This window comes from Caretta caretta, chromosome 15 (genome assembly GCF_965140235.1).
Source record: "Caretta caretta isolate rCarCar2 chromosome 15, rCarCar1.hap1, whole genome shotgun sequence".
In the NCBI taxonomy this organism is placed as follows: Eukaryota; Metazoa; Chordata; order Testudines; family Cheloniidae; genus Caretta; species Caretta caretta.
The window spans coordinates 13,775,050-13,914,904 of record NC_134220.1 but is presented as its reverse complement, the minus strand read 5'-3'; the positions used below and the strand labels follow the sequence as shown (position 1 = coordinate 13,914,904).

Sequence of the window (139,855 nt, the reverse complement as noted above, 5' to 3'; positions counted from 1 at the left end):
TGGGGAGCCTGTGTTTCATCTGACATCTTAGCTGCTCTTTAACCGAGCCAGTGGCTGGCAGGACCCGTAGTGGCTCCTGCGCTGACTTAGCTCTTCTGAGGGGATTTCAGCACCCATTGCCACAGAGCAAGACCCACGAATCGTGGGGGAGAACCAGGGAACTCCTGGTTGCTCCTGGAACCCTACTGGCAATCCTGAGTCAGAGGGGATTTCAGAGGGCCCTCAAGTCACCAGACTCCTTTCATATGTCTTGTAACGGCAGCCCCCAGAGTCAGTGGGCACTGACCCTGTCACGTGACAGACAGAAGTGTTCAGTCTTCGGCCCGGGGAGGTGACTGAGGCTTGGAAACAAAGCCAGTCTCTTACCACCACTCCCATGTGTCACGCTGCTCTTGTGTGACTCTCAACCTAAGTCAAAATCCCTGGAGAATCGTAGCAGCCACAGCACCATCCCATAGCAACAGCACCGGGACCCATTCCCTTCGCCTGCATACTTCTGACACTTCAAGTCTTGGGCAACTGCGAGCCGGGCGATTTATTAATCGCCGTGTCCAAATTGCATTTGTAAATGATATTGCAATTTGCTGTGACTCAGTTATGTAGAAACCAGCGGTTGGTTAAGACTCGACTGGGCCCTGGCGTTCACATAACAGTCAGGTTGCCCACACACACACATCCAGATGCAGGGTGCACCAGCCCAGCAGCCATGTCAGAGTCCAGCACTGCCTCTCCCAGCCCCAGCCCTCAGACCGCTATGTCTGACAACCCGGGCCTATGGGATCCCACGCACATGGCTACCATTGCCCCCGAGTTCATCCCCCCTCCTGGGTCCTGTGCCAGTAGCAACCTGCTGTGCACCAGGCCACCGGCACTCAGTGATTCACTGCTGTGTCTGGACCCCCCCCAGCCCCAGGGCTCACACACAGGGATCCTGCCTCAGTGCTCCCTTGTAATGAGAGCAGACAGCAAAACTCCTCCGGGGCAAGCAGCTCCCAACGGGCCAGCAGCCAGCACAGAGTTCCCCGCCCAAAGCCTCATTCCTGAGCTTATTTTCAAAAGGGGCCTCTGAGTTTGGGCGCCCTACCTGAGACACATGTTACAGCCCAGACGTGGGTTGTGGAGTAGGGGGCTGATAGCCTACCACTCGGGTGGGGGCAGAGGAGTCTCCTACTGATCAGGCAGGGGTTGGGGTGCTTGACCCCAGCAGGTCTGTGAAGGCAGCATTGAACACCTGCTTTCAATCCTCTGTGGACCCGAGAGGGTGATCTACCTTACAGGATTTCCACGCCCAGCCTCGTGTTATTGGCCAGTGAAGAGCCACTGACCGCTGTGGCTACAGCGTTGTTCTCAGACAGCCTGTGACCTTATGCCCAGCGAGCTGTATTGGGAAACACATGGCCCGTCTCCCAGTGGGCTCCCGGGAGTCTGCCCCATGAAACCAGATTCCCCTGAGCTGCAGAACTTGTCTCCATCAATGGAGATTCCACCATTTATCCTCCAAGCCAGTGAGCTCTGAGACGCTAGAAAGCAAGTGCCCTGGAGGCACAAGGGAAGCGGGGAGGCAGTTGTGTGTGTGACGCCTTGGCGACCGGGATGGGGTTTTGGTCTCAGTTCCCCGTCAAGCTGCAGTGCAGTGTTACTCGCCACCACTCGATGTGAGACAGTAATAACTGGCCCCATCCTCCGCTTCGACTGCAGCGATGGCTAAATAACAGGTGTTAGTGGAGGCCTCTTTGGTAGCCGAGAACCGGTTGGAGGCCCCCGAGGCCAGCCCTTCGCTGGACGCATCTTTACAACAGAGCAGGTATCTGGGAGGGTTCCCTGATTTCTGCTGCAGCCAGCTCACGTGGGCGCTGCTGAAGCCGGTGCGAGCACTCAAGGTGCAGGACAGTTTAGCAGAGTTTCCTCGAGACGCTGCCACTGAGGCCCTCTGGGTCAATACAGCCTTTGTGTTGGGCACTGTCAGAAACCAAGACGCAAGTTAGCAGTGACCAAAGCTGAATTCAGACTGTCCTTCATGTGCCCGTTGAGTTGCGAGAGGAATTACCTGCTAGGGAAAGCCACAGGAGACAGAGGGTTAGAGAAGCCAGGCCCATGGTGCAGGGAGGTGACGGAAGGCGGAAGGGAGAACCCTGACGTTGTACTTGGGTTTCTGTGGCTTTGCACCCCAGGCTAACCCCTGACTTTGTGCAATTCTACAGCAGCCTTTAGAGCCCTGCGGACAGAGGTGGGGCTGCCCAATATGCAAATGAGCCCTGAGGGGTGGCGCTACTAGGCCACAATCCCACGCCATACCCTGAAGCACCGCCAGGTCAGCCCGGTCTGCTGATGGGCCCTGGGGTCCTGACTGCAGACCTGACCCACTCGCACCATTCACCAGGGTCCCCTTTGGGTAACGCCACAACTCCTGGTGTTGTGAGAGGGGTCACAGAGCTCAATGCTAAAGTTCTACATCAGTACGGGACACAGCAGCGCCGCCCGCCGTAACAAAACCACCATGCGGGGCCCTGGTGTGATGAGTTAATCAGGTGACACGTTGGTTTGTGGCCAGAAGTTTACTGAAAGAAAATGCCAAGAGACAAGGTTAAGAACAACTCTTTAATCCCCGATCAGCCATGTAGGTGCCTTACAGCGCTAAGCACTATGTACGTGTGCAGCATACAAACTGATGGGTAGGACCCCCTTCCCCTACAGCACTTACACACACAACTTTAACCCCGTGCTTAAAATTAAACAGGTGCTTAAATGCTTTGCCAAAATGAGGCCTAATTTATTAAGTGCATATTAGTGTGTGAACTACATGTGTCAGACGCATTTTAATGGTTCTATTTCCAGTTCTGTTTCCATCAGTTCAGTGACTTGTCCACTGAGATTTCCAGATGTGACTGGGGGACTTGTGGGTATGTCACATATGGAAATGAGGCTCTCTATAGCCATCCTTTTCCCCCTCCACTCAGAGAGGAAGCAGACAGCTCCTTCCACTGACGCATCTGGCCATAGGCTCACAGTTCTGTACATGTTTCAAGAGAGAAGATCCAAATGGGCTGGAACAGCACCAAGGCAGCCTCTAAACTGGGTCCCATGCTGGGAAACTTACTAAAACTTTGCTAGTGCTGCCTATTGAACAGCTGTTCCCATGGAAATTAATTAGTACAACTTGCACATTACAGTAAGTATTTATTTTGTTACATAAAAACACCCTTATCCCATTGCTCTAAATAAATCGCCTCAAATTTCTGGTCAGGGATTTACTTGGCACTATTGAAAAAAGTTCATTAAGAACAAATCACACTACAAAACAAATCATGGTTTTATAACTCTAAAGACTTCTTCCCTTGTACCTCACATTGGACAAGATTGTCGGTAACGTTACTGGGCCTTCTCCTATGCTGCCCTCTGGTGGTCATTATCTGTCTCTCTTCTCCATACAATGGCTCACTAAAGTTCCCGTGTCAGTTGCATGCTTGCAGTGCTGCAGTCCCAGTGACTTTCATGAGAGTTGTGCACAGACAACTGATTGGTGCATCGGGCCTCGGATATGTAAGGAGCCTTGTCTGCATCCCCTGCTAGTCTCTCTAAATGCTCATCTGTTTCTCAGCATCAGTGATACTGCTCACAGCTTCTTTGCTTGTAATTACTTTAGTCACAGTGCACAAACACTGACACTATGAAGGAATCTATGTAAGACATCACTGTCTGCCAGGGCTTCGCTCCACAGGATTTCCTGTTAAACACAGATCATGCTAATTTACAACAGCACATCGTGTTAGCTTGCACCTGGTGGATCATAGATCATAGAATATCAGGGTTGGAAGGGACCTCAGGAGGTCATCTAGTCCAACCCCCTGCTCCAAGCAGGACCAATCCCCAATTTTTGTCCCAGATCCCTAAATGGCCCCCTCAAGGATTGAACTCACAACCCTGGGTTTAGCAGGCCAGTGCTCAAACCACTGAGCTATCCCTTCCCCTAATGCAGGCAGAGGATACCAATTCTACAAGGAACTTCCAAAAGGGTTCACAATCTGCTTCTTTAGTGTGTATTTCTGTTCTCGGTGATGGCCTCTCTTGGGGTTTCTGTGATTTGGTCTCCAGGGGCCCTAGGGTGCAGAAGGTTTTTGTCTCAGTTCCCTGTCTCAACGTATCACTGTGTAAAGCATTGTTGTGCCATGTACCACAGCAATAATCAGCATCATCCGCTGCTTGGATCCCAGTGATGGTTAAATAGCAAATGTTGCTGGAGGTGTCTTTGGAAGCAGAGAACTGACCAGGGACCCCAGAGCCCTGGTGCTTGCTAGATTCATCTTTGTAATATAGCAGATATCTCGGAGCGTTCCCAGCTGTTTGCTGAAACCACCGAATGTATTAGCCACTAATGTTCATTCCACTACTCATGGTGCAGGAGAGTCTGATGGTGCCTCCTGGGGGCACTGACTCTGAGGCAGGCTTAGTCAGGGTTGGCTGTGCGCTGGCAACTGTCAGAAACAAAGACTCGAGTGAGCTGTGACCAAACCAGAAGTTAGTGAAGCTCAGTGACTAGAATAGGGGTCGGGCAGTCAGGACTTCTAGGTCCTGCTCCTTGCCTTTCCAAAGGCTCCTTTGGATCTTGGAGAAGTCACTTCTGCTCCTCCGTTTCCCACTGGGGATACTAGTCCCCTGTTTGTAAAGGGCTTGGGGACCCTCGGCTTGAACACAAAAGGCATTTTCAAAAGCACCTACGTGACTTCAAGGCCCGTTGAAAGGCCCTGAGTCCCACCGGGAGTGTTATCAGCCAGGTGGGGGCGCGTTGGGTATTACAAACCCCTGACCACTCACCTGCCAGGAGAAGCCCCAGGACACAGAGAGTCAGGGTGGACCGAGTCATGGTGCAGGGAGGAGATGGAAGTGGATAGGAAGGAGCCCGATTTGGCAACTCTGCTTATGCCTGTTTGCAGCTTGAGCCCTGGCTCTGGGCAACCCTCCAGGCACCTTTCGAACCCTGAGGGGCAGGCCTGAGACTGGCTCGTATGCAAATGAACCCCAAGTGGTAGGGCTCTGTGAGTCTATTGGATACACTGATCTCTGCTTATTACCGTTACATTTTGCAATGCAAATCAGCCATATGGTCCTGCGGGAAGACCTGATCCCCCGTCCTTCCCCTGATCCCCCGTCTCCCTGTCGGACCTGCCCCAGTTAGGCAAAGGTTAGAAACGTCCAACTTGAAAATTCACATGCAGAGAAGGGACTAACGGCAGCACAGATGGCAACTGAAATGCTGCAGAGCTGCTGCACCATCTCTATCACAGCAGCACGGCTCCCTTGTCTAGAATCACAGCGTACTGAAAACCGGGAACGAAAGGAGAGGAGGAGTAAAGAGAACGGGAACGTCTCAGACTGAGTCTCTCAGTGGCCAGAGCTTGCGCATACTTGCGGGTAAGAATTGTCACATGGCACCATTGCACCACGGGAAAATCCAAAAGGAATCAGAGACGCGCCTTTTACAAGCAGCCACCCAAACACACACCCCAGCGTGGCTGGAGAGGGAGCAGGGACAGGGCAACAAAGGGGACAAACATGAAGAGATGGTTTCTCATCCAATGAGAGCTGTATTGTAGAGAGAGAAATTCTCTATAAACCCCTCACTGGTGTGTCGGCAAAAACACTTGGGCACTTCTAGACCCCCTGCTACTAATTCTAACACTTGCAGACACTCTTTAAATAGCTTAACACCTGCATGAAGGTAAGGGTTAATATTTGGACCTGCAAAGCCTATTGTCATACACACAGACACAGACACACACACGCAGACATGGGAGTAATGTCTTGGGCGGTATCTCTTAAAACCTCATAATCTGCTGGTCATTATTGTCCTGGTAAAATATGTCTGGAAACATTGTATGTAAAGTTATAAGATTCCACTGTATGGTGTTATTAACACATGTTCCAAGTCTGGGGAGTGGTCAAACCACTTCCTCAGAGATAAAGGGCAAGCCCACACCTCAGCCAGGTGTAAACAAGACCAATGGGCCATTACCTGCTAAGTGGCTATTCATTGTCAGGAAAAGGGACATGAGTGAAAAAATCTACATCTTAGCAAAGAAACAGCATGGAGTTCCCATCCACACAGTCTGCCTGTTGCCAGGCTCCCAGCTGGAGATGCTTCTCAAAGAGGGGAGAGGACTATACAAAGAAAGGGGAGACACCCAAAACACCCCTTCCTCCTCTCTCTCTCTGCCCATTGATTCATTGCCTCAGAAGGCGCAAAGGGAGCAGCCATTCAGCTGGGGATGGGGTCCTGGCCTGAGACGTGTGGCCACTAAGAGTCTGTTGAGAGCCGGAGATGAGAAAACTTTGTTTTACATTTAATATAGTTATTGAGTTAGGCACTAACTGTGTTTCATCTTTATTTTTCTTGTAACTATTTCTCATTTTTGTGCCTCATTACTTATACTCCCTTCAGATCTCTCTCTTTGTAGTTAATAAACTTGTATCTACTCTAGTGTGTTTGAACTGAAGTGTTTGGGAACCTCCATTTAAGGTAATAAGTTGTATGCATATCATCAAATAAAATGACGGACTTTACAGAAGCTTGTATTGTCCAGGAGAGGGCTGGGCAGTGCAGGACATACATTCCTGGGGGGAAATCAGGGACAGGGAGTGTGTTGGGGTTACCCTGCAGTATAATTCAGGCTGGTAAGAGCCTAAGTGTGGCTGGCTGGCTGCAGCACACACAGAGACACAACTGGGAGTGACCTACATGCCGGAGGCTGTTTGTGAGCAATCTAGGTTGGAGGCTACAGCAGCAAGGCATTGTACAGGGCACCCCAGGTTGAGGGCAGGGGTGCCACAGCTACTCAGTAGTCTGGATTGTATCCTGGACATGTCACAGATGTATGGATGATAAGTGCTATATTAGTGCTACAGGATTCTCAGTATTCTTCAGCGTATCCCAGCCTTAGCAGTCATGTTTTCTGCTCTTCTTCACCTGTCTCCCACCAAAGGGGAGAGGCTGTTTCTGCTCAGGCAAGAGCAGCAGGTAAATACTGTTTCCGGCTGCCCATCTCAGTCCTTAGAACTGCCTTGGCCATGCTGCAGTAAGTGTAAAGGATTCTGGGTGTCTTTGAGAGCTAAATGGGCCCCCCATGCAACGGTGCCGGAAGCAGGGCCCTCATCCGGAGGAAGGTTGAGGCAGAGCCGGGAGGGGTGGTGGGACGAAGGGAGCTGGCAGAGGCTGACTCTCCTTGTTGCCTAGGTGCCCTGCACCAGGGGCCATTTTAGGCCGCACGTTATCAGGGGCTTCACTGAGCCTCCCTTGCAATCCACCCCCGTCCTGTCAGGGCCATAGACCTGCAGTAGCTGCGCTTTGCTGCCATCTACTGGGAAGTGATGTGTCCGTGCTCTGTGGGGCTCCCTCGCCCGTTTCGCAGAGGCCCAGAAAGCCTGGTGGACAAGCCTGTCCGGGTCCCATCTTTTCCATGGGGCGCAGACTTCACTCTTTGTGGTGCAGGAGAACGGACGGTGTTTCCCGGGAACCCTGCCGCCGAGGACGGCTGCCTCAGCTTTTCAGCGACAAGACAACAATTGGAAACCAAGAGACCCGTGAGCAGTGACCGGGTCTGAACTCACAGGGTATTTCAGTGCTAAGGGTGTGTCTTCCGCATGAGGAGCGGTGAGGGGAGCAGGAGCCAACGCCCCCTGTGTAAGAAGCAGGCTGGTGCTCAGAGCAGGTGTAGCCTTGCCGCGGGGCTGCAGTGGAGTGAGAAGGTTTTTGTCTCACTTCCCCATAGGACGGTAGTGCTGTGCAAGCACTCCCAGTCCACGTAACACAGTAATAGATGGCGTCGTCCTCTGCCTGGGCCCCAGTGATGGTTAAATAGCCAATCTTGTTGGAGCCAGAGCGAGAGCCAGCGAACCGGCTGGGGACCCCCGAGCCCATGCCTTTGTTAGATTCAGTGAAAAAATACAGCAGGTATCTCGGGACGCTGCCCGGTTTCTGCTGAATCCAAACGACACGGTTGGCACTGACGGTGTAACTGCCCTCTAGCGTGCAGGGGAGCTGGACAGTCCCCCCGGGAGACACGAACTCGGAGGGCGGCTGAGTCACCTGAGCGTAGCAACCTGCGGAAAGCAAAGAGCAGGGGGGTGAGCACCGCTATTACTGCCATCTTTTCAGCTGACCTCAGTTTCAAGGCACGGTCGGACGTCAGTCTGCTATAGCCGTTACCTGTCAGGAAAAGCCCCAGGAGACAGAGAGGCAGAGTGGGCTGAGCCATGGTGCAGGGAGATGGGGAGAGGTCACAGGAGCTGGGTTTCTGCTGGTTTACAGCCTGTTCCCTGCCTTTGTGAAACCGTGGGGCAGCTTTTAGAGCCCTTATGGGCAGGGGTAGGGCAGCCACGTATGCAAATGAGCCCTCCAGGGTCAAACTGGGGCAGCCCACTATGCAAATGAGACTCAGGGGGTGGAGCTCAGACATCACGTTCTTTTCATGATCCAGACTCCCTCAGTTCTCAGACCTGCCGCCCCGGGTCAAACCAACGTTCCAGCCACTCCAGTGTCCTCTGAGCGTGTGGGTGTGGGGCACTCAGCAGGATAAGTATCTGGGTGCATCTCACTTAACTATTTCCCTCCTACTGGTGCACCTCCGTCCCTCCTGTTCTCTGCCTGCAGCACAGACTAGTCTAGTCTCCCGACGGCTGGAATACTTTGGTCTATTTTGGTTGTTGGGTTCCGTGTGCGGGTGCTGGGTGGGGATTAGTGGCCTGTGATGTTCAAGAAGTCAGCCTAGATGATCTGATGGTCCCTTCTGGACCTTCTGAATCTAAGTGAGAGCGAATGACAATGACAAGGGTAGACAACAGAAGGCACCTTGTAGAGAAGGGTCATAGATTCCAAGGCCAGAAGGGACCATTGTGACCATTAGTCTGGTCTCCTGTAGCACTCAGGCCATAGAACTTCCCCACAATAATTCCTAGAGCAGAGCTTTTAGCAAAACATCCCTGACAGAGACTCCACCACGATACTGGGTAAATTGTTCCAGTGGTTAATTACTCTCACCTTAAAAATATACACCTGTTTTCCAATCTGAATTTGTCTAGCTTCAGCTTCCAGCCAATGGATCTTGTTGTACTTTTGCTAGATTGAAGAGCCCATTATTAAATATTTGTTCCCCATGTACGTTGTTATAGACTGTAATCAAGTCACCCCTTAACTTTCTCTTTTTGGTAAGCTAAATCGATTGAGCTGCTCGAGTCTATCGCTGTGAGGCATGTTTTCTGATCCGTTAATCATTCTCATTGCTGAACCCTCTCCAATTTATCAACAGCCTTCTTGAATTGTGGGCACCAGAGCTGGACACAGTATTCCAGCAGGGCCAAATACAGAGGTGAAATAACTGCTCTACTCCAATGCAAGATTTCCCTGTTTTTGCATCCCAGGATTGCATTAGCTTTTTTGGCCACAGCAATACACTGGGATCTTATGTTCAGTTGATTATCCATCACAAATCCCAACTCTTTTTCACCCAGGTGAATGTGGCACTTTGTTTACCCTCTCTCATAATACAAGGGCAAGGGGGCATTTAATGAAACTGAAAGGGAACAAACTTAGAACCAATAAAGGGAAACATTTATTTTCCACAATGCATCGTTCACCCATGGAACTCATTGCCACAAGATACTCCTGAGGTCAAGAGCTTAGTAGGATTAAAAAAATGATGGGACATTCAAATGGGTAGTGAGATTGTCCACAGTTACATTAGACAGCAACAAATGTAGAAGGGGTATAAACCCTCATGCTTTGGGGCATAAGGCTTGGCTAGGAAGAAACTTCTCCTCTGGGCAAGATATTTGAGAAACATCCATTATGAGGTTTCTTGCACTTTACTCTGAAGCACCCAGGCTAGGCCAGCATCAGAGGCAAGCTACTGAACATAGGTGGACCATTGGTCTGATCTGGTCTGGCAGTTCCTCTGTCCCTAATATATACAACTGTGACCCTAAGAACCCCTCAGTGCCAACTTGCTGTGTTGCGAGATGCTGTTGGCTTCAGGCAGCCGAGCTACAGCCGGCACAGACAAGATCACTTCAAACTAAGGGCAGGTAGTGGTGAGGTGCCTCACAACCCCAGATGCCCCTGGGGAGCGTCACAATAACCAGGCAGTCTTATATTAAGATAGCATCATCAGTAAAAGAGCACTAACTCTGTGTTGTGTCTGGACAGATGGCAGCGACGCATCCAGCTGCAGTTTTGAAAAAATAACAATTGGGAGAGGTTAAAGAGAGTATGTTCCAAGTGTCCCAGTGAACTCCACACTGCACAGGATACAAGTCATGCAGCTAATTATTAGCATTTATTGTTTGTATTGCAAAATCTCACAAAAGCTTCAACCAGGATCCAGCCCCCATCACGCTGGGTGTTCTGCATAGCAAGTTACACGCAAGGGAGAAGCGTCACATCATCAGGACATTGCTGGACATGCCCTAAGGGCAGGACACAGCTAGATAACACTGACAGCTGAGTCACCCTCCGCGGATGTCCCATACACCAAACCCCCCAGTGTACAATGCTAGAGTGAAGAATGTATTACAGCAAAGTAAGGCCCCAAAAGCACAGGCAGAGATCTGAAAATCGGGCCCTGGGGTTGTCAAAACAGGCTCATTTTGGCCCCAAACCCGCACTCACTTAAACAATGGCAAAACTTTCCTCTCCTGAGCAGCCCTGTTGCTGCTAATTCTGGGTTTCATTGATCCAATAAAAGGGGCCTCTGGGTGGGCTGTTTTTCTCTGGTCTGGGACTTGGGAATACATTGAATGGAATGGCCCGTGCTCAGCAATTGTGGTGGTGCTCAGAGTTAGCTAATCACCCATTCCCTGGTACACCCCAGAGAGAGTGGCTGTGCCCAAAGATTGGCAGGCAGGTCCGCTGAGGGCCCCACAGCCAGGCCGACTGTGATGGAATGTTATCATTCCTGTTTATTATTTACCCAGCACCAGAGTGTGCAGGGAACTCGCTCCCCCTGCCCAGCCACGCTAACAATCTGTCTGAATGTCTCAGCTGCTGTGTTGGCCATGGCTCATCAAGCTCTTCGTTCTTCCCTCAGGGTCCTGTGTGTCTGAGCTAAGGCCTTGTGGTTGTACCCCCGCACGATGTGCATGCTGCTGGCTGATGGCCACGGTTTCATGGTGACGTGCTGCCACCTTCTTAGGGAAAAGCTCCCACCAAATTCTCTCTCTCTCAGCCCCATGGGCTAATGGCCTTGCAGAGAGCCGGGATGAGAAACCAGGAATCTATTTGTCTTCCCATTTAAACAAAAACACTTCCTCAGAACCTCAGAACTGAGAAAGAAGGCATCAGCAGCTGGCAAACACTTATGCTGAGTGTAAATCAGAGAAGCCCTGAGGCTGCTCTAACTTACACCGGGCACTGGACAGGGCCCTGAATACAGGAAGTGCACAGGTAGTTTAAAGGGACTGCCTCTCTTCACCCCCAGCAGCACCCTTTGTTCCTGTCCCAAGCTCAGAAGCAGAGTAACTAAGAACCCAGCCCGCTGTATGTAGGAAAGGCACATAACATACTCCTGAACATCAGAACAAGTGCTTTAGAAATCTGTCTTTGATGTCAAGCTGTACTGGGTGCCCCACATGCAGCTGATGGGGATCTCAGCAGATGGACGGGGCCTGCGGGCAGGAAAGACCAGCTCTGTTCAGTAGGGTCTCTGTGCAGTGGGAGCTGCAGGTGCCTAGCACCTGGCAGGATCTGGCCCTGCGTGTCTTGTAGCGTTCTGAGCTCCACCAGGTGACATCCGTCAGACAGGAAGCCACCATCCGTCACAGCTCTCTGAGCATAACCGACCAGGGGGCCTCAGCTCTAGGTTAATTCAAGGGTGGAGAACGTGAGCCGTTTCTTTTTCCGTTCCTTATGGGGCTGCGGTTCCTTCAGCACGAGGCTCTGCAAGCAGGGGCTCATCAGAGTTCCCCGGGGGCCAGCACAGGTTTTGGTTCCACATTTCTAGAGATAGTAGATGGGATATGCGACCGAGCAGTAATAGTCAGCGTGGTCCTCAGCCTGGACCGCGGCAATGGTCAGAACGCAGGCGTTACTGGCGGGGTCTTTGGACGCAGAGAAGCGGTCCGGAATCCCGCAGGGCTTGTGCTTGTCCACCTCCGAGTTGTAATAGAGCAGGTACCTCGGAGGGCTGCCAGGTCTCTGCTGGTACCAGGCGACCCCGAACTCCCTGATGTTGTACCCAGGATTCAGGGCACACGAGAGTTTCACCGTTTGTCCCGGCAACGCTAAAATGGAGGCCGGCTGAGTCAGCACCGGCTGTGCCCTGGAAGCTGAATGAAACAAGGGCGCAGTTACGGACGGAATGTGCCGATCCCACCCCCAGTGGCTGAACTGTTACGTTATCCCCTCTGGCATTGCCTCCGCACCAGCTACAGGTTAACCTCCAGCAGCCCGCCTGACCACGCCTGCCTGCTCCGCCCATCCCTGTCTGCAGAGCAGCGATAGCTCAGCCCAGGAGCCTCGCCCTTCAGTCCCTCCCTCTGCAGAACTCGCCTCCACCTCCCACGAGAACGTACCTGGCACCAAAACCCCTGGGAGGAGGAGAGCCAGGAGGCGCAGCATCATTGCGAAGGCCTTGGAGGGAGCCAGAGGGAAAGGAATCGGCAGCTGCTGTGCAGCAGGGCCTCTGGCTTTCTGCAAACCTGCAGCAGCTTTAGAGCCCTGGGGCGCCAGACAAGCCAAGTGGGTCTATGCAAATGAGCCCTGGGGCTCAGGGACTCCATCAGCTGTTCAGGTGTCTATCTGCTGCTCTCTGTGCTATTCAGCCACAAGGCCGACACGATGAGGATGAAGCTTCAGTCACCGCTGGGAAGAACGGATTCAGGGCTAACACCTCCGCTGTATTTTGGGCTATGGCATTTGCTGCGGAATCTGGCCTCCTCCTCTTGTCTGCCCCGCTCACACCTGCAGGTGCCGTGCGTATGAGACACGGAGCCGGGTTCTATTCCAGCTCTGGCCACAGACCTTCCGTGTGCCTCTTGGTCACTCACCTCCTCTCTCTGGGTCTCCGTTTCCCCACTTATAAAGCAGGGATAATAAAACCCACCTCCCCCACAAGAGCTGGGAGGCTGAACTCATCCATATTTGAGAAATGCTCAGATGGAAAGTGCTACGGGAGGAGAATCTAAGACCAGGCTCCTTTCTGGGCAGAGCAAGCTGCTTTCCTCCAGAGAACTGGAGATCCATCCAGAGCCAGCCCCTGCGCGAGGTGTCAAAGCGCAGGAGCCTTTCCCCAGGCTGCTGTCTAATCACAGACACTAACCACAGAAGGAACCCGGGGCTGTTCCTGAGACTAAATCACTGTGACAAGAGCTACTGCTGCTCGGCCGTGGAACACAGGGGCAACCTGCCCCGCCTTCTGCCTGGATGCCAGCGCTGGAGCAGCCCTGCGGCAAGTGTGTGTGGGAACAGAGGGTCGGTCGAGGAACCTGGCCTCTCTGCTGTGGCTGCTGCTGTAACAATGGCAGCACATAAATATACCTAGGGGCACCCCCCAGGCCTCCACTGAATCCCTCTGGCTGTGCTGGAGACAGTGACGTGGAGAGTGTCTGCGGGATCTGGAACGTGAGGAGAAAAGGGGATGCTGACATCACACATGATGAGACACATCCCCAGGCACATCATGCCCCAGAGGGGAAATCCTGTGTCCTACGTGGTATAGGCCCAGAGAGAGACACCACAGCGACATTCTGCAGCAGTCAAAGGCCAAAGCCCCACCGCTCCAATGGGCTTTAGAGTGACATGGGCGATCATTAGGCAAATTAGCTCCAGGCCCGTCAGACGTTATTGGACAGGTCAATCAATACGGGAATGCTCACTATGGTAATTCAGAGGATTGCCCTGTAGCTTCATGCAATGATTTAAAGACCACATCTCAAGTATCAGTGATGCACTCTCTGTACTTGCAGGGTAAGGACCTGGATAGAAATTACTGGGCTTGCAAATCTTTTAAACGAAGGCCTCAGCAGAGGGCATTCCGACCTGCCAGGGATCTGGATGTAGAGGGGAAGAAGGTTTGAGGGCCTGGCTTGGCCGGACCAAAGAAGCTTAACTGGGGATGAGTAGACCAGGGAGTGTGGGAGAAGGTTCTGATGGATATTCGTGGGGAGAGTATGTTCTCGAGGGAAGAACAGAGGGAGGAGGGATTTTCACAGGTCTGGAGGTTCGGATAAGCACCCACATTTAAAATGGAATCATCCAGCATTTTGGCGTGTGTCTCATCACTACTGCCAGGAGATGCTGGTCTAGGTCTCTTATGCCATACCGTTTGGCACAGTCAGGAGTCTCCTCAGGAGACCCCAAGACTGAAACAGCAGCAGGTGCCGTAGGTCAGGATCGGGGTGCGTTGGGGCAGTTGTGTGTAGGACGTGTGTGCAGGACCTGCCCGTGTGGGGGGCACGTGGAAACAATCAATGAGCAATAATGCCGGGGGTCAGTGAAGACCATAAATGGGTCCCGGCTGGAAGGGAGGCTCAGCTCCATTTGCTGATATGATTGAATCGAATTCCCCTCTTGACATCAAACGAACGTCGGTGAGTCAGTGGCGGCTCTGGAGATCGCAGCGCTGGGACGCCCACGAAGGGCATTACTGGGGAAGGGAATGGAGGAATTTCCAAGCCTGCAACAGTGATTCGGAGACAGAAAAGAGAGAGAAAAATGTACAGGATGGTGAAATGGGATGAGACGAGGAGAGATGCCATTGCTGGTCATGGCTGAGGGGCTGAGCACTGTCCTTCAGGTGTGTACTATGAAGCTTCTAAGGGGTTCCCACACTGGTTCTCTATGGGACTATAGCACTGTGCACTTTGTGGGTATCGTTCCAAATTGAACAATAATAATTGCCTCATCCTCGGGCTGCATCCGTGAAATGTTTAAATACCCTTCATCGAGGCTGTGATTTTTGGAGCCCGAGAATCTCTCTGGAACTCCCTCTCCTCTCTTTAAACCACTTTTTGCACAATACTGCAGAATGAAACTGGGGGCACTGCCAGATTTTTGCTGGTTCCAGATGACACAAAAATCCTTGAACTTGACCCCACTCATGACACATTTCAGAGTGACTGATTCCCTGGATGCGATAGACACCATGGGCTCCTGAGTCAGGACACGCTGGGACTCTACGTCTGCAGGAAGCAAAGACAGTGCTATGGAGGCTGCTAGTGGGCAAGCAATGTTGTCAACTGGGCTTGCAATAGTCATCTAACCAAAGCGTTCTCCAATTTACTGCATCAGCCCCTTAATCTGGTGTAGACCCAAGTGGCATAACTTTACTAAAACTCCATACAGATGGGAGGCAGAGCTGGCTCTGCCCACTGGGAGATGCAGAGAAAGTAAACCCTTCTTTGCTTTCAAGGGTTTCCTCTGCAAGGTTATAGAAAACTCCTGGCATCACTAGGTTAGCAAGACTCAAAGAAATATACCAAGAACTTACGTGCTAAAGAAAGCACCAGGAGTCCCAGGGCCACAGGAAGCTGGGGAAGCATGACAGTCCTCCACCAAAGGATTCAAATGAACGAGAGCAGTGCAAAGTCCTTCTGTGTGTCTTTGGCTCTGCTACTGACCACATGAGCTTTGCTGGGGCATTTAAAGCAGCCCCACAGCAGGAGAGGGTCAGGCAAATCTGCCACTCCCTTGGGAGAATTTACGTGGGGAATTGGTTTTCACCACTGCACCAGAATTGGACCCGAAACCCTCACATACAAACAGAGGGGGCCTGAAGAGATCAGCTGGAGTGGAAGCCCAGCAGCAGCGACTGGTGTCAATAAGCCCTCGCAGGAGGCTGCAATGCCCCAAGCAGTGCTGATATACCTGATCTGGATGCACTGTATTGTATTGTACACTCCGAGTGCCGCAAGGGATTAATAAGGCCAGGAGCTCAGCAGGATTCAGGGTTTAGCCATGTATAAAAGAACATGAGCGATAACTTGTTGTCAATGTACTATGCCTTTAAGTGAATACTAGTCTATGCGCACAAAGAATTACACCTATAACTGGAGACTGTAGAGCATGGTCTCATGCCCTGCGCCCATCCCCTGACCCCTGTACGTAAACTGCCAGGCCAGGCCAGACTGATGGTTCATCTAGTCTGGTGCCTTGTCTTTAGCAGGGGCCAGGACCAGATGCTGAAGAGGAAGGCGTAAAACCTCCAGAATCAGTAATTATGCAGCATTCCAAGCAGCTGCTCGCCCTGGGATCAGACAGCGCCTAATGAGAGGGAATAACAATGATTGCTGCTTCATCTAGGGTGACCAGATAGCAAGTATGAAAAATCAGGACAGAGTGTGGGGGGTAATAGGCACCTAGATAAGAAAAGCCCCAAATATCAGGACTGTCCCTATCAAGTCGGGACATCTGGTCACCCTAGCTTCATCAGAGCAGTAAGGGTGAAAATCCCACTTGGCGGGCCCCACTCAATCAGTGCCAAGGGGTTAAATGGTTTGCATTCAGTTTGAAACGCTCGGCATGTGTGTTCACACTGTGCCCTGCACAAGGGGGCTCTGGTCCCGACTGGGTCCTCTGGGCACGAATGCAATCCATCCTCACCATCTCCCATCTCTGAATGCAGCGGCGCTGGGGGCGCAGCAGCATGACGCCAGGTGTTGAAATGTGCTGCCCTCTAGTGGGGCCTGGGCGCTATAGCAGTGCCTGTGTGTAAGCCTTGCTGCGTGAGTGTCCAGTTTATAATTCCAGTGCTCCCCTGGTAACAGGAAATGAGCAATCGCCCTAGGGACACACTCGGCCCCTGTGCAGTATGTGATCATTCCGCCTCCTCTGGCTTCTCTCACGCAAATAGGCTGGAAGGGATTTTGCAGATTTAAGGCCAGGCAGCCACACAGACAAACACAAACTGGGCTAACCCGCCTGGATGACGCCTTTAACACCCTGAGGGCAGACATGCCAAACCCGTGGAGAAAACGCAGAAATTGGGCTTGTTTTTCGCTTAACTGGCTCGTGTGTTGCTTGTTGGCTAGTTTTTCCTTGTTTGGCTTGCAGCTTGTTGCTTCTTTTTTTTTTTAATCTTAGGGATTGGCTTGTTTTGGCCTTGTTTTGAAATGGGATTAGCTTGATTTTTGGCTTATTGTGAAAGTCGGAGTGCTTATTTACCACAGGAAAGTTGGCAACTATGCTTGAGGGCCAGACAGTGTTAATTACTCTCCGTCCCCTGGTCCTGGCCGCACCACACCTGAGGAGTCTGGGGCGGGACTGTGCCTCCTCCTTCCAGAACTCTTTCCCTGGTGCACAGGGGGACTATGCAATCTGCACCCTCCCTTAGCAAGTGTAGCCTGCTCCCCCCAGCAGGCCTGCCAGCTCTGCAGGCGGGTGCTGACAGGGATTGGGGGTGCATGGAGGAAGCAGTCCCTGTGCTCCCTGAGCCCACGGGCTAATATTGGCCCGCCCTTTGCCGGGGGTGGCAATGCTCTCACCAGTCACCCACACAAAAGCAAGGCACAGTCTGGCCTAGAACATTCCACCTGAAGGGAACCTCCACCAACCCCCACAGAGCATCCAGCCCCCGGGCAGGCCTGCAGCCCCCAAGCTGCATCCAGCCTGTACAGAGCACGCAGTCCACAGTGACCAGTCAAGCCGCACACAGCGTTTGGCCCAGATGGAGTCTGACTCAGCCTGAACATCTGCAACACACAAAGGATCAAACCCACCAGGAGCCTCCAACCCAGACTAACTGCCTCTGCCTAACCCCCCTGGGCCAGTCTGGCTCTCCCCCTCCCGCCCCCAGGTGTTTCTGACCTACTGAGAGTGTTCTGCGTATGTAGCTTCACATTCCAGACCCAGGGCGTGCTCTTGTGAGGGATTGGACATTTCCTGTTCATTGGAGCTGTAATGCAGTTGGCAGGGAAGAGGGATAACCCGATACAGCCAGGCCAACAGGACCAGCCTCAGCCACCTGACCTTTTTGTGATGCCCAGTGGTGGCCTCTCAGGGTACATAGGGAAAACCAACATACAAAGATTTGCTCAGAGCCAGTTTTAGAGCAGGTAGAGAACATATAGGGTTTGATCCAAGGCTCATTAAAACCAGTGGAGAAATTCCCATTGGCTTCAGTGGGCTTTGGATCAGCCCATGCAGAATAGAAATAGGTAATGACTGGGGTAGGGGGTGGTCTTGAAACATCCTGATCATGTCTGAGAACTATATACTCATAGTCTGAAGAAATGCAAACTGTGACTCCTCTGCATTTCTGTGACCATCTCTTTTCAGACTCAGACATAAGCTTTGGTGTGGGAATAAACAGTGAGCGACCACCAGGTTTGTGTGTGAGAAAGAGATCCACCCTCCCACGCAAACCTGGTGTGAATGTCTGCTCCACACAGACCTGGTACGATCTCCCTGTGCATTGCTCTGATGCAGTATAAGAGCAGAAGAGGTTCCTGTTGCTTGAGAGGCTGAATGAGAAACCATGACTCTCTTTTGTGTGTGTGGCTTCACACTTCATTCTGCAGGGGAAGCAAAGTGGGTGGAGGGGTCAGCACATCTCCCCCAGCAACAGCTCCCGAGCCTCATCACCAGAGCAAGAGGTCTCTGCAGAACCTGCCTCCGCTCTGCACGGTTTCCTCCTTTGTGAGCTCTGAGCTGTTCACACCTTGGAAGGAGCAATGATGTGGCAGCCTTTGGGGGCTACCACAAGAGATCATGGTGCTGTGCAAAGGTGTGATTCCATACCACTCCGTACCAGCTCTTCTTAAGCGGTCACATGCATCGCTGCAGAATTTCACTTTTAGTTTAAACGTACAGCCCCTGTGGGTGGGAAGAAAATCTCTAAACAGGACCCGCTGCAGCACTGTCCTGAGTCTGCAGACAGATAGATTGAAACACTGCCAGATTCTGACCTTAGTGACACTGTGAATAACTCCACCAAAGTCAACGAAAAGCAGTTGAGTTACTCCACACTGATAGCGTAACTGAGATCAGAACATGGGCAGATAGCTGTCAGAGAACTGTGAGCTATGTGGAGCTGTGTGTAGCGTTTGGGGATGGGGCAGAGCCTGAGTAAAACACCAGCGCTATTTCTGACCCATGGTGAGTAGAAATTATTGAGAATCTGGAGTGATTTAGGAAAATAACAACTGGCTTTATTGGGGATTTAGCTGAACTGAGCTGAAAGGCCATAGGCCAGCTGTGGAGAGAAAGACTCTTCTCCAAGCTGGAGAGAGACATTTCAGATGAGAAATGCAAGTATGTGAAGCTGGGCATATCCAGCACTGTGACAGTATGAAAGACATCTGTCCCCAGAGCATTCCCAACTCCCTGCGCCACAGATTGATTTCCTTGTGGCCCCTATTTTCGGTCTGTGTCATGTAGTGTTAATGTTAGTACCACACGTTGTGACATTGCACTCCATATACTTTATGAAAATATGCTTATAAATGTGAATATGATGTAACTGGAATATGCTTTATGCAAAAGGTCTCTTTTAAGGTATCATTACAAAGCTTATCATCCCTGGGTGAGTGGCAGAGAGGAAGATGGCAGAGTTTGTTACAATACAATCAGAGACGGGGAGGGGAGAGAGGGACCTCAGACCCTTCTCACTGGGCCTCAACAACAAAGGCCAACTGGACATTTCATAGCAATATTATAGGGGCCTGAGGAATACTGTATCCACCTAAAGATCAGCTTCACCCAATCACACTACTTTCATCAGTACATTTATTACATGCCAGAGCCACACCACTGAAGAAAAGGGGTGTTTGCTGGAGACATTTGTGGTACACGAGACGGAGGTGAATACATTCACGGTGCCTGAAGTACGGCATACACAGTGTCCGTCCCTGGGTCACTGGTCCCTGCTCTGGGCTTCTTCTTTGTCACTGGCTCGCCAGCATGAGAGCTGCCCGTTGGAGAGGACACCATCTGAAAACAAGCAGAACCCCAGATCAGCACAGGGAACAGGGACATTCACTGAGCTGTGATCCTCAGCTCAAGGCAGAAGAGGCTGAGATGAAGTGAATGAGGCAGCTCCATGTATCAGCCACAGTGAGAGCGGGGCCCGAATGCTGGGCTGCCCCATGGCCCCCACAACTGCAGCTGCTCTTCAGTGTCTGAGCTGCAATTGCAGCCGCAGTCTCTCCATGCCAGCTGCAGGGAATCCCGGGCCCCTGGATTCATATAAAGATGAACCTGTGTCACTTTCCCCTGCCCTCCAAAAATAGGGCCTTCCAGGCTGGCCTGGCCGAGCCAGTTCAGAGATCTGTCTCATGGTGCATCGTACTGGGTAGACACCCCCACGCAGCCACTCAGCCAGTGGATCCCCTGCTCAGTCCCTATGTGGGGCTTAGGAGGTGCAGAGGCTTTGCACAAGCCCTCTGCACTGGGGTGAATTTCACTCCGTGACCTGGGGCAAGTCAGATTATGCCTCAGTTTACTCATCGGTAACTATAAGATAGGAACATCCACCTACCTCAAAATATACAGTGCGGTTTGTAAAGCACTTAAAAAGCCTCAGATGCTACAGAAGTACAAACAGTTACAGCTATCATCATTTACATTCGTTCTCCAAGTGACTCCGCTGGGACTGGAATGACATCTGAGCACTTTCGATACAGAGATCAGCACTTACACTGTACTCACTCCACTGCAGTTTTGAATAGATCATTTCATGGCCGACAGGCTGTGTAAAGGAGTCTCTCTGGGCAGGGGCAGGGGTGCTGCAAATGGGATCAGACATTTCCAGGGAAACTTCCGGTTTCTTGGCCTGGATTCGGCGCTTTACTAATATAAAATAGAGAAGGACATATGCATATTATGGAATGACTTGGAATGCAGGCATGAGGGGAAAGGCTGAATTCTACCTCAGTGTCTCTATTTATAGGCTGGGTTCTTGCTTTGTAGAGGCTTTCAATTTTTTTCTTCTGTTAATTTATTTTACATCAAAAGGGCCTGATCTAAAACCCCTTGCAATTAAAGGGAATCTTTCCACTGACTCCAGTTGGCCCTTGAACAGGCTCTCGCAGCTGAGGGGCTAAACACTCACTCTGATCCATGCTTGCAACTCCCGTTAACATCACTGGAAATTCTGCCTGAAGTGTGGAAGCGTATCAGTGAGACCTTGCGCTGGAGATATAAAGAGTGTGGAGATTTGGTGACCATCCCTAGCTGTTAGGTATTAAAACAGGGGTGGCCAAATGGCAGCTCCCAAGCCACATGCAGCTCTTTTACAGGTAACGTCTGGCTCCCGAAGCCCACCAACCCATCCCTCGCCATTCTCCGCCTAACAGGCTGGTCAGGGGGAGCTCGGAGCTTCTGCCCTGGGATGGGGTGGTGGGACTTGGGGCAGAAGTCTCAAGCCGCAGCACTGTGCTGCAGGGCTGAAGCCCTGAGCCCCGGCTGGCTCTCAAGGTTATGAAGATTATCATATGCAGCTCAGAGGGTAAGTTTGGCCACCCCGTATTAGAACATGGCTGCTTTGCTCCTGCCCCAATCACACCCTGTCATAATTAAAAGGTTTCTTAACTTCTCATTCTTTGCTTTGAACTTAAAAAATGTTACAGACTTGTTAATAAAGAAGAGAAATAGCATGGAGCCATGTTTGAATTCAGGAAAGACATCCTGAACTGGTCATTTCCCAGAAGATTTGCTGTACCTCACTGAGACAACAACAGTAACTTAAAACAAACCATGGCTGCAAAGTGTATGATGATGCCTGAAGAGAGGCAGGGGAGATTGTTTGCACGTCTTTACTAGCAACGACTTACATGTAAAATACAAGCCCAAAGCAAGGAGGAACAGAAGTAGCCCAGCAGTCAGACTGGGGATCAGCAGAACATTCACTGGGTCTGGGGGGGCTATAAAGGAGAACAAACAATATTTGTGAAAAGTCAAAAAAAGAAAAGAAAACTGAATCCCTTCCATTTGCTCCTGTGCAAAGCCTCGGGCAATATTGCCCCTTCGATTAAGGATGAGAAAGGCGCTCAGGTACTATCGTATAAGAGACACTGAATAGTCTAGTAAGATGGCTCCAATAAACATGCAGGACTGCAGCAAGTCTCCCAGCCAAACCATACTTAACATTCCTGATATTTCAAAGGCAAAACATAAGCCAAAAGCCCCTTACAAAAGTCCTTTTTCATACATGTTAAAAGAGGGAAAAGAAACCCCACAAACCCACTGCTGACACTGTCCTTCACAGGACGCCTTGAAGTAGATACTTATCTTTTTTTGGCACTGTTCCAAGACTGAATAGAGCAAGTCCTAACCTCAAAACAATGTGATTTTCACTCCCTGTTCACATATTTACCAGTACAATCAACTGTGAATCAGATTTACCTCCTCATAAATTCAACCTGCTACCTTCATAACTTCATCCCTTGTCCACAGATTTGTTATGCAGCAAATGCAGTGAGGATTGTCTCAGGACAATCTTTGTTAGTTGGTATCACACATTACTTAACTGTTACCTAAAGGAATTGTAACACTAGCTCCATATCACGAGTAATCAGCAATACTAATCAGCCACCAATAAGTCACCTCACCAGCAGTAAACAGACTCAAATACACAACATAAATAACAGACACACTTAGGTCAGTATCTGTGTGAACAGGTGGTGTGTGTTTGTGGTTTTGTAGATGCTTTAAGTTTTTCCGTTGATTGATCCCCAGCTCTTTTTCTTGATAGCAATCACTGGACTTGCAAAACCCAACATTGCTGCACTTCAAAGGGTTTCTTTTTTCAGCCAGGCACCATAAGCAATGCTATTATACAGCCATGCTGCAAATGGTCTCTGTGTGAATACTGCAAAGCTTTGAGAAGCATTTCCGGTTGGGCTAAAGGCGCTGGCCAAGCAGTCTGTGTGGACAGGAACTCCATGCTGTTTCTTTGCTAAAATGCAGATTCTTTTTGCCCCTGCCCCCTTTCCTGCCAAAACATAGCCACTTAGCAAGCAATGGCCCATCAGCCTTGTTTACACCTGGCTGAGGCATCAGCTTACTCTTTTGTTTCCCTTCCTGCTGATGATTCAGTTTCTAGCTTAAATGCAAATTAGGCAGAGCACACATTCCTTGGTTTGAGGACAGACCTGTTTGCTAGCTTCTGTTTGGGCAGGGCTGTGGTTTGGAACATGCGTTAACACCACCATACAGGGGCATCTTACAATGTCACAGTGTTGCCACACATATTTTACCAGGACAATGTTGACCAGACAATTATGAGTTTTCAAATGATACCTTACAAGACATACCTTCTACAAAGACAGGTTTCAGAGGAACAGCCGTGTTAGTCTGTATTCGCAAAAAGAAAAGGAGTACTTGTGGCACCTTAGAGACTAACCAATTTATTTGAGCATGAGCTTTCGTGAGCTACAGCTCACTTCATCGGATGCGTACCGTGGAAACTGCAGCAGACTTTATATACACACAGAGAATATGAAACAATACCTCCTCCCACCCCACTGTCCTGCTGGTAATAGCTTATCTAAAGTGATCAACAGGTGGGCCATTTCCAGCACAAATCCAGGTTTTCTCACCCTCCACCCCCCCACACACAAATTCACTCTCCTGCTGGTGCTAGCCCATCCAAAGTGACAACTCTTTACATAATCAAGTCGGGCTATTTCCTGCATAAATCCAGGTTTTCTCACATCCCCCCCACCCCCATACACACACAAACTCACTCTCCTGCTGGTAATAGCTCATCTAAACTGACCACTCTCCAAGTTTAAATCCAAGTTAAACCAGAACATCTGGGGGGGGGGATAGGAAAAAACAAGAGGAAACAGGCTACCTTGCATAATGACTTAGCCACTCCCAGTCTCTATTTAAGCCTAAATTAGTCAGTTTAGATGAGCTATTACCAGCAGGAGAGTGAGTTTGTGTGTGTATGGGGGTGGGGGGGATGTGAGAAAACCTGGATTTATGCAGGAAATAGCCCGACTTGATTATGTAAAGAGTTGTCACTTTGGATGGGCTAGCACCAGCAGGAGAGTGAATTTGTGTGGGGGGGGTGGAGGGTGAGAAAACCTGGATTTGTGCTGGAAATGGCCCACCTGTTGATCACTTTAGATAAGCTATTACCAGCAGGACAGTGGGGTGGGAGGAGGTATTGTTTCATATTCTCTGTGTATATATAAAGTCTGCTGCAGTTTCCACGGTATGCATCCGATGAAGTGAGCTGTAGCTCACGAAAGCTCATGCTCAAATAAATTGGTTAGTCTCTAAGGTGCCACAAGTACTCCTTTTCTTTTTGCTTCTACAAAGATTATTTCAATAGTGTGTGGGAGGTGGACACAGGGGTACATTCTATCACAGAGAGTGACTGGTTTCTTGGGACTGAGTGTAACCTGAATATGTTGTGATTTTTGGTGGAAGCATGGGCATAGTTTTGGAGGGCAAGGAGGGGCGTTGCCCCCGCCCCTCCAAACTGCAAGCCTTGGACAGTTGTTGAGTTTCCCCCATACACACACATGTGGCCCCATTGGCCTGACCGGAGCTGCCCCCTCAAATATAGAAGTCAAACTATGCCTATGGGTGTAAGTGACCATTTATCATATAATCCAGCTTGCCTGGGTGGCAAGATAACTGGAGAGTCTGAGTCTTAGACTCTTAAGGGGACAGACAGTGACTCCCTGGTAAGACGGTTACAGTGATCTAGGAGTTCTCATTTGTTACTCATTTGGTGAAATCTAATTATAGAACATACCACCAGTATGGGGTGTCTGCCCTGCTTTTGACAGTTAGCCCAGAGGTAGGCACTCACGATCGTGAGCTGTCATGAGCCACTCCAGACAGCGTGACAACGATCACTGTCCCTACTTCTTCAGACACACAACTGAGTGTCTGTATTTTAAAAGTGCCCTGATGTGTTTCTAAAATATCCAAAGAGGGTAAAGAGCAAAGGTTTTGCTAATATGTAAAAAACAAGAAAATCCTTTGCAGTTTTCTTGTGCAAGGAATCTGAATTCTGAATTCTCAACTGTTTGATACAATCCAGTTCCCGATGCATTAAAGTATGAACATTCAGCCAAAACAATTAGTTTAATATAAAAATATGCTTAAAGAACAAGGGAAAGGAGAGGAGAAATAAGATGAACATCTTACAACAATCCACAGGAAATGAAATGTTGTAGGGATACTGCTAATGCTGTAATTTTTGTTGTAGTCAGTAGTCACTTGGAAATTAATATTAAAACATGCATTAAGTTCAGGAACTGTCATTGAGTTTTACTGGGGTTTAGGTGCCTAACCCTGTTCAGCGCCTTTGAAAATCCAACCCTAAATACTGACTTATTATAACAGTGTTTATTTATAAATTCATACACGCCTTAATGATTATAAAAGAATCTTTGCATTACAGTGAATTAATACAGTTAATTAATTCAATGCATTAAATTAACAGCACATCATTACTTACATTTAAGAGATGGTGTTTTATTTGTGGAAGAAAAATGTTTACCTCTTGTCCCTGAATCATATGTCAGGAAAAAGACAGACAGAGATGCAAGGTCAATAAATTCTACAATGCATAAGGCAGAAATTACTTTTTTAAGGTTAATTCCCACGATTAAGAACTGGGGAATTTACAGATAGGGCCAAATCGTTCTCACCTTACTCATCCAGATAATGCCTGATCCAAAACCCATTGAAATCAATTGGAGTCTTTGGATCAGATCAATGATCCCTTTGAAAAGCCGGGAAAGTATTAAGAGTAAATAAACTCTGTTCAAAATACTGATGGCTCCTTCTCAAATGTAAAAAAACATCATATTTCTGAAACAACTGACAGTGGGCCATGTACAACAGAAGGAGTGCGGTAATTTATTTAAAACCTAGGATATATTAAATATACTTGATGATGATGATGACTGTACCCATCCTGAATTAAATAGATCTAACAAACTAGATTCCAGAAAATAGATCTTGTTCCAGCTATTAAAAAAGTCCAATATTAGAAAAATCAGCAGATTTCTATAGACCATTTGTTTTTAGACTAATATAGTTCTTCTGTTATAAAAGCAACTTTAAATTCCGTAACTCTGAACTACGTTTTTATTTTTTCAATTTGATTACTGTTTTATAATGGCAGGTTTCAGAGCAGCAGCCATGTTAGTCTGTATCCACAAAAAGAAAAGGAGGACTTGTGGCACCTTAGAGACTAACCAATTTGCCACAAGTACTCCTTTTATTTTATAACTGTCCATTAAAATAGTCTAAGATATTATTATAAATAACAAAGATCAGGAACACTTTTTTTCAAATAAGTTTTTTTATTATGAAAATATTCCATAAATATATTTAGATTTAGCACAGCTAAATTAGCAGGACATTTTTGAAAACAGAGTAACGTTCTGTATAATGGTATAGGGGAGACAAATAATTACTCTGTCTCATAAATTCAAGGAAGGAAATACAGTAGGTATAATAACTAGAATTTATAGTATACTTTTTGTCTTAGGGATGGAAAGTATCTACTAGAAAGTCTACCATTGCTATAAAATATGGCAAATTTGCCTTTTTGGTCAAAATTTGCTAATTCATTTGCAGAAAATATACACAAAAATCCATGTACATATATGATTTTTTTTTGTAAGCAAACTGCAAATTTTTCTCCCCCATTCCTCAACTATACAGGTTATTATGGAGCCATCTCACACTATAAAATATATATGTATTTTAAATCAAACCAGTGTAAGCTCAAAACTTGTCTTGGAGCATATTAAGCTCAGGGGTTCCAGATAGTCCATGCATGGTGTGACATATTTAAGAGAATTACAACCAATGTACAATTTCCCAGCACTTGAGATGGTGACATGTAAGTGACATGACTGGTTTGATAAATAAGCTAATGTTCCGTGTAATGTTCAACTAAAGTGATGCAATGGAAATATTGACAAGAAAATTGCTATAGTTGAAATATAATTGCATGGTCATATGTTGAAGAAGCTTTTAAACAATTCATAAACATGCTTGCATCATAAGTCTTATTTCATAGGAAGCAAGAGAGCTAAGATTTCTCATGCACACGCAGCAGAGTGTCCAATAGAGAGAAAGAAACAGGAGAGAGAGAAAAAGAGAGACACTCACCCGTGACAATGAGATGAGTCCCGTTTGTTCTTGATTTAACAGGGAGTGGCACTATGATCACTTCACAGTAATACAGACCACTGTCATTCACCCGCACCTCGGGGATGAAGAGAGAGCTGGTATTCTTTTCAAAGTCTAATTGACCCCTAAAATGGCCTTCAGTGATTGAGACCGGGACACTGGTATTGGGACGAATCATCCTAAAGGACAGGATCCTCTTGGACACATTTTTATGGGTCATCTCATACATCCAGATTATCTCGTAGAATGGATTGCCAACAGCAGGGGATCCATCAAAGGAACACTCAAAGGAGATGGGTTCCCCTTCAGTTACCGAGATCATTGGAGGGTTTTCCCTAGAACCTAAAACAGAAAAGTGTAGTTAAAAGCAGGCGTCTCAGCAAACTCTGGACCTTGCTGTTTTGTAGGGAATGACATCAGCTAGTTCAACCTACTTCCATTTTATTTGCTGTTAGTTTTTGTGTGTGTGTTAATTTACCGCTGGTGAAAGGTGCCAGACTGACTACCTTGGAGAATTAATTTCTCTGTTTAGCCACAGATCAGACACAACATAGACAAGTCTCCAGTGTTACAAGCTTCTATCACATTGTCCAACAATATGCCTCATTGCTGACCTTGACTTTAATCCCTGTGGAGTCCTTGGGGGTGCATCATTGTTACATTTCTGTTACTGTGTATGATGTGACGGGGTTTTGTGTTTTTCTGAGTTAGTTGTACAATCAGATACTATTGGTAACACCACCTCCATCTGATGCTCTGTGTGCCTTCTGTTCAATAAAGTAATCTTATTTAGATTGAACATAACTTTATAGGATAGGCAATATAAGTGCCCTAGGCTTTCATTCATCTCAGGGGAACTATCAAGGATTTTACAAATGTTCTTAAATTTTTGGATATCAATAAAGTCTAGTTTGATACACAATAATGCCCCCAATTTTTAACCTGTTCCCCCAAATATTTAATGCTACTTAGATAATATTTCCTTATCAATTATATTACTCAATTTACTTTTGTTATAAATGCCAAGAACTAATTATTTAATCTCATCATTCTAGAGAGCCCAAAGGAAAACATGACGGGGAAAAAAACCTAATTAAATTCAATTAAATTGTTTCTTTGTATATAGGAAAAGGGATTTTTTTCCATTTCAAAGCAACTGGGTCCCATCTACTTTCCATGTTAATGCTCCAATTTAGACTGCAATCATGAGTTATATTTGAATACTAAAGCATAATTACATAGACATTGCAATATATATTTTTTCATTTGAACACAGTTCAGAAGAAAACTACACCTGCTATTCATCACAAAAGCATTTTTATTCACTCATTTTTCCATCTATATAAAAGCAGGTACTCTTTTTGGTGAATATCTCATTGCTAATCTGGATTCAGCACAGTTTGTATGTCAAGTTCCATAAAAAACAAAATCCAAAAAGAATAATTCTCCTTTGATGCACCAGAAATAATGTAATTCAAACCACGTATAAAGATTGTCAGCAAGAAAACACAGCCCTAATTAACAGAGCTAGACGTGGTCCACAAAATTCAATTCAAACCCAGATTTCAAGCCCTTTAGAGATCTGGAGGTGTTTGGATCTGGGGTTTGGTTTAGCTCATTAGAGGAATGGGCCAGATCCATGTTTGGATTCTGAGTTTCTCCAAGTTCTGGGCAGTTCTGATCTGGGTTTAGGGTTCAGGCTCATCTTTAATATTTCATCTTTCCATTTTCCACTGTAAGCCACCCCAACCCCAGTACTGCAGGTTTACATCTGGCTCTTCCACTGAGCAAACTTCCCAAATGCCCAAAGCAGGAGAATACCCAAGTGGTGCAACTCTGCTTACCTAGGGAAACGAACACTTCCTGCAAGAAGGAAAGCACCAACACAGAAACGAGAAGAGCCATGCTTATCCCATGTCCTCTTGTCTCTCTCTATCTCCAAAGCCTCATGTTGCTCGTAGAGTCTGCAGGCACCATTAATTGACAGTAGAGGCTGCAACCTGGGCGTGCGTCTGAGTAGGAAAGAGAAAAAAAATCTCTCACCTTACTCAGGGACGTAGTCTGCAGCGTGCATATGACGAAACAGTGTGATAAGTAACCCTAATAATAACCCTGCTCTGCCCCCACGGCCTTGCAGTGAAGACAGCCCAAAGCACATGCTTCAGAGGAGACATGTCCCACATCAATGCAACCCCAGCACATTGACCTTTTCAAGAAATAACAACAGGGGAGAGTGGATAATGGAAAGAAGATGATCAGAGAAATTAATTGCCAAACTGAAATGACCTGGATGGAAATTTCCTTGTGCTGCTTCCCCTGGAGGAGGAGAACTCCCAGTTCCCTGACGGGACCCCATATTAAAAATGACATTTTGGGCTGGAGAGTTTCCTTCCCCCTCACACTTTGACTCCCAACTCTTCCTCGCCTCACAATCCCTGATCACCATTGTCCATAATGTTCAACATTTACACTGTCCCATCTCACCCAGCAGCCTCACCCTCACTGCCTCCCTTGGCCTCCAAACCCGGATCAGCTCACCCTCACAAACACGGTCCATCCATCAGGCCTTCCTAGGCAGCGAGTGTTGGAGTTCTGCTCTGGAGCTAGAGGGCTGGCAGCCCTTGTCCTAGGTAGCAGGCGATATTCTTATCGCACTTCAAGCTGAAAAGCCCCTATTTTGAATGTGAAAATCTTGTGTTACTAATATTATGAAGTTTGCGGTGTTGTTGTAGCTGTGTTGGACCCAGGATACAAGAGAGACAAAGTGGGTGAGGAAATATCTTTTACTGGACCAACTTCTATTGGTGAAAGAAACAACTTTCGAGCTAAACAAAACTTTGTGTAGCTCAAAAGCTTGTCTCCTTCAGCAACAAAAGATGGTCCAATAAAAGCTATTACCTCACCCACCTTGTCTCTCCAACATTATGAGGAACCTCTACCGTAAATGAGAGTGATGCAGAAGGTAGAGGGAGGAGAGTCTGATGGACTGAAAAGAGAGGAAGAAAGTGGGTGACCATTACTGGATCACCTCAGGGCAGCAGGATGGTGAAGATAAGGCCAGTATAGGCAAGTGCAGCTGCGGTGGCAGTGTCCATCAGTGAACCAGGCTGCACTGACTGAGTGTGTAGGGTTGGATGGAGATGAGGGGTCGTGGATGGCAGTGAGTTTAACGGGCACAGAGCAGCCATTCCTGAATGAGCTGAAGGGGGTGAAGGAGGAGGGGGGACTAGGGATGAAGCAGTCAATTCACAGAAGAGGAGGAGAATCAATGTTAAATAATGAATTCATTACTTAGAGAGACAATTAAAAATGGCAGTTAAATCAGTTAATGAATCAGTTCGATAATTAATCATCAGGTAGACAATTAAAGCTGCCGAATAAGCGTGACGGGCCAACTAGCAGGTTTGGGTGGGCAATAGGGAAGGTGGCCAGATGGGCGGCAGGCAGTGCTGCAGGAGGGTCCGTGGCCAGTTACCAAGGAGCAGTTCAGCCAGCTGAGGGGAGACATCAGCAGCAGTCTCTGGAAGTAGAAAAGGCTGCAGAGGTCTCTTTCCCAGCACTGCTGGTAAGAGGGGCTGGACTCCCCAGGGCAGGGGACAGGCCAGAGAGGTGACAGCCATGCAAGTAGACAAATGGCTGGAATTTGAGCATGACGTTGGCACAAGCAGCCCTGCTCTTACCAAAAGTGCCATGTGGTCTTTAATACACCGGTGCTCAGAGCCTCGATTTGACATTTCATCTGAAATACAGCACCTGTCCCAGCTCAGTGTTTACTGACGCCACACTGGGACCTTGCATTCAGTGCTGACTGACTGGGACCCATGTCACCTTTTGAGTCCCCGACTCCGCTTCCTTGAAGCCTCTTGAGTTTCCCTTGGGGAGCAGGGCTTAATTTGTAATGAAAGAGGTGCCGGGGCTCCAGGAATTTTTTTACATTCATAACTGATGCAGCAAGCCCAGAGGTGCCGGGGCTATGAACTGCCAAGCCTAGAGGTGCTGGGGCTGAGGCCTGGCAAGTCCTGGCACAAATTAAGCACTGCTTGGGGGTCTCCAAACCAAGGACTGACCCTGCCGACTGGCTCACAGCACACGGTGCAATGTCTGCGAGTTGTGTGTTTCACCATAAACAAATACCCCCCTCAAGTGGCGGCTCAGTGGTATTTACATCTTTGCATCTGGAAGGAAACCACTGAGATCAGTGAAAGTAGCGTGATCTCTGAAATAGTAACACAGAGGTTGGCATGCTAGTTGTTGGGAATGGGTCTGTTTTATGGGGAGGGGCGAACTGGGTGTTAATGTTGAGGCTGACGTCAGAGTTGTTGAGGTACCCTTAGCTGGTGATTTCCTTAGCTGTAATGTTTGAGGTTGGGCTTGTTCTCTGGATGACTTCAATGACCCCTCTTCTCTTAAATTTTGCTTAGCAACCGTAACCATCAACCAACCAGATCCTTTGTTTCTGGATAATATCATGAGCTCCGTAGCTCTGTGGTATCGGCCCCGACGTGGGTCTAACCCATGCTGCTCCTGTGTTGTAAACATGCCACCCACCACAGTGAGGCCTGGGACTCCCCTGAGAGGCTTCTGGGCAGATTAGATCAGCTCTGCCCCCTTCTTCCCAGCTCAAGCTGAGGATGAGAGAGTTTAGCCATAACATGAGGGTTTGCATCCGATTTCCCAAGACACACCAATCCTCCTCCCGCCCCTCCACCCCCCCACATACACACCCTCAGCCCATATAAGGCAACCTTGCCAGCTACACACGGGTCTATAGCCATGAATATACAGGAGAGGCTGTGTGGAGATGACGCCACTAAAAGGCCCCAAGGGACCAAAATATAAATACCTCACTCTTTGCCTGGCAACCATCGCCATGGGGACAGTTTGCAGCCTCAAGTGTTGCATTTCGGGTTATATCCCCGCTCAGAGGTCTTCCGGTGCTTTGTGTTGCCATGGGAACAGTCCCAAAGCCAGGACGAGGCATTGGGCCCCTTGCTGGGAGAGGAAGAGCTCGCCACTGTAAATAAATGGATTGATTGAAGTAGGAAAGTCCTGAAGGGGAGTCAGCATGAACCAGAATACCATTCAAACTGGCATTCCCAACTGCCTCCATGCCAATCCCAGCTCTCCCACTGACTCACTGGGTGGCCTGGGCCGTGAGTCTCAGTCCCTCTTCTGTAAAATGGGGATAAATGAGGCTTTGCCCACGGTGGTCGTGAAGCAACATGCATTCCCTGCTGTTTGTAAATGGCTCAGAAGAGGCACCGTGCTGGCTAAGCACTAGGAATGATCACCATTCAAATGGAGGGAAGGAGGGCTTTGAACCACAAAGCGCAGCAACGGCTAGAAATGCAGCCCTGTGATCGTCTTGCTTTGCCAGCTTTCCCCATGCCCATTGTATCGAACATGCTCTGTTTACAATACAGTTATCCCCATGGTACAGATGGGGAGACTGAGGTACAGAGTGACTTACCCAAGTCACCCAGCAGAAGAGCTGGGAATAGAACCCCCAGCTGCTGTGTCCCTGTTCAGCGCTCTATCTCCTGGACCGCACAGCCCCTCTGGCCAAGCCCGGCCTGGCTGCCAGGCCAGACGCTCAGCCCTGTCTCTGGAGACACAGTGATCGCTATTACTCTGCCAGTTCTCAGCACCAGCAATGGAGACTGCGGAGTCAGGACTGGGCTGGGGATTCGTTGATGCAGCAGACAGCCGAGACCGGAGGTGCCACTTCTGCGGTTAGCCTGGATCTGCAGTGCTGACGGCTTTCAGTGGTGGTTGGTTCAGCTGAGCTGGAAATCATGGAGGCAGAACACTGCGCAGCACCGGGGTTGCTGAGGCCCTGAAAACAGATGGGCAAGGAATCCTCTGAATCCAAAGCAGAGGCCCCGGGATTGTTATTTGGTGCTGATGATGAGACAGTGGCATCAAGATGGTCTGGAGCCATACAATGCCCTGATGGGCTGGGCAGCCCTCCCGGATGCTTCTGCCTGCTTCAGCACAGCCCCTGCCCCGGCCCCTGTCAGAGCTTCGCTGAGGAGCTTTGGAATCGGCAGGAGTTATTTCCCCGTTGCTGGGAAATCTGGTTGTTGAAACCAATAAGAGCATTAACAAGGGAAATGCTCACCCCTCCCCCAGGCTCTTGGCGGGCTAATTATGCCAGCCTTAATAACAGCCTTTTGTCACCAAGGCTGCCTGCAAGTCTGCCCCAAAACACAAGGCAGTCGGAACACCATCAGCAAAGTCCTCTGGCTCGGGGGAGAGGGACAGCAGTCTCGAGGAAGGGGGCTGCTGAGGAGGTTTGGGCCCAGCAGAGTGGAAGCACTATGTTCATTACAGTGAGATATGGAGGTAAGTGGGGGAAGCTCAGACTTTGCCCTCTGGACCCAGCTTCTCCAAATCAGCTGGTTTCTCTGATCACGAAACCTGACAGCATACTTTGTGTTCCTCTTCCGGCCACCATTCAGTGGTCCTATCCGTTTGCCTTAAGTCAGTGGCCTGGGCAAGTGTATTGGGGAGACTGTGTTGTCTAGTGGCTAGGGAATAGATCAGGGAGTCAGGAGACCACTGTGTGAGTTCCCTGTGATTCAGTTTCCCCATCTGTAAAACCATGTATTTCACCTCCTTTGTAAAGAACTTTGAGATTGAGGGATAAAAAAACTTAAATCAGAGCTAAGCATTATCTGGTATTATTTGCAGACAGACCTCAGACCATTAAAGGTGACTTTACTCCATCTTTCTAAGGGAGGTTAGTCACTGCAGACTTTTACTGTTCTGTGGTTTCAGGGCCATACAGCGTAATGAAGCAATTTGACAAAAGACACCAGATGAAAACCAAGTTCCCGTGTTTTCCAGCTGCCCCTGCTCCACAGAGGGGTTTGTGCTTCTCTGAAGTGCAGCTCCTGCATCCTCAGCAAAGTGACTGTGCAGAAATGTCATCTCTGCTCCATGTGTCTGCAGAGTCATCGCCAATCACATCAGTGACAATAGCTTTTATATTCATTTGCTCTCCTGAGCGCCTTAGCCATATCCCCTTCCTGCCCAGTCTCACCCGCCTGCTGGATGACGCTGGCATCTTAAGTCCCTTGGCAAAACAGGGACTGGGGGCAGCTTGTATCACTGCAGACCAACTCCCGGCTCACTTGCTCCAAGTGGACTTGCTTTGACCCAGGGCCCACGGCCTGGGCACCAGCAGCAGAGTGAAGATAGCCCACTGACTGACGGGCTGTTTAGCTGCAGAAATGGGTCCCCTGAGAACATGATAGTTTGTTGATTTGCTTTGTAGAGTGCAACCCATTGAGTGCTCTTAAAATGAAGGGTTGACAGCTCAGGCGAGGCCCAGCAATAGCGTGAGTGGGCACCGTGCAGGCCTTACCCAAACTCAGCTAATGGCCCTCAGTCGCGACCTGCAATCTCTGCTATTCAAGCTCTGAGCCCTCCAACATTTCTTCTAAAGCACTGCAGTCCTGACCTGCAGATCCCCCTGCTAGCCTACCCCTGGACCCCTGTCCCCAGTCTGTTACTGCACCTCCATACTGACCTGCACCACCCCTTGCTGTTCATGTGCTGGGCCTCTCTAATCTCGCTCAATTAACAAGTTTTTGAGGCAAATATCCACTGGTGACTAAGCTGAGACTCCCAAACTCAAGTCACGTGTGACATTCGTGGGTTTGCAGAGGGGAAAGCGAAGGGCCCGATCACACCCTAAGTTCCCTATTTCTTCTATTTTATGAGACCAAGTTTAAAAAACCAAACTGAACCCACAAGCATCTTATGAAGCAGTGAGACATATTCCTAAACCACCAGAATACTCTGGATGCCTCCTGGTCCGGTTTGATTGTGGTTCTAAGGACAAGGGAAGGAGGAGCACAGGTCTGTAGCACCCCAGGTCTGGCTATGACACATCCCCTTCTGCAGTAAAACTTACCCTCCCTTTTCTGTCTGCCACATTCGCTGCCATGAGCAGATAACGTCTGTCTCGTCACTGCACTTGAACCACCCACTGCAACTCATTGGGTTATGCAGCTCCTAAACTTGGGGAAAATCTGTCTCCTCATCTGCTGATTCCCTTTCCCTGCTTCACAGCTGACTGCCAAGAGATTGTGAACGTGCACTGCCTGGTCCTGACCCTCACCGCGCACCTGAAGAAGAAATGCCAATGTCGGCCAGAAGGTACCATGTCTCCATCCCCCTCTTAATGAGTGAAGGCCACCTGCCTGGGGGACAGACACAGGTGCTCTTAAAGTATCAGACATGATGAGGGAGCTGGTGGAAAGGTGAAAAATGGGTCAAACTGGGATTAAGGGGGTGAGACTGAATTGCAAAAAGGATGGGGGTAGAGCAGATGACGTATTTCCCTCTGTCTTGTCTCATAAAGGGTCATAAAGTTTGTGATCAGTGTAACATACTAAAAATAATACACTGGAAAATACATTCATAGAACCCCATGGGATCCCAAAGTCCTTTATTAAGCAACAGGCAAACTGCAATGGTTTGCTAGGTGTTTCAATGACCTAAAAATATTGATGTTACAAAATGTGGGGGCATAACCGCTGTGTACCAGAGCAGGCAAGTGAATTTCATGTCTCTGTAACCAGGTCACTTGTCAGGGTGGAGTCTCTCACTGGCTGTGCCAAATGGGAGTAGCTCCATACCTGTCATGGACAGGTGAAGATGAAGCAGAGGGCTGCACTGGACACTCAGAAAAGTTAATCCACTCAGAAAAATTAATCCTAATGAACTAAAACTGTAAATTTAAACTGGATTAGTTAAACTGCACTAAGTGGTTGTGTGGACACTCTTATTCAGAATTAAAGTGACCTTAATTTGGTTTAATTTAAGTCACTTTCCTGAGTGACCCTGTGTAGTTAAGCCCACTCTAACTCTGTATGAATTGTAGAGCTGGGGGTACATAGGAACTTCTTAATCCAATCTCTCTCTCCAGATTGCATTGATCTCCTAGATGAATTGGGGACCCTGGTAAACCTGAGCGAAGTGGAAAATCCTGCATCTGAGCTGGCCAGTAAATACCTCGAGGAGAGGCAGCGCTACATCCTCCTCAGAGTCATTCGTAAGTGACTTGCCAAGACTCTGCAGGCTGAGAATGCTGCCGGGCTCCCTCCAGAGCAACGTACCCCATTATAGGGAAGGATCCCCACTCCTTCCTTCTATGGGATTTCGTTTGTTCTACACAAAGATACATGAACAAAGTTAGTGGGATATTCATCCCACTATGTAGAAATGAAGAGCGCAAAGGTACAAGCAAACAAAGGAAATGCTCAGTGTTCATTGCAAATGGACACCGCAAAATAGCGTATGAGTGCAGGTAGATGGATAGATAGAAACCATGCAGCAATTGTATCATGACAAACTCCCAACACCATGTGTCATGCTAGCGTGAAACAATTACTTCTTCTTGAAGTGACTTAGCAGAACTACACAAGCTAAAGCAGGTCTTATGGCCCAGTAAATTTTTCCAGGATATGAAATGAAGGAGCATGGTTCTGCTAATTCTGTTGGCAGGAGGAGAAGGCTCGGAATCAACCTACTATGAGTCCCTACTGGAGAACCTGGGAAAACACCACCCTGAGCTGGCAGGTGAGAGCTGGGGTCCCATTGCATCAAATCCCCATAGGGAGACCAGTGACATAGACGTATAACATCAGACATTGTCATTCAAATCCCTGCCATGTGCACCATCATTAGCCCCTGCATTTCATAGTCCCTTTTGCAGAATTTGGCCTGAGGTTGGTTTGCTCTGGCTAAAGGAACAAAAGATCCCAGGAACAGGGGGTGAAAAAAAGGAACAAAACTAGCAAAGCCAAAATGTGTATGTTTGGCTTAAGCCAGGAAGTATTTCCCATCCTTACTACATGCAGCTTTCCATCTTCAGTGTTTTGCAAACATTGTCTTACTAATCCTCATTACATCCAGGGGTGGCGGGTAACATACCAACCCCATTTCGTGCATGGGACAACAGAGGCAGAGGGATGAAGTGTTTTACATTAGGATAAAGAGGGACAGATGGTCAGAGCAGGGATTAGAAAGCACAGGAGTTCCTTGTCTCCTAATCCTGGGCTCAGGCCACTAGACTCCATCATTCTTTCTATTGCCATATTAAAAAAGGAAGGAATCAGTTAGCTGGCAAAATCCCTGGTTTAGTAAACAGGAGCCTAGCAAGAAACTAACAGCTGGTTTCTGGGTTTGCTTCCCAGAGCGGCTGCAGAAGTTATCAGCACACCCTCAGCTGAAGGACAACACGAGGAGGAGTTCCATGCAGAGAAAGTTTCGCCCACTGAAGGAACCACCCCAAGGCTCCCCAGCAAAATTCAGAAGCACACAGCAGAGTAAGAAAGGCTCTGTTCCCTCCAGCAGGCCCACCTAGATAGGGTATCATCCGTTGCGGGAACAAGGCCTCCAGCTGTTTGGAAGCATCTCACAGGGTGAAAGACAGCCAGCCAGGTGGAGTCAAACTGTAGGGCAGGATGCAAGACGACACTGCTTTACAAGCAGCATCCTTATCACAGCCAGACTGAGCCATAATCAGAGACACCCCCTTGAACCTTTTTAAATGGAAGGCTAGCTAGGCTTATGCCACCCTCTGAACCAGAGTTTAGACCTGTCAGGGATAACAGACTAAAACGTAGTAAAGACTTTACTTTTGGTACTAGCAACTCTGACACACAGCGAGCAGGTCTCTTCTGCGAGAAGGTGCCACATCTGTAGTCACAACCCAACACAAGCCACAGTTCTTTCCAAATGAAGTGTACATGGTAACACCTAACAACCCCTATTAGAAATAGGAGAACTTTGTGATGTGTCAGTGTTCTCAAGCCTACTTGCTGCAAGCCATTTCTCCAGTACTGTAAACGCCCCTGCCCTCCCCAGGCTAAGGGCAGCTGGTACATGTATACTAAAAAAAGTAATCTATTGACGTTAGTGAGAGGCAAATGTGGATTACTTTATTCCTGTTACCACCACGCTAGATATGGGAGAGCAAAGTGGATTGTATTCTGTCTGCTTCATCAAAAGCAGAATTTACATTCCAATGGGAGGCTCTTTATGACTGATCACGCATAATCCAGAAAAGACTCAGCTTGACTTTCATTTGCAGGTTGAGGTGTAGGGCTGGCCACCAAAGAGAAAAATATAGTCTTGGAAACTGAGCAAGTCTGATATGGAATCCTTGCAAGGCACCCAGCCAGGAATCCCCTGGTGCCTCTTTCACAGTAACTGCTTTGCAAGCAGCCTTTGTGAAAGCCCAGTTCCAACATCTCCTGTCCCCATCAGGAACAGCTTCACCTTGTACAGTGGGGTTTTTTTTGTGTGTTTGTTTTTCTAACCACTGATTAGAGAGAGTGCCTCCTGGAGGAATATTTTTATGAACCAGACTAGAATGTAATTCATCAAATACTAAATACACAGAATAAAACAATGGTTTAAAGGATTGTGGGAAATGCAGTTTTGTTCAGCAGGGAACTGGTTTCTTTCACACATGCATTAGCAAATGTGCAAACCCTGATCCAATTTTGAGCTCATTTTCAGTATGTATGTTTGGAGTAGCTTTGACTCCTTAGTTATTTCAGATTTACATTGGTGTTCCCAAGATCAGAATCTCACTCTTTATTCACAAAGCAGCAAGACTTTACAATGTCCTTTGTGCCTAGATTTTACTTGGCACACAGCACATGGCAGTCTGACTGCAAGCCACACATAGTTCAGGAGACACAAACCACTGACAAAAGTTCAGGTCATGAAGTTTTGGTGGCAGAGAGGCTTTCATTGCAAGACGGGTATATCTACTTTTTTTTTTTTTTTTTTTTTAAGAGGAGAAATACTCTTTCCTGTTTAGCAGAACTGGAAAGTTGTAACAGAATTGCACCAGCATAGACTATTACCGGCCACTTACAAATCCATACAAGGAATGAGATTCAGACAATACTGTCCACTGTTCAACAGCAGCTAGAGAGCAATGACAACTAAAATAACCAAGAGATTTTATCCATCTGCAAAGAAAATCCCAATATTAGTATGCAAAGCATTCTTTTCCTGGTCACACAGCAGCTACATTCCTTCCAGCTGAAGCCTGATGACTGTTAACAGTGTCAGTTTCGACTGTGGAAAGGTAACCCAAGTTGCTTCATAGCCAATAAAACTGAAAGTCTTAGCTTTTTGCAGAGCCAGATCTGTGTGGAGTGTCGAACACATTTCAGTTACTGACTAGCTGTACCTGATTGTTAGATGAGGCCTTGCAGCTCCTAGTGCAATGTTAAAGCTGCATGTGGCACCAGTGAATTTAACCTGATGCTAATCACCTTCAGCATACTACTTAACCCACTAAGCCAAAACAAGATCAGCCAGCAATGTTCTTGGTCATACAATTGACCAGGTCACATTTTTCTTCCTACACCTCTGTCCCCATCATGTCCATGAGCGGAGAGGATTTTGAGATGTATAAAAATCCCAGTCAATGAAGCACTTGCAGGGCAGTGCTCTTAGAGATTATCTCTGCTCTGGACTTCCGAGCAGACAAAAATAGTACAGCAGTGGTCGTATACATGTCCTGTGAGAGGAAATCCAGCCCTGGCCTTGTTTGGTTTGGTTTTGCTGAGTCATCCAGCTACATGGATTTTAATGATTCTGCTCCCCTTGTTTGGGGAAGAGGGGAAGAAAACACATTCAGAGATTAGAATGACATCCTACAGTTTCATCTACAATAAGAAACAAAGTATTAATAGATTAAAAAACCATCTCCTTTTATTACATATTTCACTGTAACAAATCAAACAAGATCTGGAGTCTAAAAGCCCCATCAAATTCCAACCATCGTTCTTTCCTGGCAATTCTAGAAGTGTGTTAGCTCTAAGTGGTTCTTTCCGCTGGTTGGACTATCTTCCCTTCAACTGGTTACTTTGGTCACTAGCTGTCCCTTCCAGTCTTGTCTGTACTCCAGGCTCTAGTTTCCCTGTGTTAGTGCTGAATTTCTTCACAAGAGGGAGGAGACACCTACAATAGGAGAGGATGGAGAAGCTCAAGTTCAACATTAGGCAGAAGGGACCCACATATGTCAAATGCCTGACTGAGGTGAACATGATTAGCCAGAACATGCAAACAGGAGTACAAGTTCAACCAAGCACACAAGGGGGTTTGGTCTACTCATCACTTAATTTATTTAGTATGTTGCTCCAGAAGAAGGAAACCCTTCTCCTCTGGCAAACCAAGAAATAGGGAACTGGCTGGCAGTGTTCTGGGAAAGGAGTAGGCTCCCCAAAGGAGCACCCAACCCCTAAAAAAGGGATCTCCAAGCCCACTATTTGGACCACCATTTTCATTCTGCTAAGACATGGACCAAAGGTGTCCCTCTTCCCCTTTTCATGATTCCTGAGCATCTTTATGGAGAGGACTACACTACTGAAATGGCAGAGACGTGAGACTTTGAAGTCACTTCAAAGAGAAGGACAGCAACCTCTTCCACATTTAGGGGGTTTTGTTTCCTTAGGAGGAACTATTAACAAGCTGCTGTTCAAAAGCTCAGAGCCCTACCAGACTAAGTCACACTACTCTTTCAAACATTAGCTTGTCAGTCCCAGATTTGACAGCTTCCCATGTCTGCACCCTGCAGTGAAACCAAGCAAAAAACTCACCATTATTATATTTGCACTGCTTCAGTGCCTCGTTGAAACCCTCACACAAGGTCAAGTCACTCTGATTGGTAGCACAGTCCAAGAACTGCTTCATCTCATAGTGGCAAGGTCCATACTGCGGCTGCTGGTACGCAGGCTGCCTGGGCTCCTACAGACATCCCAAGAAGAAGAAAAACATCCCAGTTTAGGGAGACAAGCTCTGTATTCGTCTTCTGTCCCAATGATCTATCCTGTCTAGATTTTCCTGTTTACCTGCCAGTCACGGCAAATGTGTGACTAAGCTGAGCTCACGTCCCATCACCTTGCATGGTTTTCAAAATAAATTACAGTCCTAAATTCAGTGCATAACCAAATAGCCAGAAGCGAGGGCCATAACTGAAAAATAAAAGCCTTTCCTAGACACCAATATTCTCACATGAGCAAAGGAGCAGTCCAAATGAAAGGTTAGAATAGCATTTTCCCCCATGCAGAGCAGTAATGGAAACTTCCTTTATGCTGTTCAAGTTGTTCGGATGTATACACTTAGGAGGAGGACTATGTTGTGATAATTCAGCCTACAAATTTGCCCTAATTGTGAGCTCAGCTGTGAGAAGCGAGTGAAATTTCATCATGTCTCAACAAATGTTGACTGGAAAAGGTGCAAAAATAGGGTGACCAGACGTTCCGATTTTATAGGGACCATCCCGATTTTTGGGTCTTTTTCTTATATAAGCTCCTATTACTTCCCACCCGCTGTCCCGATTTTTCACATTTGCTGTCTGGTCACCCTATGCAACAAGGACAGACTGAACTAGTCCAAACAAAAAAAGGCCTACAACTATAATTCAAGGACTGTGTTAAGATCATGACTAGTAAGAAGAAAAATGCACCAAAACTCATGTCAGATATTAGGCCTAACTGGTTGACAAAATAACTTGGGGATGGGCTATTCCACCCATTACTCCCTTTCAGGGTCCTCAAAGAAAGATACTTTGGGGAGGAAAAATTAGCTACTGGAGTGAGCTTCACCATCAGGGCTGGTACCCCTACCATCTCCTGAGACTCCAGGCCTCATCATCCTGATACGGAGAGATGCTCTGACCAGACCAGGCCAGAGAGTGGGACCCAGATGACATCACCTCTGGTTGAATGCCAATCATCATCTGGGATAGGAGACTTCGCCTCTGGACCACCACCACTTGGTACTCTTTTCCTTCCCTACCTTATCTCTCTCTTTTCTCCCCTTCTGTCTAATAAACAGCTGGCTCATCTGGCCAGGACTGCATATTTTGCAACAATGCTATAAGCCAGTAACCAGAAAGAGGCAGCTAAAAGTAATACCCCAAGCAGCCCAATGCCCGTGCAAGTTTGCCAGATCTCAGAGTGCAGATAGAACCACGTGCTGTGCCTGTGTTTTTCCAGCATTGAGGATGCAAATGAGAGTCAAAACTAGAGACAAAAGCTCTATTGTCTCTTTGCTGTTCTTCTCTCCCCCTCGTCTTCATCTCGTTTTGTCTCAAAGGAAGCAGGATTAGACTTAACCTCAACTAACATTCTCTTCTCCCCAAAACGGACAGTTGTGATGCATTCTAAGACTGTCAGACAAGAGGGGAGGGGAGTTCCTTCTAAAAACTCTCTCCAGCTAAAGTGGAAAAGAAGGCCTTAAAACTTTACATTTCAAATGCTGCAACGGTCTTTCATTCTTTTCTGTATCTTTGAATAAAAAGTTAAAGGATTTTTAATGGTGCATTTGCCATGGTACTAAGCAGGCTGAGGTCTCTGTATGCCAAACCCCAGACCTTGTTTAAAACGGTTTACTGTTGGGCAGTGACTGAGTTAGGTTAACACCTTTGACTCATTGGGCCCATACATTCCATGTAAATTACTAGACCAGCGACCAACATTCAGCCAAACAATCTACAGCTTCAAACGCCAACCACATTTTATGTTGAGTTCCAGTGGGCTCCTGTGCTGACACTTTGTTCCTGCAGGACAGATGGAATTTGGAGGCTTCTGGACTTGAACCGGCTATGTAGACTGCACGACTAGACACCAAGGCAGGGACTCTTATCTGTTTTCCCAGTGCCTAGGACAACTGGACCACAATCCCCAATACTCCGGTGCTACCACAACAGAAATACAGACTGCCTTATGTCCAATTTAAAGACACTCTAGAGAGGGCAGTGATGAGAAGCAGGGAGGCAGAATGCTGAGGAAGGCAACATCTCTATCAGTCTATACTGGGGACCTTTTAGGAAGCAGCTCCACATCCAACAACTAACCTTGACTACAAGAGTCCAGACATCATCACAGAATATCAGAGTTGCAAGGGACCTCAGGAGGTCATCTAGTCCAACCCCCTGCTCAAAGCAGGGCCAATCCCCAATTTTTTTTGCCCAAGATCCCTAAATGGCCCCCTCAAGGATTGAACTCACAATCCTGGGTTTCGCAGCCTTCACAGAAAAAGCCTTTCTAAAGGAGATTCCTGGGTTTCTTGTACGGGCCACAGCCTGCCTTACCAGCACCTAGAGATCTAGCTAATCCTTGGGGCAGGCTCAGTTTTATGTAACAGTCATGCCACAGGTTTCACTTTGCTAATAATTTCTACTTTTAGATGCCCCACATCTCTCCAAGGGGGCAGGTGGATCCCAACACTGCTTCCGGGCAGAAAGGAAACAAGACCTGCTGCTCTGCATCTCCACATGCTCTTTATGGACCTCATTAATCTCCAACAGCCCGGTAAAACTGGTCAGGATTAGTCTCACTTTACACAGAGAAAGCGAGGCAGAGCAATTCAGCAACTCCAGTGCCAAAGAGTAACCATTATCAGGGGCAGGATTAGAACTAGCGAGTTCCTGCCTTCCAGTCCCAAGTTTAGACTCAGGACCAGTTCAAACAAATGGGGGCCCAGAAAAGTCATCTAATTGCCCCTCCTTTTAAACAGCAAGGCCCAAAGCTAGTGTGCTCTGCCCCAACTGGCTAGAAGGTTAATCTCACAAGTGCAGGGCTGGAGACCAAAAAACAAGTCTGGCACTTTGTGAGTTTGGAATGACAGTTTATGTAAAAGGGGGTGGAAGTTTCCTATTAAACATGAAAAAGGGGGGACATGTTTTGTGCCCCAATCAGGACCAGCATCAGCTTCTCCAGCTAGGAGAGACAAAGGCAGGTTAATGTCAATGATTTATTTTATAATGCTTTAGTTTAATCAAACTCCTAAAGCCAAGGCAGGTTTTCAGAAATTAAGTTCAGCTAGTTTCAAAATATCTATACCCACTGATTTTTGATAAAAATGACAGTTTTTACTGTGTAATAAAGGCATCTTATTAAGTTTAAAGCCAAACTGACCCGCAAAGTTCAATAAATCAATGTTCCAAATCCAGAGAGATAATACACACGTGGCTGTTTTCTCTACAGACTAGCATCATGTTCTGTTCTCTTGTCTCCACTTAAATCACAGGTTTAGCCTGACCCAACTAGTTCTAAGCACAAACACGCCCCTACACAAAAGGCACCTCAGAGGTTCCTTAGTAATAGTGGGGCTTAAAGTGGATATTGTTTGTGTTTTCTTGGAGTGTACGTAGGCCCTCTAGGACACCAGATAACCAGCCCTGCTTCCTGGACTCCATGAACCTCTGAAGAATAGTTTCTTAATGAAACCATGGAGCTGCATTACCTGGATAGCACTGGCTGGTTTCGCTGGCTCAATGCTGCTACCACCACTGAATGCCCCAGTAAGAGCACTGCCAACCACATGGCCCACCGCAGATCCAACGGCAACCCCGGCAGCAGTGGTAGCCATCTGGGCCATCAGGCCAGGCTGCTGGGGCTGACCTGGGGCTGCAACAGCTGAAGGTGGAGGATGAGCATGAGCTGGGGCTGCACTGCTGAGTACAAGGGAAATGAACAAAGAGAGGAGAAAGAAAGATTTTAGTGAAATTTGTAAAGGAAGGAGCTTACACTAGATAACTACCATAGGAATCACATACCCCAGCAGCTTGCCTGCTTGTGGTCCCACCCAGATATATTCCAAGGGTGGGAAAGAGGGAGAATACGACATGTGGTATTTTTCTGAGACGGATTTGCAGCAAGTGAAAGAAAAGGGACCCCAGCTGCTCAGTTTTCACAGAAGTCAACTCAATAGCTTTGTGGTTACAAATCTGGCACTGCCATCCCAGAAACAGGGTTTTATTTACTTCCTGCCACACTTCTGTGTGCACAAACTCAGGAATTCACTCCACCTTCTAAACATACACCTACTTCCAGTCAAATGCGTCAAGATGACACTACCATGGCTAAAGTCACCTTGAAATGCCCATCCCTCTCAACCAGCCAAGGACACTGGTAGGAATGCAGCTGGCATCGTACTTTCGCAACTGGTTAGTAACCAGTTGCAGAGCAGGGTCAGGATCCCAGAGGGCGAGGCTTGTCTTTCCAGCAACAGGAGGAGGTACAGCGTGTATAGCTGGTGTGACTGTGGGGAGGAGCATGTGGACAGGCAGGCCGAAGGTGACCCACGGAGCCCCCGCCCCCCACAGCTGACTTGAGGAGTCACTCCAGGTGAAGCCCTCCCTGGGGTGATCGCCAGGGCAAGGGACAGCCCAGGCTGGAAACCAGGGCACCGCTAGCCCATTAAGGGGCAGGGATTAGTACATTACCAGTCTGGGGAGATTCACCACGAAGGGTCCCTCAGAACGTGGGCGAAGGACTCATGCTAACCCAGCTGTCCGGCCTCGTGTGCGCGGTGAGGCTCAGAGCCCCTTTCCCAAGCCCGAGGAAGAGCTCTGGGTCTGACCGACAGAAGCTGGGCCGATGCCCGAGGCCACCTCAACCCACCCTGTCGCGCTGGAGAGAGGCACGGCTCAAGCACAGGGCACGCGAGGAACCGGAGCCAGCCCCAGGCTTGGGGCGCAGGGGCTGGGCTGCAGCCCACGCGCGCTCCGGAGCGGGAGCGGGGCCGGGGACTCACGCGGACTCTCACTGTCCCGGGCAGCCCCGGAGCTCGGGACCCTGCACCCGCCCCCACCGCCCCCACCTGGCTGCAGCCGGCCGGGCCGCCGCGCTCCTGCTCCCCCTGGGCATCCTGGGGCCGCCGCCTCCGTCCCGAGTCTCCTTGAGCGCGGGTGCTGCGCAGCCGGTTTAAAGGGCGAGCGAGGGAACCCACGTGGCCAGGCTCTGCCGCTTGGCTACTACTGGGCATGCGCCCCGAGACTCGCGCATGCTCCGTGACAGCACGTGAAGCCTCTGCCCTCATTAGGTCTGCCGTCACTTTGCTCTCTGCGCAGGCGCCCTCCTTCCACGTGGGCCTAGGCCAGAAACTGGCTGTCCCAGAGCCATACATTTGACCTTCAGCTGCTTTCCAGATAGTGCTGGTGGGAGCCAGGCAGGGACGGGCCTTGTGGTCAGTGCAGGATAATGCCCAATGAAGGCGCCTTGGCCTAAGGCTCCAATGCCACTGGGAAGAGTCATTCCCACCAGATTGGTCTGCGTGTCCATGAGCTCTCAACCCTGCCGCTGCATAGCGTCATCCTTGCCCGCCTTCCTGGCTTTCTGGTTAATGGGGGGGGAGGGGATCCTGCAAAATCGTTTTTGAGGTAACTTGAGGTCACGAGTGGAAAAGGCTGAAAACCATTGGTCTGTCCTGTCCCTGCATTTGTAAAGCACCCACCATGGTATATATATGAAGAGACGTAGATGAGTGATACAGAGCGCTCCTTGGTATATTTCTCTCATGGCCTGCGGCTGCATGGCTTGGGCCGTGAGCCCATCACACCCCAGCAATTAAGCAGAGTTGGTTCTAGTGGCTTCTTGGACAGGGCACCTCCAAGGGGTGCCCAGTGACAGCGATTCTGCCTGAGGCACTCTTGCTTAGTAAGAACTGAACTCTTGCCCTGGTGTTGTCGGAGGGAGTGCTGTGCTGTGCTCTTGGAGCTGTCCGCTGCTTCCAGGACAGTCAGCCTGCTCCCTCTCCTGGCCAAGCAACATTGCTGGAAACTTGTTGTTTGTCTCTGCACACCACTGATCTCCAGGACAACATCTTTAGTATATCCATAGCGTTCCCACTGTTGTTCCAGAAGACACTTAAATTACGGCCATGGCAATTAGTTTTCCCAGGGCTAACATTATCATAATGGCAAGTTGACATATTTTTGGTAGAGTCTCCTGTACCTGCTCACTAAGAATAGATATAATTATCTTACCAGAATTCAGTCCGTTTAAAAAATGACTATCACGGTGTCCTTTTGTCATGAGACAAACAACCGGTGTGTCACATGGTTCAGTAACTAGCCATGTGCCCACCAGAGGGTGCTATCTGACTTCTTTTAGCTGCACTACCATGAAGTTCAGTATGGTGGGTGTATGGAAGGAAGATATGCACACACACACACGCGCACGCATGCATGCACGCATCTGAGGGTGCTCTTTTTACATAATCTCTTACAAAACATTGTTCAGCTCTCACGGGAAATCAGGCTTTTAATATTTGTCTATCAAGTATTTCTAAGGCATCTGTCACCTTAGTATCTAAATCAATACACATTCAATGAGCATTTTACCCAAAACAAGGTTTATCACAGTTGAAGAAGTCGTATATTGATAGCGGTAGGTTTAAGTTGAGAGGTAGGGTGCTGGCCTGGGGCTTGGCATACCTGGTTCAGTTCCCTCTTCCGCCCCAGAATTTGTGTTTGATCCTGGAGAAGGCTCTCTGTACTGCAGTTCCTTGTTTGAAAATTGGGAATAATAGCATGGCCCTGCCTCACAGGGGCACTGTGAGGATAGATATATCAGAGACTGAGCAGAGCACAGATACTGCAGTAATGGGGCAGGGTAATTACCTAATCCTTGGTCTACACTACGGGGTTAGGTCGAATTTAGCCGCGTTACGTTGATTTTAAAATGACCGCGTCTACATAACCAACCCTCTTCCATCGACCTAAAGGGCTCTTAAAATCAACTTCTATACTCCTCCCCGACAAGGGGAGTAGTGCTAAAATCGACCTTGCTGGGTCGAATTTGGGGTAGTGCGGACGCAAATCGATGGTATTGGCCTCCGGGAGCTATCCCAGAGTGCTCCATTGTGACCACTCTGGACAGCACTTTGAACTCTGATGCACTAGCCAGGTACACAGGAAAAGCCCCGGGAACTTTTGAATTTCATTTCCTGTTTGGTCAGCGTGGCGAATTCAGCAGCACAGGTGACCATGCAGTCCCCCCAGAATCACAAACGAGCTCCAGCATAGACCAAAAGGGAGACACTGGATCTGATCGCTGTAGGGGAGAAGCACTGTGCAGGCCAAACTCTGATCAGAAAGAAGAAATGCAAATATATTTGCCAAAATCGCACAGGGTATGGTGGAGAGACGCTACAACAGGGACACACAGCAGTGCCGTGTGAAAGTTAAGGCACTCAGGCAAGCCTACCAAAAGACAAAGGAGGCAAACGGTCGCTCCGGGTCAGAGCCCCATACATGCCGCTTCTATGATCAGCTGCATGGCATTCTAGGGGTGACCCTACAACTACCCCACCACTGTCTGTGGACACCTGCAAGGGGCTAGTCTCACGCAACAGGGAGGAGGATTTTGGGGATAAGGAAGAGGAGGAGGAGGAAGAGAATGTGCAGAGGCAAGTGGTGAATCCGTTCTCCCCGGCAGCCAGGACCTTTTCATCACCCTGGAGCCAATACCCTCCCAAGGCAGGATTCCAGACCCTGAAGCCGGAGAAGGCACCTCTGGTGAGTGCAGATTTGTAACTAGAGTACAGGGTTTAAAAGCAATTGTGTTTAATGTTTGATTTGCCCTGAAGAATTGGGGTGCTCTCCTGATGGTACTTTGAAAGCCTTTGCAGAAGGTTTCTGGGGAGGGCTGCCTTATTTCGTCCTCCACGGTAGGACACTTTACCATGCCAAGCCAGTAGCAAGTCTGGAATCATTGCAGCACAAAGCATGGCAGCGAATGGTCCTGGGTTTTGGTTGCATTCAAGCAACATTCAGTCTATATCTTTCTGTTAGCCTCAGGAGAGTGATATCATTCATGGTCACCTGGTTGAAATAGGGGAATTTTTGTAAGGGAACAGTAAAAGGACCCCGTTCATGCTGGGCTGTTTGCGCTTGGCTAAAGAGATCATTCCAGAGAATAGCCACTCGGTGGGGTGGGGGTAGGTGTGTGCTGCACATCCACCTGAAAACCCCTCCTTTTAAATGTGAAACCCAACCCATTGCTTGCTCTGGGAAAGGAGGGCGCTGCAGTTTGAAAACATTCCCACATGTTAGGAAGGCGGAAGAAGCCAACCCCGCGTACCAAAAGGCTTAGTATGGCTGCCTGGAAGCCGAATTCTGTTCCCAGCCGTGTGTGATGTGTCACCATACTGGCAGGCGCTCAATATAAAAGGCAAAATGTGACCTTGTACCTAAAGCACATGTGCTGTCTGCTGTGAATTGCTTGATTCACTGTGAAAGAGTCTCCTTAACGCACCAAGGAGGTCACAAGCTACTGAACTGTGCCCCATATGTGCTGGTGTTCCCCTTCTCCCCTGAGAGCCCAGCCGACCATCCCACGACTCTCTGAAAATCAAATGGAAAGACACTGCCCCAGAACCAGGGATTTTTCCATTGGCTGCTGAACCCTTTTCATTATGGCAGGAGCGGGGGAATGGAGAAAAGGCACCAAAAGCAAAAGCACTGTAGGAAACCTCACCGTCCTCACCACCAAATTCCAGAGAGCTTGTTCACCAAGGCAGGAAAGTGGAGATCTTGTGAGCACAGCTGCAGGTTCATGACATTCTGCAAATAGACCCAGTTCAGACAGGCTGACTTTGTTCAGGAGTAAGAGCCCCAAACCGTAACAGAGAGACGGAACCACATCCTCCGGAGTCAGACTAGGGGAGTTTCATACCTCTTTCCCTATTATTGTCTGGCAATTGCCATCCCTTTCTGTCATCACATGCTCCATTAAGAGAGGATCTTTGCAATGGGCCGTTGTTGTTTCTTGCCCAGAAGCTACTGCAGGCTGCAGGGAGGTGGCTGAAGCAGCAGCAGGCTAAAGAGAATAGCACATTCCCTGGGGAGTTAGTGAAGCTGGGGAAGCACTGAGGGTTTTTGTGGAAACCTGCAACTGAGGGAGAATATCCTAAGCTGGACTCAGATATCCATATCTGTGATGTTAGGAGTAGCCATAGAGACTGGCAGATGTCCAGAAGCTGCTTCCTAGTTCAAACCACAGTGTCCCCAATCAGCATGGAGGCTTGTGCTTGTCAGCCCTGGGCAGCAATGTCCGGGAATGATACCGACAAGGCTGTGCTCCCAGTATTTCCTGGACAGCAGGCTGTGGCTGGTTGCTTCAGATCACCTGGCCCGCGAAGTGTCCACCTTTGGGGCTGTGGCGGTTTTGTTTTGGATAGCTTCTCAAAGGTGAATTTAGTGCTAACAAACGTGCCGCAATCCAGGTGTGGCCTAGGCACAAGTAGCCATGCAAGCTTCCCTACCTCCCACCCTCCCTAGTAACATCCTGTCCTCAGGTTCCGCCAATCGATCGCAGCTCCCGCTGGCTGCAGTTCGCTGTTCCAGCCAATGGGGCTGCGGGAAGCGGCAGCCAGCACGTCCCTTGGCCCGCGCCGCTTCCCGCAGCCACCACTGGCCTGGAACAGTGAACCATGGCCAGTGGGAGCTGCGATTGGCCAAACCTGCGGACGCGGCAGGTAACCGTCCCGGCCCGCTGGCGGATTTCCCTAATGGGCCGCATGCCAAAGGTTTCCGATCCCTGGCCTAGATGCTGATACTGCCAAAGAAGGCACCCGCTGGTTCTGATAGCGCGTGCACCAGGAACTGGACTGAGTTGCAAACTCATGTCGGGAAGGCCACTGAACAATCCTCAGACGCAGAATTGGCTGGGCTGTTCTCTGCACTGACGCCGAGGTGGAAGGGGCTCAGTATGTGTGATCTGCAGTTGCTGAGGTATTTGTTACTCGGCCTTTCCAGAGTGTGCTGTGCAGTGTCCCACTGAGTCTGGTTTTCCTAGATTACCTCCCAGATGTTGTGCATGGTGTTATCTGCAGGAACACACTCAAAGCTGACAATAGTCAATTGCAGCCAGCTTCACACACTGCTAGGGAAGCCGGAGAGTTTTGTCATGTCTGCCTCAGGATCTGATTTTCAGGCCTGACCCTCCCTTTGCTTTATCTGGCCCCCTACAAACTGTGATGATGACCCTGTAGTTGTGAGATTCAGGTTCTCAGAGGTGAATGGAGAGGGGTTTTATTACAGGGGGGAGGGATAGCTCAGTGGTTTGAGCATTAGCCTGCTAGACCCAGGGTTGTGAGTTCAATCCTTGAGGGGGCCATTTAGGGATCTTGGACAAAAATGGGAGATTTGGTTGGACTAGATGACCTCCTGAGGTCCCTGATAATCTATGAACCTTTTCTCTCTCTTGATGGCTTTTACCTTCTTATGAAGCAACCCACGAGGGGAAGGGAAGGCAAGTGAACGCAGAGCTCACACTCTGATGTCTGTTTTGAATTTGCACTTCAGTTTCTATAGCACAGCGCTGCCAGACAGAGACAACAAAAAACCCTGAGAGGGCAAACCATTCTCTTAAAGTGCTTGGATACTTAGCTTTGTCTTACTACCCCAAACAGACAGTATCTCAGGGATTAAGTGATACGGGACAAGCAGCTTTCATCTCTGGACACGTCTGTCCAAATATGCCTGACTGCATTTAGCTGGTCTCAGTGTACTGGGCCACATCACAAAACCACCCCACAGTGTGGCATGGCTAGCCGCAGTCTCACCCGCGAAGGCCAGGGCAGGATCAGCCGGGGTGCAGCAGGTCAGAAATGAGAGGGATGGGTGGACCTGTGTAGGGGAAGCTTTCACATTGCTTGTCTGCTCTGTGCCTGGCTCTAACCAATGCTAGCCCTCTCTTCGGAGAACGCAAAATCACTGCAAAATGAGGGAGCCTCACCTGCCAGTGAGACTGGATGACGCAGGGGATGGCTAATGGATAAGGAGCCTTGCTCTTAAGTTGTAGGTCACCGGCCCAGGCCCCAGTCAGGTCTGTTATAACCAAAAATCCTGTTGGAGAGTTATGCACATCCCAAGAACACTATGACTGTTAGAGAGGCCAAGAACTGAACATTCCATGGGGACTAGCTATCTATTTTAGGTACTCATCTGACCCCTATCACTGTCATATCTGAATGCTTCACAATCCTCCCCACGGCCCTGTGAGGTAGGGATTGGGAAGACGGAACTCTCTTCCCCATCAGGGTTGAGACGCATTGGCATGGCAACGTGAGGGCAGCTTGTAATGCCAATCTGTGGACAGATCCAGGACTTCTGTCTCCGGGGCACGACAGCCACTTTATAAGGGTTTAATGGTAAGAGGGCATTGCAATTAGGGAGCAGAACAAAGCTACTTGTTAAAGAGCTGCAGATAAGATGTATGTGAAACACAGTATTTGATTTCAGTGGGATGAGAAATAGCCTTAGCTGCTTATTTATTAAGCTGTTCTTTGCAGCAGCCATTTCCCGAACTAGATTCCCCAGAGGGGGCGCTCCTCCACTCTGCTCTCTCTCTCTCTCTTTCTTTGATCCTCTCCTCATTCTCTTGCCTTGGCTTTTGGTCTTTGCCCTGGAATGGAGATGGGGAATCTAATCTGTCAGTGCCACCCACGCCCCTTGCGGATCAGTCCCAATGCTGCACCTTGCGGGAATAATTCCTGAGAGACAATGAATCATCGCATAGCTCAGGCCACACCACAGCCCTCCACAGATGTTTCCCTTATTCCTTCAGCTTCGCCTACCTCTGTGGTTATTTCTCTCTTAGACCACATCCCGTAGTGAACTCCTTTCCTTGCTGGTGTTTTCACTCACAGCCCGTGTGCCACTTTCTTAGAGACCCAGGGAGTCTCTCACATCTTCCCAGAACCTACAGGCAGGCTGATGGGGATTAGTGCTAGTGAGACTAGATGACCACTGACGTGTTTATCGGTTTCATGCCATGCATCCCAACAGTAGCTTACATGTAGCAAGCCTGCATTCACAGAGTGCTCACAGGTTCCAGTCAGGGCAGCCTGAGATGTTGAATAGCATTTACTGTGTTCAGCTGAGAATTTTTGTTTACCGCAAACTGAATATTTCTGAAAGTCCGTGCAAGCCGGGGCAGAACTAGAGATCAGGATCTGAATGCTGCCCAGTGGGCTGGCAAAGGCATTCAAGTCTTGGTGGACATTAGACATTTGAGCTTTGGGCACAACCCTTGAGAGACTAAGACCCTGAGCTGGCTTTCTGTGTCTACCTGCACTGGGTTCTGGGGGCAACTCCTGAGAAGAGGATCTGAACTGGCTTTCTACCTCTATACTTCTATGGGCCCCATGGTACCTGAGAGCCTCACAATCTTGTGACATATTTATCCTCACAGCACCCCTCGGAGGTAGGGAGATGCTATTACACCTGTTTCATGTACAGGGGAGTGAGTCCGTCAGTCACATAGGAAGTCCGTGGTGGAACGGGAAATGGAGCCTTGGTCTCCCAAGTCCCAGGCTAGTGCCCTAACTACTGTACCATCCTACCTCTCCTCTGTCGGAATCTGGAATGACCGAATCCAGCTGTGAGGAGAAGGACTCAAACTGGATTTCAGGGCCTCCCTGGAAGCTAGCACGGATTCCTGGCACACAGGGCCGTCCTTAGGCATACGCAGCATACGAGCACCATGAAATTTGGTGCCCTACACGCTCACCGGCGGTGGGAAGCGGAGCAACGCGGCCCCAGCCCGCTCCGCTTCCCTTGCCCCGGCCCCGGCCATGTCGCTCGGGTTGGGGAAAGGACCGCCCCCGGCTCTCACCGGTGGCGGGAAGCAGAGCACCGCGGCTGGGAGCTGCCGGAGTAGAGCGGGCTGGGGCCAGGCGAGTGGGGGGCGGGGGGAATCCCTTCCCCTGAGCGACATGGCTGGGGCTGGGGCGAGGGAAGCAGAGCGGGCTGCTCCCAGCCCCCCACTAATCCCCCAAAAGTGGCCCCCCACAGCTCCTGCCTCCCAGTCCCTGGGGTGGGGAGGCCTGGGGCCCCACAGAGCCCCCCCGCCCCCGCCCCGCGGGGGCGCAGCGTAGGGCATCCAAATGGCTAGGGACGGCCCTGATGCCACAGTGCAGCCCTGGGAGGAAATGAATCGTAGAATCTGTGACATGAGAGGTGGAGGTTTGCTTTCTCACCTAGCCCATCCCTTACCAACGCAGTGTGTTTTCTTGAACCCAAACCGGAGTTCTGTACCTGCCTTTGGTTGCAGGCACAGAGTTTATTGCTCCTTCCAGTTTTAGTGCCTGGAACTGGCTCCCTCCAGCCTGTGCAGCAAAAGCGATTTAAAAAGTAAACAAGAATCAGGAGGTTGCCCTGCCTAAAAAAAAATACTGCAGCTATGTGACGGCTCTGGGGCTGTGTTCATACATTCAGTATCTTATAAAAACTCCTCTTTTGGCTGGCTTCGGTGACTGGCAGGAATTAGAGGGCAAAGTCAGTGCTGGCTTGGTAATTAACTGCTGCATAAATGTTCTTGTCTGCTAATGTTCGAGCGCTCTCTCTTAGCACACAAGCAGGGAGACTCAGGAATTTAGCACACATTAGGGCTCCCAGGGTATATTTCCCACAGTCATACAGAGTGAGGAGCCCTTCTTTCATGGGTATCTTCCCTCTCATGTATTCTGGCAGCATGGCCCCTTTCCTTGGGTTACTCTGTATTTTTATGGTAGCCACTGGTAATGGTAGATTGCCATATGGTTCCACACAATCCTAATCCACATGGCTGCATATGGTAATTGCATAATGGCACTGGGCATTGCATGGTTTCACACAGCACAGCCCTCTGATGCATCATTTGCAGGTGCTCATTGAGTTTACTCTCTGCCTCCTGACATGTTTGCACATGGAATCACCTAATTACCATATGCCTGGGCAGATCTGGGCAGGGCAATGCACTTTTGCCCTTCTTCAAATGTTTGGCTGCATGTAGTTCGTTGGCACATTATATAGTACAGTTGCTTGCTGAGCTGGACAAACTATTCAGATTAATTTAGCCCCTTGTTTGTGAATTATCTTTCAAAAATCTTTACAAACGTGCTTGTTACTCAGAATGATTTCATAACCGAACATATTTCACCCATTGAGTTCCGTGTCCTATTTTTACTCTTATTTTATTATTCACCACAACTACTGCTTGGTATGTGCACTATTTATAACCCACTATTTGTGTCAGGTGCTTGATCACCAAAATCACATCATTTTAATTCTACTCCCTGATTGGATGAGTCCCAAACGCACAAAGAAACGTCAAATCTGGTGCAAATACTTCGGAAAGCAATACATATGCAAATATCTAGTTGCATGTATAATCACACACTTCCTTTATCCCATAAACATTTGTGCAAACAAAAATTCCCTCATTTGCTGGGAGAAAATCTACAGGGTGAATCAAAATGATTTCACAGGATTTCTTGGAGCAAACGAATACACTTTTTGCAGTATTTGTCCATCTCAGGTTGAATAATGCATGACTTAGCATTGTATGGTAATGACATGATAATAGCATGGTGACACGGTAATATATCAAGAACAGAGACATAACATGGATTGTCTTTTTGTTCTGTGTTTGTACCGCACCTAGCACAAAGGGGTCCTGGCCCTTGACAGGGGCTCTGACCTGCTGTGATAATACAAATAATATAATCATAAAAACAACAACATGGACTTTTGAAGGTACTTCCTCAGACAATGAATTTCCTGCTACCTCTATCACACCTCAGCCACTTCTGATTTGAGGGTTTATTTTACTGCAAAAAGACAAGCGTTAGACACCAGAAAAATGAGAAATAGAGAGAAAGCCCCTGAGAGGAAAAAGGAATGTCAAAAAGGCCAGGGGACAGTCAGGTAGGCATGATGGAGAAGGAATGAGTGCAGTGGGTAGGAAGATAGCAAAAGGAGAGCAGCGTTTCAGCTTTCAAGTCTTGAACACTCAAGTTTTACATGCCATTTCTTGGATGTGGTTTACCCCGAGGGCAAACTCTACAGCTGTGAAGTTTCAGCAGATGAACAATGTAGTTTTCAATAAACTTCATAAAGCAAATGAAAGGACTTTTAACCCATTCACGTTGGCCCAGTTTCAGTTCTGTAGGTTGTTATCCCCTGGTGATTGACCTAAAACAACAAATGTGACATTTGTTTCTTGATTGACCGCTAGGAATTGATTCTCAGAGCAGACAGACTTGTGGTATATACAGAGTGGGTATTGCTGAACAGATTGCTCTGCTCTCTATCTTCTGAAGACCGCCCCTGCCCCCCAAAGGACTCTTTCAAAGCAAGGCCCAGGGATGGTACGGGGGAATAACCACATTACTGTAGGGCTTTCTCCATGTCCTTATTCAGAGTCTGCTGGGTCCACGGAAATCCATTGTGAAACATTTGGGACTTGTCAAAGCTTGTGGTCTTCTGCCTCTGAGTTATTGTTCAATTGCCCACGTGCATAAACATTGTGGATGGCTCGGAGGCTGGCGATTCTGCAGACCTGGAGAAGCTTCTTATCATTAAACTATGTAACCACAAACATCCAGTCTGTAGGAAGAGTTTGTCCCTTGCGATGTGGTGGGGAAATTCCCAGATCCCCTTGTCATCTCCAGTGCCATCAGCATGTCATAAGATCAAGACAATGGCCCAGTTCTGGCCTCCATTTTATCCACACCATCAAAATTTTGCTGGAAGAAAATTTTAGATAAAGGCTTCCAGCTTTGGCCCATCTCTGGCTGTCCACAGAAACATCAAAATCAGTGTAAAATACAAATAAAAGTCAATCCACTTGGCGAAATAGGATGAGGAATCCTGGGGTGTTTTGATGACCACAGCAGTGTGCCTATAGCATATACAGTGAGGTTCTTTCTTTCTTTCTTTCTTTCTTAAAAATAATAATATTAAGAGGCTAGATATCTACAGCTATTGTCCATGGAACTTACACCAGCTAAGGCTGTGGGCCATAAAGCTTTTCTCTGAAACCCGTTGATGTGCTATCAGTCTGCAAGGAGAGATCCATTGGCATGGTTTTGCTGTGGATAATGTGTTACGGAGATCCTCCAGGGCTGGTGTCTGTGAACTGAGCCACTCAGCGTGAGCAAAGGTGACAGAACTGGGCCTTTTGTTTTTTAATGTCCACTGGATTAATGGGGATTAAAGTCAATGGGGGTTTTGCCTGAGTGAGGACTGAACAGAAACTGAGCCAGGGCCTCGGGATTTGGATTTTGTAGAAGCAATTATTTGTTGCATTTCCCCTTTTGCGGTGCAGATTTGCCCGGGTGGCGGGGAGTCCGGGACAATGAGGGCTCAATCTTACTGCTACTCTAGCTGGGAAAGGGCTGTGGTGCCATTTGATACTGAACTCACCCTAGCTCTGCAGGGAGGTAATGAGTCTAAACAAATCCCTGAAGGCTTTTCACATCCTTTTCAGCATCACTTTTTTAATTGAATGATATTGCTTTTTAGCTCATGCCTTCAAAGCTTCTGCCTCATCCAAGTGCTAAGGACTAAGTCAGATCCCTCCTCTACCATCGCTCTGTGTCCTGCCCCTATTTCCCTCCTGGCTCAGATGTATTGCACACATACAGGAAAGGTCCCCCAAAAGTGCCTGAGTCATTTACCAGTGGGGCTAGACGGGCTTGGTGCCTGAGCCATACCAGGGCCTGGCGGTATACTTATGGCAGCGAGGTTACATTTTCTGGTTACGGTAGAGCCTGGCTTTGTTATGCTACGGGGTGAGCTGCAAAGCCCATCTCTTCCCCCCAGGCATTTAGGAAGGGGATGGGCTGTCTATTACATGGCCCCGTATGACTTTGGATACACTAATTTATGTGACGGGCACGCAAAGCACAGGATGAGAGCTAAGAGAGTGTTGGTACAGCAGCCAGCATACTGGGGTCCTGGTCCAGGACTGGTTCTCCTAGAAGCTACCATAATACAAATAAATAATAATAATAAATACAATTACCTTCTTCCCACTCACTCCCTGAGCTTCTCTCTCTCTCATCCCCATTATCTCCTTTGTTTTTCTGCCTAATCGCTAACCTCCCTCCCCTGCTGTATCTGCCTGCCCCTCTGCTTCATGGGCTGCTGCTTTCATGTGGCTTGCTTAACCCAGCGCATAACCCCTGATTGAAATGAGATGGGAAGCACTGAGCCCTGCCTGTTTCTGCCCACCTGGCATCAATCAAGGCAGCCGCTTCGCTGGGGGGAGCCCAGCCGCCCCTCTGGCGCTAACAAGACTCGGGGAGCACTCCGGAGGGTGCCTGGCACTTGGCCAGTGCCCTCTGTGGTTGCTACTAATGACCTCGGCTTTCGAAGCTGGCCTGGGCATCTTGAGGCCCTCACGCCTTCCACTTATCAAAGGCAAAAGCGTGCCCTGTGGGGAGCAAGGAGGAGCCTGCGCTGAAGAGGGGCAGCCCCCCCCGACACATGGGTGTACCTGCTTCACGGAGGAGAATTCAGAAGCGTTAGTGGGGGAGGGTGACGAGGAAGTGCTGGGAGAGATGAAAACGGTATAGGAGGCAAGTCATGCCTCCCTCCCCCCCCAGATCAGCTCATGGCACCACGGGTGGGATGAGAGGTGGGGGGCAGCAGTTCCTCGCCTTGCAGAGCCTGCCTACCTCTCTCTTCTCCCCCCCGCTGGATTTTATGAACACAGCCTCCCTACGGCTAGAAGGAATAATATCCCATCTGACATTCCATTCTGAACGCTGCCTTTCCAGGGGCTCAGAGAGAGGGAGAGAGGAGGGGACATCTCACCAGCCTGGGTTTCCTTTGTGGGGAACTGGCACGTTGGAAATGCTGCAAGACGGCACTAGCAACCTCCGTATCCGCGGGCCGAGTCGAAGGCTCTGCAGCGAGCTCTGGCTGGCACACGCTCCCTGCTTCGGCTGCCCTCTTGCGGAGCAATGATTGAGGCCCTGTCCAAAGGGCAGTCAGACAGCGAGTTAGCGGTGCCGGGGCTGCACTTGCTAGCAGGGGTGCAACCACGGCATGGACACTACAGGGCCGGAAAAGTCTCCGTCAGGTCACGGCTTCCAGGGAGGGAAATAGGCTGTGGGCTCTCACCCAGCTGGGGAACAGCATTTCTCGGCCTGCCCCTTTAACGCCCACTCCGCACTGGGGCTCCCCCACCTTGAGGACCCTTGTAGTGAGGCCAGCGTGTGAGACCGGCTCCCCACAGTTCTCTCTCTGCACAAGTTGGGGCTGAAACATTTTGCCAGAAAGAAGAAGTGGCTCCCAGGCATCTGGCTCCCGAGGTGAATTGTGGCATGTGCTGGGTCTGGGCCAGGAAAGCGCCGGCAGATGAAACTCCATCTCAGGCCCACAGATGCGCAGCTGAGCGTGTTTCCCTTCCCCAGCCTGGCAGGCAGGCAGGGTTTGTTGATGTTTGTGTGCACGCAGCCCCTAGCAATTTGATGAGACGGCATCGCCGTGGTTCACCTTTCTGTGCCTGCGTTCAGCCTATGGAGAGCCACACGCTGAATACTGGGCTACTGGCAGCTATTTGCTTTGGGGCAAACCCAGTCCCCGCCTCTGAGACGCTGGAGGAACCTTGACCACGTACCCATGCCGTTCTGCTGTGCAAATGCCTGGAGAGTGCAGGTAAAGGAGTCACACGGGGCCGTGCAAGGTGGAGCCCTGCCCCGTCAACCCTCCTTGTGTGGCTGTGTGCAGGTGTGGGACATGGCGAGGCTAAGGGAGGCGCAGGGCTGGAGGATCCTACTAGTTCACAGATTCCCCCCTGCGCAGAAGGGCGACATAAGGGCCCACAGAGCACACAGCTCCCACTTGCACCTCCCCTGTTCAGCTCCTCAGGCCTGGCACTGGGCTCTAGCGTGTTTTTCTTTTTCTCACCCATGTTCTCTTCTGCCTGAAGCTTAATGGGTCTGATTCTTCTCTTACACTAGATTTACACTGAAGTAGCCCCCACTGTGGTCACTGGAGTTATTCCTCGTTTACACTGGTCGGACAGGAGTCTCAGGCCCACTGTCTTCCTCCTGCATCCATCTTCTCTTCTTCACTTTCTGTACCATCCTCTTTGCCGGGAGTGTTGGGGCAGGGCTGCCGTCAGGGACAGCTGGACCAAACTCACTTCCACCAGCCACCTCGGTCTGTGCCGGTTCTCACTTGGCCCCCGTGAGCGAGGGTCTGTGATGGGAGGAGAGGAACATGGGACAGAGAGGCGTTCGGAAAATGAAATCAAAGGGCGAGAGCCTTTTTCTTGAACACCCCTGGCTGCATAGCCAGGAGCTAGTGAGGCACATGGCACTCTGATAATAAGCCTTGCCTTGTTTCCACATCACACTCAATGGGAAGGCTCATGTGACCCTGCTGACACAGGTGAGGCTTGGTTTGTCCTTACCGAGCCTCACTGGTGATGCTGAAATTGGGGATTCCCAGGCAGAGAGTAACTGTTGCTGTATATGGCATGGTAGAGGATGAAACATTCTGGGGAAAAGGCCAGCCCAGGGCTGGAATCGCGCTCAAAATTCAGTCAAATGGAGATTGTCCAGAAGAGCGGAACAGTGGTTGGAGAAGAAGAGCAAGGGGTCTATCATGATCAGGCAGAAGGGGAATCTTCCAGTCTTGCATAGATATACACACTTCACTTTTCCAAAGACCGTGCCGAGACCACGTCATCCATTTCACATTCCCTGGTACAGCACACGTGAACCCAGGTTTTCTTACAGCATTCACTCACTGTCCTATGGAAATTGGTCCGAGCCTCCCACCCTCCTTGCAGAATTCAGCCGTAACTGGAATAACCTTGACTCCTGGTGCTGTGCGATAGGGTAGAAAATTGCTCCTGGTATTTTAGCACTTTCCTCCCTGAAGTTCTTTTGTGGTGGGGGTGAGCGAGTGGAAATGTAAGAGAAGCCATAGTTACTTGGAGCCCTCAGTGGGACAGAGCTGAGATGCTGACACCTGGTGTCCCTAGCACGGCAGAAGTCCTCTACCATCACCATCCTCAGGCTTATTTGTAACACGCCTTAGGTGTGCACAATGTGCTTTTCAGGCCCCTGCCCCAAGGAGCTTGCAAGCATGATACATGCACAAGGCAGGACACAGCACATGAGAGTATGGGCGACAAGAGGCACCGCATGACCCTATTGTCCTCAGCTGAACACACTGCTCCCGTTAGCTGAGACTCTTTAGTGACCCTGGAATGAGTGTCGGTCTTTTCCAAACCAGGCCCCTCGTCCCATTACCTTTTCCACAGTGGGTCCCCTCTCCCATCTATCTGGGCTCTAGCCAGGGCCCCTCTCCTGTTTGGGAAGGGGAGGGTGGTCGCGAAGCCCTGACACCTGCTCGAGAGACTCCTGTTATGTTGTATTTGGTGAAAATAGATCAGTTAAACAGAATAACCGGAGGGAGCTGAAGCTATGATTCACAGCTCTCCTGCGCTCTGGGCTTCTGGCAGAGCCAGGCGAGCAGCCAACAAGGATCCTAGCCTGGGCATGCGCTCTCCAAGCCCTGCCTGACATGCACGTGGTTGTGCCCCAGTAGCCAGCTTGTCTCCTGGAGTTGGAAGTGGGGCAGTGGAAGATAAATCCTATCTGTCTCCCTAGGGGCTTACAAGTCCCCCATCACTGTAGTGTCTGAGCACTGAACAGCCCTGCCTCCTTTCAGAATTGGTGGGAGAGCGGAAACGCTGGCTGGGAGGATTGGAAAATCACTGGCAACTCTCTGACTTGTTAGGACAGGAACATGTCAAGACAGTAGCAAAGCAAGAGGGCTCAGGTGCGGCGGGTGCAGCACTGCTGACGTGTCGTCCAGGATTGTGGCTCAGGGAAGGCTGCAAGGGCTCCAGTGACCTGTCTCCGGCAAGCAGTGGCAGCCAGGCTGTCTGGACCCAGTTGCTTGGGAGGTCAGTCTCTGGCCATTTGACAACCAGCAGGTCTCCCAGAGATTCCAGGCCAGTCCCTCTGCAGAGGGATGCCAGACCTTCAGTATCAAGGTGGCCACAATGCAAGCCCCTGAGCTAAGCTGCCAGCAGCCTGATTAAATTCATCAGGCTAAACCTCTGAATTATGGGTAAGTGATGTGTGCATGGCCATGACGATTAGCTGAAACCCACCTGTCTCTCCCAGTGGTGGAGGGAGGGATCAACACCATTCAGAGACCTATCTGCCTACCTCATACTTATGGCCCTACCATAGTACTGCCTAGCTGATGCAACCGGTTAGTTCAAAGGAGCATCTTCTTGTTGGTAAAAAGGAACTCACTCCGCGTGCTGCGCTGGGAATTCTTATTTTAGTCAGCGACAACTCTGAAATACACAGTGCCATTTAGGTCTGTATAAGCGTCTTTGCAGGAATCTGAGCTTGCATAACTCACTCACCTGCAATTCTTCAACACACAACAAAAGTGTTTCTCTCTTTAATGGGGAGCCCCTGCCTGCTGCTAGTCCACACAACTGCAGGAGGTGTATTCCCTGCAACACAGGTGAGGGTCTGGCAGTAGCTTATCGCGCTCCTTCCAGACAGCGTGGGGCTGGGGGAGCGGATGGCTAGGTAACCGATTCGCCAGCCATTCAAAGGAAAAAGACAAAAAAGGAAAGGTACTTGGAGAGAGACAGGAGGACTTTTTCGCATTGTAACCAAAATGCCTGGATCTCCAGGTAAGACCAGCCAAGGTGTGACTGCTTTCTGCCTGCAAACCCCAAACATAACCCTGTCTAGAGAGTAGGAGCTTCCCCAGAGGAAATCACAGGAACTCCATCTTCATGTGCTCTGGACAGAGCCAGGATAGTAGAAGAAGCCTTAATTCTGCTCGTTAAACTCTGAACCCAAGGAAAACAGGTTCCTTCCTTCTCTTTGGCATCTCTTGCAGTTAGCTCCTCAGGGCTGCTGTAACCAGACTTTGGACAGATGCAGAGATGAGGTAAACTAGACTTTGGAGGCAAGATAGTGGAGTTGTGCTTGATGCCAGGGCATTCATCTGTCCAATTAGCAAAATATCAGTTTTAGATACATTTTGGGAGCAGCGGATTGTGCACGGAGCTGGGAGTTAAGAGACCTGTGCTGATTCCTGACTCTGCCGGTTCCGTGCCATGTGATCTTCGGCAAGTTATTTCACTTCTCTGCCTTGGCTTCCCCTGTCTGTCAAATTTCAGAGGAACAGCCGTGTTAGTCTGTATTCGCAAAAAGAAAAGGAGTACTTGTGGCACCTTAGAGACTAACCAATTTATTTGAGCATGAGCTTTCGTAAGCTCATGCTCAAATAAATTGGTTAGTCTCTAAGGTGCCACAAGTACTCCTTTTCTTTTTGTCTGTCAAATGTTTGTCTCCTCTGGTAAAGGACTTAAGGATCTGTGGGGAAAATGTGCCATATCAGTATTGTCGTTGTTCTATTTCTTTTTACATCTGTTAAATGTATGTGGTATTTACATTCTAAATATGGTTCACATCAAACAAAATGTGAACAATACATCACAGAAGTGTAAATCAATAACGTAATACTGCATGCCAGGAAACTTTACTCTCTCCCTGCACACCAGGCAGAGATCAAAGCTTTGTTACTTGCATACATTTCTTGAAGCAATTTGTAGTCAAACTCACAGTCCACACAGGGGATGTCGATAAAGACCAGGACTTCTCCCATATAATGCACCCAGAGACAATACTGCAATGCCCTCACTGGCTTTGTCTCCAAGCTGATTCAATCCAGAATTCGCAGTCTCCAAAATAGACATGGATGGCTTCCTTTCCCTATCTCCACTGCTCTCAAGTGGTGAATTAGATTGGGCTTGGGCACAGGTAAATTAATGGTAGTGTATACACAGCTAACTTCAGAACTTTCATTCACACAGTGCATGTGGCATGAAAACACTTTGTGCGTTAAAATGAGACATATATCCATCCTCCATCAGGACTGAGGGGTCAGGAATTTGAGTGGAGGCTCTTGCTTCTAAGAACAAGCATCTGCTTCATTAGAGAGGGTATGCAAATACGAAGATCATTGCGGGAAATCGCCCCCACCCAAACACTGCAATCCACTGCCAGAATGCAGCAGGACATATGTGGCAGGAAGGCAGATGCCTGGAGTATGGTGCTGCCAGCTGATTGCACACTTGATTTCTGTTGTAACTCCTCATACTAAACTTCCCTTCTCTCAGTCTGATCTGGGATGGCTGGAGCAGTCTGTATGAAACAAGGACCAGAGCAAACCCCTTCTGACAGTGCTGCCCAACCTTATAACACAGGAGGGCCACATAAACCTAAGAACAACCTTGTGTGGGCCAGACAGAATCTACATATTTTAATACGATTTAAAGTCACCTGGATTGATTGATTTGTATTTTAAGTTCAGCTTGTTTTGTATGTATTTAGACAGGTTGTTTCTATGTATAGTTTTGTCTATTTACACACTTGTGTAAACTAAAATGATGTAAACATAACGACAAAATGCTAATGAATTGGCCATTAGTATATTGTGTTGAAGCAGACTATGGGCCTTATGAAATGCTCTGGGCAGGCCTGCCTTACGAGGTGCAAAACACCACAGTTGATTCTTTTCAACAGGTTAAAACCTTGCCCACCTCAGGCCCGTTGTGTTTTCAGCCGGGAGCGGGAGTGGGGATCTGGAAGTCCTCCGAGGGGAGCAGTTTGTGCAGAACCCCCAGCCCTGGCAGAAGCAGGAAGGACTGGAAATAGCATTAGAGCATGTTTTGTGTACGCAGTCTGGACCGTACCCTCTGACATTAACTCTGTGCAGGCTGGTGACCTGTTTACTCACCTTTGGGGGCAATGAGGGATAAGAAGAGAGTCTTGGCCACATTTTGCCATTTACATTAATTTTCTATTTACTTCACTAGCAGAAACTCTGCTGTTCACTTTAAGGGGACCTGGGGATAGACCCTGTATCTTCCCTCCCCATGTACAGATGCATTAGTTGAACTAAAGGTGTGATGTTAAAGTGATTCAGTTAAACCAGGGCAGCTTTTAGGGAGGAGGGGGAAGACTTACATGCATGTAAACCCGGGTTACGTGGGTTCAGCTTGCACCTGTAGTATCTTGTGTGTGCACCGCAAGCTAAACCAGCTTCAAACCAACATGTGTGCGCACTCACAGAGCTGCACGGGTTTAATTAAAACACGTTCACATCACGCCTTTGGTTAAACTGGTGCAGCTGCTTTTTGTAGAAAATTCCTCAGTGACACTCATTGGAAGAAGAAGCCTCCTTCCCAGCTAACAAGCCCTGGGTTTAGTGTCCCTAGTAAAAAAAAAAAAAAAAAGGTATTCCCAAAACAATAGCCAACGGGATTCCCCGCTGGCCCCTGCTAAGAGGGTGAAATGCGCTCTTGAGAGAGGGACGCTCTGTTGGAAAGAACTTCTTTCCCCTTCATGCTTTGTACTGCTGCGCTGGCTACTCTGGGAGAGGGGACGTAGGGAAGTAAAACAATTCATTAAATGGAAAATTGGAGTATTTTGGATGTAGATGAAGAACTGAGGGAACAGCTGATAACAAATAGCAACAATTAACAAGTAATAGTTTACATTTCAATGTACAGCATCATTAATCCCAACCTATTACGTATTTGGCTTGGGGACATGGGTGAGATCTCGTCTACACTACAAAATGGAAGGTGCTCTAACCATGTCAGGAGACATTAACAATTTTACTGCTGCTCTCTGCAGAATCACCCGTCCAGGCCCTGATTCTGTAGGGTACTAATGCACATGTCTGACTTTAAGCATGTGAGTTGCCCCAGTGACTTCAGTTAAACTCAGCATGTCTGCTCATATGTTTCAAGTTAGGCACATGCTAAACCAAGACCCTATAGGGCTTATCCTGTGTGGCTCACTCTCATAGACATTGGAGATGGAAAACCCCACTAGGGTCATCTAATTCTAATCCATCCTCCCTCACACTTGGAGGCTAGATCATGCCTTACAGCCCATATCAGTGGTCCTCAAACTTTTGTACTGGTGACTCCTTTCACACAGCAAGCCTCTGACTGTGCCCCCCCTCCCCATACATTAAAAAACACTTTTTTATATATGTAACACTATTATAAATGCTGGCGGCAAAGCAGAGTTTGGGGTGGAGGCTGACAGCTCGCGCCCCCCCACACACACATAATAACCTCGTGACACCTGAGGGGTCACGACCCCCAGTTTGAGAACCGATGAAGTGAGCTGTAGCTCACAAAAGCTTATGTTCAAATAAATTGGTTAGTCTCTAAGGTGCCACAAGTCCTCCTTTTCTGTTTGCGAATACAGACTAACACGGCTGCTACTCTGAAACCTTTGGATATACTCTAAGTCTGCATCTACACCGGTAAAATGTGGACCTGGACCAATGGTGGGAGCTGCAGCATAGACAGGACTGAGGCATTTTTACCCCCATATCTAACCCTGCTCTGAGAAAATCTTGATCCATTTTGATGGCACCACAATATGAGTGGATGAAAAGAAAATGCATGAGTAAAGTAATTGATAGACTGTCTCACAAAACCCTACTCTCCACATTAATTCTTTTAGCGTGCCACGATGCTGTGGCCTGAAAACTGGCAAAAGAACTGTCAACAAAAGCTAATTCAATTTACAGTGCTAATTTGTTGAGTTCATGCAGTTTGCCCATCCTACTCCCTCAAGGCGCATCAACAACAACCTTCAAAAATACATGTGAATATAACACCACAAATGAACGGCATTGGCTACTATAGAACCGGGGAGGTGTCAGGTAGGATACCATGCATAGGTTTGGTTCTACTTAACATCTTCATTGATGATCTTGAAGAGGGAATAAACAGCGTGCTAATGAACTTCACAGATGAATATACATTGGGAGGAGCTGCAAAGAGCCGCGAGGAGAGAGAAATGAGACAAAGGGACCAGGAGAGGTTTACAGACATGGACAGAAAATAACACGGGGAGATTTTCCTTGGTAAAACGCAAGCTAATACGTCTGGGAAAAGTGATCCACATCAGTCATGCAGGAGGAGGCAGAAAGCTGGAAGCAGGGGAGGAAGACCAAGAGGTGAGCCAAGGGACCATTAGATGTGAATTTGCAGTGAAACATGGCAGCTAAAAGGGCCTGTGCAATCCTGAGTTCCATACGCAGACACTGCCAGATGCGGACAGGGGCGGGGGGCGGTGTTTCTAAACAACTCTGGTGCGACTGCACCTGGAATGCTGCACTTAGTTTTGGGCAAATGATCAAAAAGGCTACAGGCAAACTGGAGGGAATTTAGAGAAAAACAACCCCAGTGATCAGGGCCTGGGAGGACCAATTGATTGATTGACTGACAAGGGAAGATGTAAGGAGTTAAATATGTACAGCTTGGCTAGGCCATGACTAAGGCCTCGGTTCTCCAGGCTGTTCTACCTGTGCAGCCCCTGATGCCCAGGCAGAGCGTCACCGGCCTACCGCAAGATGTAACAGATCATGGAGGTCCTGGAGGCAGAGGGATTGTCAAAGATGGCACAAGGGGTGAAAGCAATAAAAGGTGAGTGTCGACTGACTCTGAGGTCTCTGGGGCAGATGCTGCCTTTGTGTTGTTTGTACCACAGTCCAGTGAAGTGGGACCATAACAATCATGAGATCTACCGGCCCGGGAGGGACGAGTGTGTCCCAGGGGAAGTGGCAGGAGCCCTGTTTAAAACGAAACATTAGCAAATGCATTGTAGGGACCAGTCTGGCATGGCAGGGATGGCGTGGGTCACCCAACCGGGACCGATCCCATCCTGGCCCCAATCCTGCAAGTCACAACGCCTGAGCAGCCCCTGTGCCTGCCCAAAGGGCCGTGGACATCAGTGTGCGGACAGAGGGGCCTGCCCACACTCACCCTGCAGGATGGGGGCCCCCAGGATATTTAAATCCATGCTCCAAATGCTGCAACTTTCCAGTGACTTCAAGAGGGTCAGGAACCGGGAGGGACACAACCTCCATTCAGAGGAACAACTTTATTTGAGCAGGAGCTTTCCTGAGCTACAGCTCACTTCATCGGATGCATGAAGCTGTAGCTCACGCAAGCTGATGCTCAAATAAATTGGCTAGTCTCTCAGGTGCCACAAGGCCTCCTGTTCTTTTTGCGGACACAGACTAACAGGGCTGCTCCTCTGAAACCTCCCTTCAGCCACTGCAGAGCGATGGAGGCTCCCGGGGCACCCGAGCGAGCAGCAACGGGGCCCTTCTCAACCCCCCCCCGCCCCCCCCCCCGGTGACCATGCCCCCTAGCAGCGCTCCCGGGGATCGCGGTGGGAGAACAACCTGCCCCCCCCGTCAGCTTTCCCCCAGGCAGGGCTGATTTCCTTCCTGCCCAGCCAGCGGGGCGTGTAACGCTGTGGCCGGGGGGAGGAGGCGCTCCCCTGCGGGGGTGTGGGGGGGGTCTGCCTCCCCCCGGCGCGGAAGGAGTTAACGCAGCCCCTGCTCCTGGCTCCAGCCGGGCTCCCGGGATTCCGCCCCCCGCCGCCCCACGTGGTGCCGCCGGGATGTGTCACTTCGGCAGCCCAGAACCGTGTAATTCGAAGAGGGAGAACAAAAGGCAGGAGCGCGTATAAAAGGGGCTGCGGGACATCCCCGGCCCCATGTCTGCGCCAGGCAGCGCCCGGCCCCGGCACGCTCCGGCCCCGGCCCCGGCCCCAGCCCGCCTGCAACCTGCGCTCGTCCCGGCAGCGCCGGGGATGGCTCGGGCGCCGCTTTCCGCCCTGCTCGCTACCTTCCTCCTGCCCTGGCTGCTGGGGGGCCAGGCGCTGCCGGCCTCGCGGGGGGCCCGCCGGCACAAAACCCTGGTGAGTACAAGCGGCGGCGGGGGGGGGGGTCTCCCTGGCCCCGATCTCCGCGCCCCGATCTGCGCTGCCCGGGCCCGCTTTGCCTCCATGCGGCTCCCTCTGTGCCCTGGGTCGCAATCTCCCCTCTCCCCTTCCTCCAGCCAAACGCCGCCTCCGCCCTCCCCTCTCGCTGTGCGCGGGGGGGGGGCTGGACGGACGGACAGACAGCTGGCCGGAGCCCCCACTCGGCCACACCGGTCTCACACAGGAGCCCCGCTTCCCGGAGGGACGGCACCCCTCGCCTTGTTTACATCCCGCTGCCCATTGCGTGCCGGCTGCGGGAGAAACCCTGCCCAGGGCTGGGTGAAGAATGTCACAGCCCCTCTGGCTGCACGGGTTTGCTTTGCTGCTCTTGTGTGCCGCCCCCCCCCCGCCCCGCGCGCCCCTTCGGATTTCCATGCTCTTTTTCTAAAGACCTAAAGGGTTTTGCCTTTTGTGCATTCCCTTTTCTTGGGGCATTTCCTTGGCAAACCCCTCCCTGCTCCAAAAAAGAACCTGGAAACTTTTGGTGGTGGCTGTTCTGCTGGGGGAACAAACCCACCTCTCTTTCTCCCCTCCCAGGGAAGCGCCTCCAGTTGTCCCCCCAGCAGCAGATGCTTGTTTGTTTTAGAGATGGCACTTTACTGTTATGTCAGCTGCCTCCTGCTTTGTTGCAGGGCAGTGAAATCTGCATGCTGGCTTTTCGCATGTCAGGCTGCAGTTTTAAAATGTGCCCTCTTTTGTGGGGATTGCTGTAATTAGTGTTTAGAAGATGACAAGGGATCCTTCCCCACTCTTCCCCTTAAAGGTTCGGTGGCATTCATTGCCTGGTAAGAGCGCGTCCCTCACGCTGCGATGGCAGTTCCAGATGAAAGCGAGAAATGTTAAGGGGGACACAAAACTAAATAGATGAATAAAACCTGCAGGCCGGGGGGGGAAGCGGCAGGCAGGGCTCTCCGTCACCTGGGATGGGGCTGTTGGCAATTGGAGGTGCTGATGCCTGGGTGGGGGGGAAGTTTGGGGGACTGGGGAGGACCGAGTGCTGCCCGCACTGGGGCTGTGCGTGTAATTGGGTTATTATAGGCATGTGTTTTCCTGGTGCCGGAGCAACGCCCGGTAGCACCACTGGGGATTAGCGCAGGTCCTGTCGATGGTTTTATTATCAAGCTCTGTCATCTGAGAGGTTTATAACTTGGCTGTTAAATCTGCTTGGGGGCTGGAGCTTGGTTTAAAAATTCTTGGCCTAGGAAGCACTTTTATTATTCAAAACAAAATGCCATTGAACTCATCCCAGCTGTGCCTCCATGAAGAGTAAGGCAGCGCACATGCTGAATGGAGATGCATTTCTTTGCACGCCCCCAGCTGTGTTAGGGCTTCAACTACATTTAGCAACTGGTTGATCCCTAGCTCTGCCAATAAGCCACAGTTAGTAACTGACAAATCTGGAGCCCTGCTCCTTCCTGCAGAGACATGAAGTGGTATGGGGGGAGGGAGAAATGGGGAGAGGTCCTGAGCCACCCCATGGTGTCGCTACATAAAGAAACCCAGGAATCCCTATTCTCGAATGGACTGGCGGTGCATCTAATCTGGGTCCTGAGACCAGCAGGGGTCCATGCTGGCTGCTTTGTAGGAAGGCATTGCTAGCCCTAGTTTTAAAGTGTCCTGTGTAAATTAAGGTTTCCATATAACTCTGCCCAACTGAGACTAGTCACCCCCCCCACACGCACACACTCGTATACCCATGATCCCCACTCACTGCCGCCAAGGGAGTGCAAAGGCTTCTGAGGCTTATACAAACTAGCCAGCATGTCTGGAGCACAGCAAGGAGCGGGGAGGGAAAGAGCTGGCACAGTGCCTTGGTAAGACAGAAATCCCATACCAAATCAGGCCAGTGGTCTGTCTTGTTCAGTGTCCGATACCAGATGCTTCAGAAGATGGTAGAACTCCCATAAGGGAGTGAGTACAGTCCACCTGGCCATGAGAAAAGCTTCTCCTTAATCCCAGGCAGCCAGCTGTTGATTTATGTTATTCTGAATCCTGTTTGCTAACTACCCTGATATAACAAGAGTAACTCTGGATGATCTCCATATTATTCCTAACCAATAGCTACACCTTTTCAGCATCCTAATAAGCATTTGGGTCAAGAGCTTCTTTTGGCAGCTTCTTTTTGGCAAAAAATAAATTTACTTCCATGGTTTCTAAAGGGACATCAGCAATTTGGTCTTTTTAATCATTTTCTGGTGGAGCACCCTCCCTCACTAGCAAATAGTGTGTTCCCTTTCCACAAGGATTTTCTGATCTCCTGCCAGTGTTTATAAGGATCTTTCCAGCAAGCGAGACACCAACTATGCCGTGCAAACAGTGACACTAACCGTACAGGAGGTGCTCTCCTATCTACCAAGTAAAGAAACTGAAATAGGAGACACGTCTTTCCACCACTGATGGCTTTCAGTCATTGAAGATGTTACTTAAAACCATAGTAGGTCCAAAATTTCAGAGAAATGTGATTCTTTTTTTCCAAGTTGGTGTCCATTTAATCTTGTTGCCATTTAATTTAATTGGATGCCACCTGGTTATTAGATTAAGACAGGGTTACCTGGGATTTCCGGATTGACCTCTTGATGGAGGGCAAAAATGCTTCACTACACCCAGACAATGTACAAAAACATACCATGACATGTTGGAAGAGGGGGTGCTGGATTTCTTCCTGACCTCAGCAGGTCAGTTTTTAGTCCTGAAACATGAGGTTTGATAGCTTTTGATACACCCCCATTTACTGTTGGGCTGCTCAGGGGCTAAGGTTTGTTACAAGGTAAAACTAGGTGGGGGAAATTTAGAAGTTAGCACCTGAGGAAGGCAAGAATTAGAGCAAAAGCCAAACCATCTGCAGTGGTTCTTTTAAAACCCCCAGAACTAAAATCTCAAATTCTCAGGGCACTGCACACCAAATGGAACACCTGGAGATGGCCTGGCTTAGGCCCCCTCTGGGAAATTAATGTCAATGCGTTTCACTGAGAAACTAACCTTGCGGGGGGGGGGGAGGGAGGGAGGGGAAACTGGTGGCCTCATGCCTAGTTGGCTGGTGTAATCCAGCCGTATGGCATTTCCTGGAACTTCCCCTCTTCAGAGCCAGCAATCCTACCTGGAATGCACTGTGCTTCCTTATAGCTGCATGACATGCAGCTACCTGGGCCAGGAGCAGATGGGGGTGACGTTAGGAGGAGTAGCTCGGCCCATGCAGGCTCCTCCCTCCCCATGCAGACCAAGTTTACAAAAGAGGTTGATATATGCTGTTTGTTTTCACTCTTTAAATAGTGAAATGAGCATTCAGGATAATTTAGACATGTTTATCCTCCACTTCAGCAGGGAATCAAGAGCACATGTAAACATTTACTCCAGGGTTGTGTAGGCTTTGGCAGTGTCCACCTTCCCCCCCCTCTCTCTCACACACACACACACCCCCCCAGCAAACTGCAGTTCTTGAAGGCTTTGTGTTAGTCCCTGGGTTCTGGCAAAGTGGACAGGAAGGGAGAGCTGGGGGGTGGGGTGTCAGAAGAGAGAGTAGGAGTAAAAGAAAAGTAGCATATCCAGGTGTTGTGCCCCATGCTCTGTCACATCTGCCGTCCTACTGGGAAGGATAAAAATAACAGCAAAGACCGTCAAGCCTCATGCTTCTGGGCAGGAACATGTTGTCAGCTGGGGTCTGAAGAGATTCCTCACCTTCCCTGGCCCTCTCCTCCCTGTAACAGAAGTAGCATAAGGAGAGGGGCTGGTTTTCTTTGACAATGCTGACAGGAGTGGAGGATTCTCCAAAGGCTCAGAGCGGTGGGTCTGATGAGCAGCAAAGATTGGCATCCAAATCTTATGGGCTTATCCAAGCCTCATTGGTCTATGAACTAGACTGGAAACTTCACAAGAACAAGCTTTCTCTTGAGGTTCAGGTTCTATCCCATTCCAGCCAGGACAGCGAGAAAGGTTGTTCTTGTGAGATCTGGGCATTTGGACTGTGGGTGTGGTTTAAACCAGAAGGCACATGGAAATGAAAGTCACCTGAGTATTTGCAACCTTCAGAAAAGTGTGGGTTAGGTTTGGCTCAAGTTTAGAGGGAAAACTGAGGCCAGAGGTCTGTTCTAAGTGTATTCAAACTGCGGCAGACATCCCTAACTGTTTAGGCCACTGAGGAACAGATGGAACAGGTGGTGTCTAGGGAGGACACATGGTGGATTCCCTGGAGAACCCATCAAAGGGCTTTGCTCTGTCGAGAATAAATGAGAATAATCAGGCTTGGGTAGAGCTTGTGGAGTTCTCAGGCTGTTGCTGTGAGCAGAAGCCCTGCGGCTGGTTTATTACTTACATTTTCAGCCAGCACTCTGATGCACCATCTGCGTGTGTGTGCAGATATCATATTGTTAATCAGCTCGGTGGTATAACATCCTTGCTGCGCTTCATTGAATTGCCATACTGAAAAGTCCACTACGCAAGGGTAAAATAGAAACCTGTCTGTCAGGAAGATGCTCTGAAATCACTGCATATTTATAGAACTCTTGAGCCTTCGCAGATGCAGCTCTTCATTCCATCCTCCCAGGAGCCTGAAGATCTCCACATATTGGCCAGAGACTTGGGGGTGTCTCTCAGCATATGCTTAAAGGTCAGGGGCCCCTGGCCCAAGTGGGTTCTGCTCCTGTAGATTGGGGGATCCCAGTCCCTGGCCTGGGCAGGCATGTCCTACCCATAGATAAGGGGTGCTGGTCCCTGGCCCAACTGGTACTTGCTCACCATAGGTTGGGGGGTGGCAATCCCTGGTCCAGGCTGGCACATGCCCCTCATAAATGGGGGAGGGGGTCCCTGCACATGTGGCCCCCTAGGTCAGTGGGTCCCAGTCCCTGGCATGTACTGACAGCTGATGCTTCATTTTAGCTTTGACCTTACAGATGCATAAAAAACAACCCTACTGTGACTGGACTGCACGAAGTCCCGGGAGGGTTTCTTGGTTTTCAGGGGATTCCTGCCTCATCAGACTAGGGGCTCGTGAGATCTTTGTCCAGCCAGGCCTCCTGGGGTTTCTTTCCTTGTACCTGGTGAGTACTCTTGCCTCGGGTTGTCCACAGGCTTTCGCTGTGCTGCCTGCTCAGGAATGGTGCCACTGGTGGACCAAAGCCTTGAACTATCACATAACCACGGCTCCCTCTAAGCTGTGCTCGTGTGCCCGGGCACACAGATCCTAAACCCCACACACATGGCGAAACACCATACGCACAAACATTTGCACAGAAGAAATTTTTTGCGCACACGGCCTGTCAAAAATTAGAGGGAACATTGCACATAACTAAAACGGCTGCTAATGAAAATAACCCTGAAGAGTTTATTAATTTGCCCTCCCTCTGCATCAGCTTAGGCCGTCACTGGCTCTGTGGGCATAAACATTTGCAGTTCTCAGTGTTTCATGTTTCCTGTTGCTTAGGAAAAATAAACATTTTCTTTCTTCGTTGCCAACAACAACCACCATCAGATAAACGGGAAACAGAGTCTGGTCACAGAGAGATTGGACTTGAGGATTCCTAAGGCGAATGGCAGGAGAGGGGCCTTGGTCTGTGTGTATAAGGAGCTCTGTTCCTGCATCTTCCCCTGCCTTAGCCCATCTTCACATTCCTGATGGCTTTTTCTTCACATTGATCAGAATGCAGCCCAGAGGACATGGGCTTGTCCTGTGATGAGTGCTCTGTGTCTGTGTATATGTAAATAGTTAATAGATTTGGTGCCAGAAGATGGCATTCAAGAATATGCATTGTTCCGGGTTTCGTAAGATCAATAAAATATCTTGTGCTGACTTTCTTTGTGCAACTCTTTACATCAGGGCCTAACAGGTCCCACTGGGCAGAGCTACCAGGGTGCTGTACACCACAAAACAAGCAGGGGCTGGCCTACATCACAGAATAATGGTCCCTTTCAGCCATGAAGTGGCTATGATTCTCTGGTAGCATTAGCGAGCATGGACTCTGGTACAGTGTCTGAGATGCCCTGATTCGGTGTGGAAGTGACTCCCTGTGAGGAAGCAGAACTTTACTGCTAAACAGTAGCTTCAGAGCACTTTGGAATCCCAACCCGCTCTGGGTTAGAGGAAGGGCTTGCTAAACCCAGGGGGGCAAAGGTGATCAGTGCTACTGAATAGGAGTGTTCTTCTTTTGAATCACGGCTGGTGCTGCCACTCCCGGGAGCAAGAAGCCGTGCACACACCCCAGGAGTGAGGGGGAGGCAGCTGTCCTGGAGCAGAACCACAGAGACAAGAACCTGGGCACGGATGGCAGCAATTTCTTACCCTACAGTGTGGGAGAAAATAGCTTTACTTACGAGTGTAAAGACACAGGGATCTTCCCCCTCCCCTGAGAGAGGATGGAGGAGGGCGAGTGCAGAAGTACAATGCCCGTGAGTGCGGACTCTTTGGTCCTAAAGGAGGATGATTTTGCCTGTGAAGGTTTGCCCCTCCAGTGGCCAGAGTATCCATGGGATCAGTCAAGGAAGCAGCAAACACTGGGTCAGCACAGACCGTGTGGAGGGAGAGAAGGGGGCTGGTTGAGAACGAGACTGTCCCCACTCCCACAGGGAAAGGAGCAGCAGGAAAGACCTGGACTGCTGTAATGGTTTGCAGGGCAGTGTCGCAGGAAGCTCTCGGAGGGTGGCTGTCGTTCTGATTCCTGAGTCCTGCAGTGCTCCTCCGTTGTAGGAGAGCAGGTGGCCTGGGCCGCTGGGAAGGGATCAGTGAACTGCAATGCTCTTGTGGCTACTGAATAGCGTCTGTGCCATGACGAAGCCCATCAGATGAATGAAATGACAGAAGGAATTGCTTTGAACTGGTTATCCCAGAAGGCTGAGCTCTGCGTGCTCCACACAGGTACTTATATGAGCAGTGTGACACAGAGGCACTAGAAAAGGGCAAATATAGTACTTGTCTATAAACGGGAATAAGGACAATCCAGGGAAATATAGACCAACCAGCTTAACTTGGGTCCCCAGAAAGATAATGGAGCAAATAATCAATCAATCAATTTGTAACCACCTAGAAGAAACTAAGGTGATAAGTAACACCTTTACAAATCAGCAGGGATTTGTCAAGAACAGGTGTTAAACCAACCTTATACCTATCTTTGACAGGGTAACAAGCCTTGTGGATAGGGTGGAAGTGGTGGTTGTGTTATATCTCGACTTTAGTAATGCTTTTGATACTTCCTCTCATGACCGTCTCAAAAACAAACTAGAGAAATATAGTCTAGACGAACCTACTGTAAGGCAGGTGCACAACTGGTTAGAAAAGTCTACTCCGAGTCCTTATCAATGGTTCACAACCAAGCCAGAAGGGCATATCAAGTGGAGTCCCGCAGAGATCTGTCCTGGGTCTGGTTCTATACAATATCTTCATAAATGATTTGGTTAATAGCCTAGAGAGTACACTTATACAGTTTACAGACGATTCCAAGCTGGGAGGGATTGCAAGCATTTTGGAGGACAGGATTAAAATTCAAAATGATTTTGACAGACTAGAGAACTGATCTGAAATAAGATAAAATCCAATGTGGACAAATGCAAAGTGCCACACTTAGGAAGGAATAATCGACTGCACAAATACAAAATGGGAAATGCTGGCCTAGGAAGGGGAGACAAGGTGGGTGAGGTAATATCTTTGATTGGACCAAACTCTTTTGGTGAGAGAGACACATGTTCAAGCTTACAGAGAGCTCTTCAGGTCTGGGAAATTTATGTCCAGTGTCACAGCTAAATACAAGATGGAATAGATTTTTTTTTTTTAGTGCAAATAGTTAACACATCTTTCAAGGGACCATTCAAGGTGAAGTGGCCTGTTAACGCCCCTCCAGTCATAGGGAAGAAAGGAGGGGGAGAAGCAGATGGGGGAGGTTGTTAGTGGGTTATCAATTGTTGTAATAAGCCATAAATCCACTGTCTCTATTCAAAAAGAAAAGGAGTACTTGTGGCACCTTAGAGACTAACCAATTTATTTGAGCATGAGCTTTCGTGAGCTACAGCTCACTTCATCCGATTAAGTGAGCTGTAGCTCACGAAAGCTCATGCTCAAATAAATTGGTTAGTCTCTAAGGTGCCACAAGTACTCCTTTTCTTTTTGCAAATACAGACTAACACGGCTGTTACCCTGAAACCTGTCTCTATTCAGTCCATGACTTTTAGTGTCTAGCAAAGTTATGAATTCAAGCTCCCAGGTTTCCCTTTTGAAAGTTCTGTGCAGGTTCCCTGCAACAATAAGGACTGATAGGTCAGTTATAGTGTGATCGCTTTGTGAAAAATGTTCACCCACAGGTGAGGCAGTGGTTTGCTTTTCATCCTGTGTGAGTTAACAGGAGAGTGCAGTGATTGTCTGGTTTCACCTACATAGTTGCTATTGGGACATTTAGTGCACTGGATGTGGTAGACCACATGTTGTGATAGGCATGTGTAGGATCCATGGATCGTGAAAGGTGTGGGGGGGGGGCGGGGGGTTGTTTATCATTATAGCAGTGGAGCTCGAATGCTTGTTTCTTTCACCAACAGAAGTTGGTCCAATAAAAGACATTACTTCACCCACCTAATATCCCGGGACCAACCATGGCTACAACACCACTGCCGAAGGAGGAGTACTGCAGAAAGATGTGGGGGTTATAGGGGATCACAGACTAAACAGGAGTCAACAATGTAACCCTGTCGCAAAAAAAAAAGCGAACATCGTTCTGGGATGTATTTGCAGAAGTAGGGTAAGCAGGACATGAGAAGTAATTCTTCCAATCTGCTCGGCGCTGATACGGCCTCAATGGGAGTATTGTGTCCAGTTCCGAGTGCTGCACTTCAGGAAAGATGTGGAGAAAGTCCAGAGGAGAGCCACAAAAATGATTAAAGGTCTAGAAACCAGGACCTGTGAGGGAAGATTAAAAAAATTGGGTTTGTTTAGTCTGGAGAAGAGAAGACTGAGAGGGGACATGATAACATCTTCAAGTATGTAAAAGGTTGTTATCAAGAGGAGGGAGATAAATTGTTCTCCTTAACCACTGAGGACAGGACACAAAGCAATGGACTTAAATTGCAGCAAGATTTAGGTTAGAAATTAGGAAAAGCTTCCTAATTGTCAGGGTAGTCCATGCCAGGAAGTGAAGTATGTCAAAAAAGGCCAGTATGGAGGCTGGGCAGTAGGAGAGCTCTCAGGTTCCTTGGATGAGGGCAAATCACTGGGTTTTCCACCTTGAAGGTGGGATCACAAATGTAAGTGATGGAGGGGAGGGAGAGAAACAAGCTGAGCCTGTTCCCCTGCAGGGCAGGTTATAGCCCCCCAGTAGGAGTCGTATCCAATATTAAACGGATCTAAGCCAGGATTGCAGTATAGTTAGCCCTTCTCAGCTGGCTGGGAACAAGAATGTCAATGTGTTATCTGTGTTGTGGTGGCACCTGGGGTCCATTGTGCAAGGCGCTGTACAAACCCAGAACAAAGCAATGAACGCTGCCCCAATGAGGGCAGTCTAAGTAGAAGACAGAGCCCAGTGGGAGACCGCAAGGAACCAATGAGAGGGTGTTGGTCAGCAGGACGGGCAGTGGGCTTTGCACACCGGTAGCCTCATTGTTGTCAAGTTTTTTGTTGACCGAAAATGTCCTGCTTTGCTGCTGCTCCTGGGTCTCTGTGGCTGAGCTGCCCTGTTTGCAGCCTCCTGCCAAGCATGGTGTTTGACCTCCACACGCAGAACTCTGTGAGCTCTACACGCAGGAGCCAGCTCCGGGACAATTGCCCTGCCCCTAGCTGGAGAGGTTAAGGGTCCATTGCAGCTCGTGAATGTGGATGGGACACTGACCGGGGAGGCTGGCTGTTTCCCACGTGGCCTCATGTGATGTCTGTCATGTTCTGCAGTGTGCCCAGGGTGATGTCCGTGCGAAGCCTGGGAGAACGGAGCAGGCAGTCTAGTCTGTTCCTTGCGGGGCTGTCTGCTGTCCCCTGGGATCAGACCTTTCCCCCTCTTATTCCGGGCTGGAGTTTCACAGTCAACCAACTGCCTGCTGGGAATCTGCTCATTTTTCAGAGGCCGCCCTCCCAATGTGCTGCTTAGCCCTGTGTGTGTATCATTCCAGCCTGCCCCAGGAGGGAGAAATACCTACGGAAGGGAGAGACCTTGGCTCATTAGTGTCCCCAGGGCTTTTACTCGGGGCTTTCGTCAGTATGGGATAGACAGCTGGATAGTCACTCAAACTCCATATTGCAAATCCTTTGTCTTGTTCCCTTGGCTGGGAAACATCAGTTCACAAACCCCAGGCAGTGAATATCCCCTTCTTAGCGGGCTCTTGTCTGTGCTCTGTGGGAGGGTTTGGAAAGTCCTATAAAAGCCAATGAGAATTAGCTGCATAAATCCTCCCACCATGTCCTGAGCAGGACAGACTCCTGGGGCCACCCTGATAGTGAGAAGCAACCTATCCCATGGGCAGTCAGCAGGACCATTAGCGGAGTAAGGCACTCCCCCAGACATGACTAAGGGTCTCACAATCCAGCCAGCAGCCCCACGGGAGGGAGGATTGTAAGGCTCGCTGGCAGACATTGCTCGAGAGTGATGCACGGTCCTCCCTTCCCCAGACTGATTTCCATGGCCCCAGGCTCCACCTTCACAGGCTCCAGGAGCAGCTTTTGGCTCCTCAGCTGTGATGGCCTCTCTTTCCTTTTGGCCCATTGGAATTTTATCTCCCCTCCAGATCAGGGAGGGGGAGGGAAGGCACCGACACAACTAAGTAGTTAATGCTTTTCTTCGGGAAAGTGAAGCCGCCAAGAGAGGCTTTGGCAGCAGCATTCCAGCCCCAGCACTCACTCCTAATGGAGCTGCAGGTCAGGAGGAGCGATCATGGTTTACAGAAGAGGAGACAGGGTGACATCAAAGCCGACAGTCGGGTCTTCTACCCCATCCCTGCTCCAGGGCACAAAGTGAGCCCGGCTGAGCCCATACTGCCCGGCACATGGCTTCAGTGCAGTAGGGGGTGGAATCCAACATCGACAAGCAGGACATGTTTCCTGAGCCACCTCTCTCCCCTGGAGAGGCTCCAGGCCAGGGATGTGTCTCCGGTGACCAGAGCGATGAGTCCAGCCAAGTAGGTTCTTATCTCTGGCTAGAAAAGTCTCCAGAGAATTCCGTGGCAAATGGCACCCAGCCTCTCGGCCAGCCCCTGGGCAGCTTTGCGTGTCTGGCTGTGGCTAACGCCGGTGGTTTCCAGGGAATTTCCGATGGTTGTGCTAACACGTGGGCAGCTCCAGCAATGGGGCAGATTGGCTGTGGCAGTGAATTCTCTACCCCTTCTATGCCAGTGCATAGGGAGCCACCCTGCACCAGGGGCCCAGATACCATGTGCAGAGCCAACTCTGTCAGCTCCGTGCTGCTCTTCGGGCCTCCCTCGCTCAGCAGTGCAGGGTGCTCTGAGGCCTGGAAGAGGTGCACAGGGGGCAGGTCGGGGTGGGGTCAGAGCCGGGAGGGCTGGGGCAAGGCTGGAGGCAAGCCCAGAGGTCCAGTGGCTCTGGATAGCTGCAGTGGCCCATTGCAACAGGGCACAAGTTAGCCAAATCGGCCCCGGAATAGGGGAGAGACAAACTGCCTCCTCTCGGTCTCTGGACCGGCACCAGTGTGCATCTGGCCGATAATGTCGACAGGGCTCAGGTGTTTCTATCCCCACACGGCTCAGGGCAGGATGATGGCCTCCACCAGCATAGGCGGCAGGTATAATAGGCCAGGGCAGGCTGAGCCTGCCGTGGCCGCTGGTTGCGGGGTTTGCAGGGAAGTTTTTGCTTATTGTTATGCCCCAGGCAGGATCCGGGGAGGCTGGGGAGGTGGTATCTGCTACTCAGCTTCCTGGGCTCATGAATGATCTCCCTGGACTCCAGAGGGATTACTGATGAATCCAGGAAGCTAAATAACACATACCGCCTCCTCAGCCACCCCAGAACCTGCATGGCGTATATAAAAAGCTCAGGATCTTTGGAAGAGCTCGCGGAGCAGCTTGGGGCCTTAGGAGGGGAGCCGCGGCATGGCTGGGGGCTCCTTTGGCCTTAGGGAGGGGGAGAGGGAGCTCAGGGTCCCAGCTGGTCTGGGGGTCCTCCAGTCGCGGGGCAGGGTGTCTCGGGGGGTCCTTGGGAGGAAGGGGTGGGGTGGAGGGTGGGCTAGCCTCCCTGAAGGGGGGCTCCATCCACCACCCATGTCCATCAGCACTTGCAAAAGTAGAGCTAACAAGATCCTGCCATCGAGAGACCCACCAGCTCCTCCAGCAAAGCAAGGGCAAACCATGGGGGATGGTCCTAATACGTCTAAGGTTAAAAAACAAAAAAACCAAGCAAGTGGGAAAAATTCCAGGCCTTCTCTGTATGTCAGAAGGGCACAAACGCAGATGGGTAAAACTCTTTTGCAGGTCCCTCTTTAATCTAACCAGCCCATGACTCCACATGTCCTCCAGTCACGAGGGGCCCTGAGGCCAGAGGCCACTCACCACTGGGGCTCATTTCTGTTGTGCAATCCACTGGCTCCCCCCTTGCACTTGTCCTTTGCCCCAGTCCCGTGGATGCTCCTTGCAGGGTCCCTTCTGGGCCTGTGGAATCGAGACACCTCCATCTCTAGCTGTCCTTGCTGTGTAGCAGGTCCTGCCCCGGCGTCTGAGGTGAGCACCCTTTATCTGGTGCAGCCTGCACGGTGCCTGACAAAGAGAGAGCCCCATCAGTCGGGGGCTATTCTGGACTCAGCCGCAGAGTCCTTAGTGTGCATCCCAGGTGAGCAGCACAGCGATATTCTGACAGCTCATCTTGTTACCAGCCTTGCTGTAAAAGTCTGGGAACCTCTTATTCGGTAAGGCTCTGCTCTTGTGAGCTGCTGGTGTGAGAGGAGTGCCCAGGGGACAGATCAGGACAGGCCGCACCTGCGTCCCCCGCCTCCTCTTTGTCAGAAACCATCGACTTGTTCTTGGTGGCCTGGGCTTAAGGGCCGTGTGTAGTGTTCCTGGGTGCTGTTCAGCAGCTGACCTGCCGCCTCCCGGAGCTGGGGCGATTGCTATAGCGTGCAAAGCGCTTTGGGATGTAAGATTGATTAGCTCATTATGAGACCTGAGTCTGGTTTCTCAGACAAGGACAGCAGGAGGTGATCGCCACCGAGCTAGAGGAGCGTCTGGCTGGCTGCGACAGGGCAGGACGGGCTGGCGGAGTAATGCTAGCAATGAGTGGCGAGACTACCATGTGCCTTCACGTGACCTGCCAAGTTCCTGTGTCAGTCCCTGCAGCCTGTCCGGACCAGAGGGCACTGTGCTGTGATCTAGATGTTAGCCATGATAGCGGAATTAATGCCAAGGGCTTCACACTTCATTACAGCCCACATGAATGGAACTATTGTGCTGGAACAGAGATGGCAATTTGTGGGATTAAACTGCAGCTCCATCCGTAGAAAACCAGCCAGCGCCGCGTCCCGCTGACCGTAAGGTCCCTGGCTGGGTGATGCAGGGGGTGGCCTGTCTGCTGGCACCTGCGAGACCGGGCTGTGCGAGTCTGTCAGCACAGCGAGGTCCCATTTAAGTCACAGGGAACTAGAGAACTAAAGGAAACAAATGAGTCGAGCCTAGCGGCTCCAATGACCCCGATTCCCTCAGGATAAAGGGAGCTTCCCTCCCCTCAGCGTCTTGCCCCGTCTGTCTTGCTTCTAACGTGGCCGAGGGATATCTCCCTTACCCGGTCACTGCCCCTGGAGGGAAGAATCCAAGCATCAGCAGCCGTGAAGGAGTTTGCTGTATGCTCCTGTGACACCAGTGGGCTTTGTAACCTACTGGAACTAGGTCAGCTATAACTTATTAGCCACTGCCTAGCCCAGCTGGGCTGCCAGGGACCGAGCAGGGTGTGCAGTGGCTGGAGGAGCAGGGCGGCGGAATAGCCTGAGCCTCCACAGACTCCCTCTGCCGTGTCACTTGGACCAGCATTTTCAAATGTGGATGCCTAAAATGAAGCAACTGCGTCCACGTTTGAGCAGCCGAATTACGCAGGCTGAGCGCTGTGTAATTCCCACCGGTGGCCCTGTGGGTTTGGGTTGCTTACTTTTAGGCAGCCAAGTTTGAGAATGTTGGCACTGTCCTCTCTGCACCCCAGCTGACCCTGCTGTGAAAGGGAGAACTGCAGTCCTGACTTAGCTCTCCGGGGAGACGGCTGGCTTAATCGGTGGGACTAGCTGTATGATGAAAAGCGCCATATGAAAGGTTAAGTGTCAATCACCGCATAAGAGTAGTTCATGACCTTTCCCATGCCAGGACCCACCCCACTCCTGGCGCTCCCCTTCCATCTAGTTGGGATCGTCTCCCTCCCATTTAGCAATATGGGATGGGCAGGGTGGTCTTGACGCCTCTTGTGAACCTAGGGGGATGAGAACTCCTGCCATAGGACACAGGTTGGGGGCACTTCATTACAGTCACCACAGTCAGGGATCACACAGCGAATGCTCGCGCACTGAGCAGGGACTGCCAGGGGTCCTGTTCCGCAGATAGGAGCAGATGCTAGAAACGATAGGAAAATGATGAAGGGGGAACAAGGGGGATAGGAGAGACCCATGCGGGCCCCCCCATTCTCCCTCTGAATCCACGTATTCTTCTGCCAGCCTCTTGCTTTCCACAGGCAAAGCAGAGGTTTCTGCACCCCCCCAGCACAGCACCCGGACTCGAAGATGCTTCTGTCCCAAGTGCAAGGGAGAGTGAGGTGCATAATTAAACCATTGCCCGAGCACGGTGTGCTTGGGGTTAACGCCAATGAGCAGCCAACTGGGAAAAAGATGTGGCTGGGGGAATTTACTGCCTAGCAATTCCCTTCTTTCTCTGAGGGTCTGGGTTCCTGCCCAAAGCCTTTCCCGCTGACCGGCTGCCAAGGGAACACAGACCAGGAGCTGCTGTGGCTTACTGAGGTTGCAGCAGGTGCGCCCCGGCCTGGAGAGCAGCAGAGCCCAGTGGAGGGAGAGCACAAAGAACGGGGTGGGTTTGCTGCACAGAATGGTGGGAAGTAAGGAGGCTTCTCACCTGAAAGAGTGTTTGGGGGGAGCCGGTGTAATGGCTGGAATGCAGCTGGAAGACACTGCGGCAGGGTTGCTGTGGCATAGGCTAGAGGACAGGTTTGTGTAGCTGTCTATATGCCATGCTTTCTCCTGCCATCTGCACAAGTCACAGCTCTGTCTGCCTTTTGCCTAGGATGGGGCTCGGAAACACCATGCCTGGAAGGAGCAGAACCCCTGGATTTCCTCCTCGGTTAATACCATGGAGACTGGAGTCCCCATCAAGGGCTTCTCCAGGGGCACAGACAGGCCGGCAGCAAGCTGGAACCCACCTCGCTGCGGCGTGCCAGACCTACCCACCCTGCCAGACGGCCAGAATGGGCGGAACCGGCAGAAGCGGTTCGTCCTGTCGGGAGGACGCTGGGAGAAGACGGACCTCACCTACAAGTAAGACAGGCGCAGAACCAAAGTCACAAGCAGGGAGCGAGTCCCGGTCAGGATCTCCTTCCTAAAAGAGAGTTTCCGTTCGGTGCTTTCGTTCACTGAGCCTCGCCTATTACGGGCCTGTCCAAGCTGGGGAACTTGTTCAAGAAACAGGTTCAGGATGCTGGGGTGACAAGGGTATATATCACACAGACCAGTTAGGCCCACGCTGTCTCACCCACGTGCTCACCATAGACGTGACGGCCTTCACGCCCTCAGCCACTCACTCACCCCACCACCCCCACGCTATTCACACACCCACCAGCTCCGAGCACCCGTGTGCGCCCCCACAGTCACACACGCTCCTTCCCTCACACACACAACCACACACTCATTAACACACCCACACTCACGTATACACCCACTGGCTCAGACTTACAAACACCCCGGCCCTTATCTCCGCACACCCCACCAGGCACCAGTTCCACATGCTCACACAACACCCTCCCTCCCCGAGGCTTCCCTCTGCGTTTATTTTAAATAGTCCGTTCTAGTCATCATTTAGTGAAGTGCTTACAAACATGGCCTCAGTGTCCCCGAAATCACACCACATGATCTCTGATAGGAGTTTGCTGAGTGTGGTTAAGGGCCAGGGTTCTGCTGGCTGATCACACTCCATATTCTCTCCTCAGTGCACTTCTGCAATTGCTGTTAGCCTAAGGGAGTAAGAGGCACATGTGGAAAGGAGAACTTGCTCCTGTGCATCTTGATAAGGCCCAGAGAAATATCTTCACCGGGTATGCATTTAAATGACCTTAACTGAGCACAGGGGATGCTGCTATGCCAATAGCCTCCCGAGACTATCAGGGTAGTGGAAAGGCTTCCTCTTATCCCTGGCATCAGAGGAAAAAAACTTTGCTGATATGAACAAGCACCAACATTGTGCCGGGGAACTAAAATCCTGCTGCATCAGAGATTAAAAACATCACATTATCCAAAGGCAGAGTTACAGGGATGTGGGATATGAGGGGCTCATGCACCAGTTAGTGAAACAGCATTTCCCTTCAGCATGAGCCAGATGCTAGGAGCTGAAAACTTTTTCCATAGCTCTGAGAACTCCCATGTATACATGAGCACACAGGGTAGGTATGTCCATACATTAGCTCAGAGATATGCTGGCAAAGGTGTATCTAGGAATCTATTTAGACTGGTATCTGAGCGCCTCACCACACTAGAGGTGTGCACGAAGAGTGTGCACCTATACCAGAGTTCTCCCTCTTCTCCCGTTTCCCGGGAGCTGGCAACATTTCCAGAAATATGTCTTCCCTCTGGCTCCCATCCAGTTCTCCCCTCGCTACAAGAGCCAGGGAACAGCTGATGAAACTGAAAGGTGGCAAATTCAAAACTTGCAACCAGTGCACAATCAGACTGTGGAACTCATTGCCACACGATGTTGTTGAGGCCAAGGACTTAGCAGGATTCAGAGAAGGGTTAGATGTTTCTATGGGCAACAGGAGCAGGTAGAATTCTAATAGTACATATTAAAAAATAAAGCAAAGCTTTGGGGTGATCTTTAACTGCTAGGGCGGAGGAGGACATTTTCCCTGCGGGGCAACTGCCTCCTGTGGGGTTTTTCTTGCACTTTCCTCTGACACATCAGGTGCTGGTTATTGCTGGAGCCAGTACGCTGGGCTGGGTGGACATTGGTCTGGATCCGGTATGGCAATTCTTTTGTTCCCCCTTTCACAGCTGAGCACATCTGGATGTGGGCTTGATTCACCCCAGGCGGTGCATGGAGGTGTAAGCTGTAGCTCCCTGTTCCAGCAGGGCCTACTGCCGTTCAGAAGGGATCTGTGGGAGGACTGGCAGGGAGGGGGGCGTTTGGCATAAATGAGGGGTGCCTTAGCCAGGAAAGGAGAAGCAGAATGTCCTTAACAGCAAAGCTACCCACCTCAGACCCATAGCTACTGTCCTGCAGGTTCTCTTCCATACAGGGGCAGTTTGTTCTGTCTCTCACGCTGTTACGCTGGTTTTAGATGGAGGACATCTCATTCGCCGATTGTTCTCGGCCAGACGTGACTCCGACACCGAGCAGGTTTAAATGCAACATGGAGGCCAGGGTAACCTCTCCGGTGGGAGTGGTGGTGCTGCATGACTTGTAGCTATTCTAACCGCAGTGTCATCGCGCTACGGTCAGGAGCGGGGAGTGCAAGATAATGGGGAGTCCAGGGATTTCCAGGTGATTAGGGGACCAGTGGCGTTAATGCCGACGGTGCTGCTGGAGACTTTATCGGTGATTATTGTGGTGATGAGTACATTGTAACATTGATGGCAGTGGTTGTGCTGATGGCCAGACTGAATGTTGGTAGGATGGGTTGGCTGGGACCCCTTCCTAGGCTTTGAGGAGTCAAAGGTCATTGGCAAATGTTCCCTGACTTGTACCCAAGCCTTCAAGGCATGCGTGAACTGGCTGGAGGAAGTCGTAATTTAGAAATGTTTAGTGTACTACCTCCTCCCTGAACTTTGCTCTCCACTAGAATGACAATCCTGTCACTGTTTACAGCAGGGATGCTGAGTTAGCGTCTGATTCCGGGAGCCTTACTTATACTGCAGAGCAGTGACTCATGAGCAACCCTCCCCCCATTGGCGTTAATAGGGCTGCTCGTGAATGTGCTGTTCACTGGGATAACGAAAGGGTCGCAGGTTCAATCCCTTAGGGATCAGGATGGTCGCTTCGGTGGGGAGTGGAGGGGACCAGCTGACATCAACAAGCACCAACCTCCTGGGAATAAAATGCCTTTGCAGCAGAGTTTAGAGAGAATCAAATCACACCATCCAAACAGAGTTATGGGTGGGGGTAGACTGGAGGGATTATACCCCCTCCTAGGTACTGTTGCGGCATTTCACTCCAGCACATGCACCAAACAGCTTCCCTCTCCTCCTCCAAAGCCCTCCTAAAAAATACATGTCTACAAAGCTGTTCCAAAACCACCTCTGCAGGATTCCTTGCGCCACCTCAGCCTCAGCCTGGTATCTTGTATGCTAGGACCTGAGCTATACAGACTGTCTGAGCTAGAGTGTCCTCTTCTTGTGGCAAAGCCCAGGTCTGTTACTGTGTTTACATGGCCCCAGCGAACCAATGTTGCGTGGCAGATTGTTGGTAAAATGGAAAGCTGATGGTGGGATTTGTGGTAAGGACATTCCCTGTTGTCTTATGAAATTGTGATTTGCAGCCAGTGTAATGATGACAAAAGTTCAATGACTCATTAGTGCGGATTGTAATGATGATGGACATGGTGGCATTTACATTAATGGCCATTCTAATGCTGGTTGTGGTGACAACTAATGCATTGCGGTTCACACTGACCCTGATTTGCCGGTGAGATCCAGACTCATTACGCTGGTGTGGGGCTTGCTCCGATAGTGATTATGTTGGCTGAGGTGTTCTGATGCTCACAGTAGAGGGTAGCATCCCTTTTTACGATAGATGGCACTCCCTGCTGCTGCTAATGCCCGTGATGACGCTGCTCATACCAGTGCCAGTCTGACGCTGACCATTGTGTGATGTTGGGATGATAGTTCTTGGAAAACATCCGGTCAGTGTGCAGTGGCAGTCAGAAAAGCGAATAGAATGCTAGGAACCATTAGGAAAGGAACCGATAATAAGATGGAAAATATAATGCCACTGTCTAAATCCATGGTACACCCGCACCTTGAATACTGCGTGCAGTTCTGGTTGCCCCATCTCAAGAAAGATATATTAGAATTGGAAAAGGTACAGAGAAGGGAAAGAAAAATTATTAGGGGTATGGAACGGCTTCCGTATGAGGAGAGATTAAGCACACTGGAACTGTTCAACTTGGAAAAGAGACAACTAAGGGGGGATATGAAAGAGGTCTATAAAATCATGACTGGTGTGGAGAAAGTGAATGAGGAAGTGCTATTGACCCCTTCACATAACAGATGAATTAGGGGTCATGCAATGAAATTAGTAGGCAGCAGGTTTAAAACAAATATAAAGAAGTACTTCTTCACACAACACAGAGACAACCTGTGGAACTCGTTGCCAAGGGATGTTGTGAAGGCCAAAAGGATAACTGGGTTCAAAAAAGAATTAGATAAGTTCATGGAGGTTGGGTCCATGAATAGCTATTAGCCAAGATGGTCAGGGATGCAACCCCATGCTCTGGGTGTCCCTAAACCTCTGACTGCTAGAAGCTGGGATTGGACAACAGGGGATGGATCACTTGATAAATTGCCCTGTTCTGTTCACTCCCTCTGAAGCATCTGGCCAAACCGGCTACTGTTGGAAGACAGACTACTGGGCTAGGGGGACCATTGGTCTGACCCAATATGGCCATTGTTATGTTCTTATGATGGGCAGTGATCTCCTACCTCTAAATACTGCTTCTTAGAATTATAAGATTCCCATGGCAACTTGTGAACACGAAAGTGAGACGGACCATTGCGGAAGCGTTGAAAGTCTGGAGTGACGTGACACCACTAACCTTCACCGAAGTGCACGAGGGCCGAGCTGACATTGTTATTGATTTCACAAGGTAAGCCTGGAAGGGGAAGCCATTCTAATCCAAAAGCAAACGCCCCTCTTCCCCCACTGGGCTTGGTGTGAAAAGGACAGATCCCACCGCCCCCACTGGAGCTGGTCCAACTGTTGGCAGCAGATTGTTTATTCGCTGAAGTTAGTCCCATGTTCTGTTTCCAAACTTCGGTTTTCTTATTTAGTAGAAATAAATAGTCGTAGGAGGCTGCCTGGGCAAGGGCTATTGTTTTGTTATGTGCATGTACAGTACCTAGCGCACTGGGGCCCTGATCGGGTGCCACCATACAACAAAGAATCATTTATTTTACTAATTGGTTTATTATTGAAAATTGTTCGCCAATTAATTTATGCTACCACTTGTCAGCCAGGGATCTTTGACCAAGTGTTTGTTTTGGCTGCTTCCAGCTCTTCAGTCTCTCCCCGGATTGAATGACCTGACCTTTTGCCCCAAAACAAATTTAGCTTCTTGGTTAAATGAATCTTGACTCCAGGCCTGCACTTCACTTTCTGCAAAATATTTGCAGGAGCAAAACTTCACTCCAATGAATGTTTGCACAAAGCTAATAAAAGGGATTGTGGATCCCATCCAAGGGAGGAGGATGTGGGCTGTATTCCGTGTGTTTGTCTCCACTTCTCTGCACTGTTCACCTCTCTCCAGGGCTTTCTCAGTTCACAGGAGTTTGGCTTGAGTGAGGACTTGAGGATTTGGCCCAGGAAGTGTCCATGTGTTCCACACAATTCAGTTCTGCTGCCTTAATGATAGTAGCTTGATCAGCCTTCGCCTGAATTTTACAGGCTTGATGAAAGCTGAACAGGGGAAGGAACAAACACCGATAAGAAGCTAATAGCGTCTGTGGCCTGCTGTGAAGGCACTGGGCTTGTGTGAAGGTTCGGCCTCCCTATTTAGAACGAGGTTTGCAGGGACACGAGGGACGGCTCGAAGTTGAATGATACAAATAGGCTTGTGGTGCTGTTCTCAAGGCTCACCCTGGCTGCCAAGTGCGGTTTCCCTGAACTACCATGTGCTTGCCCTCCAGGTACTGGCATGGCGATAACCTGCCCTTTGACGGGCCTGGAGGCATCCTGGCGCATGCATTCTTCCCCAAGACCCACCGCGAGGGAGATGTCCATTTTGACTACGACGAGACCTGGACCATTGGGAACAACTTAGGTGTGTTGTGGATTCAGATGGAGGCATGGGTGTGTTTGGGGAGCGGGAGGCCACTGATAAATGTAAAAAGCGTTTAATTCAGAGAGAAGAGGCCTGAACAGGCTTGTCCGCACACCAGGGCAGGGCACTTCACATGGTCTGTGTCCTTGTCTCTTTCCAATCACAGTTAAGTGGGGTTCTAAGACCAGGTCACTCAAAGAGCCACCGCTAGAAAATAAAACAGGGGAGAGATGAAGGGAAACTAAGCCCCAGACACTGGGGTGGAGTGTTTTTCTGCCAAAGTCCTGTATAATTGGCAGGTCTCAGTCCCAGTCCCCATTGTCCACCATCTGTTTCCAAAACTTTTCTTCTTGAAAGTCTCTAAAGGGAAACAACACAGGCTCCCAATCTCTCACTTTGGCTTGGGAACACGCTGACCCCCCCCCCACAACATCTCATGGTCAATATGGGGGAGCAACTTGATTTCCAGATCAAGTAAAAACGATTTTCCTAATAATAGAGCCAGGCTGGTATCACTGTGGTGTTCAGGAATTAATGCCATAACATCTCACAAGATACATATGGTATCTTGAGATCTAATAGGATCACTGCCTAAGGCCTCAGTTCTTCTGCAAGATGCACAGATAACAACTCCCATCTATCCCCCTCCTCCACCCCAACATGATCTACAGGGAGAAGAGAGGGGGGAAAAAATCAACTAAGCTAACACCTTCCCTTCAGGGTCTCTCTGTACAGCTTGCCTTGTGTGGGTCAGTGTTTAGCACCCAGTCCTGCACCCACTGAAATCCATGGCAGTTTCCCCATTGACTTTTACTGACAGTTTATAAACTCCCTGGGGCCAGGGACTGTCTTTTTGTCTGTAGAGCATCAAGCACACTCCAACACTGGATAATAAATAAACACCAGTAACTTTTGAAATATCTGAGGTACTTCCCACCAGTCTTGCAATGGGAGACTCTGGGAACATCTGCAATCAATTTTCACCACTCTCTCAGAAGTTAGATAAGCCATTTGAAATATTTCGTAATATATTCCTCTTCATTAATCCTGTATTGGAGGAGAGCTTGAAAACCTGCTGAAACTGACCAGGCCAAGTTCCATCGTCGTTCACTCTCTCTTTTTCGTATGTGGCTTCAGTAATAACTGGGGATAATCACACTTAGCATGTTCTTCCAATTTAATATCCTCCAGAGCTTTGCAAACATTAATTAACCCTTGCAAGCCTTCTCTCAAGCAGGGAAATATCCTTATCCCCATTTTACAGGCAAAGAAACCAAAGTTCCTAGAGGCATAAGTGACTTGCCCAAGGGTCACACAGCATATCATTGTCAGAACCAGGATTAGCCCTCTGGAGTTCCTGGCTCCATGCTCTTTTATGGCCCTTCCCATGCAAAGATTTTTGTCGGATGCGCTGTTGTTCAGCTCCCCATAAAGTTGGAGCACAGCACTGTGGATCTGCCAATACTGGAAAGCAGAGAGTGAGGAGCTTGCCAATCTAAACAGGATTTTTCGACAGTGTTTAATAAATCACTGAGGTAGAAATCCCGGATGCTCAACTGACCTAGATGTGATCACTTCAATTGTGTCAGTGCTGAGCAAACTTGACACATTTCAGGGAGCTGCTCATTTGCATAAAAGCCAAGTTCACTTGTCCTCTCTATCAAACTTTCCCAGGTGTTCGTACCACATCCCACTGGAATATTCTGCAGCATGCCCATGCACTAAACACACCAGCTCAGTTAACTACAGGGTGGATTTGATTTAAATCACTAGTCAGGAAGACTCAATTTAATCATGATTTTCTACATAAAAGTGCATTCTTGTTGGTTGTTATAACCTTAAAACATATTCTTCACAACTCAGAGATAGACGTAGGCTTCATTTTTAGAAGGTACACACTATACATTTTTAAACAGTGATTTATTCTGAAAACGTTTCAGATTAGTTTTACAGCTACATCAGAAAATGAATGAGTGTTTGGTTATTTCATTTACCAAAGGTAATTGAAGTAGATATTTAAGAAGTCACTGGGAGGTGAACTATGTCCAATTCAACAGGCTAATCATTAATATTTGGAGGATTTTCTTGCCATGCTATATTAGGAGGAGAACATCACCAGACAGACATTAAAATTGTTTTATTTAACTAAAACAACAACGTTAAGTATTCTGGATTGTTTTCTTCAACAGCGAACATACAATATTTTAACAAAAAAGGATATGTCCCTCACTTCTCACATTTATCTCCAGACTTCTTCTCCTTGTCCAGATTTATTCCACCCCCAACAATCTTCTATTCATTGAACTTTTTGAAACTTTGCACTTTTAAAGAGAGGTAAGGGATTGACTCTGTGTACACAAATTTGCAGAGGGACAATAGAGTTGAGGTCTGTTATTTCTCACCTCTATATAGTTTATTTATTTTATTTAAAAACATTTTTGCTGTTAACAAGCATGTTACCTCTGGAGACACAAATCCACAGTTTGAGAACTGCAAAACTAAGCCTCTCTAACGGTATCTTCTAGACTGAGCACTGAGTCCCATTGAGTAGATGAAAAGATTTACCTAAATAATCTATACAGAAGCCTGTGGAACCCCAGAAGATTGGGTCCCTAATCCATGAACTATTAGAACTCATTCACAAAACTTTTCTTAAACATTACATTAATATATTGTCTCATACTATAGAATTAGAATTTACAATCCCTATTCCATGATGAGAGATCTTTGAGCTATAATGTATCTTAATTAAAATTATCTTTAGATAGCATTTTTCCTCAAAAAGCATTTTATAAAAAAAATCTGATTTAAATAAAAAAATCTAATTTTTTAATTTTTTTTTTTAAATCATTGATTTTTATCCACCCTGGTTAGCTGACTCTCTTCTTTCTAATGGGGCTACACCTTGGAGATTTCTGACTGAAACCAGAGAAGAATTAATTGCATTTGGGCTCATTAGGAAACAACATTAGGACTCTTCCTCACAGTCTTTGTTGCTTAATTTGTTCTTTTAAGGTCTTTTTCTCCGACAATTTTAGAACCTGAAAGCAATCAGCAGGGAGCTAAAGGAGATCTCCCAAGTGTAGTCTGTGTTTCTACATACCTGAATCCCTTTATGTTCCCTTTAAAGATGCTTTCAAATAGTTTATGCCTAAGCATGTCCTCCCTTAAATCTATTAGAGTCTGGGTGGGAAGGGCTGGATAAAACATCAGAAATGGTTTATTTATTTTGCCTTTCATGTTCTCACGACAAACCAAAAAGCAATATGTGATCGCCCCCTGCTGTCTGTGTGGCACCATTTGTTTACCGTTGCTGTTCTCAGAGTGGTCCTGGTGGCATGGTTCTGCATCACACCAGATGTTCCACAGGATGGTGTCTTGCTGTGAACCCCACTATGTTAGCTGCTAATCAAGGAATGATGCTCCCCCTTTGCAAAGCTGATCTAACTGGACACCACCTTAGTGTCTGCTTCCTGTGGGCCAGATTCCCACAGATGTGCCAAAGGCGGAACCTTCCCCCCAAAAGTAGGGGGAAGATTCTATTGGGAGCTGGGGCCATTGGCCCCTATGCTGGTGACATATGCAGAACCCACTGGAGGCAGAATTGTAACTTGTTGATATGCACAGGCTAGCACATGGGAAAAGGTGAAGACACTCAGTGACCCAACTCACACCGTTCCAAAGCCCTGGCTGGAAAACCAGCCCACCCCTACCACTTTGCACGGCTGCTGGGATTGCCTCCTTTAAAGAGGCCACAGCATCTAGCACTACAGCAAAGAGCTGGGAATCAGGAGGGTCCTGAATTCAACCCGCTGAGATGCTCGCTCACTCTAGGACATGAGGCAAATCAACAGACCCCTTTGGACTATGGTCAACTCAACTCGACCTCCCTGAAAAGCAGATTCCCTCTTGCACTGAACTTTTTGTGATCCCACCATACGAACAGTGAGGGCCCTGCCCATCCTGGGTGTCTTTCAGCACCCTGAAAAATACCTGCACCCTCTTCCCTTTGCAGGGACTGACCTACTGCAAGTGGCTGCTCATGAATTTGGTCACGTCCTGGGCCTACAGCACACTGCTGTCTCCAAGTCACTGATGTCTCCCTTCTACATCTTCCGCTACCCGCTGAGCCTGAGTGAGGATGACAAACAAGGCATCCAGTACCTCTATGGGAAACCAAAGACCGATCCGGTGCCAGCCCCGACACAGAAGGCAGAGCCAAACCCGCCAGACATCGAAACAAATGAGATCACCAACGTGGGGGTGAGTGACCAGCAACGCTTGCGTCAAAGCCACTATTACCAAGTGCCCCCATTAGTACTAAGGCAACCCCAACTTTATTCTCCTAGAATCACCCCCTGGTGAGGCTCTAGGGAAACCACAGCAAAGAAAAGAAGGAGAATAGGGGATTCCTTGGGAATCCCACTGCCCTGGGAGCTGGCTACACCAGGCCTGGGTTAGATGACAAGTGAAAGGGGTTTGATTGCAGTTGAACCCCCTTCCACCTCCCAGCTTGGCACACGTTAGCATGATTGGCAGTTCCTGGTGAAGAGGAGTCAAAGATTTTCCTTGCAGGGGCAATGAAGGTCAAGGCAGGAGTGCGTTGGCAGAGCTGTGTAGGGGCCCCGAGGACTTCAATAGTAACAATATCTAGCTCTTCTACAGCACTTTTCACTGGTAGATCTCAAAGCACTGTGCAAAGATGATCAATGTTTGCAGAGGTGGGTAGCACCAAGCAGAACTGAGACACACTGGCAGAGCTGCGTGGGGATGCTTGCCCAGCACCTGCGCGTGCAACCCCTGGCTGTAGCCAGGGCAGGTTACCTGTCACATTAATAAACAAGTCAGTGTGTTTATAGGCACAGAGCCCAGTTCACCCTGGGGCAAACCAACAGGCAATGCAGTAAGTCAAAGTTCCTCCTCACTCCCAGGCTTCTTGATTCAAGCACTTGTCTTGATCCGTGAAGCATGGGGAGGATTTAAATTTTAGTTGGGAAAGACCCTATTATCTGCAGTGACTATCTACAGCCTCCTCGGGCAAGGCACCGGGCCGGGGCAGGGTGACCCCCTAAGTTTGACATGGGGGCAGGGTGCCCCTTGGAGCTCAGCACCTGACTGGCACACGGTATTCTCAGTCTGTGCAGCCTGACGCCTGTGACACGGATTTTGACGCCGTTTCCACCATCCGGGGGGAGCTGTTCTTTTTCAAGTCACACTACGTATGGCGGCTCAGGAATGGGAAGCTGCAGGCTGGCTACCCGGCCCTGGCCTCTCGCCACTGGCAGGGAATTCCAAGCTCCGTCGACGCGGCCTTTGAGGACTCCCTAGGAAATATCTGGTTTTTCCAAGGTAAGCGAGAACAGAGACGGGATTGGAGGGCTAGAAAGGACAAACTCCTGTGGTGGGGTGGGAGACACAAAACCCAGTAGGTTTCAGGGCATGAAAATGTTCTTGGCAGCATCAAAAACCCACACCCCTAATGTAAGGATTCCTTTGTTTGTTTTCCTCTCTCCTTAGTTTTAATATTTTAACAGATGTCGGGGTGGGAGGGGGGGGTTCACTTTCATTTTAGACAAAGCCAAATATCAAACTTTCCTCCTTTGGAACATGAGCACTTTGCTTCCAAGTCTCTGCCTGGAAATATGCCTCACTCACAGATGAGGAGTGAAGGTAACGCTTACCGCCTATCCTTTTGGGATGAAAATTGGTGAAGAGGAACAGGCCAGCTCTTCTTAAAGTGGCATTGTCCAGCTGGTAAATATTCTCACCTTGGTTACTTAGAGGCAAAAGAATTTCCCAAATCTAGTGTATTGAACAGAAAGAGTTCCAATTGATTTTCCCACTATTTATGGGTATTTGTTTATTTCTGCATCTCATTCAGCTTGGACATTGAAATCAGAGGCCGGATTGACTGGTTTTACATTGGTGTAACTCCACTGACTTCCATGGAGCTATTCCTGATTTGCACCTGCCTAAGTGAGATCATATAAAAACCTTAGCTTGGTCAGGATTACTTTTTATAGCCAGTGGCCCCAATTCTCTAGTCTGACCAAGGAGTGCTTTAATGTAAGTTCTGAGCAGGGGCAAAGATGGCTCACACCTGCAGAGACTTCCATCATTGTCCCAGCAGTCTGGAGTTCAGTCAGGTGCAGTGACACCCTGGCATCCATCTGGGCATGATGGGACAATACTTACTTGAGTGCAAGGACTCAAAATTGTGCAGTGCAATTTGTCAAACAAGCACAAATGTTCCAGGAATCTACACACCTAGGACTAGATTGCAGAGAGCCTGTGTGTGTGGCTGTGTGGGAAAGGAGAGGAGCATTTCTCCCCTCCCCCTCCCAACCGTGTAAGGGGCAAGCCACAGGTATGGTCATTGTGCTTCCAGCACACAAGCGTCTGACAAACACTAAAGGTAGTAAGGCCATGGCCCTACCACCCACCTTCTGCACCAGCCATCAGAGGAAAGTTGGCGCAAGAAGGGAGAGCATGGCGCACTTTCAAAGTTCTCACTCTAGCTGGAATCCCTGGAGTCCCTGCGGCCATGGAAGAACATCTGCACACCTTATTCCCTCTTACAGTGGGGACTGTGGTTGCAAGACCTGGCCCAGAGATTGAACAAAGCCCTGGCATTCCTAGTGCCGCTGCCTGGAGCCAGGTATGCATTCTCTGGTAAATGCGGTGACTTTAAAAAACCGTGTAGACACCAAATTTGTTCCTGAGGATCTCTGGAACCCAAGAATAATAGTTTACCCTGTTTCACCCAGATAAGCACTCACCGTTTTCTTTAATTCTCTTTCCAAGTCTAAATTACGTAGAGAAAATCCAGAAGCTGGTAGGATACTGTTGCCCAGTTTTGTGTGTGTGTGTGTGTGTGTGTGTGTGGTCTCTGCATCATTACTCAGTATATCACACAGACCATATCAAATGGCTCAGCATCCAGAATTATCCTACATCCTGCTAAAACTGGCAGGATTTTAACTAGAGCAGTGCTATGGAGTGTTGCATAAAGAAACCATTAAATGTCTAGGAGTAATCATGAAGATTGCAATTTTAATCTAAACTCAAAACATTATTTTGGTCTTTATTTTATTTTGACCACTTCTTGCTCGTTTATGCAGATCCCCCATTTAAACACACAGGCACACTTACGGATGTCAAGTACCAGAGGGGTAGCCATGTTAGTTACATACGTACGGAAGTATTATTAATCATGTTTATTACGATAGTTCCTAAGGGCCAGCCAAGAATGGGGCCCAGTTGTGCGAGGCACTGAACACACACAGTGTAGAAGGTGGTTCTTACACTGAACAGCTTGCAGTTGGTCCTCCTTTCCTCCACCACAGCCTGAACACCATCAACTAGACAACCTCTCTTAGCAGTAGTTACAGCCAGAACGGGGTACGTTGTTTGTGTTTCCACAATGCAGGCAGTGCCAGGGAGCTATAGTTTTTCAGTGAGTGACACGGGAATAGAGAGAGGCTTTTAAAAGAAAGCAATACTTTCTGCTGAAGGATTCCCAGCTACATCCAGTAGTTAAATAAACAAATTAAAAGAACCCTCTCAAGGACCTGTCATAATTTTAAATGTCATTTCCATTTTCCACACTTTACAATACTGCAATAAGTATAAACATAAAATGGTTTTTCCCCACTGATTTGGTCTTTTTCCAAGTAGCAAAAAAAATTTTTTGGCCTTCCTATGTTTCTCTTTCTTGCGAAGTTTGACATTAACAGGGCTGCTTTGTTTGCTTGTTTAGGCACCAACATCACTGATGCCCCCACGTGGACAGCTCACTGCGGCGGGAGCGTGAAGCACCCGTTCGTTATATGTGGTCCCACAGAAATGGATGTTTAATTTCAGTCATTACAATACTGTTTGGTGTAGATCTGCATTTTCAAATAATGTGCATGCAGCTGCAAATTAGTTTGTGCAATTACAGCAGTTGCATATTCAGTTATCATAATGGATCGTGCAAATGACCAGTTACACGTCTGTCATTTGTATGTGCCAAAACAGTAGCTGGTGTGCACAATGTAGGTGCATAATTGCACAGACATTTTTGCACATGCAGTTGCTTATCTAGTTTTCTCTCTATTTAAGGCTTAGACTTCAAGAGCATGTCACTCACACCTCAGTATGCACAGACTCTCCATGCACAAAGACCTTACCCCTCACTTAATTCTCTCCCCCACATCAAAGGTGGCCCATTTTTCTTCTTCCCTCTCCCCACATGGTAGCCTCAGGCTCTTGGGCAGGGAGAATAAAAGAGACGCAAGGTGTGGATGAGATGGGGATTATGCTTGCCAATGTTGCTTCACGGATTTTGTCTTCCTTCCTTCCCCGCATGTTGTCTTCCTTTAGATTAAAAACGAAACAGACTCATAGATGTCATGGTGGTAAAAGGGTTCGAACCTCCCTCAGCACATTCAGAGCAAAATTCAAACCCCATTCTTTTGTATCAGCCTACTCACAATAACTACTTTAAAAAACTAACCCGCTCTCGGCTGTATATGCAAAAAGAAAAGGAGGACTTGTGGCACCTTAGAGACTAACCAATTTATTTGAGCATCAGCTTTCGTGAGCTACAGCTCACTTCATCGGCTGTATATGTACACGTCCCCATTATCGGAGGCACTCCCACACTAGTGATGGGCACCATGTAACAAGCTACATGGACTGCCCTAGAAGATGAAGCCATCTATTCATTCAAGGAACAGATACAGCAAAGACAGACTTTCTCCCTGGCCTCAGCCTTGCTTAGAGGTGAGAGGAGAGTTTGTTCTCCCCTGTCCATTTGATGCATGGCGTCTCAGTGGTCATCAGCAAGGGTGCCAGGTGTGCTAGTGGTTTTTTTGTCATGGACACCTGTCCCCTGGGACTGGGCTGAGATTTCAGGTCATTTCACACAGGTCGCCATACGGTCATTAGACAGTAAACAGCTTGTGGTCACTCCTGTCATTCTATATTCTTTTGCCCCATCATCAGGCTCTCAGTACTGGATTTATGATGGCGAGAGACGTGTGTCTGGCCCTGCTTCTATCTCGGAGCTGGGCCTATCTGCTTCTCCTGTCCAGGCAGCTTTGATGTGGGGGACAGAGACGAACAAGATTTACTTCTTCAAGGGAGGCAGTTACTGGCGCTTCAACCCTAGCACCCGCCAGGTGGAGACCATCTACCCCCGCAGGATGGCCGACTGGCGTGGCATCCCCCAGGAGATTGATGCTGCTTTCCAGGATGAGTTTGGTGAGTGCAGATGGGAATAGAGGCCTGTTCTTGTGTGGGCTTTCTTGATTATTCTCGCATCTCAGGTGCGAAGGGAATCAGCAGGATTTGGACATTTATTTTAATCTGGACTATTAATAGTGAAGCACTTCTGCAAATTTTCATCCCTAAGAAAAATCTAATAATACATGTATATAACAATTTGTACAGAGATCATGCAGTTAAGCTTGCAATGGGTGTGTAACAGGTATTTATCATCCATTCTGTAGAAGATCGTGTGATTAAACAACTAAAAGCCCAATAGTACCATTCTCCCCTTAAAGGAAATACATGTAGGACATTACAGATGCTTTTTTTTTTTAAGGGGAGAGATGGAGAAACTCCCCAAACCTCTACTAATAGGAGAATGGCACAAGGAAACCTGCTCCTGTTACACCCTCAAGGAAGAAAACGAGGCACAGGTGACAGAACTACAGACAACATTTCACTGCTTATAATGGTGCTGGGAATATAGACAACATTCTACCACTCCCCCAGGCAGGGCTCCTTGCTGAAAATGGCACAGTGACACCACATGGCCTCATCATCCAGTGATACATCGAGAACTCTTGACAACAGATGTATCAACCCTAATGCCCTCCCCTTCCAAGGGATTCCTTGAGAAATGTTGTGCATTAATGTAGGCAATCCTTACAGGTTAGGGGACTCTATCCTGGGAAGCAGTGACTCTGAAAGTTTGAGGGGTCATGGTGAGTAATCAGCTGAACATGAGCTCCCAGTGTAATGCTGTGGCCAAAAGAGCTAATGCCATCCTGGGATGTATAAACCGGGGAATCTCGAGGAGTAGAGAGGTTATTTTACCTCTGTATTTGGCACCAATGTGACTGCTGCTGGAATACTGTGTCCAGTTCTGGTGCCCACAGAGCAAGAAGGGTGTTGATAAATTGGAGAGGGTTCAGAGAAGAGCCACGAGAATGATTAAAGGATTAGAAAACCTGCCTTATAGCGATAGACTCAAGCAGCTTAATCGATTTAGCTTAACAAAGAGAAGGTGAAGGCCGTGAGACTTGATTAGCCTACACAGGGAACAAATATTTAATGAGTTCTTCAGCCTAGCAGAGAAAGATATAACACTAATCAGTGGCTGAAAGTGGAAGCTTGACAAATTTAGACTGGTAATAAGGCATTAATTTTTAATGGTGGGAAAAATTAACCATTAGAATAATTTACCAAGGTCTGTGGTAGATTCTCCATCACTGACAATTTTTGTATCAAGATTGGATGTTTTTCTAAAAGATATCCTATAGGAATTTAGGGAAGTTCTATGGCCTGTGTTATACAGGAGGTCAGACTAGATGATCACAATGGTCCCTTCTGGCCTTGGAATCTATGAAAATCTATTACATAAATCCCAAAGAAATCTCTTGGCAGTAATAGTCTCCTTTCAGCCATAGCCTACACCTATTCCATCAAGTCCTTGCTGTACTGATAAAGGGCCTCATTCTGACCCCTCTACTCTCACTGACCTTTCCACAACGAGGCCAATTGCTGAGTCACAGAGCTGGGTGGAGAGGACATGAACCTTGCAGCATCTCCAGCTTCCTCCTCATCCTTCTTTGCTAGTTAGTGAACCATCCTTCATCGTGGGTCTTTGCCACCCCTTTGCCCACTGGCAAATTGAGCATGAAGTCCACTATGAGACATAAAAACAAGGAGTAACAATGCTAGAAAATGAAGAGTCCCGTAAATCACATCTGCTCTGTCTCCTTTGACACTTGTCTCTGTCTCCTCCACAGGTTTTGCCTATTTCTTGAGAGGCCGGCTTTACTGGAAGTTCGACCCAGTGCAGGTGAAAGTGCTAGAGGGTTACCCACGCCAGATCAGCCATGACTTCTTCAGCTGTGCACCCTCCTCCAATTTCTTCAGATGAAGAGACGGGTGTTGGCGTCCTCCAGATCCCCTCCCATCTCCCCATGTCTCCACCTGTCCCTTTGAAAGATGTCATGTTCTCAGAGAGAGAAATCTCATATGCATTCCTGGCCTCTTGCTATGCCCATCACCTGACACAATGGATTGTACCAATGGCTTGAGGAGACCTGTGGCTTGTGGCAGCCCATTTTCAGATTCCAGGGGCCCCCAATCACAGCTTGGTGTTGGAAATAAGGATGCAGCCTGATTGCTGTTGAGTGGCTACTTTAACACTTCCAGCACGTAGATCCCAGAGGCCAGCCTGGAATGGGTCATGCTTCCAAAGTTATCTGAGCCCCATCCACTTAGAAAATGGATCCCACTGGTATTCCCTGTGTTAACATTGCCCACAGCACAGCCACTATTGTTGTTCCTGACATCAGCACTATTGAGAATGGATTCCACTGAGGGCCACTTTCCTAGCATTGAAAGGGGAGTTTTAACTGTTCCCAAATTCAGATTCAAGACATGTGCCCAGGTTGCTGGGGCTGCTTCACCATGGTAATAAAGTTGAGTTTGGACCCCTGCATTTCAGCATCTTGTCCCAGGTCTATTGATATTTCTGTTTTTGTTTTGTATTGTCACTAATCATAATAATTTTGTATTGATTGTAAAAATATTCTGTTTGGGTTTTTTAAAGGTGCTAGGTTTCAGTGCTGGACACTGCCCTATATCTCCATATATTGTTACTAACTCTGGGATCTCACAGGACACTAGCTCACCACAATACTGGCCAGGTGTCTACAACTTTACCAGAATTTTAGGTTAAGTCTATCCAAATTCAAAACCAGTGTTTGTGCCTTGTTTCACTTCTTTATCCTCTACCTATTGCTGAAAATCAGTACACAAAAGAGGGTCATGCATTTTTTCTTATCTATTCCTCATGCATCTACCTTCCCATCTTTCACCTCCTTTCCCATATCTCCAACTGAGCAAAAATGTATCTGCTTCCACATCTCATGGTTTTTGCTGCATAGCAAAACTTTATGTATTGTAACAATCCTGGTTAGCAAAATAAACCTAGGGTGGCCCTTTCTGATTGCCCAAGAAAGGGAGGTCAAGGAAGGGTAGCAACTTACTCAGTTATCCTTACTATTTATCAGCTTTCCTTCAGACCTAGTTAGAGACAAAGTGGGATTTAAACCTACCCACAGCAAATAGAGAGATGGCTCAGTGGCCTTTATCATCCTTAGGCCTGCATGTTCTCTCTAAGCATTAAAGTTTTACCTCATTCAAATTTCAGGTCTAGGTTTTTTACTTCTTCTCAGTGTTTGTTTTTACAACCATTCTTCTTCAAAGCAAGTATGTAAATGTTTGTACAATGTGTATAAAACCTTTTTATATATACTGTGTGTGTGTATATATATATATGTACTGTGCTTTTTTAATAAATGTGATTTTTTTCTATGCCCTGTTTAGTCTGAATTTCTTTTAACATAGTTTTCAACCACAATTTTAAAACGATCCCACCTACAGACCCTTATCTTGAGCACTGTCTATGCTGTAAGTACAAGGGTGTTGTTTGTAATCTGTTTGTGACCTGGTCACCAGACCCAGTTGCAAGAAGTATAGATGAGTTTGGGTCATGCTATCATTATTGAACTTTTCTATTACAGTGGTACTTAGAGGTCTAGATCAAAACTGGGGCTGTAAGAAACATTCCCTTCTCAAGAATAGGAAAAGGAAAACTATAGAAAGAGTAAAGATAATTTTCCCTCAGAAAGTATAGGAAGCACAGCAAGGAGTAACTAGTTACAAAATGGCTACTTTAGGGCTACAGCTGCTTGACTCTGCAGTATTTAAAGGGACAGACACAGAAAGGCATGCTGGGGGGAAAAGTTTGTATAAGAGGGCAGCATTGGATTTGGGAAAGTGGGTAAGGCTCAAAAAGCTGTAAAGGAAGGGCTGTGTGTTGCTAATGGCTTGCAAGTGAGTGCTATACAAAGGCATAGCCTCTACCTTGAAGAGGTTGCCATTTAAGAAGACAAGTATGTAAGAAAGGTGTGGGGAATGCATTGGAATACATACAATGTTCATGTACAATGGCAATATAAATGTTTAAAAATATCAATAGTATAACTAGTTAACCTTATCTACTCTTCAGTCTACTGGTCACTGATTGTAAAAACAGGTCTTGAGAAGAGAGTCAGTAGCCTTACAGATTTAGTGCCTTGTGTGTAGCATAAAAGGAGGGGAGATGTTTTGAGAAGCTCATAAACCAGTGGTTAAAGTGGATATTATGACAGAGGAAGAGCTAGAGGCTGAGATTAAGGTGGGAGCAGAGTTGTGAAGGCTCTTGAAGATGAGAATAAGACTCTTGAACTTGGTGTGGTGACATAAAGGGAATTGGAATTCAAAGAGGGAGGTGATAGGGTCAGACTGACAAGCAACAAAAATAATTGGGACAGCTGTGTTTTGAATGAACTATAGAAGATTATGTGGTTGTCAGGGAGTTGTAGAGAAAGCAACAGGAGTGAAGATGAGAAATGCTGAGAAGCTGACTGAGTTTTTGGCTTTCTGAATAGAATTAAAAGGTCAAACATTATGGAAGAAGCAGTTGCATAACATGGATATAGCTTGGGTGTGCGTGGAGGGGGAGAGAGAGTAGAGGAAGACTCCCAGGTTGACTTGTATGACTGGGAAGATGGTGTTGCCATTAATACTTTGAAGAAAGATATGGAGTAAGGGGTCCATTCTGGAGAGGGGGGCTGAGACATGGGACTGGACAGAGGGAGATACCTCTGCAGTAGAGAGGGAGAGCTGAGTCATCTATGCAAAGATGGTGGTTGAAGTTGTGTGACCAAATGAGATTGCCCAGAGAAAGGGTATAGAAGGAGAAAAGTGTCAAGGCTGGAGCTCTGTGGAACCCCTACAGAAAAGAAGAGGCGCTACCATTGAATGTACCTGAAGGAACAGCTAAAGTGATAACAGGTTTCTTCACAACATAGCCATGTTTGCATATCTGCACCTACTATGTGGCATACCCAGGGTGGTATCTGTGCATCCTGTGAAAGTCTAAGCAGATATCCCCCGGAAGGAAACAGTGTACCTGGAGAAGGTGAACACAGCTGCATGCGAGGTAGTGCTGTCTGGGCTATAGAGCTCCACAGGGAGCTGGGAAGACTGGGTTGGCTAATCTATTATGCAAATCCTCTCTATATTGGCAAAGTAAGCATCTTTAGGAAGACAAGAATGTCTCTGCCTATACTGCTGGCTAGGTCACTTATGCCTAGATGCCACGATTACTAATCATGGTGTGTGGACATAAATCATGTTTACAGCCAACAATGCTATAAAGTGGCAACAACCCAGCCGCCATAGCATCAACCAGGCTTTACAACTAACACCATGCCAATGCTGGCCTCAGTTCTTCCTTGAGTGAGGCCTGGTGCAAGAGAGATCTGGCTTGAAGTAGCTTCCATTATATAGGTTTCAGAGTAGCAGCCGTGTTAGTCTGTATTCGCAAAAAGAAAAGGAGGACTTGTGGCACCTTAGAGACTATCCAATTTATTTGAGCATAAGCTTTCGTGAGCTACAGCTCACTTCATCGGATGCATCTACACAAATTGTTCCAGCACCTGTAGGGATCTGCTGCCCCTGCTCCCAAATATGTTACCCCCATGCTGACAGCAGGGTCAGGGCAGGACCAAAGGTGGCTGCAGGGCTCTCTGAGGCCGGGCGTGGACTCACCCCCAGGCACCAACTGGGGCAGGTTCAGCAAGGGGTCGGACCCATTCAATGCAGTAGCAGATCAGGCACTTAGCTAATGGGGTCTGTACGGGGGGGGGCTGGAAAAACAGGCACCCCCTGGCAGGAGTGGGGGAAGCCCCCTCACCTTACTCCCCAGCAGGAGGCGGGTGACTGCAGGCAGAAGGGGTAGGAAGCCGCCCCCATTTCCTCTGGCCCTGGGCCCCCCAAAACCATAATCCGGCTCTGCTCCCAGGGCAAGTCCTGCCAAGCTGCCCTGGCTCTCGCCGTGTAACTAACAAAGGCTGAGGAGGGGAAGCCGAGGGCGAGCCCCGGCCCCACCCCCTGCAGCCAGCGCCCCCCGGGCCCCAAAACGCCCCTTCCTCCCACCTCCAGAGCCCCCGGCCTGAGAGCCCCCCCGCACCAGAGCCAGGCACCGCAAGGGGAGGGGCGGGGCCCGGGGCCCGGACCGAGCCTGCACGTGCCCCCGCGCGCCGCTGGCGCCCCGTAAACGGGGGAGGGGGGGGCGCTACTTGGAGGCGGCTCCTTTAAGGCCGCGCCCACTCCGGGTAGGGGCTCCCCGAGCCGCGGCTTCGGCGCATGCGCATTGATCGGGCGGAGTAGGCCGCAGCACCCCGCTTGCTTCCCCTCCGCGCCCGGCGCCCCCCGGCCCTGCGCCCGCCGCCGCGATGATGATGATGGCGCTGAGCAAAACCTTCGGGCAGAAGCCCGTCAAGTTCCAGCTGGAGGAGGACGGCGAGTTCTACATGATCGGGTCCGAGGTACCGGCCCGCCCGGGGGCAGGCGGCGGGACAATGGCCCGGCCCGGCCCGGCCCCGCTCTGCTGTGGGAGCCTCCGGCGCGGCGGAGGGGGGCCGGGCTGGAGGGGGCGTGAGGGGAGAGTGGGGGGAACGGGCGGGCTGGGGGGGTTGGTTGGGGGCTGGCAGGGGGCGGGGAGGTGGAGGGGGGAGTGTTGCGTGAGGCCTGGATGGGGCGGGAGGGTCCCGGGGGGGCTGGGTAGGAGGAATCGGGCTGGCGGGGATGGGGAGTCGGGAGGGGGGCTGGGTAGGAGGGATCTGGCTGGCTGGGTGGGAGGAAGCTGGCTTATCGGGGGGGGGGGTGCAGGGAGTCTGGGGGGCTGCGGAGGGTCTGCCTGGGGATGGAGGGGGGTTGGGTAGGAGGAATCGGGCTGGCGGGGTGTGTGGGGGGCGTCTGGTGGGGGGTCTGACTGGGGGAGGACGGGGGCTGGGTAGGAGCAATCGGGGAGGTGGGGGTCTGGCGGGAGTGCAGGGGTCTGACTGGGGGAGGCCGGGGGCTGGGTAGGAGGAATCGGGCTGGCGGGGGAGGTGGGGAGTCTGGCAGGGGAGTGCAGGGGTCTGACTGGGGGAGGACGGGGGCTGGGTAGGAGGAAGCGGGAAGGTGGGGAGTCTGGCAGGGGAGTGCAGGGGTCTGACTGGGGGAGGACGGGGGCTGGGTAGGAGGAAGCGGGAAGGTGGGGAGTCTGGCAGGGGAGTGCAGGGGTCTGACTGGGGGAGGACGGGGGCTGGGTAGGAGGAATCGGGCTGGCGGGGGAGGTGGGGAGTCTGGCGGGGGAGTGCAGGGGTTCTGACTGGGGGAGGACGGGGGCTGGGTAGGAGGAAGCGGGAAGGTGGGGAGTCTGGCGGGAGTGCAGGGGTCTGACTGGGGGAGGCCGGGGGCTGGGTAGGAGGAAGCGGGCTGGCGGGGGAGGTGGGGAGTCTGGTGGGGGAGCGCAGGGGGTCTGACTGGGGGAGGACGGGGGCTGGGTAGGAGCAATCGGGGAGGTGGGGAGTCTGGCGGGGGAGTGCAGGGGGTCTGACTGGGGGAGGACGGGGGCTGGGTAGGAGGAATCGGGCTGGCGGGGGAGGTGGGGAGTCTGGCGGGGGAGTGCAGGGGTTCTGACTGGGGGAGGACGGGGGCTGGTGGGGGAGGGGAGATGTTGCGTTGGGCCTGGCCTGGCAGTGATGGGCTACCGAAAGTGGGAGGTTGGGAGCAGGAGGATCCATCCTGGGGCGAAGGGGATCTGGCTGAGACAAGCCCCCCCTACTGTGCGAGCCCCCAGGAGCAGGGGAGAGGCAGCCCTACTAGTGGCATCATGCTCCCATATCTCTGCTTGGCCCCCTTGGAGCTGGGCCTGATCCAGTAGGCTGAAGTAGCTGTTGCTTTCCCCAGATGCTGTCCGAATCTCTTTATCCGGGAGGGGCACTGTAGTTGTTGCCCCTCTTTACGGCAGCCTGGTTCATATGCTTTATAACAGGGACATCTTCAACACCCACAAGGTCCGGTTGTGCTTCCAGCACCTGTGCTGTGCTGGTTGTGAAGGTCTGGCCGGTGATGTTTATAGCTAGGAGAAGACTTTAGGAGGTCTTCAGTTGGCTTGGTTGGGGGAGAGTGACAGCATGAGTGGGGAGCAGGATCTGAATTAGTGGATTTCAGTGAAACTGGTCATATACACAAAGTTAAGCTTGTTTAAGTGTTTGCCACACTGGGGCTAAGACTCGACCAAAACCAGGAACTTGTCTCTGTGTTCTCCAAGTCCTAACTGCCCAAGCATCATCACACTTCTTAATGACATGATATATTGTGGATATCTGAACATTTTATTTTAGGAAGATGCTGAATGTCCAAAAACAGCCATATGATTAATTTAATTTAAATGATAATTTTAGGTCCAGGCTTTGGTGGCCAATAAGGAAAATCCAATTAATGCTCCTACAGTTCTCATTGACTCCCTTTGGGTTTTTAGCATAGTGGAGTAACGATTTGCAGAAGCAGTGCTTCTGTGAGTCACAGATGTTGCACTACCTCCATGAATTGACTCATTTGAGGCAAGAACCTTTGATCGTCTCAACTGTGTTCGAGATCTGGTTATACCTTTAAAACAGAAAAATGAGTATTTCAGCCCCATTTGATAGGGGAGAGGAGTCTTGAATAACTTAGATTTCCAGATGCATATTTTTAGCAATGACAAGGCCCCAACCAATGGTAATTCTGAAAGAACTGGGGAGGTTGTAAAGTGACAAAGCAGAGGTGTTACTCTGCAGTTCTCTAACCATCAAAATCGCAGTCTCAATGGTGTAGAAGGAAAATACTTCATTATTCTCTTAGCCACCAGCTAATTTCTAACCCTATTTACTGATAAACATCAAATAACAAAAAATAGTATAAGAAAACCAGAAGCTAGAGTTAGAACCAAACTGGGTGTTTTCTAATCTAAAAGAAAACCCCATTGTATGACATTCTGCAGGCTGCTGGTATGTTATTGCCATAAATGTTAGTTTCATAGTCTAGAAATAGCCTCATTTAGTGCTTAGATAAAATAACACAGGTGTGGACATTATGTCTGGAAGAATGAAACTGCTTTACAGATGTTGACTGAATTTTAAAAGGGATTGTTGTCAAGTGAGTCATGAATTGATTTGTGTTTGAACTCTGCATGTTCCTCAGAGCATTTAAAACACAAAATACAAACCAGGTCTTAGGTTACTAGGTTCTGCACAAAGAAGAATGTTGGAAACAGAAAAGGTTCAATATAAAAGATGGTAGTGGGGGTATAATATACTGTACAAACCTGCAGTGGGAGACCTGGGTAATTCCAGCCGGAGTAAGACTAGGAAAGGTTAGAGTGTTAAGAAATTATATAAAAACTACTGGTGGTCTTATTAAATTAAGGATTGTTAAGATGGGGTTCTTTCTCACCAGGCTGGTAAAAGAAATGTTGGTCAATCAATATATGTTTTGTTTCCTGTATTGCTACAAAAGTCTTGGTGTTATGTGCCCCACTTCACCAGCACAAAGGAATCAGTATGCCTCAGATTCCTGCTGGAAACACCTTCCATTTGAGCTGTGTCCCTTAAAACAAATCTCCTCCTTTTTGCTTGTAGGTGGGGAACTACCTACGTATGTTTCGTGGCTCCCTATACAAGAGGTATCCCTCCCTCTGGAGGCGACTAGCCACAGTAGAAGAGAGGAAGAAAATAGTTGCATCTTCGCATGGTAAGAAAATTGATAAATATTCCTGATGTTTTAAGTCTGAAAGGATATTTTTTAAAAAATGAAATAAGTACATTCTTAAAAATACCCATAAACTATTATTTTCATTGAACCAGTTACATGTGTTTGAATTGCAAAAGATTTATACATTTCTAAATTAATCCCATACAATTTCATTTGGCATAAGAGGCTTCTAGTGTATGAGTGTGTGTGTATGTACACAACCACAACCTTTTTGTGATGTTGCAATTTTTTTTTTTGCTTGAAAACAAGGTGTTTTGTCTGACCTTGGTTGTCTCTCAGGGGGTGGAAAAAGAGATTCCAGAACTGGTATTGTTCAATAGTTGTATCAATAGAAACAGAAGAGAGTAAGAATCTTGTTATCTTAATAGAAGTCTCCTTGGCAAGAGAAGCAAGTAATGAAACAATTTCCTTTTAAAAGATAACCTTACAAGCTACAGGGCTGGAGCACAACAAACCTGACATGTTACAGATTTATGTCTACTTCTCCTCTGAGTTTTCTGCTGACTTGTTGCTTTTTATTTTTTCAACAGAGTCTCAGCGGAGTCACAGCCCCAGAAGATGTAAGTCTTCAGCCCACATTGTTCTTACCTTTTGGTGGAGAAAGAATCCCTCTTGTGGCCCCTGCTGCTATCAAATATGTGTATTCAGATGTTTAATTCTTACTAGGGTCTGCCCCTGCCACTCTCCCAATTTTTGTTCTTACAGTAAAAAGAAAAGGAGTACTTGTGGTACCTTCGAGACTAACAAATTTATTTGAGCATAAGCTTGAATGCATCCGATGAAGTGAGCTGTAGGTCACGAAAGCTTATGCTCAAATAAATTTGTTAGTCTCTAAGGTGCCACAAGTCCTCCTTTTCTTTTTGCGAATACAGACTAACACGGCTGCTACTCTGAAACCTGTTCTTAGTGTTTTACAGACACTAATTCTCCAATATGCTGCAATGGAATCAGGCCTTCATTAATAAAAGGAAGACTTGTGGTATCTTAGAGACTAACAAATTTATTTGAGCATAAGCTTTCGTGAGCTGCAGCTCACTTCATTGGATGCATTCAGTGGAAAATACAGTGGGGAGATTTATATACATGGAGAACATGAAACAATGGGTGTTACCATACACACTGTGATGAGAGCGATCACTTAAGGTGAGCTATTACCGGGCGGGGCAGGGATGATGGATGACGGACCTTTTGTAGTGATAATCAAGGTGGGCCATTTCCAGCAGTTGACAAGAACGTCTGAGGAACAGTAGGGGGTGTGGGGGGAGGGGGGAACAAACATGGGGAAATAGTTTTACTTTGTGTAATGACCCATCCACTCCCAGTCTCTATTCAAGCCTAAGTTAATTGTATCCAGTTTGCAAATTAATTCCAATTCAGCAGTCTCTCATTGGAGTCTGTTTTTGAAGTTTTTTTTGTTGAAGAATTGCAACTTATTTGCAAACTGGATACAATAGCTCACCTTAAGTGATCACTCATTACAGTGTGTATGGTAACACCCATTGTTTCATGTTCTCTGTGTATATAAATCTCCCCACTGTATTTTCCACTGAATGCATCCGATGAAGTGAGCTGCAGCTCATGAAAGTTTATGCTCAAATAAACTTGTTAGTCTCGAAGGTGCCACTAGTACTCCTTTTCTTTTTGCGAATACAGACTAACACGGCTGCTACTCTGAAACCTGCCTTTATTAATGTTTTTGATAGGTCTGTTGAGTGACTCAGTTCTGTGGTTAACCTTTGTCACCACTTTGACACACCATTCCAGACCTTTATGCATCACAGGGTTCATTAGTTTCTGGGATATTCCTCCCATGCTGAAGCAGGTAATCAACTGTGTCACCCCGGATGGCTCCAAGTGCACATCAGAGCTTACAGCCGAGATGGCACTTACAGATGTCTGTACCACAGGGAAAGAAAGTAGTGTGCTATTGTTTTTCTGCCTGCTCAGCCCCTTTTCATTCTGAGTCAGGGTCTTGGCTCTAGAAATGTCTCTGCGTTGTTGGTGGGTTATGGTCCTGAGTCTCAGAAAAGCAGGTTAGTAGGATTTCTTGTGTCTAGTGGGAATTCCTGGCCAGAAGTCATATTTTTAATAGACTGCACTTTAGATGTAGCTCTGACACTTATTTTAATGAGTGGGATTTCTCACCCAGAAATCTCACCTGGGGATTTCTGTGTAGTTTTTTTTCTTTCAGGAACACTGAGCTTTCTTCTTTACTAAAATAACCTGGAGCTCTTCCTTTTGTCCTTCAAAAAAACCTGCTTGATGCTGTAAATAATGGATCGTAGTCTTCCACTCTGGAAGCACTGGGTTCATGTGTATTTGGTAAAAGCCTCAGTCTGTTTTCTGTGGACTCTTGTCCACGTTATGGAGCCACAGCCCAGTTCTTGGTCTGCTCATGATGCCCAGCACTGCCTAGCAGAGTTAGAGTTGGTTATCCCTGAGGCACGTTGGTAGGGATGTGTGAGGGGAACTATCACAGTTCCTGCCCGCAGCACAACTAGCCCCTTCTTTCTTTGTAGCAGAGTCTTTACATAAGCAGTTGTTTTAGCACAAGCAGTTTTGCTGTCATTTGTAAATGGTGCCATGCTGCACCGTCACTAACCAGCCCTTCAGAGCTTTCACTGGTCTTATTTTCTGGGTCTTATTTCTCCATTTCACATCATAGGGGGGTTGCAGTGTCTTCTTTGTGGTATATTTTAATAAGATCTACTGTGACATTTTGGGGATCACCCAGACCAGGAAGGGATTCTGTCAGCACCTGCCCTGCAGCCTTGGGTGCCTTAATACTCTGCTGCTATGGCTCAGGGTATGTCTATACTGCAGAGAAAAACCTGTGACATGGTGTCTCAGAGCCCAGATCACTTGACCAGGTGCAGAGCTAAAAACTGCAGTATAGCTGTTGCTGCTGGAGCTGCAGCTGAGGCTCCAAAACCCTCCCCCTTGCTGGGTTTCAGAGCCTGGGCTCCAGCCTGAACTCAAACTCCTATGCTGCTATTTTTAGCCCTGCAGCCTCGGCGCTGGGGGCCAAAGTCAATTGACCCAGGCTCTGAAACCATTGCTGCAGGTTTTTTCTTTGTAGTGTAGACATCACCTCAGACCCCTAACCCCAGTATCCGCCCTACAATCATCAAGGTCTTGCCCTGGCTTCCACCATCCTAGTTATTCCTTGCAGGGTGACCTCCCCAGCTTTCTGGGCCTGAATCTTCCCAAATCCATCTACCCCGGGTTCTTAACTATCAGACTCTTGGACTCTTCCCCTCTAGTTCGTTGCCCCTGACTGAGTGAAACATGCTCCCTAGTTATCAGTTCATTGTGTGGAGAATGTCCCCCAACATTTGCACTAGAGACCTTTTGGGGGTACAAATAAAAGGTTTGCATAATAAAAAAAAAAAAGAGAGAGAAAGAAATAGCAAGGAAAAGCAAACACAAGTTGCACAGAAAATAAACATAAAGGTGCAGTTTCAGGTTTACACTTCTATATTAGCTAAATTCCCATTTCTAATACAGGTTACCTGTTGCCTCTGACCAGTGCCTCAATGTGCCCTCTGGCCTAGAAAGGAGCCAGTGTGTCACCCACAGGACCCTGCTTCAATTCTGGCCCTCAGTTTTTGGTTGCTTTTTACTTAACCTTGCAAACGCTTAAAAAGAGAGAGCATTTTCCTTTCAGGGCTTGTCTACTCTTACAATGCTGCTTCAGTGAGGCCCCTACTTATGCCAACAGGAGAGAGTCTAGCTACCTAAGAGGTGGTAGCTAGGTTGATGGGAAAATTCTCTCATCAGCCTAGCACTGTCTAAACCGGAGGTTAGGTTGACTTAACTGCATTGCTCATATGCATTTTTCGCACCTTTGAATGACTTAGTTATCCCAACGTAATTTCCTAGTGTAGACCAGGCCTCAGACTGGTGATGCATGGATGTCCAGATCAAGGGAATCTCCCTCCTTAGTTTTCCAAAACTGGGGTTTTCTTTTTCCATTTTAGTGTCTTTCCACTAACTTTAATAGTCTACCCTTGTACAACCCCGGAAGTGACAATGGTGGATGCTTGGACGTAGTCTCATCTGGTTAAGGAGGCAGCTCCTCCCTGCCTGATTAACCAACTTACTGTTGTGAGCTGAATGTTGTAGCACAAATTATGAGTACACTTTTATATTTGCAAATACATAGAGTCATAGCCAGTCTGTATACCTATCTCAAATTACCATCAAGGTCAGAACCTTACAGGCTTTAATAAAAGACCTTACTTGTATATAAAAATATGACAGTAACATTATATACAACCATGTGATTCAGTAGTGTATGCTTTGGGGTTCAAGCCCCCTGTTCTCCCCTTCGGGGGACTGGGCCTGGTTGTCACACGACCAAAGAAAATCAAACTTGCCTCTCCTGGCTGAACTGGCTCCAGAACTAGAATGTGTATTCTTTGGAGCAAGGACCATCTTTATGCTTGTACAGCGCCTAGCACAACGGGGCTGGGACCTCTTGGTGTTTCTTGTGAAATTCTGCTGGTCCACTCCTGCCCACAACTCCCTGTGCACTGAGTGCTCCAATGACAGGTCAAACTCCTCTAAAATGAAGTGCTTTAAAGGAATAAGATGAAGGAATCCAAGCTACTCAGTTTTTTTTAGAGGCTCTCAGCAGACGTTAACATTGCCTATCCCCAGCAGCAGAATCATTAATTAGTACCATGATTGACCATATTTCAAAGGCTAACCAGTTACATGCTTTCTGGTCACAGATCATGGTTATACGACACTAGCCACTAGTGTGACTCTCTTGAAAGCCTCTGAAGTGGAAGAGATCTTGGATGGAAATGATGAGAAATACAAGGCAGTGTCTATCAGCACAGAGCCTCCCACCTACCTCAGGTAATAAACATTGCTGAGGCCTAGGATCAGAGTGGAAGTGATTGGAAGAGCTGTTCTACCCTGTCAAACTATAAAACTCGGGTATTATTTAGTGAGGTATCTATTGCTTTCTGTGTTCCCTAACATTGCTAATGTTAATCACTGTTTCATTAAATGAAAATCTTTATTATGGAAGAATTTGATTTCTGGCATACATGTACCTTGGAACTTGATGACGTTGCTTACCTTAGGACTGTTTCATCCCAGATTCTAGTGTATGTTCTGGGGAAAAATACACCCACATTGTGCACCGTCTGGGCGTAAGACAGACAAAGTTATACACTCCAGAGGTCACTTAAATGAACACAATCCAAATGTTGTTCTGGTATTTAAAAATGGTGCATGTGGCTGTAGAATTTCTCTGCTAGGGGAAAAAATAGAATATAGACAATGATAGTCTCTTAATTAAGGGAAGGAGTGCTTCCTAATGGTTAGAGCTTGGTGCGCTAAGAGTTGGGACTCTGGGTTCAACCAGAGTCTGGTTGAACCCAGGCTCTGCCTGACCTTGGGCAAGTCACTGAACCTTTCTGTGCCTTAATTTCCCTATCTGCAAATTGACTTGCCTTAGAGGGGTAGTGTAAGGATATAATTTAAAGGTTGTAAAACATTTTGAGAACAGTGGATAAGAGGCATTGTAGAAGGGCAAAGTAGGATTACTTAGGCAATAAGTCCTGTCAATGGATTCTTTGTTTGGCAAAAAAGGACTGGTGGGGATAGATTAAAACAAAGAGAGATCAAACAGAAAAAGCTGGCCAATGAATTGGAACAGTGGTATATGTTAAATGAAGTGCTGTGAGCTCATCTGAGGTGAGTACTGTAGAAGGGCCAAGTATCATCAGACGGCTAAAACTATTTTTCCAGAAGGCCAGCCCCACACTCTCCCAGCTGTGGTGGGGATTTCTCCACCCAGACAATTGGAGACTTATGAATGGAACAAATGCACCATGCAGCTTTCAGGTTACCATTGCAGGAGCCTGCGATCAGGCTTAGAGTTGTATATATGACCATACCGTAAATAATGACAATGGAAATATTTAGTGCTGGAACCTCAAGTTTAACACTAAATCTCCTCCTTCAGAGAGCAGAAGGCAAAAAGGAATAACCAGTGGGTGCCAACCCTACCCAACAGCTCTCATCACCTCGATGCTGTGCCATGCTCAACAACCATCAACAGAAACCGCATGGGCAGGGATAAGAAGAGAACCTTCCCGCTCTGGTGAGTCAGTCACCTGCTGTTGGAAACTGCTGAGTTTTTCTGCATGATGACAGTTGTCTAGAGGATGGCTCTGAGGCGGCAGGGATGTTGTATTGACTTGTACAGGGTTTGTTGATGCTGTTAAAATTGTACGTTATACTTAGTGATAAAGACCCAGCTGTCCCAAAACTAAGACACTCTTGGTTAAACTGGGCTACTTGAAGCTAAGTACTTATGCCCCCTGGGTGAAATTTGCCCCTGCGGAGTACATGAGGCGCCATTCATTAGGCCTTTGCACCATTTAATGCCTCAGGGAGTTTGAGTGGCACATAGGCCTTGCACTGGCCTCTGCATGGGGTGAATTTCACCCCAGATGATGAAAATTCAGTGGCAGCAGAAAATGTGTGTTCCCTGGTTTTTAATATTTCATGCACTTCTAGGGGTGACCTCCCTTGCTGGTCTGTGTTTCTACCACTTCTGCCTATCTCAGAACTGTCAGGTCTGCAGCCATCCATAGGGACAGAATGGTGTTCTGAAATGTGTGTGGAGCTCAGAGAGCTAGCTTAGCATTCTGTTTAGCAGTAACTGAAAGAACCTATAGGCCTGTATCCTGTAAGGCATTAACTTAAGTTAACATAAGGATTTGAGGCCTATGAACTTAAGCATAAATAAGTGGCCCCACAGTCCCCCTGAGTTTTGGGGAACTGGGAATATTGTGCTGGGGGACGGGGGGAAGTCCATGCAAAATGATAGCTGGTAACTGCAGGGACATTTGAACTAGTACTAGGCTTGTTTAGTTTAGGATCGAAATGTTGGCAGATGCTTAACCACAAACTTGCTTTGGCAACAAATTGGTGTATGTGATGATAGTTAATATACTGCCCTATAGGATAAGGACACCCCAACATTATTGGGGTGAGGAAGTCAGATACGGACAAGGGAGGCTGGGTATTTGTATGAATATTCATGACAGCCCTTAGGCCCTACAATAGACCAGACCACATGTATGTAAGGTGAGATTTGGACCATCAGACTTGTTTGACATGCCAGGGACAGAGTAAGACCCTTGTAGGCAACCACCTGTCTCTTACCACCAGATCCCAAGAAAGGGTGTGAGTCTCTGTGACGTATGATACATGATACCTTAACTCTATAGTGTTGCTCTTTTTATTTGTGTCTTCACTTATTGTGCTAATAAAAGTGCATAAAGTTTTGCTTTGCCTTTGGCGTGAGTGCCTTCCTTGTGCACATCAGGGTTCCCAACCAGACACTGAAGTGCATAACCTTGATTCTCTTGTGCCTGATTCTGAAACTAGAACCCTACAGTTCCCAGCTCTTTATAATTGATTTTCAATTAATTACTAATTAATCAATAACCACTAAAGAATCAGGTAACATTAATTTTTTAAACTTGTTTCATCTAGTGCTTGTGGAAGGTGCTGGATTGACAGCCCGGGATGCAAATCTACTGGTTTTTGATAGGACACTGCACAGGTGGCCGTGCAAGCTTTCCCATGCTGCCCCCTGCTAGGCCTCCACCCTGTCTCAGGAAGGGCCATCCTCAGTAGTGAGGAGAGCAGCTCACTCTCATTCCCTATCCACTCCTTGGTAGCTGTGCTAGGACTGTCAATAAGGATGCCAATTGTGGTGGTGGTTGTGAGGTGCACACCTGTACTCTGGGCACTGGACTGAGACTACTGCTCCATTCACGTAGGCCACTAACCAGCCACACAGTAGTAATGGCCTTCATTTGCTAAAGATATGTTCTGAAGTTGAACACTGTGGCCTAGAAGAGAGGAGCTGTGTATCCCACTGAATGATCATTAATATCACATCACATAGTCATTCTCCAGTTGCTAGATCAAGTCAAATTGTGTCCCCCTACATCGTACTAGATATGTATTTTACTGCCTTTGTGCAAATATTTCAGTAACTTTAACTTCTCTGCAACATTGTCCAGCTGCTATGACTCATGATGATTTTATATCTTCCATAGAACACTTGACCTGAAGAGTTCAGAGGGAGCCAGTCATGCAAATTAACTCGAACTTCCTCACTGTATTCTCTAGCATATTCTTTTATCTCAGACATGTTAAAGGTGAAAATGAAACCCAAGGTCCATTGTTGCCTTGGACGTGTAAGCTTATGTTTTAGAGCCCACCCAAAGGCTGTGATTATCAGAGCGAGGTACGCCTGGTAAATCCTGTCTCTTCTCCTGGATGCTAGTGTACCTTCTACCAGTGTCGAATGCTGTGTGTTGTCATGGTTTGTTTTCAGCTTTGATGACCATGACCCGGCAGTGATCCATGAGAATGCATCCCAGCCAGAGGTTCTGGTTCCAATCCGATTGGACATGGAAATCGATGGGCAGAAACTCAGAGATGCTTTTACGTGGAACATGAATGGTATGTAGGCAGCCAAGTCTTGTCTAAGGAGCTTGGAGAGATTCAGTTGCATCCATACAATAGCATAATTTATTTATTTGTTTATTTTTGAGAGAGATCCACCCATCCCCTGCCACACACTGGCAAAGCTGTCAAGGCCTCACATTTCACTGGGATTCCATTTGTCATGTCTCATCCTGTATCATGTGTCCTTCCTGCTGGTTGCAGTGAGCTCTAGGGATGTATGTATAATTTGAGGCCATCTTTTGTAATTGGCCTGTTCTCCACACCTGATTCAGCGATGCCACGGTCCAGTCTCTGATCTCATGTGGTATTCAGATGAGATACAAATATAAAAGCACAGAAAGCCTGTATCTCCATAATCTCATTCACCTGTGTATTGTATTAAATTGCAGCTATATTGTTTCCATAGGAACAAATAGTAAATGTTGTCCATTCCTTAAGTCAAACTTTGTAGATTTTTATGTCCTTACAAACCAGAGTCTAAAAACTTCCTTTGACTCTTTCTAGTAAGAGGTTAGATAAGATTTCCCTCTGTATGGTAGGTTACAGCAGAGGCCTAATGCCTTGTAATCAGTTAGTGAGAGGAAGATTCTAATTGCTGTAAGCCCTGACTGAATTAACTGGGAATACTGGCTTGTTCTAATTAAATTGGTTTTCCTTTCTTCACCTCCATCAGAAAAGCTAATGACCCCAGAAATGTTCTCGGAGATTCTCTGTGATGACCTGGATTTGAATCCTCTGACCTTTGTCCCTGCCATTGCCTCTGCAATTCGACAACAGATTGAGTCTTATCCAACTGACAGTATCCTAGAGGACCAATCAGATCAACGAGTTATTATTAAGGTAATAAAGAAGGAAGGCATGACCTCGGTTAACTTACTTTGTAGAAGGCTGTTTGGGGAAGGAAAAGCATGTGGGCTCCTCAAGCTAGGAGTTCCTGGCTCCCAGTCCTGTGTCTAGATCGCATCTCTGTCCTCCGTGTTGAGGCCCTGGTGGCAGACTATTGCACACTGCTGTCCTGTGCCAGGAATTGAGATGACGATGATGTAATAGGAGTTCCGTGGGGGAAGGAACAGTGTCACATTTTGGGGAGGAGCGCTGGAAGTCCTCACACATTTGGGTTTCCTAGCACTAATGGCAGTATAGAACCCAAATACAGTAGTTCTAGAAATGCATGGAATTGGTTCAGCCTTTTATCTTCTTTGCCCCTGAACTTTAGGTTCCGCATTAAATAAGCATGACCATGACAAGGTAATGCAAGAGATTGGTATGCGTAAGAGCATTTGAGATGCAAATAAATCTGACTTGTGTTTATGGCATTGTGTCCAGCTAAATATCCACGTGGGGAACATTTCCCTGGTAGATCAGTTTGAATGGGACATGTCGGAGAAGGAGAACTCTCCGGAGAAGTTTGCACTGAAGCTGTGTTCAGAGCTTGGGCTCGGTGGGGAATTTGTCACCACCATCGCTTACAGCATTCGGGGACAGCTGAGCTGGCATCAGAAGACTTATGCCTTCAGGTACAGAACACTGTAGTCTTATCTGTTAAATAGCTGCCTCCTTGTGGAAGAGATTCTCTGGGAGACAATCCTGCTGATGTACCACACTCTGGTTCCTACTCTGCTCTTCTTAAGGATGCTTGCATGGAAACAAGGTTTTGGCTTCTTGAGCTCATGTGGTCCTTCTGTCACCTGAAGCCCTCCTCACTTTGACATAAGTTAGTTGCTGTGGAGAGGTTTATCAGAGGAGGAAGAAGCAAATGAACTCCTAAGCAGTGAAGATATTCCTTTCATGTAAATGTCTTAGTAACACAAATCAAAGGAATTCCCAAAAGCCAATATTATGTAAAGGCCATTTCCTGCGTGGTGGTGGCAGCTCCTTTATGGTCCCCTGTTGGGAACCCTGCAGAGACTCTTCCCTCTTTCCCACTTTCTTGTGTGGTTCACAGGCTGCGTTGCTGGGTGGCTGGGAGGGCAAGGTGTAAATGTGCTGAGGCTGTTTGGGAGAGGTGCTATTTCAATGCCGTCCTCACTGATGTAAGCTAATTTCAGAATTGGTGCCTGCATTGGGGAAATGGAGCATAGCCTCACTTGGATGTAACATGCAGGCTGACTCTGGAGAGCATGGAGTTTAGCTTTACTGGGGCTGGGAATGGGACCAGTGCAAACACCACAAACTCTAGGGAAGCCTGGCTCTGCATGCTGCCCCTCAGGCCTGTGTCTCATTCATACCCTGAGGCTCTTGGTGGTTGGCTAACTTGAGGAATCTGCTTCACCCATTCAAAACATCAAGTATCTTTTGGTTTAAAATAGAGCCAAAAGACTAGAAATGGCTGCTTCATTCCCTAAGTGCCGTTTGCGTTGAGACGCTGGGGGTGTTACGTACAGTTTGTAACTGTTCCAGGCAATACTATTCTGTGATACTGAAATATCAGCTCTTACCACATTACAGCCTTTTGTTATAGCTAATGGGTAACAGCTATTGTTTCATCTTCTTCATACAGAAAATATGTACCCTTTAATCATGTTCTCCTTTCATAACATACATACTGATACCGTTTTCGAGAGGCCTCCAAGCCATTTGTGTTCCCTGTATCACATTGACTCGTGAACCGGTCTTAAGTATTTTCAAAGCTTAATGTTGATTTAAACAGTAACTGTAATGCCCTGCACTGGCCAGAATAAAAACTGGTGTGATTCCAGACCTGCGTTTTGTAGCTGGGTTGCAGCATGTACAGGATTTACTTATCACCAGGAGACAGGTTATGCATTCTGACAGTAATAGGTTCCAGTTGTATTATGTAGTGGTCTGTGGTGAATTAGTATATGGATGGTTTTTATCCTTAATGTATTTCATTATAATATATTACAAGTGTGCAAGTTGGGAATATGCATTAATGAGCTGGTCTCTGGGCTGGCCTGGCAGACTAAACTCTGTGCATTGTGATACTTTGTGAAGGTGAGATGATTTGCGGGGCCAGCAGTGGCTGGGGGAAAGGACATGCCTTGCTTTGGCTTTTAGTAATTCCCTGTGGCCATTTCAGGCCATCACAATGGTACACCCCAGTGGTTCGAAGAGAACCGCATCCAACCCTTTATTGGAGGGTCGGGCAATGCTTACAGGTCGATCTGGGCTGGGGGAGGGAGCATAGAAGCAGAAAACAGGAGACAGAGTTATGGTAGAAGTAGGAGGCTAGTCCATAGAATTACTCTGCTGGCACTTAGATTGCGAGTCTGACCTGTTTATTGTGTAAGAGGCAATCCTGAGAGTGTGTAGGATTATTATAGTTCACATTGTGGTTTAATAAATTGCTGTAGTCAGGAGTTAGCAGTCAGCTTTCATTATTTTAGAAGAGCCCCAGCCAGTTAGTACTCTTGGCACCATGAGCATATGTCTGTATCATTGTAACCTTCTGTCCTTTGCTCTGCCTTTCTCCACGGTCTTTGTATATTCACGACTGTCCACAACCAGCATCGTGGCAGCCTCCTTTGGAAATGGAGCACCGGAGTGCTGTAGGCCAGCTGCTTTTTACTCCTCATCTGCCCCTTGGCACTTCTCAGTTCGCTTTCCTTCAAGAATATACCCCAGTGGGGTCCCCAGAAACAGTGTAATTCCAAAATTATTGCCAAAGCAATGTTTGTAAGAGACTCAGTGTAAACCAAAGGTAAACATAAAATCCTCTCTGCTTAAGTGTGGAAAACTGCCTCTCTGGAGAGGAGTTTGTAGTTATGGATTTAAGCAAGAGTACAGTCTCATTGTTAGAGCTTGTGTGCTTGTCCTGCTGCCGGCGTTTCTGCTCTGTTAGCATCTCAGGGCGTGACTTATACCTTCCTTTGTCAGTGAAAGCTGATGTGGCTGGGGACCAAACCATTTTTGGCACCATTGCCAAAAGTGCTTTTAGTCTTGTCCACACTAGAAAAGCTGAAATATGGACCGGAATCTAGTGTCTTTCCCACTGTCTTCTAACCCCCTCTCAGTAGAGTTGTATGACATAATGGAAAAAATGCCCTAGGCATGTCTACACTACAGCCTCCACCAACGCAGAGTCACAGGTGTGTTCCTAACTGTAGGTGCAGTCCCTGAGACTGGGTGGAAGTGCGTCTCAAGCTCTCTGCAGTGGTGCTGGGAATAGTTTTATCCTGGCCACACTGGGGAGTAAACTCTTCGAAAGCAACCAGGGTAGGGGGACCGTTTGCTGGTTTAGCAATATGTGCTGGCGAGCACAGCTGGGAGTTCAAGCTTTCTTCTCTGTATCTCCCTCCTGGCTTATACTTGTGACAGTCCTTGAAGTAAAGAGGAGAGCCCTCTCGTCACTGTTGGACAGAAGTCCTCTTTTGGATTAACCCAAATGCTACTGCTTCATTTCTTACGAGTAAGTTTAAATTGCCTTCTGCCCACCCCATTACAGTGTATCCCATATCCAGTGGAGACTAGCATTCCCAGATGGTCACTCTTCCTAGTTCTTGTCCCTTAGTGCTTCAGAGGGGCCCTATGAACCTGCATAGATACCAAAAGGCTTTTCTAATATACCTGTGTTTTCCCCATTTATCACAGGTGACCTGGTTAGGATGGAGGCTATTTGCAGGTAGATAGTTAGGTTTTTTCCCTCAGGAGGTTGCTTGCCTGATATGAAAATGTACCTCCCTTCTAGTCATTTTAGCTTAAACAAATGCTGTTCTCTCAGACAGTGCTTAGTTTGCCACGGATGCTCTGATATAATACCAGCCTGTGGTCCCAAGACGTGACATCACACCCTGGCTTGTTAAAGCCAGTTTACCAAGGACTTCTGCATGGCCCTGATTATTAAGGAGAGTTTGCACATAGAGGATGATTGCAATAGGTAGACTTCAAACCTCCTGTCAAAGATAAAGGAACCTTATTGCAAACAATGAAATCAAAGTGCTGGCTGCTGGTAGGAGAGGAATGTGGGAAAGGAGGCCCCAGCAGAACAAAGTAATCATCAATACTTAGACATCATCTCTTGTTTAAAAAAACACTAATTAAAACCTTGTTTTGTTTCTCTTAGTACAAATGTCCTCTTCCTTCTGCTTCTCCTCCGGCAGAGGAGTGGCTTTGAAACCTTCTTGTGATTAATGATATTTGGGTTCTGTGGTTGGTTAGTTCCTGAATTCCCAAACCACAGTAGTGGTGCTTGCTGAAGAGAGACATTCCAGTGATGTAGGAGAAGGGTCTGCTGTAGCAGTATCAAAAGAACAGCCTTAATATCTCCAGGGACTGCCAAGAGTCTGAGGAGTCACGCAGATCTTAATCATCTGAGGGAGAGCTGAAACCATGTAATTCGGTGGGATTCTGCTTTTGCTGGTCAGCACTGTCAGTGCAAAACAAGGAGAGAGCCAAGAAACATGATATAGCAGTACAAGGCTGAGAGCCACTAGATAGAACTATTTCTATAGTAAGGTATATGAAAATATTTTTAAGAGGCTGAAATAGGACCCAACAAGTTCTCCTTTCCCCTTGACTTATTCAGTATATAGTGACCCTATACAAACAAGCTCCCTGGCCCAAAGAGCTTCCATCTGAATATCTAACAGAAGGAGCTGATTTTACCAGACACCAAACACTCCATGCCTTAGGGTCATCCTTGTGTCCAGTAGAAAGTGTCACCCTGCACAGCTGGCTGTATGGACCCTGCCACATGTGAATGTTACCTCGGCCTGTCACTTGAGGGTTGGACCGGGGCATGGGGAAGGTCAAAACTTCCTCTCACTCCACTAAAAATTATGCAGCTGATGGTGCATTACACAGGGCCTCCTACACTGGGAGTATCCCCTCTGCCACTCCTCCAGCCTGGCAGCAGCAAGCATTGTGCCCTTGAGAAGTTGAGGTGTTGTCACAAGAGTGTAGATTCCCTTCCTCTCTCTGACTCCTGCCGGTCCATGGAAATGTGGGATCCAGTTTAAGATTGTGCTGAAATTATGCTCTTAGGCCCAGTCTTGCAGCCCCATTGAAGTCTGTTGACTTGTGCGGGTGTGAGCCAGAATCAGGCCCTCAAATTCTCCTCTCACTTGGTAGCACAAATGTATTTCAGGAAACTTCATCTAACCAGCCCCAAAGGGGTAAGTGTGCGAGAAAAACAAGAGCAGTTTAAACATCTAGTTGAATACACAGCTAAGATTTAGCAGGTGGCCTTGGAACACACAGCAATGCTCGCAGGCTGGGCTGAGGTATGTGTTCTTGGTGAGTGGCTAAAATGGGCATCAAATATACCAGAAGTAGATTCAAGTGAGGCATCCTCCCAGGAGGCCTTGGATTAATATCTTATTGGAGGGTTAGCTAAAGGTTTGCCATTCTCGATCAACAGCTTTGCTGCAGACAACCCATTTCCATGGTGATCAGCAGTTGAATTATGTCCTGTGAATCAGAGAGCTAGGATTAGCTGCATGTAAGTGACAGGATCCTACCCTGTGTGGTGGTGTCTCTGTGGGAGGGGTCAGACATGGCCGTGTGCACCTGTGATGGACAGAGACACACACACACACACACACACACACTTTTTCAAAATTTGAACCAAATATTTACATTGAGACTTGCCTGTAGCTTCACTGCATTTCCAGCTCCTCAGTATTTAAGAAGCCACTCACATAAGCACAAGGGGCCGTACCAGTTAATTCTTAAAGGGATAGTGAAGTGAAGACCCCTTTGTAAGCATGTGATGGTGTAGCTGTTCATAGCAGACTAGTTTTTTAACTTGCACTAGCAGACTAAACTCTTTGGGTCAGGGACTGTCACTTATTCTGTACATTTGTAGAATACCTAGTGCAACGGAACCCAATCCATGACTAGGGTCTCTAGATTCAATTGCAATAATGTGTTGCTCTTCAGTGGAAGATTGGGAGAGTTTATTGTTGTCACCAGGTCTTACGAACCTAAGGAGTTGCCAAAGGCTGTGAAGAAAGAGCATTTGTACTAGGCAACTCAGAATTACAGTACCCCACTTGCAGTTTGCATAGCCTGAGGCCTTGTCTACACTATGGGACTAACTTGACCTGAGTTACGCTATAACTTAGGTCAACTTACTGCGGTGTCTACACTGTGCTGTGTCGACCGGAGACGTTCTCTGGTCGACTTACCTTACTCTTCTTGTTCCGGTGGGCTACCGGAGTCAACCAGAGAGCACTCTGCAGTTAATTCAGTGGGTCTTCACTAGACCCACGAAATCGACCCCTGATGCATTGATCACAGCAGCCTTGATCCCTGGTAAGTGTAGACATGGCCTCAGAAATGCTAGCAGGAACCTCAGGAAGCCACATTTCTGAGCAGGCAGGGTACTCTCCCAGTTCATGAATGTCCCCTTGGATATGACAAAGCTTTCAGCATTCATAAACTGGTATGATCTTTTCCTTAGTCTGTGATCACTCAGCCTGAATGTCGTATGTCCATTAGCCAGTTACATAGTGAGCCTTCAGAGAGGGGAAATCTACTGAGACTGTGGTTAGCATTCAAAACCTGCATGGCTCTTTAAACTGCAGTCTTCATGTTGTTATTAATATTGGTCATATGCCTCCTGACGGCCAAAACTTTCTAAAATAAGGAGGACTTGTTCAGCGTTTGCTTTGATGAATCCCCTTACACTGATGCGTACAAGAGACGATGGCTATGAAATAGTTAGATTCATGGCAATTCCAGGCTCCAGGAACTGTAGCTTGTCTGTCTACTGGGCAGGAACCAGACTGTACCAAGCAGCTGTAAGAATGAGTGCCCAGCCAGAGTGGAGAACCATTGAGTACCCCTCCCATCTCAGCTCTGGGGCAGTGCCCAAGGGGAGCAAAAGGTCTGTGTGTCTTGGCTGTTGCAATTCAGATTTGGCTGAATTTTGTTTTTTGTCTTGACCTGGTGCTTTAGTGAGAACCCTCTGCCAACTGTAGAGATCGCCATTCGCAACACAGGTGATGCTGACCAGTGGTGCCCTCTGCTCGAAACCCTGACGGACGCGGAGATGGAGAAGAAGATCCGAGACCAAGACAGAAACACAAGGTGCTGCCCGTTCATACAGTTTTCATTCTGGCCCCTCTCTAGGATAGAATTTTTAAAAGCTTTGATGTTTTATTTTTCTCTGCTGAGAGCCAGCTGGCAGGATTTCAGATCAATACACCAGAAAGAGGATTTCTCTCTCCTTTTGCTTCAGGATATTAAACTGTTATCACATCACTCTGCAAGTGTCTTAACATTTTCATTTTGACCATCTCCTGCTCAAAGCTCGCTCCTCTCTAGTGCAGTAATATCTGGGGTCTCGAAGAGTCTTAAGACTAAATGCCACATGCTGCCTAGCATCCTGACAAAGCTTCCCTTTTATGCGTGGAGACGCACTGTTTGAAGTAGGAGTGACGTTCCAAACCCCAGCCTGGTTAACTGCACTTCTGCCTATTGGCTGGCACAGGTAGGAACACTATTGTGATTACAAGAGCAGCTTTTACCCCTGTAGGGGGAGACCTACAAAGCAGCACTGCGGGGTCAGCTTAAGCTGTTCAAACCTGTATGGATGTGAAGTGAAATCTGCCTGGTTTATCTCCCCAAGATACTGTAGATAATAAAACTGAGAGATTCTAGTGGTTCAAGCAACAGCCATGGATTGCTCAAAACTATGGAGTCCCTGCCATTGGTATCTGATAAACAAACCGTCTCCCAGTTATTTAATACTCAATTTGATAAGACTGTGACATTCTGATACTCAGGAGCTGTAAGCTCTTGCAGTAAAGCTGAACTGTCAATGGCTGATGGATGTTGAAACACAATTCAGGCTGAAAGAACACATGGAAATGAGTAGCCAGGTTTCTCAGCAATGGCAGAAATGCCATACAGTCTTCAGGAGCTAGGCAGATAACAATGTGGTTCAAGTCATTAGTACAACCAGGCTAGGGTGTTAACTAGCAAGTAAGTTTGTCTAGCAGCCCCTATGACTGTGCAGTAACTTGCCCTTTAGCATCTGGGAGGGCTGTGTGCTGCCATTGCAGGCAGATCTACTAAAGCATAATTTCCCAATCACTTACTGTGCCTTTTTCTCCCTCACTTCCTACAGGCGCATGAGACGTTTGGCCAACACTGCTCCAGCCTGGTAACCCTCCCTGATATGACAGTGGTGTTCACCCTACGGACTCTGTCTCCACTCCTCTCCCCCAAAAGGACCTAGGAGATTGGCAGGGGTTTGTCTTGAATCTTTTTGGCCCAGAATGAGGACATACATTCCACTTGCCAAGCAGTTCAGGGTACTGCTGACTCCCACCCCTGCCCCCACCTTAATGCCATGGGCCTAGAACGTTGCATTAGCACGTTATCCATCCGAGACCTGTGGCAGCTGTCAGAGCCCTCATGTACCTGTGTGTGGACTGAGTAAAGATTTTTTTTTTTTTTTTTGGTATACGTGCAAGTTGCACTGTTAAGACAACTTTTAAAATAAAAGGAATGCATAATGGTTGGTTTGAATCAGTAACTTATATGCATGGGAGTCTAGCTCCCATTGTTTGGGCTCCTGACAATTGAGCCTTCCGTTGGCCTAATGCTGGAGTTGTTTCCAGCCCTTCTTTTCTCCCCAGGTCAACAAGAGCTGGATGTTCACAGCTGGTAGGGAGTCCTGTCCTCTAGCTGCTCATTTGGAATAGATCTAATAAGCTTCAAAGGGAATCCTGCCCAGGCCTTGTCTTTTACCAGAGGACTGGGCTTTGTGACTCACTGGGGTGGGAATGGTGAAGATCATGAGAACTACACAGAGTGAATGCTGACGCTGTCTGGATCATGAAGGAGCTGTTTGTTTAGTGCACTCAGGGTGATTAGATCTAGCTTTGTGTCTGTAATTATGTCTCAGTGAATGGACCATGGCTGGTTAGCTTGGCGAGCATGGTATAGTCCATGGCTTCAGGTAGGCTTTGAAGTTCATCTCTGTCTAGTGTCAGAGCGTGTTGGTTGGAAGCCAAAGTTGGGGAGAATACCTCAACTCCCAGAACTGGTGGTAAGACTACAGACTTTCTGCTGAAATTGCATCTTTCCTTCAGTAAAAAGCCGCCACTGTGCATGATCATGTGCAGTCAGTCCCTCCCTTGCAGCTAATGAATTAACTAAGCTCTCACCAGGAATAAAGCTGTATTTGCACGTGCCATTAACACTTTGGGGCTGGGATTCTGTAAAGCTGGTGAGAATGCAGAGACCTGCCCTTTCCCAGGAGGAGTTTAATTTGGCTGTTTTAAACAAGATACACATGGTCAGCTTTTTATTTTATTTTTTTAAATAGAATCAAAGCCAAGCTGCTGGCTTGTTGGCTGTTTTGCTTGAGCTTGCACTCCTCCTCCTCCTCCTCCTCCTCCTCCTCCAGGGAAACCAAGAGACAATGTTGCAAGCAGCACAGATTACATTGACAATCTGACACTGGTGTGCTTAAAGGAGGCTGTAAAACCTATTCCAGCATAATCAACCCACGCTTCTAGCTTTGTCAGAAATCTCCTTTTAGCATGAAAATTATCGTGCTTTGTCTTGCACATTGGCAACCCCAGTTCATAGAAACCTGTTTGCTTTCAAACAGCTGAGTCTGGGAGGAGGGAAGAATAAAAATTCAGAGTTCGCAGAAGCCATGAACTTGCAAACTCAGCAGCTTTATCACTGCAGCCTTAACCTTTACACTGATCAACTGCTAGTCTTTGCCTCTTACCTTTCATCAACAGGTTATTCCAACATGGGGGGAGTCCCACAGCCAAAAGCTGCATTTATACACAGCTAAGCATAGAATGTAAATGATGAGTAAATCTCCCTGTCTCCCCTGCCTTTGAATGGAGCTTGATTACAATGGATTTTTCGTTTGGTGGGTACTAAGACTATGCCTACTTTGTGGTAAGGAGGCTTCAGCCTCTCCTCTGGGAGCAGCACTTGACATAAACTGCAGAGAATTAAGTGAAGGGCTGAGCTTCCTGAGCCTTAAGGCTCCTGCACCATTTTGCTTCTGCTAACTTGATACTCGTTACTGTTTGAGTCTAGTGGCTCTGGTTGCAAAGCTTGCAAAGCACTATGACACAAGCCAGCCCCACAAAGGTGGCTGCATAATGCAAACTTTGTTTTGAAATACTTAGGCCTGGTCCAGACACACACACTATTCAGCTTTAAGTGGTTCAACTTGGTGTAGATCCAAAACTGTTCAGCTTTCAGATGTAATTCACAGGCACTTGCATGGGTATAATACAGTGGGCTTTTAACCCAGTGCAACTTGGTGGCTGTAGATAAGGCCTAAAAGTTATTGCTGGGCTGTACAGGGGCAAACCTTGTCACTATTAAATTCAGTAATTTAACATGAGCCACTGTACCATGATTAGAGGAGACTGGAAAACTTTCAGCTCTGAGCAGCTGTTCAAGTGTTTTACATTAAGAGGGCCTTGCTGCTGTCTTTCAATATTCTGCATCTCCTTCAGCCTGTCTGGCACCTGCATTGCTTGTTTCCTTTCCCTGCAGCACTTAAGCTCCCATCTGTCCTTATGGTGGGCTCTCCTGGAGCTGGGCAAGTGCACTAGTCTACATCTTCCCTTTGTTTGAGCTGAATTTGAAATAACTTAGGCCCTGACACTCAGCAAGGGCTTCATTCCTAGGTGTAAGTAATAACCGTTCTGCATAACAGCCCTGGGTGCCTCTTGCCCTACCAGGCATAGCTCAGCCTTTGAAAAATATAAACTTTAATGTAAAGAAGCTGGGAGAATGGAAGGGGAAAGAAGAGCAGAACCAAGGCAATGAACCATTCCCTGCTGTGATTTTCCAGTCCTAGGGTTTGCTGCATTGCTATATTGCTACAGCTGAGTAATACCTAGAGCATCAAGCACTTCCATGGCACAAAGCAACTACTGTAGCCTTTGGGAAGGAGGGAGTACCAGGGGCATACCAAGGAGAAAGGTGACTTGGCACGCAGCATGGCTGTAGCGGAACTAGACTAGGATGATCATTTGAGGCCCAGGCTGCTGTGGGATTTACTGTAGCCAGGGGCTAGCCTCTACCCCCTCCCTACACCACTTCTGTACACATACATCTACATAATTCCATTCAGTTTGTAAATGACACTCCAAGGAAAAACTTGGGAAATAAGTTATCCCCAGGGAACAGTGATACAGACTAAAATTAGTGACTGGAGCTGTTCTTCAGACAGCATCTGTCCATGGCAAAGCTTTCCCCCTACCCACGGCACAGTATCAGTCCAGCAGGAAGGAGAAGAGTTCGGTCACGTGGGGGAAGAGCAGGTTCTCCCCCACTATTGAGGCGGCAGCTGGTTCTGGTCTTGGTCAGCAGCTGGCTGATCATCAGGAAGGGGGTTGTAGTTTGGATCTTCTTCAGGAGTGTCAAATACCAGCTTCCTGGCAGGGAACAGGCCCATCCCCAAAAGAAGTGAACAGTAAGAATTAGGTGTGAGGGATGAAAGCCACCCCATCCCTTCTAGGAACCAAATCTACTTTCAGGGACAGCTACATGTACTGCACCAGGGGGGTTTCCACAGTTCTCAGTTGAGTCAGGGGAAAAAGCCTATGCATTCCTGTCTACCCTCCAATGACTTGATCCAGTTACCCATACGCTGTACTTCAGTTATCAAGCCTGGAGCTGCCCTTGTGCCATAATATCGTATTGCTCAAGTGTCCAACAAGGGCCACTTCCTTCCATGGGAAGCCTGACTCCCAGTAACAAGGGGGCCTGAGTCAAAGCATTCAAGCTGGAGCAGAGCATGTACAGATTGCCAGTTAGGACAGCAGTCTGAGGCATGTGGACAGCTGTCAGCATTTGCACTGCCTGGTTAGTAACCTGCTCGGAGACATGACCAGCCCGAGTGAGGCTGAGGTTGTCTCCCAGCACTGAGGCAGGTTAGCTATTTTGCTTTGGAAAAAAACCCTTGGAGGTGTAGATGATACATTGGATCCAGGAAAAATGACTAGAATTTCACTTACAGGAAGTCTGGAGTGAGCAGCAACTTCTTCCCTCCAGGCTGGTTGGGAAAAACATCTTCAAGGAAATAATAAATATGACCCACTGCAATTCCTGTAAAGATGAAGGCAGAAGTGTTACCCTCAGACATGCCTCTTCCCTGGGGGTGGAGGGCAGCTAACTAGCTGCTCGTTGAAGTTCTGAGACAGGAAAAGAGCTACCTGTAAGCAGCTGTCCCAGGAGACAGCTGCATTGCCTCTACATACCCAGCTGGGAGAGCCCTGTGTGAGTCATCACTCTGTGTGTGAGGAGGGTGGGGGGATGTCGCCTTTAGCAAAGGCTTGGCTTTGAATGTACTCGTGCTTTATGCTCCAAAGTAAAGCATGGCTGCAGAGAACTCTTGGGGTATGGACAACAAAACAGAACTGGGAGGGCAGAAGGAGTGGGGCATGAGTGTCAGCTTAGAGCACATTTTCTTCCCATCCCCATTCCTGAAGAGCCAGCTCTGCTGTGGATTCATAGGTGGCACCATCCCAAGCTAGTCGTTGGTGCCTCCTGGGCACAATACACAGGTGCTATACAAAGTGCACTTAGTTCAACAGTGAGACTGAACTTGGGTGTCTGTGGCAACCAATCAATCAGACTAGGCCAGCTGTTCTCCTCTGAGAAAGGGCATGCCACCAAGGGTGAACCCAGGCCATGTGATGTAAACCGCTGGACTCACAGTTGGGAGAGCTGTACATGCCCAGACACCACCCTTCCAAAGGGTGCTCCGTGTCCTCTTACCCAACAAATCAATGATGATAGAATTGCCCAGCAGCAGAGAGAATCCCATCAGAACCCAGGGCAGGAAGGGGGCCTGGAAGTTAAGAAGCCCGAAGAAGTTCATGCGGATGTAAGGGTTCCTGCGGCTCCACACGTACACCAGCATGATGGTGAAAGCCTGGCCCAGGAAGAAGAGGCTTGCAAAGAGGCCGAAGAGCTGAGAGCTACAGAGTCAAGGAGAACAGCACATTCTGCTTATGCTACAGCCCAGAGCAGCAGGACAGAAGATGGGACAATCTCATAAGCCCCTGACAAATGCCTGAAGTTCTGACACATTAGTTAGATACTTGGGCAGCTGCCTAGGATTTCAGTGTACTGGAGTCTGCTACATAAGTGAGAGACAGCCCATGCAACTCGCAACTCCTTCCATGAGGTCTGGGACACACCAATCCCTCTGCCCAGTGCTGCGTCCTCACCTTCCCCAGGTAGCAAAACCTGCACTGGATCAGTGTCATTTACACCTCAGCTACTCTGTGCTGCCTGGGGTGAGCTTGTGGCAAGAAAGGGCTGTGCACCCTCACTTCTGCAGCACCCCTCCCCCCCTCCACTTTTCCAGGACACTGGCCTCCCCTGCAGCAGAGGACAATATTCCTACACTGGACATAGTTTTTCTTTAATGAACTTAGAGAAGTGTTCCATAGCCTGGAAGAGACATGAAACTGCCTGGTGCAATAACTGAGGCTTCATCACTAGATGTTAAGCTTCCAGGGGTGTTAGTAGTGTTTTGCCCAAAACCTCTGTGCAAGATGGAAGATTGGACACGACAGGTCTCTTTAGACCCAGGCCTCATATGAATCTGTGAGCAGGGCCTGTCTGGATGCAGCTAACTTGGACAGCAAAATGAGCGGACAAGTCACCAGCTTTATCCTGCAGAAGTTCACCCCTCTCCTGTGCATGGAGACAGCCCCCATACTCACCCCTCCTTGCACCCAACCCTCCGTAACAGTGGCTGCAACAGGAATTAGTCAGCATGCCGTTCTGCTGAGGAAGAGCATGTTCCACCCCAGGGCAGGCATAGCACAAACAGCGGTTATTCCCTTGGAAAACCACCTGGCTCTTCAGGAGCAATGTCCAAACTGATGGTTATTGCCACTATGGTAAGTGTCCAACCTGCTCAGCTCACAGGAGAACCCTATTTTGTTAATTCTCTCCTGTAAATCTACAGAGCATGAACTTAGTGCTAGTGGAAGCAGCCTGACAGCAGGGAGCCCCAAGCCCTCTATAAAACCCTTAGAGGCAGCAGCAGGGGCTGTTCATTAGCCCCTCACCATTGCTCTGAAGGGAGTGGTTTTAATATCACCATGATTCAGTACTTCAACAAAAGAGCTCCAAGCTCTTTGTAAGTAGAATGATCCTGCTTTCCCCCAATGGGGAAGCTAGCAGAGAGAGGTCAGCTTGCCTAGGTCCCAGTAAGTCAGTGCCAGATCCCAAAACAGAAGCCATCTCCACCAGCTCCCTGTACCATGCCCTCCCCACATAACCAAGCTGCCTTCCAAGGCTGTGAGGGGTAGGTAGGTAGGTCAGTATCCATGGGAAGCCCTTCCTTGCTCTTTGCTGAGGATGCCAGTTAGTGCGACACGGTAGTTTTCATTTCATGGACACTGGTCGAGTGGGATGTGGACTGAGAGGAAACTCATCTTCAGAGCTCTGAGGATTATAACTACTACCCTGGGCTAGGTCTGAATGGCTGCCCTAGAGGGAGAGAGATTCTGTATCCCATTACAATGCTTAGGAGCCAGCCAGGCCACTTCTTCAAGTTAAGTTTCATGTTTTGAGCACAAGAGGTGGACCTGACATTTATCGGCATCCAAGCCGCTCACACTTGTCCTCTGCAAGAGAGTTCTGTCCAAGATAAACCATACCCTCTTCTCAATTAGCGTCCTTTCCCTGGAAGGGAGATGGGTGGTTTGTTTCTAACATGCCAATGGCCCTAAGGCCTAGCTGCAGGTTTGCAGAGGTGAGACTCTGGGCTTCCCAATCATTTCCCCTGCTGTGCTCAGGGGCTCTGACTCAGTCTTGGCAGGTCAAGAGTGTGGACACCACAGATGCATTGGCATTTGCCTAGCGAAGCACTTACAGACACTGCACCTGGATGTCGGAGTCTGCTCAGCATTTGCATATGAAAATACACACAGCTTTAGGGAAAGTGCATCTTTTGATACAGCTCATTTCCATCTGGACACACGTTTAACACCCTTCTCTGAGTGCACCTTGCAACAGATGGCAGCAGGCTTCTCTGCAGAAGGAGTTTTTTGTCCTTCCCAGACATGTTTTTCTTACTTTAAAATGGTTCCAAAGCTTAAAACAATGTTCACACTAGGTACAAAAATCAGAAGTAGCCCTGGTCATGCCCATGAGCTATACCATCACGGTGCAGAGACTTACGGTACGCAGTCTACTAAAGATTCAGGGCCAAGCTGCCTTCAGCTACATGCAGGCAGCTCCTTCGTCAGTCCCACGCACTCTGGGAGCTTGGAGCTTAAAGTTTTAATTGCTGCTGTTTTCTCTAAATTACCCATATTCCAATCACTTAGACACTCCAGTGTGAGCTGTTATTGGGCAGTAACTCTCTTCCCACCCCCACCCCCCCCGAGATGACAGCATGGATCAGTGTAGAGATATTGGAACAGGAACCTCATAGCTCAGTAAGGTTACTTAAGGTTTTTACTTAATCTGGTAAGAGCTATATGACTCCATTTCCGGTGAAGCCTACTGATCGGACAGCTTCCTGCATCCCTGATTACACAACATCCTGCCCCCCTGTCCAAATTATATGTGACCCCTCCAGATACATCAGAGCTCCTGTGATCAGTGGAAGAAACAAAAGTTAACTTTTTGTAGCTGGAGCATAAATCTTAGACGAATCCTTTCAGGGCCTGGGGAGTACGAACAGACGTGTACAACAAAAGGAATTAGCCTGTGGAGTTGCCAGTCCACCATTTGAGAGCCTGCACAGACAGAGGCTGCTGTACGTGAGAAAAGCAGGAGCAGAGACTGCATCTGTCAGCCTGGTGGCTCCAGAGTTTGTCTGCCTTGGGAAACATGAGCCTCACATCCTGCAGTCCAAGTTTTGCCACCCTAGGCAGCCACCTGTCCTACTTTATGGGAAAGCCAACCAGAATGTAGAGAGGCATACAGAAGACCTTAAGAAGGTCCTTGGTACAAGGAGTCAGTGGACTAGCAGCCTATTCACAAAGTGTCATAGGACAGCAGCCCAGAGGGCCTTGACCTACTCAAACAAACAAAGGATACTGTCATGAGAAATCCCCCGAAGAGAAACATGAAGACAAAGTCTGCAGTCCGTCCCCGAAAGGAGCCTTCCTCTAGCATTCGGCAATATCTGTACCTGAGAGCAGGAAACGAGAGGGTTTGCAGTATAGGAAACTTAACAGCTGGCTGCCCTGCATCACTGGCTGAACCACAGGGGTTTGCCAACAAGCTACCACAAGGTTTCATGAGAGGAAGCTGCCAGCCAGCTGCCCAAGTCCCTGAGCCAGAGCAGTGAGATTCATCTTTTGTCTTGTGTTACCAGACTCAGGGAAAGAGTGAGTCACCTCTGCCCAGCGTGGCTGCAGAAACCACACTGCACTGGCCATGGACAGCACAGTTCCAGGAGCTGGTATGGCTCTGTAGTCTCTGGTGGCAGCTAACATTGCCTGCCTCACTGATATCACACTAGGCATTCCTCAAGGGGGGTTGCCCCAGCCTGACAGGTACTTTGGATGGCAGATTGAATGAGTGATGGGCTAGCTGGATCTCTTCAGCAGTGAGCTTGGCCATCTCCCATCCCAAGGCACCAACAGGCTCTGGAGCGACCCTGTCTGGGAATTGACTTTTGAGGAAGGGGAACTCTACAGCCCAGCCCCGCCCCGCTGATGATACAAGCCAACTAGATCGGGAAGGTGGGCGAGTGGAGAGTCACATTTAAAATGAAAAGGGAGCAGAAAGTGCTGCTGAGACCAAAGGATACAAAAATATCATGTTGAAAAAGAAACTGAATCCCAAGGGCCCAAAAAAGAGGAAGTTCGTGATCAGCCTCCAAATCTGTAAGAGAAGAGACAGGAAAAGAACGAGATGGACAGCCATATCTCTTCCCCAGTTTGGAAGGTCCCCCGCACCTATGTGCTTCCATACAGCCATTTACCCTGTTCGGTAATCAGCCCCACAAAACTAGATGCTTGTCTTACCCACCTCCTATGGATTCCATCTACCCTCTCAGAGCCAGACAGTCTTTCCTCCTTGGTGAGTGATATTTCCACACCTTCCCCAAGGGAAGAGACAATTTATGATCCCACCACCCAAGGCAAGACTCCTTCCTAAAGAAGAGCTTCCCCCATCCAGCCTCAAGAGACTAGATGGTCATAAATCTCACCCAACCTTCTTCTTGAAAGGGGACTGGATTGACAGTCTTAGTAGGATCTGAGTAAAACAGGAAAGGGACCTAAAGAACCCACTGTGGCGTGGGGCAGAGAAGGGTGGGGAAAACACTACTGTCTGACTATAGCCACAACTCCAAACTTCTGCTAGTGGGAAAAAGTCCCACAAGGCCCAGCGGCCACTTTCACCACCAGACAGAGCACAAGAGAGTATCTGGAATAAAGAAGCTCCTCCAGGCTAGTAGGGCTCCTTGTGATAAGGAAATAGGGAAATTGGGCTGGCCTGCTGGCTCCACCTCCAGCTCATGAAATCTCTGGATTATCAGGCTAGGAAAAGAATGAAGGACTCAGTGGAAAATTGACCCCTTATAAGAAAAGAATCTCACCTGGAACTTTCTGAAAATCAGATCTGGGTTGAAATACAGCTGGAAAGGGGTGATGAATTCTAATTGCTGCAAGAAACCAAGAGAGCAACCATTTAACCTTGGAGTGAGACATGAGAAGCAGGTCATGCTGCCCTTAGTGTTGTTTATACAGCACCCAGAGTGTGCCAGACTTTGTACCAAGAAACCTACCACTTAATTTTACACGTGATGCCATGAGCGAGAGCATTAAGTGATGCAGAGAGGGATGGGGAGGACAAAAGATACAGCGATTAGGTCACACAGCTACTCAGGGTTGTTATGTAATAGTATGATGGTTGACAAACCAAGGTAGTTTTTTATTTTTGGAAGGGTAGAAGGGAAGGAAGTTGGCATACAACATCAGGCAAGGTTGGAAGCGGGAAGCTTGAGGGAAAGAGGAATGGGGCCAGGACAGACACAAAGCAGCAGAGGAACAAGGGAAAGGATCAGCAGACAAATGCAGGTGGAATGGTCAGAATCTGTTTCAATGGAAGGATCTTAGTCCGAGCAATTTGGAGACAAAGGTGGAGTTTGCTGGAGACACAAAGAACCCTGTCACTGGAGGAGTGGAAATGTATGAAGTGTTTTCAGTGGGGAATGAGCCACTTGCTGCATAAATGGAGCAGTCATTCTCTTTTGGTTTTTTGCCGTGCACGCTGCTCGACTTGTATCTATTGCTTCTCTGAGCCCCTTTTTATCATCCTCTGATGCTCTTTATTCAAGCAGATACCATTTGGTTTTCTGATTTTGGGTGAACACTGTGTCTGTGTATAGAATCGGAGAACTGGAAGGCACCTTGTGAGGTCATCTAGTCCAGTTCCCTGCACTCATAACAGGATTAAGTATTATCTAGACCAGCCCTTAGAGGTATTTGTCTAACCTGTAGTGTGTGAGGGGGCAAAAACATCAGCCCTCCCAAACCCATCCTACCTGCCATCCCATGAAGGACATTACATGCAACCTCTGACAATACTGTTCATTCCAACCCCTACCCAGCAAGGGAAGAGGTGGTGATTTGCAAGGATGGTTCAGGGAAGACATGGTGAGCTGCACGCAGGACTATTGAAGCATCTTACTCCTAACAGAGTCTGGCCTCAGAGAACATTAGATATTGCACCCTGTCTCAGGCCGGGTCACAAACTTATTTCACTGCCAGCTGATGGTGGGACAGAAAGAGAGTGTGTGCTAATAGAAAATTAGAGCAAATTATGCAAATGCTGAGAGCCAGAATGCAAGCCCACCAATTCCACTATTCGCAGAATTTAGCCTCGAACTAGGGAATAAGCGTTAGAAGAATACTGAAAATCTTGTTGCTCTTTTTTGAACTATCCCATTCCCTGCCACAGACAGGAAAGGAGGAGCAGGCAAACGCACAGATCAAATGTCCAGCAGGTAGGTGTCCCGGGCACAGCGTCTGCCTCCCTCCCTAGCACTGAGGAGCAGAGCACAGGGTCCAGGACACAGCCCAGGGACCAGCCTCAGCCCAAATCCCCTCCCGGTGAGCAGGGAAGAGAACACCCAGCAACGTCCACTCGAAAGGAGCCTCCGAGGGGTCCGACCCGGGGCCGGCTGGGGAGAGCTGGTAACCCCCGGGCTGGCGGCGGGAGCGTTCACACCCCGATTGCCCACTTGGCCGCCCACAGGCGCCAGTCCCAGGGCACCCGCCCGGCACGGCCGGGCCCGGAGGGGCGGGGGCTGAAACGTGTCAGAGCCCGCGTCCACACGGCAGCGCGCACGTGGGCGGGCGGCTGACTGCGGCTTTATGCCCCCCCGCGGGGGGGGCAGCTGGGCCGGGCCGCAGCGAGCTCCCGCAGATCCCGGCCGGCGGGAGGCCGCTCGCGGCCCCCCTGGCCCCGGCCCCGGCCCCCCCCTTACCACGGCGGCGGTGGTGAGGACGCAGGCGGTGGTGTAGGCCCGCGTCACGGCCGGGATCCCCAGGTACTCCTGCGCGAAGCCCTGATAGGCCATGGCGCCGCCGGGGAGCCGGCACCGGCCTGCAGCGGCGGGTCCGGGGCGGCGGCAAACGGCGCTACGGCCCCTTTAACGCAGCCATACGGCCGCAGCGACTGAGGCAGGCTCAGCCCCACCCCCAAGCCTCCGCTCGCCAATCGCTGCGCCAGGGGGAAGTGACAGACAGCGCTCACCAGCCAACCACCGCCTGCCACCCGCCTCCCCAACCCGGAAGAAACTCGCCCTGACTGGAGGGGAATAGAGCGGTCAGCGGCGACAAACCAATCACTGGGAAGCGCAGCTCTGTGGGGGTGGGACAGAGCAGAGAGTGAGGCGGCCCGGAGCCAGTGGGAGCGCACGAGTCCTGCCCCTCTTCTGGCAGGGGTGGTGGTTGTTGTGGCGGGAGGAGAGAGGGCCACGTGGCTGTAACAGGCGGCCAATCAGCGCACCAGAGGGCCCTAGCGTCAGAGCACCTAGACCAATAGGAAGAGCCCACGCGTGCACGGGGTGGGCGTGGCCCGGGCCCCCTGGAGGGGTTGGGACGCCGCTGAGCGGCGGCTTTTCGCCGGCTGGAGGGGCGCGGGGCGGCGCCCCCTGCAGGCCCATAGCGTGGCTCTGTCCCCCGGGCGGGACCGGCGCTTCACAAGCGAGCCGGGGGACGGGGCGAGCCGGCAGCTGGCGACGTTCGCAGCCGATGCAAAACCGCTCGGGACCGTTCAGGCCAGAGCCGAGGGCCAGGAGCCACCCGGGGAGCGCCCGCCTCGGGGAGCCTGGGCAGCGGGATGGCGGGGTCCAGAGGAGCGGCCGCGTCCGTCCGTGCCCGCACGAACACCCGGCGGCCTTGTGGAGAGACTGGCCAGTCAGCGGCGACGCTGATAAACGCGCCGGAAAGCGCCTCGCAAAACAGGATCCCACCTCCCCAGACAAAAAATGGCGGGAGGGGGGGGGTCTACGTCAGCGGCTGCTGATGGAGAAGGAGCAGTGGGGAGTCGCTGCGGGTCGTCAAAAGAGCGAGCGGCCTGTTCGGACCCCTGCCGAAGGGGGTCCCTAACGAAACAAACTGCCCTGGGCTCGCTCTGTAAACCCCTGGTACGCCCAGGCATTGAGTGCGGCCTGCAGATTTGGTCACCCTGTCGAAAAAAGGTATATTGGAGTCGGACAAGGTACCGAGACCCGCAGCAGAAATGGTACCGGGTAGGGAACAGCTTCCCTCTGAGGAGAGATTAAAAAAAGGCTGGAAATTTTCAGGTTGGAAAAGAGGTGATTAGGGGGGAATAGGATAGAGGTCTATAAAATCATGAATGGTGTGAAAAACTGGATAAGGAAATGTTATGTACTCCTTCACATAACACAAGAACTAGGGGTCACCCAGTGAAATTAATAGGCAGCAGATTTCAAACAAAAGAAAGTATTTCTTCACAGTCAACCCGTGGAACTCTTTTTGCCAGGGGATGTTGTGAAGGGCAAAACTATAACAGGCTTCCAATAAAGTACCTGGAGGATAGGTCCGTCAATGGCTATTTGCCAGGGTGGGCAGGGAGCCAGCACCATATTCTGTGTGTCCCTAGCCTATGTTTGCCAGAAGCTGGGAGTGGGCGATGGGATGAATCACTCTACCATTGCCCTGTTCTGTTCATTGCCTCTGAAGCACCTGGTATTGGCCACTGTTGGAAGCTCATGCTCAAATAAATTGGTTAGTCTCTAAGGTGCCACAAGTACTCCTTTTCTTTTTGCAAAGACAGACTAACACGGCTGTTACTCTGAAACCTGTTGGAAGACAGGACACTGGGCTAGGTGGACCATTGGTCTTACACAGTAAGACCATTCTGATGGTCTTTTATAGAACCCAGATGTTTCTGCTCCCCTCTTCCCCCCCGCTATAACCCCCTACATCCCACTTGCCTCCTGGAGCTGAGATAGAATCCAGGCGTCCTGATGGGGTTTCCCTCTCTGCAGAGTTAGTAACAAAGTAAGAATAAACATTAAACATTTTAAATCTAACCAGTGTCCCTTAAGTGACTTGCCCTTAAGATGTCAGAACATGTTAGTATTACAGCTGAGTGGGCCTAATATTTATTTCATTTTCTTTTTTACATAGGAATTAGATACAGTGCTTGTGTCAGCTAATTGCTAAATTATCTGCCAAAAAACCTAGAGCTTCAAGTGCCTAAGTAGCCCCTGGAATCATGGTTAAAATTGCCCTCCACTGCCAAAATCTGAAACGGCCCCCCTGGCTGACTTGTCAAGAACTCAGCCCTGCCCTCCCAGCTCAGCCCCGCTACAACTGGAGTTATGGTCT

General features: G+C 48.7%; 7 protein-coding genes across 15 annotated transcripts; 3 read left to right on the top strand and 4 right to left on the bottom strand.

Moving 5' to 3' along the window:
• Nucleotides 1–10,306: 10,306 nt before the first annotated feature.
• On the bottom strand, nucleotides 10,307–12,674 carry LOC125622880 (pre-B lymphocyte protein 3). Its single transcript, XM_048821428.2, has 2 exons — nucleotides 12,559–12,674; nucleotides 10,307–12,312 (listed from the first exon to the last, which is right to left on the bottom strand). Exons 1-2 carry the CDS (start codon nucleotides 12,605–12,607, stop codon nucleotides 11,984–11,986), a joined length of 378 nt encoding a protein of 125 aa, XP_048677385.1. The 5' UTR covers nucleotides 12,608–12,674; the 3' UTR covers nucleotides 10,307–11,983.
• Nucleotides 12,675–19,488: 6,814 nt separating this feature from the next.
• On the bottom strand, nucleotides 19,489–32,981 carry LOC125622953 (uncharacterized). Of its 5 annotated transcripts, XM_048821648.2 has the most exons (9): nucleotides 32,565–32,981; nucleotides 31,938–32,108; nucleotides 29,633–29,766; nucleotides 28,939–29,106; nucleotides 27,074–27,436; nucleotides 25,404–25,454; nucleotides 21,754–21,843; nucleotides 20,619–20,770; nucleotides 19,491–19,912 (listed from the first exon to the last, which is right to left on the bottom strand). In XM_048821648.2, the coding sequence occupies exons 4-9, from the start codon at nucleotides 28,997–28,999 to the stop codon at nucleotides 19,793–19,795; spliced, it is 837 nt and encodes a 278-aa protein (XP_048677605.2). In that variant the 5' UTR covers nucleotides 29,000–29,106; nucleotides 29,633–29,766; nucleotides 31,938–32,108; nucleotides 32,565–32,981; the 3' UTR covers nucleotides 19,491–19,792. The 5 variants fall into 5 exon arrangements, with proteins under 5 accessions (XP_048677608.2, XP_048677607.2, XP_048677606.2 ...); XM_048821647.2 differs by lacking the exon at nucleotides 29,633–29,766; XM_048821650.2 differs by lacking the exons at nucleotides 21,754–21,843; nucleotides 29,633–29,766 and having other exon boundaries at nucleotides 19,490–19,912.
• Nucleotides 32,982–33,207: 226 nt separating this feature from the next.
• Nucleotides 33,208–38,534, top strand: C15H22orf15 (chromosome 15 C22orf15 homolog). The gene is made up of 5 exons (XM_048821652.2): nucleotides 33,208–33,439; nucleotides 35,174–35,260; nucleotides 36,033–36,158; nucleotides 36,611–36,685; nucleotides 37,303–38,534. The coding sequence occupies exons 1-5, from the start codon at nucleotides 33,208–33,210 to the stop codon at nucleotides 37,470–37,472; spliced, it is 690 nt and encodes a 229-aa protein (XP_048677609.2). The 3' UTR covers nucleotides 37,473–38,534.
• Nucleotides 38,535–39,822: 1,288 nt separating this feature from the next.
• CHCHD10 (coiled-coil-helix-coiled-coil-helix domain containing 10) lies at nucleotides 39,823–46,063 on the bottom strand. Of its 3 annotated transcripts, none has more exons than XM_048821656.1 (4): nucleotides 45,743–45,890; nucleotides 44,384–44,591; nucleotides 40,732–40,879; nucleotides 39,823–40,093 (listed from the first exon to the last, which is right to left on the bottom strand). In XM_048821656.1, the coding sequence occupies exons 1-4, from the start codon at nucleotides 45,787–45,789 to the stop codon at nucleotides 40,074–40,076; spliced, it is 423 nt and encodes a 140-aa protein (XP_048677613.1). In that variant the 5' UTR covers nucleotides 45,790–45,890; the 3' UTR covers nucleotides 39,823–40,073. The 3 variants fall into 3 exon arrangements, with proteins under 3 accessions (XP_048677613.1, XP_048677612.1, XP_048677611.1); XM_048821655.2 differs by having other exon boundaries at nucleotides 44,384–44,594; nucleotides 45,743–45,882; XM_048821654.2 differs by lacking the exon at nucleotides 44,384–44,591 and having other exon boundaries at nucleotides 45,743–46,063.
• A 22,104-nt stretch (nucleotides 46,064–68,167) lies between these two features.
• MMP11 (matrix metallopeptidase 11) lies at nucleotides 68,168–102,284 on the top strand. Its single transcript, XM_048821844.2, has 8 exons — nucleotides 68,168–68,494; nucleotides 83,726–83,976; nucleotides 88,368–88,511; nucleotides 89,551–89,684; nucleotides 93,700–93,947; nucleotides 94,820–95,033; nucleotides 98,673–98,930; nucleotides 100,706–102,284. The coding sequence occupies exons 1-8, from the start codon at nucleotides 68,291–68,293 to the stop codon at nucleotides 100,837–100,839; spliced, it is 1,587 nt and encodes a 528-aa protein (XP_048677801.2). The 5' UTR covers nucleotides 68,168–68,290; the 3' UTR covers nucleotides 100,840–102,284.
• A 2,864-nt stretch (nucleotides 102,285–105,148) lies between these two features.
• Nucleotides 105,149–126,537, top strand: SMARCB1 (SWI/SNF related BAF chromatin remodeling complex subunit B1). 2 transcript variants are annotated; one of them, XM_048822287.2, is made up of 10 exons: nucleotides 105,149–105,346; nucleotides 108,467–108,578; nucleotides 109,130–109,159; nucleotides 113,336–113,465; nucleotides 114,583–114,720; nucleotides 116,977–117,104; nucleotides 117,784–117,950; nucleotides 118,437–118,627; nucleotides 124,971–125,102; nucleotides 126,145–126,537. In XM_048822287.2, the coding sequence occupies exons 1-10, from the start codon at nucleotides 105,254–105,256 to the stop codon at nucleotides 126,182–126,184; spliced, it is 1,161 nt and encodes a 386-aa protein (XP_048678244.1). In that variant the 5' UTR covers nucleotides 105,149–105,253; the 3' UTR covers nucleotides 126,185–126,537. The 2 variants fall into 2 exon arrangements, with proteins under 2 accessions (XP_048678244.1, XP_048678245.1); XM_048822288.2 differs by lacking the exon at nucleotides 105,149–105,346 and adding an exon at nucleotides 106,573–106,861.
• DERL3 (derlin 3) lies at nucleotides 123,346–137,705 on the bottom strand. 2 transcript variants are annotated; one of them, XM_048822290.2, is made up of 7 exons: nucleotides 137,482–137,705; nucleotides 135,589–135,654; nucleotides 134,797–134,870; nucleotides 134,079–134,172; nucleotides 130,788–130,983; nucleotides 130,025–130,115; nucleotides 123,346–123,479 (listed from the first exon to the last, which is right to left on the bottom strand). In XM_048822290.2, exons 1-7 carry the CDS (start codon nucleotides 137,572–137,574, stop codon nucleotides 123,473–123,475), a joined length of 621 nt encoding a protein of 206 aa, XP_048678247.1. In that variant the 5' UTR covers nucleotides 137,575–137,705; the 3' UTR covers nucleotides 123,346–123,472. The 2 variants fall into 2 exon arrangements, with proteins under 2 accessions (XP_048678247.1, XP_048678246.2); XM_048822289.2 differs by lacking the exon at nucleotides 123,346–123,479 and adding an exon at nucleotides 127,322–129,442 and having other exon boundaries at nucleotides 137,482–137,700.
• Nucleotides 137,706–139,855: the final 2,150 nt, after the last annotated feature.

Bases quoted from the DNA above. Each gene is read 5' to 3' on its own strand.
- LOC125622880 (XM_048821428.2), bottom strand. From the start codon at position 12,607: ATGATGCTGCGCCTCCTGGCTCTCCTCCTCCCAGGGGTTTTGGTGCCA. The intron at 12,313-12,558 runs GTACGTTCTCGT...TGTTTCATTCAG, and splicing joins CCCAGGGGTTTTGGTGCCAG to CTTCCAGGGCACAGCCGGTG.
- LOC125622953 (XM_048821648.2), bottom strand. From the start codon at position 28,999: ATGGCTCTTCTCGTTTCTGTGTTGGTGCTTTCCTTCTTGCAGGAAGTG. The intron at 27,437-28,938 runs GTAAGCAGAGTT...TTTCTGTTTTAG, and splicing joins GGAAGTGTTCGTTTCCCTAG to GTTCTAGGGAAAACCCTCCA. The intron at 21,844-25,403 runs GTAAGTAATGAT...TCTCCTTTATAG, and splicing joins TAAAACACCATCTCTTAAAT to CCCCCCCAGACCCAGTGAAT.
- C15H22orf15 (XM_048821652.2), top strand. From the start codon at position 33,208: ATGCTCACCCCTCCCCCAGGCTCTTGGCGGGCTAATTATGCCAGCCTT. The intron at 35,261-36,032 runs GTACCATGTCTC...CTCTCTCTCCAG, and splicing joins ATGCCAATGTCGGCCAGAAG to ATTGCATTGATCTCCTAGAT. The intron at 36,159-36,610 runs GTAAGTGACTTG...TTCTGTTGGCAG, and splicing joins CATCCTCCTCAGAGTCATTC to GAGGAGAAGGCTCGGAATCA.
- CHCHD10 (XM_048821654.2), bottom strand. From the start codon at position 46,048: ATGTATGGCTCTGGGACAGCCAGTTTCTGGCCTAGGCCCACGTGGAAG. The intron at 40,880-45,742 runs GTGGGGGCGGTG...GGATGTCTGTAG, and splicing joins GCCCGGCCGGCTGCAGCCAG to GAGCCCAGGCAGCCTGCGTA. The intron at 40,094-40,731 runs GTGAGTTTTTTG...CTCCTATTGTAG, and splicing joins GCAGTGCAAATATAATAATG to GTGTCTCCTCCCTCTTGTGA.
- MMP11 (XM_048821844.2), top strand. From the start codon at position 68,291: ATGTCTGCGCCAGGCAGCGCCCGGCCCCGGCACGCTCCGGCCCCGGCC. The intron at 68,495-83,725 runs GTGAGTACAAGC...CCTTTTGCCTAG, and splicing joins CCCGCCGGCACAAAACCCTG to GATGGGGCTCGGAAACACCA. The intron at 88,512-89,550 runs GTAAGCCTGGAA...CTTGCCCTCCAG, and splicing joins ATTGTTATTGATTTCACAAG to GTACTGGCATGGCGATAACC.
- SMARCB1 (XM_048822287.2), top strand. From the start codon at position 105,254: ATGATGATGATGGCGCTGAGCAAAACCTTCGGGCAGAAGCCCGTCAAG. The intron at 109,160-113,335 runs GTAAGTCTTCAG...TTCTGGTCACAG, and splicing joins GAGTCACAGCCCCAGAAGAT to ATCATGGTTATACGACACTA. The intron at 117,951-118,436 runs GTAATAAAGAAG...CATTGTGTCCAG, and splicing joins ATCAACGAGTTATTATTAAG to CTAAATATCCACGTGGGGAA.
- DERL3 (XM_048822289.2), bottom strand. From the start codon at position 137,574: ATGGCCTATCAGGGCTTCGCGCAGGAGTACCTGGGGATCCCGGCCGTG. The intron at 130,116-130,787 runs GTAAGAGGACAC...TCATCTTTACAG, and splicing joins TATCATCATTGATTTGTTGG to GAATTGCAGTGGGTCATATT. The intron at 129,443-130,024 runs GTAAGTGAAATT...GTTCCCTGCCAG, and splicing joins CTGCTCACTCCAGACTTCCT to GAAGCTGGTATTTGACACTC.